Source organism: Osmerus eperlanus, chromosome 1, assembly GCF_963692335.1.
Source record: "Osmerus eperlanus chromosome 1, fOsmEpe2.1, whole genome shotgun sequence".
NCBI lineage: Eukaryota > Metazoa > Chordata > Actinopteri > Osmeriformes > Osmeridae > Osmerus > Osmerus eperlanus.
The window spans coordinates 13,430,419-13,554,281 of record NC_085018.1 but is presented as its reverse complement, the minus strand read 5'-3'; the positions used below and the strand labels follow the sequence as shown (position 1 = coordinate 13,554,281).

Below are 123,863 nucleotides of genomic sequence, written 5' to 3'. Positions count from 1 at the left end.
AAACAGAGGAGAGAGAAGGTTGGAAGGTGAAATACGAGATGGGAAATAAATAGAAACCATATCCACATTTATATGGAAAGGAGCCCACTGGCTTAACTTGGCTACTGAAGGGGCAGGCAGAGACATGGAGACAGGTCTGAACAACAGCCCAGAGACTAGTTAGCAGAGTTAAACATCACAGCCCAGAGACTAGTTAGCATAGTTAAACATCACAGCCCAGAGACTAGTTATCAGAGTTAAACATCACAGCCCAGAGACTAGTTAGCAGCGTTAAACATCACAGCCCAGAGACTAGTTAGCAGAGTTAAACATCACAGCCCAGAGACTAGTTAGCAAAGTTAAACATCACAGCCCAGAGACTAGTTAGCAAAGTTAAACATCACAGCCCAGAGACTAGTTAGCAAAGTTAAACAGCACAGCCCAGAGACTAGTTAGCAGAGTTAAACATCACAGCCCAGAGACTTGTTATCAGAGTTAAACATCACAGCCCAGAGACTAGTTATCAGAGTTAAACATCACAGCCCAGAGACTAGTTAGCAGCGTTAAACATCACAGCCCAGAGACTAGTTAGCAGAGTTAAACATCACAGCCCAGAGACTAGTTAGCAGAGTTAAACATCACAGCCCAGAGATTAGTTAGCAGTTAGTTGGAGAGACTGTATGACCTCAGGAAGAAGCTTTTACTCTTCTTCAGTCAGGCTCTGTATAACTTTATGCTGCCATGGGATGTTTGTGATGTGAACCAGACAATTCTGGCCAGATATGCCGTACAGCACATACACTGTTTGTTTCTCTGGGATGTGTGATGAAAACGGCAGCTTCAACTGGCTATTCGTTGTTGATTTGTTATAAATAGCTAGTTAGTTCCTAACTCCTAGCTCCTTGTTCCTAGCTCCTAGCTCTGGACTGGAAGGGAATGCCAGTCATGGTGTGTGTTGTGTTTGTGTCAAACCAGACATATCTCTTCAGAGTTCAAAAGGGTTGCTAAATTACAGCACAACACTGATAATCTATGCATTAAAAACACACACACACATTTAGCCACTGGATATGATTTACAGTCCCTTCATTTTTCTTGGCAGCAGCAAAAAGCAGGTCTAGTTTTTTTCCCTCCTTCTTCTTCTTCTTTCCGAAAGCCTCTTACATCTTTTTTTATACTTGCCAAATTGAAACTGTATTTGTTTAATGGGAGTTCTAATGAACCAGTATGTATTCCCCCTCTTGCTCAGCGAGGGCCTGAGCTGTGAATGCCGGCTATGAGCTCATCCCCTTTGATTTGTTGTCAGCAGAGCTTGCCAGCTGACATGGTGCCCGGTGAGAGGCTTAATGCCCAAGTTTTAATAATGTGGGACTACATGATCGCCTCTCTCATTAGTATTCAGGTGCAGAGTGTCTTGTTAGAAGTCAGAGGGGGGCGGGGCGGGGGGGGGGGGGGGCGGAAGTAGAGCCGGAGCTCTTAAATTGGTATCTATATTCCCCCCTCTCCTCTCTCTCTCCTCTCTCTCTCCTCTCTCTCTTTCCCCCACACACTATAACTCTCTCTCCCTCTCTCTTTCCCCCTTCTTCTCTTTCTTGGCAAGGAACGAACAGCAAGGTTGGCTTCTTAAATATAATTCATCCCGTTTTCAGAAAGGAGTGCCTGTGCCGGCTAATGGAAGTGAGGCTGTGTGGTTGCGAGTCTTCCCCGGCTTATCTCTGTCAGACAGTTGTGGGGAGTCACGAGCGAGCGTGATGTCAGCGTGCGTGGTGCGGAGCGCCGCGGAAAAGGCAGGCCTGGGGACACGGATCAAAGGGAAGCAGGGGTGAGAGCTGCTCTTCCTCTGATCCTGTGTGTGTGTGTGTGTGTGTGTGTGTGTGTGTGTGTATGTGTATGTGTGTGTGTGTGTGTGTGTGTGTATGTGTGTGTGTGCGTGCATGCTTGCGTGTGTGTGTGTGTGTGCATGTGTGTGTGTGTGTGGGTGGGTGTGTGAAGACCCGGGCCACACCCACACATCCCACATGCCCTCTTGAAACACATGCTAAATCCAGTTTCTCTCATTCCAAAAAATAAAACTATTCCAAACTGTAAGCTGAACCAGGAAGTCACTCACTAACCTCACACAAATCTAGTGTGTAGAGGCTTTACAACAGCAAGGTAATGCACTCAAAGCCTGTAGTGTCACCGCAGACTCCTATCTGTCTGTTCTGTTTCTTGCTAGTGTGAGACCAAACACCACAGTGTGTGGGCTTCATATATCTTCAGATTCATTATCCCAGAGAACAGGTGTCAAAACTTGCCATTGTTTTTATTTCATTACAGACCGCTTCTTTCCTTTTAAGGCTAGACACCCCAAACTGTTCTCCTGAGTGTGTCCGTTCTCTTGATGTGAGGGTCCTTTATCAGGTCTTGGAGAAAAAACATAATTCTATTTTTGAATTGAGGACAATCTTTTTGAGGCAATGTTTGTCCCCTAAATATATAATCCTCTTCATTTTATTGTTCTGTACGAGGGTACGTAAACGTTTTCTGATTAACGGCTTTTTGTTAGCTTCCATTTGACTGTCCTCCAGAGCCACATCCCAGAATGTTGGGACTGTAACGTCAGCTTGCCTTCCTCAGCTGCAGAAAACATATCTTATGCTGCTGGTTATCATTCCATCCAGATAACACAATGAATTATGTTCTGCTTAGCTAAACAAAGTAACAGAACCAATCATTAAAAAAGCAGGCCATGACAATGTCTTTTCTCTCTGAATCCAAAAGAAATGAGAAGTTCTTGAAATAGCTGTTGTTGACAACAGAGAAATCGTCCTCAGTCAGGAGGTCTAGATGGTAGTAAATATCCTCTCTGGCAGAAAAGCAATAACATTTCACCACCGTCATTTCACATCTGCAGCCTCAACTCCAACTTCTTCCTATTTCCCCTCATTCTAACACCTGCTGAGGCAACAAATGAAACAAGACCAACACCCCCCTCTCTTTCTCTATATTCCCCTTCACCTCCCCCCCTCTCTCTTCCTCCTCTCTCACTCCAGCCCATTGGAGTCCACAAGGTGGCTTATCCCACCACCTCTGACACATCCATCTCCTCTCTCCAATCAGTCTAACTTACACCCCGCCAGGAACAACAGCGCCAGCGCCGTGCGGATACCGTTTCCCCCTGGCTGTAATGGGAAGGTTACGGGATCGGGATGGACGCGAGCACCTGTCGGGAATGCCAGGCACAGCAGGATTCCATTACCAGTTTGGCAGATCGCCAGCGCGTCCCATTTACCGGGAATCCTAGAATGTTGTCAACCTTAGTAACGGACGGTGGTGGGAACAGAGAGAAAGCAGCCCCGCTCACACCAACACACGAGTAAACACCTGCTCCTCACTGATGCTGTCGACTGGCAACTAGATACAACTGCAGATCGCCATCTCTGCTACGGAGAGTCAATTTGTATTGGGGGGGGGGGGGGGGGGGTTCTATTACATTCAGGAAGAGAAGGGAGTGAATCTGTACTGTGTATAAACACAAAAATCACTGTCCACATCTAGGTCAAATAACATCCTGTCAACAACTTTCAAGAGGAGGTGCTCTGAGAAAAAGTGGAGACGACATCTGTTGAGCTGCAGACAGATCGCTTCAGACAGGCTGCACTTGTGAGTGTGTGCGCGTGTGTGCGCGTGTGTGCGCGTGTGTGCACGTGTGTGCGCGTGTGTGCGCGTGTGTGCGCACGTGCGTGTGTTCGGCGGAGGGAACTCGCAGGGAGCTGTCTCATTCGTCTGTCAGAGAGGAGATCTATCTCCCCCCACTGAGAGGCTGATAGCAATGCCACATGACGGTCCACCCTCCACACCTGATACTCCCCAAGACTGTCCTATCTCACTGGACTGATGCACGCTCCTCACGTCCGTCACATCAAATGCATCATTAATATCACACCCTTCCTCAAGCTCCTCTCGGGGCGTCACATTGGAAGTAAACAGGAAGAAAGAGAGATACATTAAATCCACTTGATAGAATTATTGAATTCTGCACATTCATCGTCTGTACGTTTTCCCAAAGGCTCCTGTCCTAATCCTGACTGCTAAACAGGAAGCATTTATTATCCAAACACATTCTTGACTGCCTAGGAAGAGAGAGAGAGAGAGAGAGAGAGAGAGAGAGAGAGAGAGAGAGAGAGAGAGAGAGAGAGAGAGAGAGAGAGAGAGAGAGAGAGGGAGAGAGAGGGAGAGAGAGAGAGAGAGAGAGAGAGGGAGAGAGAGAGAGAGAGAGAGAGAGAGAGAGAGAGAGGTAGAAGGCTGCTGTGGTGCTGTGGCTATATCCCCTCCCAGTGTTAAGGACACCCGTTAATGAAAAAAGCAGCTGGTATAGCTGGTGTTTTCTGCAGGTTTGCAAGGAGAGCATTAGTACTTAAAGCCCCTGTGCCACGATTAACAATCAAACACGCTGTGAGCCTCCATGTTACCCTGAGTCTCTCCAGCAGCAGAGAAAATCTCCTTTTTGTCACAAAATCCTTAATGCTTTTTTCCGCGAAGAAAGAGGGTAATACCAAGAATGTTTCCAATCTGCTTTCAGAAATATTTGAAGAAGAAGAAGAAGGGAGAGAGAAAAAAAAAAGAAGCTTCCAATGAAATACGTGTGAACGAGAGGGTAATTGCGGACAAATGCAGTATTGAAATTCATTTTCAACTCTTTACACACCATTTCAATCTTATTTTCTGCTTGTTAACCACATCTTGTTGGTGAGGGTGGCCAGGACTGGCCAGTATGGATGGATAATTGTGTATAATGCTCTTCTCACACAAGATTTGCATCAATACAAATCATTTTTCCTATTCTGTGCTACTTAAGGCTCAACCCTTAGTAGCAGAGGGTCTTATTTTAAAGACTCGTTAATGGGGGGTGCCCAAAGAGGATAACAAGTTGAATCCCCAGCTTTAACAGAAAACACACACACACACAGTGGGGCATAGAAATTGCCTCAGCTTTTTTTTCAACAGAAGAAAATCACCCGGATGATGACAAATCAAAATGTCTCCATTGATTCCTTTCTCAATTAGGACAGCAGGGCAGTTCATTACCTGGAGTGATACTCAGTGCTATTTTCATGGTGGGAGGAGAGCAGACGAGGAGGGGAGGCAACAGTCTGAGCCACAACCCCGAGTCTAACACTGAGCAATATTACTCACACAGAGTAATAGGGGTCTTCCAATTCCAAACAATTACTCGAAGCAGATTAAGGGCCTACATTTATAAGCTTGAGCTAATTATTTCCTTCACATGTGTTCTCAGTGTTCTGAGCGGGATTTCCGTGTCCCAGGAAAGTGAAGACTGCTGTTTGGAACAGATGTGCCCCTATCAAGATGGATTTTAATTTGTTGATGTTAAGCCAATTGTTTGACAATTGTTCCAATTTATAAGAGCCAATCGAAACCCAGAGCTTTAGGAGGCAGCAGAAAAGACTACGTTAAGACATATTACTGGGCCATAGTTGGTTTCTCTATCAAAGTGAAATGGTATCTTAGTGAATTGCAATTTCAAACTGCGCTGTTTTGATAGATATTGCTAAATTAATAAATTATGACAGTTTATATTACTTTAGGTGAAGACTTCTGAGGAGATATTGATCATGGGCAAGGACTAAAGATTGTCTTAGATTTTCGGTCACAAGCTTAATCCATGTCAGAGAAACCAAGCCATTGTTGGATGAATGAAAAAAAACAAACTCTAGAATTAGACCTACCTGTGGGGAGAGACCGTTGCTGACCGGGTTCATGTGGTTGCTGGATGCTGATTGGCTCATGAAGGTGTCTGAGTAGCTGGCAAAGCCGTGGCGATTGGATGAGAGGCCGTAGGCGGAGCTAGTGTCTGTTAGCCCACCCTGGTGCATGGAGGACGGAGGGAGGGGCTGGGGGCGGTGCAGCGTACTGCTGCCATCTGACAACAACAACAACAACAACAGCATCAATACCAACAGCCACAACAACAACGATACTACCAGCCACAACAACAACAACAAAACTACCAGCCACAACAACAACCGCATGAGTGAGACAGAAGGCAACACCAGAAACAGCTGCCTATCCAAACTCCATGTGGATTTTGTTTTAGAATGTTTTCTGGTCTACTCTCTAGGGGTTCAGTTCATGGGCTGCAAAATCATCGACATTTCATGTTCATGTTCTATGGAATGTGGACTTCTACGGACTGTGGAGTTCTGATTCTGAATGTACAGTCTGGAAATGCCAGCAAACTGGATCAACGTCACCATCACTTTACAACAAAGGACTAACTGTAGGCTTAACTACATGCTGTATGGATCCTATATGTGTCACATGGTGTGTATGGGAAATAAAAGACTGTTAACATGCACATTAAACAGACACAGACATACCACAAATACTTCAAACCCAAGAACAAGCCAGATTAGATTAAGTTTAGTTTGACCCTAAGGCAAAAGTCTGTGTGGTACGGTCCACATAAAGACCTGGGGACAGACAGCTGCGACGCAGCACGGGGATAATCACTTTACAGATAGAGCTAGACTCCATAGAACAAACTTGCCCATTCAAACAGGCCCCGTTTTAGGGTCTAGCCGTGTCTAATTCTGTACTTCTTCTAGGGGAGAGGGCCTCTCGCCCTGTGAGAGAGTGTCACCTGGGTAGCTGGCCTCCTGGAGCTGGTACGAAGACAAGGTGGGCATCCCTGTGGGCGGGAAGCCTCCAGGCAGCAGGTGGTTGAAGGCCGCCAGCTGGTTGGCTCCGGCCTGCTTGCGCCACCTGGCTCTCCTGTTGCTGAACCACACCTGAGGAGAGGGGAGACGGTCAGAGGAGGAGAGGAGGAGAGTCTGCGTGAGAGAGCCAGCCGTCGTCCAAGGGTGAGGGATCAGTAGCTGGGCTGTTAAAACCTGTGTGGTTTGTGTGTGTGTGTGTGTGTGTGTGTGTGTGTGTCTGTGTGTGTTTCTGTGTGTGAATGTACGTCTATGTATGTGCGTGTGTGTGTCTGCGTGCATGAATGCATGCATCGGCTCACGTGTGTGTGCGTGTGTTCCTACACGGTGGAGAAACAGGGCCTCTGGGAGCTCCCATGCAGGCCCTGATCTGTGTCCCTGTTGTTCTTCCTAAGTGGCTGAGGCTGTGCTCTGAGTCAACAGACCGCCCTAAGCCCCCTTCAGAAGGGAGAAATCATGACAGGGTCAGAGGTAGCTCCCTGGGCCTCAGCACCACACATCTTGAGCATGTTTGTGAACCATTTAGACACTTTAAAGGAGGCCGGGAGGAATGCCACCATGGGGGATAAGTACCGGCTAGAACAGATACACACACACACACACACACACAGAGAGACAAACACAGAGTCATTGTGTACAAGATATGATCGGATTTAGTCCTCATTCAAAAAAACACATGCAGTCTGTGTAATATAAATAAACAAGACTGAGGATGGTAGTTTTAATCTAATGTCATAAGATTCTATTTTATGATAATAGAAATACAAATAAATGATTCTCATTCCCACAAAGTGAACAATGCAAAGCGCTCCTTCATTCATCTTATCTGAGTTATTCTTCTGCACAGCCAAGTGGTTCTGTTGACACAAAACGCTTCAAACGTCTACAACTTCAAACCACATATGCACAATGTCAACTCCTTGAATGAACGCGACTAAACACCCTCACTTTCAAACCGCCGTGATTTACACATTTCCAAAAAGGGGGTTTCTGCCTCAACAAAAACGCTAATATAATCGGTCCCCGTTTGAAAAGAGAGCCCATACAGCCAGCAACCTGTTTCATTTCACCAAGACAAGGCCTGGGACCAGTATGTGCCAAAGGTTGAAGAACACTGATCTATGCCTTGCACAGGCAATTCATCAGAGTTTAATACACTGTCAGCACAGTTCATCTACCGTTGTGTTGGAAATGGGCTGGCCTATTGTGAGAGCAGATGAAAGCAGGGGACAAAAGCGCCTCCATACGCCACAGAGAACACTGGACACAAAGAGGGGGGGCGTCCCTTTTTAAACAGCAAAGAGCAAACCCTTTTTTTGTCGAGGGGCTAAAAGACACGGACACTCTCGCCGCTGCCGGCTCCGCTCGTTCAGCCCGGAGGCCCACAGACCTACTCACAAGAACTCACGCGCGGAGAGATCTCAATCACACGCGGCGCACCCCAGTTTAATACCTTACAGGTTACCAAAGGCACATCCAGTCCACAAAGCCACCGGCTTGTTTTTTTTCCCCCTTGCTCACAGTCTTGTTTAACCTGTGAACTCCGATGTGGGTGATATCAAGTGGCTCCAGCGCCCTGAAGCGCTGGGCTCTGAACACCGCTGAGAATGGAACATCTTTACTGCAGCATTTGCAGCCCAGCAGGGAGCCTATCCCGCATGGCTATCACTTCCTCCTTCTCGGGTTATCGTCGTCGTTTGTTTGTTCTGGAGTTCCAGCGTTGCAGTCAGCTGCTCCAGCCGAGCCAGGGAGGAAAGGGGAGGGGGAGCTGCTAGCCACGGTAGCCCCAGTGACAAGCCTGCTATTGGGATGTAGTGGAGCGTAGTCCTGGGACTGGACCCAGGGCTAAGCTCCTGCTGGGAGCAGACAAACAGCTGCCTCCCCCCGGGAGGGGGGGGGGGGGTTGGGGAGGGACCACGCCCCTTCCTTCCACACACCCCCGTCACTCCACCCCGCGGTGCCACTTCACCTTTACCCTCTGAACCACAACACCCACCACCCCCTTTTATCCCCTTTTCTACTTCCTGCTCTCTTTGTGGCTGAGGAGGTGTTCCATCATGGCAGCATACCAAGAACCACAACACTGAGCTCCCGCTTTCCCCTCCCTCCTCTCCCATCTCCCAGCTTCCTCTCCCTCCTCCCTCCTCTCCCATCTCCCTGCTTCCTCTCCCTCCTCCCTCCTCTCCCATCTCCCTGCTTCCTCTCCCTACTCTCCCATCTCCCTGCTTCCCCTCCCTCCTCTCCCATCTCCCTGCTTCCTCTCCCTCCTCTCCCATCTCCCTGCTTCCTCTCCCTCCTCTCCCATCTCCCTGCTTCCTCTCCCTCCTCTCCCATCTCCCTGCTTCCTCTCCCTCCTCTCCCATCTCCCTGCTTCCTCCCCCTCCTCTCCCATCTCCCTGCTTCCTCTCCCTCCTCTCCCATCTCCCTGCTTCCTCTCCCTCCTCTCCCATCTCCCTGCTTCCTCTCCCTCCTCTCCCATCTCCCTGCTTCCTCCCCCTCCTCTCCCATCTCCCTGCTTCCTCTCCCCTTCCTCTCCCTCCTCTCCCATCTCCCTGCTTCCTCTCCCTCCTCTCCCATCTCCCTGCTTCCTCTCCCTCCTCCCTCCTCTCCCATCTCCCTGCTTCCTCTCCCTCCTCTCCCATCTCCCTGCTTCCTCCCCCTCCTCTCCAATCTCCCTGCTTCCTCTCCCCTTCCTCTCCCTCCTCTCCCATCTCCCTGCTTCCTCTCCCTCCTCTCTCCTCTCCCATCTCCCTGCTTCCTCTCCCTCCTCCCTCCTCTCCCATCTCCCTGCTTCCTCTCCCTCCTCTCCCATCTCCCTGCTTCCTCTCCCTCCTCTCTCCTCTCCCATCTCCCTGCTTCCTCTCCCTCCTCTCTCCTCTCCCATCTCCCTGCTTCCTCCCCCTCCTCTCCCATCTCCCTGCTTCCTCTCCCTCCTCTCTCCTCTCCCATCTCCCTGCTTCCTCTCCCTCCTCTCCCATCTCCCTGCTTCCTCCCCCTCCTCTCCCATCTCCCTGCTTCCTCTTCCTCCCCCTCCTCTCCCATCTCCCTGCTTCCTCCCCCTCCTCTCTCCTCTTCCAGACACAGCTTTATTCCCTCTCTTTCTGACCGCCCTTTGTGATGTTGGCAAAACATTTAGTCTGATCGTTCAGACTAAATGGATTCTCCTCAGCGCTTGGTGTCGCTCTCTCTCCACCTGCCTTCCTCCAGGCTGTGACGATGGACACCCAGAGAGGGGCTCCCAGTCTGGGAGTCCTCCTGCCACCAGGCACCCGCCACAGGCAGCCCTCCACCTTAACGATAGGGGAGTTGTCTCTCTAACTGAATTCATTCTGGGGCAATTGAACGAGCCCACCGCGGTGCCAGAAAAGTCAAGAAAACTGAAATGCCAGAGGCTTCGGAGCCTGTAGCATTACAAAGCTGGCAGATATAAGGTTAAGTGTGCCCTGGTCAATGCTATGTTATTGAGGAGGAGTGTTTCACTGCTTAACTGGGCTCGAAATGTGTTACTCCAGCGACCATTGATCTAAGTGGAGTTAGAGATAAACACACAAGCACACACTCACACACACACCGACTCGAGAGTGTGTATGTAGGTCAGTGTGTGTACGTCGGTAAACGTACACACACTGACCTACATACACACTCGCACTCACTCGACATCACACCCACACACACGTACTGTGTACACACACAAGCACGTCGCACACACACACACAAACTCATTTCCACATACGGCAACAGCGCCTGCAGCTGCGGGAGGATTTGAGGCTGCACTCTGGAACCTGATGACAAAGTCACCTTGGACCAGAGACTCTCCCCTCCTGAATCCAGTTTAGGCCCGGAGCAGCACAGAGAGACTGGGTCCCTCCGTGTCTTTATCCAGCTAGAGGACAGCTCTGGCCAGGCAGCCACGCGGCTCTCGTCTGCTGAGGCGAGCTGGAGGAGCTGAGTCTCTCCTGCACTTGGAACAGCCTGTAGTCACTGAGCCATACTGATGGAGCTTGGGAGATGAAGTGTCTTGGGGGGTGTAGGGGGGTAGGAGTGTGTGTGTTGAGGGGGGGGGGTGTGTGTGTGTGTGTGTGTGTGTGTGGGTGCGTGTGTGTGTGTGTGGAGAGGGGGGGTGGCGCTAGGGCAACACTAACCCATCTCAGAGGAATAGAGCTTAGCTTAGCAGGGCCTCTGAGACAAAAGAGTGAGCTTTGAGCTGCTGAGCTGAACACAGACATGGAATGATGAAGGACTGGAGGGAGGGGTGGAGGCTAGGAGGAGTGGAGGAATGGAGTGGAAGATAGGGGGAGAGGAGTCAGTGGAGGAGAGAAGACGAACGGAAAGGAGAAGTGAGGGGAGTGGGGGAGAGGAGGCGTTGAATGGAGGAAGAAACAGAAAAGAGAAGGGGAGGAGGAGAAGTGGAGTGAGAGGAGGTGAAGCATCACAGAGCCCAGTAAACATGAGAGGGTGCATTAATCCAACACAATCATTATATTTCTTACAGTCATTTTACAGTAAGATCACTTAGTAGACTGACGGAAATCAAATGCAATTGACCCCAAGCCTGTTTACAAGCTGCCTTGATAAAGCAGCGCTTATCTCCGGTGAGAGAGGCTGCAGTCTTGTTTCATATAGGGATGCACGATATATCGTCGGCCAAATCGGTATCGGCCATATTGGTCTTATTTTTTGTGTTATTGTTATATTATTGTTCAATAAGAATATTTTGGAGAAAAATTGAAGCCGATAAATTATGGATTATTTCCGTCCATTGAACCACTTATTTTTTTGTAAAATTTAAGAAATCTGATCATTTTGTTAAAAGAAAGATCTAGATGTTTTATGCAGTTTCTTCCCTTCCGCTGTTGGCCTCTTCAACAAGGCCAAGGGACCACACTGACTCTAATGACTTCCTGCTTAAAAAACACTGCTTTTTGCACTGCATTACAAAATAATATATTGTACATTTGTATTTTTTGTAATATTTGTATTTTTGTATTTTTATATTGTAAATTACGGCAATTTATATTTTATTGTATATTTTATTTAATTCTAATTCCACTTAGTACTGCTAGTTTATGTACCCTTAGTATAGATAGTCCATATATTTTACATTTTAGTTCCCTATATGTTTATTGTATGCACCTTCCTGCCAAAGCAAATTCCTTGTCTGTGCAAACTTTCATGGCGAATAAATCCCATTCTGATTCTGATTCTGATTAAGGTTTTAATAAAAGCAGTTGTCCACTGTATTTGTTTGCCTTTTTATTTTGTAATCAGACTCAGGCTTTGAATTTATCTGCGTGTAACGGTTATCAGCTTCCAAATATAAAGAGTTATCGGTTATCTGTATTGGCCAAAAATTCCATATCGGTGCATCCCTAGTTTCATATCTAGCTCCCCATGAGTCTGGGTCTTACTCAGAGTAAACACAAAACAATGGTATCTCTGCCCGCAGATCAGAGGCTGCGATTGTCTTATCACCCATCAACAATTACCCTACCACAACACCGCCATGCATGGCATTGAGAGTAATTGTATCGTGGAGTGATAAAGATTCAGAAGCCAACAGTCCACATTTTATCTAGGCGCCCTAAAACAACCAGAACATGAATTTTAACAAAAAAAGGAGAAACATCATCTCTCCATCCACACAGTGGAGTATTGCAGACATTAAGGTACAACATTCCTACTTCTATCAGACTATACCTCTGCCCCCCCCTCTCTTTCTGATTTCTCACCTACCTACCTACCTACCTCCCTCCCTCCCTCCCTGTCTGCCTCCCTGCCTCCCTGCCTGCCTGCCTGCCTGCCTGCCTGCCTGCTTGCCTGCCTGCCTGCCTGTCTGTCTGTCTGTCTGTCTGTCTGCCTGTCTGCTTGCCTTTCTGCCTTCCAGACTTGCACTATGCTAATTAAACTAGCTTGGAGTGTGAATTTGAGAGGAGAGTGGGATTAGCTCGATAAGCATCAGGAATACAGAGGCACTGAAGGAAAGTCATTTAAATTCTAATAATAAGAAAACTGTTAGAACATCCTGCCTGGTGCACTACACACAATTTCTCTTCTGCAATCTACATAAATCCTATTTACCTCTTTTACAGAGTACAGGCAGAGTGGCAGGGTACACAGGCGCCCACTGGTTTGGGTGGGCTGGGTGTGGTTGTCACAAACCAAACCCACTGAGCTGTTCTCTCCTGCCAGAGGAACCTGAGTGATGCTGAAAGCACCAAACGCAACGTGTCTCACTGTGTCTGTACAGCATGTGTCTCACTGTGTCTGTACAGCATGTGTCTCAGGGTCCTCTCTGGATGGGATGACGTACGACATTGTGTTTATTACGCAGGAAAAAAGTGTTTATTTAGAAGATCCTTCGTTTGTTTAGCAGATAATGTGTTGATGTAATAGATGCTTTCACCCAAAGCGACTCAATTCAAGCCCGACCCATTGATCTGTAGTCCAATGTTCTACCTAGTGAGCCACACCTATTCTCCCTCTCTGCATTGTCTGGCAGCAGTTTGCAGCTCAGCTACACTAATACAAATAATAGCAACTGATTCGAATCTCCACAGGGTCTACATCTTTAATATGTGCCTAATGCAGTTGGAAAGTCACTGCAGAGAAAACGCTGAAAGGGTTGAGTTCGTCCCAGGACATGGAAGGGTTTACAAGAGTTCTGAGGTCCTGTTGAGCTGCTGAGCATCTGGGTGTCTACAGTGGCCTGGTGGAGACAGCGGAGAGGAGAATCCTCTCTGGTCTGCTTCCCCAGGACCCACCCTCAAGCTCAGCCACAGACAGAGAGAGAGAAGAGAGATAAACTTCTTGCCAAATTGATTTTTACGCCTCATAAAAAGCCCATGCTTATACCTTATTAGATTCCACTAACTACGATAGCTACATGCGGCACGTTCGTCGCCCGTGAGAGGGGATCTATGAGGCTGATTGGCAAAGCGAGCCGTGCGGCAGAGCTCAGAGGAAGACGAGTCCACGGCACGGGGGGGAGGGGAGGAGGGAGGGGGGGAGGAGGGGGGGGATAAGGATGAAGAGGAGGAGCAGGGGGAGGAGCCGGTCGGCCTCCTGAAAAACTCCAGCTTAAATAGAGAAGAATGTAATTCACTTCATGTGTGAGCGGGCCTAAGAGCTGATTTACTGCAGGGGCCGCCACCTCTGGTCTGCACCCTACCTCCCTCACCCACCCCCCAACCCCCACCCCCCTCCCCCTGAGCCTTCTCTGGTCTGGCCGACAGCAGAGCTCCACCTGGTCCAAACTTCTGAGGAGACGGGCAGGAGAGATGCTGTGTGTTCTAATGGCGTGTGGAACAGCCACAGCTGGTGAAGTGAGCCAGTGGATGCAGCAGGATGCAGCCTGGCAGCCCACTGATAAGGAGCCAGGTAGTCTTGAGGGCCATAAACACACACACACACACACATATCTAACACACACACACACAAACCAAAAAACACACACCGACACCTGCCCACAAAAAAACACAGACACGCACGCACACACACACACGTTCTCAACAAACAGAAACACACGGTCCTAAACGCACATCTGAGCGTTATGGATCATTTCCCACAATCTGTTATTTAAGGACGGGATCGTCCATACAGGCCTGCCTGGGGCTGTGTGAGGCAGTGTTGCTACTGCCGACTGACAGAGGGTCAGCATATCACAGACACTAGCAGCTGGCTAGATGAGCCGACAGTGTGATCCATGAGTCAAAGCCATGTCAAACACATTAAATATCAGCGAGACAGCAGTCTGCCAACCAGCCTGGTCTACTTGAGCAGCAGTGAAAACTCGCCTCAACTCTAACACATTATCACCCGGGTTCCTAACCAACCGTGACCACGACAACTCTGGTAGAAAAGCTAGCGCCTCAGAGACCCTGCACTCCACTGCCTCAACACTGCCCTCCCTCACCTCCAACGCCCCTCCCAGCCTCTCAACCTCCCTCCCATCCTCCCCCCCCCCTCCCTCCTAACCTCTAAACCTCCCTCCTAGCCTCTCTTACCCCCGTCTTCACCTCCATCCTAAACTCTCTGCCTCTCTGCCGTCCTACCTCCCTCCTAACCCTCTAAACCTCCCTCCTAACCTCTCTGCCTCCCTCCCAGTTCACCCCCCCAGCCTCTAGTGGCTGACATCTGGATGATGCGTCCCTGCAGCTGTGGAGGTCGTCTCTGGGGCCCAGGGATCTCCTGTCTGCTGGCTGGACAGGGGCCCTCGGAGCACCCACCGCTCCGAGGAAACCACAGCTGGCTGACATCTTCAAACACACGGAAGGTAGCTCTCCAGTTCACACACATCCACACGCCAACATCCAGCCGAAGAAGGTTTGTTGTCGTACTGGATGTGCCAGCTCCAGGGGTCGGTGGGTTGATAAGGGGATCTGTGTGTCTGAATGCTGGAGGAGGTGTAGCTGGTGCACCTTCGCTGCTGGGCATGGATCTAACGAAGACGGTGACGCTACTACACATCACATGGCTCCTTAAAAAGGAAAGGACGAGCTCCTCAATGGCCTCCTCAGTGTGTCCCAAGTCCTCCTCCCAACTCTCTCGCCTAACCGGCCAGCTAACGCTGAAGACTGCGGGCCATTATTTACTTTGGTTACCCAGACTCCCTTTTCTTGGAGTGACCTTCTAAGGAAATTGAGTTTGAGTTGACCTTTGGGGACTTTCAAAGCGTTTCTGAATTAGATTATGAGGAAAACTGCATTAACAATTATATCCATGACTTAAATACCTCAGGTTTGCACATGACATAATTTAGGCCTATTACCTCCTGACGAGGAAACACTGTCCTCTCAGTTTTAAGACCTTATTCATTTTATTTTATTTTTGTCCCGCTGAGACATTTAAAATGTGAAATCCGTGGCCATATACAAAATGAGTTAAATTCCTCAAGAGATTCTTCATGAAAATCCAACAGCTATTGACCTACAACACGTCCTATGTCTCTTATTAATTGCCTGGAACTAAAGGGGGTTTCTGTGTGATAATACTGGCCAATCCTTGTGAATTTTATTGGGTCATTCTAACTTGATGATCAATCAAGACTACTCATTATTTTCCAAGATGGATTTGGATGCTACATTTCTGTTCAATAAATAACAAGTAAGAATAATAAATGAGTTATTACAAAATTGTCGTACAAATATGTACTTTTAAACACTATCCATTACTGTGTCATAAAAATAACTGACATTGAATGAAAATGGAACGACTCAGTCCTCGGTCTTCGGTCCAAGTTGGCCTCGAAAGCAAATCGGAGACATTCAAAAAATCTTAATGTACTGCAATAAAACAAGCATGAGAAGAAACCCTCAGAGTCCCCTCTTAGGTGCAGCGCCGCCCATTTAGACGTATATGTGAGCGTTTTGGGACATGTGTGGAATCAGTTAGCCCGAGTGCATGTTAGCAGTGTGGGGAGGGGTTAGCACACAGACCAGCCTTCGGGAGGCCCACAGACAGAGACTGTGGTTAGAAGAGAGGGCTGCCCTGAACCCTTTTTTCCAGCTAGTGTCTGATTGATTAATGTTGTTGTCGGGGCATGAGGTCCAAGCAGAGGATGAGGGACCTGCTGTGATACGCAGAAGGGTTTTTACAAGCGGCGGCAAGCTTGAAAGTGATGGGAAGAGAATCTGGCCAAACGCTGGAATGAGAAATCCATCAGGAATGCATTGCTCTCTCTCTCTCTCTCTCTCTCTCTATCTCTCTCCCTCTTTCTCTCCCCTCCTCTCATTCTCTCTCCCTCTCTCTCTCTGCGTCTCCCCCCCTCCCTCCTAAACTCCACCAGAGCAGCTGCTACTATAAATGCTGTGTTTTCCTTCAGTGTTCCATTAAACCAGCTGGTGCTCTGGTTGTCTGATGGATCCAGAGCTTCTGGGTGTGATAAGGTGCAGAGTCCTTGCCCCGCCCCCTTCTAGGTGAGAGGAGGACTGCACAACTGTGGGGTGTGGACTCAGACACAGGGACATGCCCCTGGGAGAGGGTTAATTTCTCTGGTATTTTCTCTTTCATTTCTATGCCTCGATCCCTTTCTGTTCTATCTCAAAATAAATGTTGTATCTGGATTTGGTATAATATTGTTCAACACAAATGTTCTAAACCAAATTAATCTAACATTTCGGACCTAAATCAAATTATTTTGTATACTGCAACAAAGTGGATGAATCATAAAGGTAAATAAATATATATTTAGGGGGGCCAAGAACCTATACCATGTGTTAGTATCTACTTTGGTGTGTGTGTGTGCGTGTGTACGAGTGTGTGCTAGTGTGTGTTGTGTGTAGATGTGCTTCTCCCTTTACATGTTTGCGTTATATATTTGCTGCTTTAGAGTGTGTGTGTGTGTCACAAGCCGTGTCTCCCTCCACGCCTCACCTGTACTCTGGCCTCGGTGAGCTTGGTCCTCTGGGCCAGCTCCTCCCTGGTGTAGATGTCGGGGTAGTGCGTCCTCTCGAAGGCCTTCTCCAGCTCCTCCAGCTGCTCAGCCGTGAACGTGGTGCGACTGCGCCGCTGCTTCCTCTTCAGAGGCAGGTCGGGCTCCGACTCCACATCCGAGCCTTCGTCTGTGCGATTACCTGGGCCACAGTGGAGGAGAGGAATGGGGGGAGGAGGGGAGAGAAGAGGAGGAAGGGGAAGAGAGGCAGGCCGGGTAAAGGTCATTACAGGAAATGAAAATATCATCTGTTTTGGTAGCTCTTTTATGTGGTACAACACTGCAGGTAAATGTAACTCTAGAAGGCGGTATTTACCCTTGTTCACTGTGTTACATGTTATTTATGTCTATAGGGAAAGGTATACCGTGTACAGATTGGAGATAAACCATGTTTGATACAACCCCCACTTCAGTCGCTCTGCTGTGGCTGGGGGCTTCATGTCTAATGAAGGGGGGGTTTCAGATTCAAAGAGGATTCAGATGACAGCTCCTCCACTCTGTCTCCAAGCACAACAGAGCAACTATTATCTCATGCTGTGGATATTTAGACAGTACATAAGAGGCCTGATACACAATCCTGCCTTGGACTGGGGCCCCTGAGGGCCCAAGGAGAGAGTAAAGGGCCGCTGGAGGGTGGCTGTGAGGGGGGAGGACGGGAGGGGGGAGGGAAGGGGGAGTGGGGGGGGGGGTTAATCTAACCAGGCCACCTTGCTGCTGCCCTCCTCTCCATTCTCCCACAATGGCCCAGGGCACAGAGCTCACAAACAGAAACATACAACACCGAATATCACAACCTAACCATTCAGTCCCATGTGTTTATGTGTGCTGTCATTTAATGAATTACAACATATCTCGCCTTACTTTTTTAGGGCATTTAAAATAAGCTGCATTTTCGCTTGAGGAACAGAGATATCCACACAAAGACACACAATCCAAGCCGACAGGAGAATTTTCTGACAGCGAATACGAATTACCGCAGTACATTAGCATCATAACTGAATTTAGAAAATTGCATCATTTTCACCTCCTCTGCATGTTTATTCAAACTACATGGTGCTTTTCATTCCATGTCATAAAATTTCAAATTTTCCTCATTGAGATGTTGACAAGGCGGTGAGACATGCCAGTGTTGCTCCAGGCATGGATGGGTTGCATCATGCGCAGTCCAGAAAGAGAAGGCTAGAGAACAGAGAGACCGATATAGAAGGAGAGGGTGTGCATAAGCCTGTGGTTCCAAACAGGAGCACCACTCCACTGAAACAACCCACCATCAATCTCCTGGAGGTCTGTGGAGGCTAAAGACAGTTCGATAAGCCTGCTACTGCGTATGTGTGCACAGTTAATCTACTTAATAAAACAACATTTAAAAAAAAAGGAAAACCCCAGAATTTCTGGAACACACCAAATGGACAAAAGAAAGAACTGCCCCACCCCTGCACACACCCAAAATAACAACAGTGGGAATAAAAGAGCAAGCGTACTGGCTGGGATTCAAGGCCAGCTCCGCAGTTTAATTAAACAAGGAATTAGGGGATTATATGGAGACTATCATTACAGGCCACTCCATGAGTCTTCTGTCGCCATCTCTCCGTCCCCCCTGAGCTCACGCTCCGCGATTCTCTGCGGATTACATGTGACCGCAGGACATGAGGCCGCATTCATTAAATCAATTCGTCCGTCTTCCTCCTCCTCTTCTAATAAAGATGGATTCCACGGCACGGGCAGCCGACACCGGCTACGGCGAGGTTACCACAGGATGGCCTTGAACATACAACGGTTGAATATGTACATAGACCACATAGCCCTTTGTTGGTTTTCATGAGGATGCGCGCGGAGCTTTGCCCCCGCCTAACTCACCATGACAGCACTTGAGACTGGCACAGTGGTCTATAGATCACTTTCCAAAGTCACCTCTGTGTCCTCCAGAGGGATGGCGGGGGATGAGGGGGGCGAAGGGGGGTTGAAGCTGACGGGTGCTCAAGAGGTTTTAAACCAGACAGACAATTCTACATGTTGTTTTTGCTGGTTTTCGTCCCTTCCCTTTGTCTATGACACAGTCTTTGTGCTTTTCTACAAACCACCTCTATAACAAACGCACAAACCGCTAGCCCATTCAGCAGTGAAGGTCAACAACAGCTTGCCTTGCCAATGAGCATGGCTTGGTGGGTAATATCGCAGACACCGGCACGAACAGGGCATGCGTTCAGGGGGTAGGACTCATCTCCGAGACAACATCTTATGATAGGGGTGCCAAGATTCATCGAGAAAACCAGGAAGTTGTACATCCTGGCTAACACGGCTTGTGACAGAAACAGGATTCAGTTCGAACACATGGTTCCTCTCCGTGCCGGTGCGAGGCAGAGTCGGCGCGAGGTACAGCCGGTACAGGCGTCTGGGTAACTTATTGTGACTGCATGACTGAAAATATAATGCTCTTCACGTAAAGGAGCTGCTCTGGAAATATGTCTCTAGGTAGCCAACCCTGGGATTCACCATCATTCTGAGTCCTAATGGTGGTTTGGTCGGTAGGAAGCAAGAGTAATGAAACACTTTACACTGGTTTCACAGCCAAGCGAGCTTCGGAAATTTGAATAACGCGCCCGCCTCTCTGCACGGTTTTAAGCATGCTGGCAATGTTGATAAAGGGCAGAACCACTGGAGGAGATGAAAGCTAACTACCTTGAAACAAACCACTATCCCCTATGGGATCCTGAGGTCAATTCTCAGACAGCTCTCACTACCACATTGAAACAATGAGTAACATTGTGATTAAACCTTCATATAAAGCCGTCGCTCGCTCTAATTCCATTTGTAGGTTCTGGGAATATTGATAAAGAGCTCCAACATCTCCTCAGCATTCATCCGTCAATTAGAGGCGTATTATCCAACTGCCATGATTACTGCTAGTATCCCCCTCCAGGTCCCTCGCAGGCCTTTCTCTTATTGATTTAAACATGATGCTAGTTACAATGCAAATACAACCCAGATCGTTCATATGATGCTGAAATATTAAGCATCAAAGCAATCTTTCTATAAACAGAATTTGAACTAAAAATAACAAATAACTTAACAGGCAGCCTCTAATTGAATCGCATCAGTAATGGATGGGACTGTTTATTTTCTTTAAAGGCAACAGTTTAAAGTTAAACTATGATTTATGCTGTGCCTGTTTCAGGAGAATGTACAGTGAGAGCATTTGTCTACCGATACCTAGATCAACCACAAGAAAGACTAGACTCCTCTGCAGACTGAAACGGGGGGAGGGGACAGTCTCTCTGTAGACCTGTCCTAATGAAAGGTTGGCCCGACACAGCCTCTCTCTCTCTCTCTCTCTCTCTCTCTCTCTCTCTCTCTCTCTCTCTCTCTCTCTCTCTCTCTGTTGACCCCCTCCCTCTGTTCACACTGCAGCTCTTCCAGATGGAACACTCATCACTCTCCCCCCCCCCCCCCGCCGTACCCCTCTATGGACACTCTCCTCCTCTCACTCTCTCTTCTCCTTTATTAGTCCCTGTCTCCTGCCACTGCGAGGGAGAGGCTGAGGTAATGTGTCCTAACTGGACTCCTGTCTCCTTGGTTGAACTAGCCAATGTAGTCATGGTTCACATCCAGACCTCACAGTGCTATGAGGCGTTGCAAAATTACCCACTTGAGGATTAATAAAGCTTTATCTTGTCTTATTTTTCACTGATGGACCCAAGTTGGAATACTAGTAGAGATTTCTGTCTTGGAAACAACTGCTAGATTAGAACAGAAGTCGAAACCTATCTCAAAAACCATCAGCCGTGCATATAGGATCAACATAAAGCTGCCCCATATATTTCAGGTTAATTCACAAAGATGCTTGATTACATGTGTCAGAGATTAGTGCCAAGCTACCAGCACCAACACGGCTGCTGTAACGTACAGTACAGCCTCTGTAGGATGTCTCTAACACCATAACCAATGGCCTGGATATCAGCCTTACCTTTGCAAACTATCCAAGACAGAGGGACAAAAACACAGCCCAGGCTTTTGGCAGTAGCAGCATTAGCTCATAATGGCTCATTTTGAAAAGCATATTAGTTCCAGCATAATTACAATCAGGCCTCACGCTCTGTGTTTCTCAGGCGCTCACAGGACCAGCCTCAGAGTACCCAGTCACACCAGTTGACTGTGACTGACAGCAGATTTGGTTAAACTGTGTCTCACCCTCCCCTCCCCCCTCTCTACTCTCTACTCTCTCTCTTTCTCTGTCTCTCTCTCTCTCTCTCTCTCTCTCTATCTCTCTCTCTCTCCTCTCACCCACAGGACAAAAATAACCCACAGTCTTTTCTGTCTATTTATGTTTACTTGTTTATTTTGTACATGTCTTTTGTCGCTGTTAATGTCGCAATTATACTTTTTGTCAGTCGGAAGGAGAGGGGAGGGGAGGAGGGTGGAAGGGGGAGGGGGGGGGGGTGTCTCAAAAGCCTCTAATTATGCTAACAGGCCCGGTGATAAGAGGCACCAGGAGGAGATGTGGATCTGTTATCTGTGACATCCATCTGTCTCTGTGCTGCCTCTGCTGCTCCGGGCCTGCATATCAACACGCCTGTGTTCCTGTCCTCGGGACTGCGTGCCGTTGAACCTCTAACACAGAGGAGGGTTTGTTTAGGAGGGGTGGCAACATCAAAAAGATGACAACTTGCAAATTTGCATTTTTAGGGGACTGCTGGTGTTTTGGGTTGCTGGTGGAGGCGAATGTTTCCTTTCCTGAATGCTCCTTTTTGTCCTTGTGTGTACTGTATATCCCACAGGGGTTTTGCTGACATGAGACATGATTCAGACAACGCTCGAAATAAGGTGTTTCGGCGTCTTTTAGTGCTCTTTGAATGAATACAAACCCCAAATAGTTATAGTTATACAATGATAACGTAAGATAACATGAGTGCTTTGCATTTGCTAAGAATAATCTGTTAGCGATCCCTTCACAAGCATAGCAGCGCTAACATGTGCACATCCCCGGCATGTTTGTGATGCCAAACCTTCCCTAAACCGAACTGGGGTCCTCAGAAATAGTTTGGGTTTAATCTCCTGGCTGGGGGAAGGTCGCTTAAGTCATTTAGCTTCCCTTAGAAGTGACATGATAAGTGGAAGTTTTTTTATACTGCCCAAAACATAAACTTTATTGTTAGAATCGTCGGTTTGAGTCCTAAAAAGACCTGTAAGTCGCGTGGTATAAAACCGTTTAATTTATAGAAACTGACACAGTAGCAAAGCAGTTTATGTGTATACACTTGTACCATGTTTGTATAAATATTTGGACTCTTACAAATATTTTTACTTATACATTTTCAACTACTTTACCCTCAACAGTTTCCTGGTCGGTTACATTGCCACTGTGCAAGTCGGTTCACCCATCTGTCAACATTCCACAGGAAAATTCCTGAATATTACTTTTTTTTTTGTCCGTTCTGGGATGAACGCTTTGGACAGGAAGAGGTGCTCTGAGAATGAAGGAGAAAGAGGTAGCGGAGGACGAAGCAGTAAGACGGGAGGATCCATAATCTTTGGCTCTCACAACAAACAATTAGCCCTCTTTTCTTTCTTTGAGGTCGGGGAAAAATGACGGGATGAAGGGGGGGGGAGGGAGAGAGCGAAGCGACGGTAAAGGCGATGGCGATGCTCTTTTATGGCTCTTGTCATTGGGATGAAGGCACGGCGCGTCCATGAGAGAGCGCACGCTCACCTTCAACAACGGGACGTCCACGGGGCCTCCGGGCCCCTTTCAGCCCCAGAGACAGCCCTCCTCGGGGGGCCATTAGAACCTGAATGGAGCCCTGACAGCCCTGTGCAGCTCCGCGGGACATCCTTAAACGCTGACATATTGACTCCCCATGTCTGCTCTCCCCTCTGCTCTGCTCTGAGTGGGAACCCGCGTCTAGGGCTTGAAGAGCGGGGTTCAGTTTTTTCAATATTCTTCAGCTGGTTGGACCAGAGGTTGTTATTGTTATACTAGACAAGGTCTTTTTCTTTTCTTTTTTTTGCTTAACAAGACATTGTACTTTTTGGGATTCTTTTTCCATACACCTAACAAAATAAGGGATTATTTACTAACAAGATGTGTATTTCTTCACTGTGTCGGTATCATTTTAAGCTGCTATTAAGAAAGTTTCTGTCTCTCTAAGCTCCTTGATGCACATTTGAGGCTTGAAAACCTAACAACAGGCCTATAAAAACATCCTTTTTTATACAACATAAAATGGCTTTAAAGGAACTCTGTGGACTGTGGACTTCTGACGACTTCAAGTCGTCAAACACACTCATCCCCCCCTAGCTGATGATGCATCCCTCCCACTTTCCTCTCCTAAGGCGAGCTTTAAACCAGCAGGTCCTCTCCGTCAAACCCAGTGTCACCACCAAGGGATAGGTTCTCTGCTAATTGAGGTCACAGCCAAAAGTAATGAAATTAAGAGAGCGACCTCAAACGGTGCCCAGGGGGTCTCTGCCGTGCTGGCACAGCAGAGAGCCCCTACCCCCCTCAACAAAGGGTCCTCCCAAAAACCTATGCAGGAAATCAAGCAGTCGGGTCTCAGGGCTATGAGCAGAGTTCTCCCGGAAAAACACATCATCTCTTCCACAAAGCCCAGTGGAGATTAGGGAGCACGGCGCAGGAATGCACAGCAGACCGATTCTAACGGCCCCAGGGAAGCTTCCTAATTTTACCGGACAATGTGAAGGCAGAGGATTGCTGTGTGAAGTTTGTCTGATTCAGGAGGATGTCTGAGGGGATAGTTAGGTCCTCTGATGTGGAGTCTCATTTTTTTTTCAATACAAACTGGAGTGAACATCATATGAGAAAACGAAATCTCATAACAACGTACCCAGCAATAACTACAGAAACCCTTCATGTACAGAAAACTGACCGAACACAAAACAACTATCTCTATTTTTTACTTGTCAGTTGACTACTTCTTTTGACGTTTGATTTATACTGTACATTGACACTGCATAGCCCCAGATCTCTTTTACAACATGATAGGCCCAAAGGACCTGACCCCTGACTTAATGATGCCTAGATTACAGCCCAGCTGGGACCAGAGACTGGCGCCTCCTAAGACGGGGGTAACCAGGCAGATGAAACAATACACCCTATCTCCTTGGGGATTTTCTATCTTAGTTACTGATACCTAGTATTATTTCATTATATGTTTGCAAATCAACAAACAAATGAAGACTAATCTTAACGTTTCCAAAGCTTCTTTTTTAAACATAGTTTTTAGGATTTTTGTTATTATTAAGATTATTATTAAAATCATTAGAACTTATTATTGTAACTTCAAGATGCATCATTGGATCAACATAATTACATGTATTGTCATGTCATCTTTTAAAAAAACAATTATACGTTTAGATTACATTTGTTGGTTAAACGTAAAAGACAACTCTATTTCCCAAATAGTTCCTCAGGACATTTCAAATCATTCAATATATCCTATGTGTGCGTGTATGTGTGTGGTGTGTGTGTGTGCGTGTGTGTGCGTGTGTGTGTGTGTGTGTGTGTGTGTGTGTGTGTGTGTTGGGGGAGGGGGGGCATCAGTGAGTTGTCACAGTAGGACTACTTGGGACTAATATATGAGATCCTGACTCCATATTGGAAGCTTTACAATGTAGCAGAGAGGCAAAGCTTTTTGAAATTACAGTATGTATTCCCCAAGGAGGGAATGACAGAGGATGCAGAAATAAGCCCATTAGTTGAAAATGGAGGATTCCATTTGAAGTTGTTATTTGGCTTGGCAGCACGGGAGCTCCACCCACTGTTGTGACTACCACCGTCACTTTTTGACTTGGTGGGAGAGAAAAAACACATTTCTGATTTGCAACACTCTCTGAACATGTTTATTGTCTTTGTGCACGTAAAAAAACTCAAACACACCACGCACGCACACACACACACACACACACACACACACACACACAATTAAAACGAATTAAGATTGCAGAGGCGAGGCAGATCAAGAGCATAAAATGCGAAATGTTCTGGCCTTAAGTAGCATAGGCTAATGGTGATTTTTAAACTAGCAAACCATGGTCGATGTCTCTCATTCATCACAGTAAGAAAGCTGGGCATACTGTGCTAAACCTAATTACTGTTGCACATTATGTGGGCTATTCCTGTATTGTAATAAAATTAGCCAGAAATGCTTGTTGTCTTTTCTAATGCAGCGCCTTGGTAACCAGTGTTCACGCGTAATGCGACACACAGTCCCGATCTGTGCCAACTGTCACTATTTGACGACCCTGGCAGGCGAGGCGAATCGAAAGCAACAAAGTTTTTAAAATAAATTCCGAAGAACTGGCCTGCTCTATCATTAAACAATCAACCATGGGTAGGCATTCAGTGAATGAAGTAAAATAGCCTGTATGCTACGTGTTTATTCGTATTCACGTTTTGTGACCTCTCAGTCGGACTGTTTGTCAGAATAACAACGGCTTAATAACCAAGAACATATCTATTTATGCTAATATGTCCAGTTATTACACCGCCCGTCTTCATATTTAGTTAGGATTGTGGGAGAAAGGCATGGAAATCAAATGACAGTCTATTGCCTATTTTTCTCCGCAGCAAAGAAATGTCTAAATATACTGCAACCAGACCCCACGGATCTTTATAAAAACACCATCCACGTCAAAACAAGAGTCCATAATCACAGGAAATAGAGAGAAAGTTAAAGAGCACGTATTCCATACGGCCTCAGACGTCGGCTATTGGCTAAGGCAACAGCTTGAATGAAATCAAATGGTTGTCAATGCAAAAACAGCCAGCTGGATAGAATGATAGTCTGAGATGTCGTTTAGGAACACAATATGAGCATTCAAAAGCCGTGATTTACACAAAATGCTCTAACACTGCTAAATCCTGGTTTAAAAGTTGGGAGCTGTTCATTTTCCTGGCAACGCTTCCTAACGCATGCTTCCATATAAAACACAGTCCACCCAGCGTTGACGGTGAAGTGGACCGGTAGCAACAGTCGGGAGACAGGTGCTCGGTCTAACTAGATCATAAACAGTCTTTCATCTGCTGCGCGCTTTCATTCAGCTGGAATCTAAGAAGCCATGCATGCATGCTTAGCCCGGGCTCACGATCTGTAAGGCATGGACACGCCATTAAAACAGACACCAACATATTATAACCGCTCACAGATTCACAGGTCATTTGTGTAATTAATTGCATGCGCCATGTTTCAGTTGTGGACGTGGTTTAGAACCATGTGGCTATGCTACTACTATCTATGACTCGAAAGCAAATTCACTCCATATAAAGTTGCCCTCATGGCCTCTACCTCTTCCCTTGGCTTGGGGCTATGGGTTTAATACCTTCCCTATGGACTACTCCCCACTGTCTTGTCATCATTTCCAATAAACTTGAACTTATATAGGACTGCTTTATTGCAGGCTCACATGAGCACAGGGGCACTGTATGTCAACCAGTCTTGTTCGCTCAGCAGTTGACTGGGTGAGTCAGTGTGTGCTTGTTTATCGCAACCAAACATGAATGCTTTCATGAGGTTTTATTTATGTCATTTTTACTGATTTGTTCATCTGTTGGCTGATACGTGATTACAGGAAGCCATTCAGCACCCTCTAAACACACATCAACCCCTTACACCTCTACACTCACAACATCAACAAAAGTTTGATCAATTCCTGATAGCGAGAGAAATGGTGGCAGCTCAACTTTCGAGAGGCTCTTGGTGCAATGAAAACACTCAGAAATAGCAGAAGGCTACTTGCTTTCTATTTGTTTTCAAGGGGCCTGGAAGAGGGCAACAACCAATTAAATGATATTCTTCTCATTCAATACTCAATACTATAGCCTGGGTTGGTTTACACTGACACCTTTGAAACTAATCTTCTCCAGTGAGAACCCTTGTCTCTGCTGGTGGTATGGTCGAGGATCACCACTGAGGGGGAAATAAATGGACCTTTAAAAAAACATTGCTTTTCTTGTCAAGACTGATACCCACTCGAGAGCAGTCTAAATGTCAACTCATTCCCTGCCTATTTCCTCTCCCCTCTTTAGAGCGACACCTGGGCCTAATGAGAGAGGGAGGGGGAGAGAGAGAGGGAGAATGAGTGAGCGAGAGAGGGAAAGTTTCAGAGACAAAGCAAGGGAGAGAGAGAGAGGACCTTCCCAGGGGGCTGTGGGGCCCTGTCACCTGTGAGTGCTGCTTTCCTCCGGACAGGTTGGTGATTGTCCGCTATCGCAGTTGATACTCACCAACCACAATTCATTACAGCTTCACATTAGTGAATGAACTGGCCACATTGGCTGAGCAGACAGACGATTAACAGAGGACTGGCCAGAGAAAGAAATGGTCCTCCCAAGGCTCCCAGACTAAATTGGATTGCCAATACAACCCAGAGACGTTTGAGTAAGTCGAGAAAAACAATACAATGCAGAAAATAAATACTCAGTCCACTGCCATGAAGACTCCACTTGGTAAACTAACACAGTATTGATCGTCTTCTCTTTTTGTTTGTTTAGAAAAGCCTCATCCCTGCTAATAGCTGTCTGAGAGTGTAATCTTCCCCCTTGTCCTCCCCCTCCTCCCCTCCCCTGCCCATTCTCTTTATGCATTCTTTCAGAGGGCCTCACATACTCTAGGTTGAGTGTGGCGCTGGGGTGTGGGCCGTGGAACTGGGCCACATTGTGTTGCTAATGTTGACACCTGCCAGAGCAGGCTTGGTCTGTTTGGGGACCGCAGCGCTCAGAGCTTGATGCTCCGCGTCTTTAGCCAGATTAAGTATGGGTCGCTGGGGTCACAAATCACTGGACTCCCTCTGATGTCTGGAGGCAGAGAGCCAAAGAAGAAGTGGGTGGGGAGACTAGAGAAAGAGAGGGGGCTGCATATTGTTGCAAAAATATATAAATTCAGAAAATCTTGTAATGAACCTTTTGGGTTATTTTGATTAAATAGCCTCTGCAATTTATTAACTTCTTAAATGTTATATTTGATATTTTCTAATTGAAACCAAGTAGTTCCATGGTCATACAATTAACTTCAGCAACCCATACATTGTGAGACTGCCTTAATCGATGCAAAAAGTCATATACCAACTGTTATGCTCTCAGAAATCATGACTTCATCACACACAACTGTCATAGTCCCATCTACTTGCACAACTAAATGGATACTGTATGTGTACAGTCGGTGTAGAGAAGTAGCTGTGACTATGACAGCAATTCAAGCTCAGTCTGCCCCTTCCTCTGCAAATCTCCTCCTCTCCTCTCATGCTTAGAAACTGCTTCTGTCCAGTCTGATGCTGTCAGTTTGAAGGCCCCATTCAAAAGTATTCATGCATCTGCCTCGGAGGCACAATGGCAGCTAGTTTATAAACTGTCTGCCCAGGCGCCCACAGGCTTTAGTGCTTATTGTTTTCGGCCTCTTAATAAACTTTTGGAGGAGTTCATCAACCTGCTTGAATAGCCCGGGCAGAGAGTCTCAGGACACAAAATAACAGAAGGTTCTTTTCTCCCCCCTCCCCTTTTCTCTTCTCTTTCTCTAGGGGCCATTTGGTGGACAATGGAGAGAGTTGGCTGTCAGACATCAGAGGGCTTCTAATCCCAATACATGGTATTCAAAAAAGGTATTCAATTAAAACGAATACACTTAAAAAGGAGGAGATTGTTGTAGAAAATCGAAATTTCTGTTTTTCTCCTGACTGAGAGAGACAGAGAAAAAGCAAGACAGTGGATGAAACACGCAGCACAATGCAAATGCCTTTTAAAGGGAAGCCTCACATTATCAAATGATGCATACACATAATTTAAAAATATATTATCTGTAAAAATTATACACGTGAAAAATAGGACAGTGAAGTCAAAAACCCTGTTTTTATGGGTTAGGGTTAGGGTTAGGGCTATGATTCTAGGTTTTCTTAGGGTGACACCTGTTAGTCAGGCAGAACAAATTAACCGAATGCAATACAAATGTTATATTGGTTTTAAGCCATTAATCCACTGTTATACCTTTCAACTGTGTAAAACACATTCTAAACTTTAAAGACCTTAATAGATGTCTGCTGTAATTAATTTCATACCTAATTAGAACTCACTGTGCTGCAGTCCATATGCGCAAGCCGCCTTGTTTAGCCTGCTGGAAATGAGCGCCATAATTGACATGCGGCTAACTGTGTAAAAAAAAAAAAGCCCGTGTGACGGGGGGGACAAAAAAATCCGTGAGCTGTCCAATTCAACAACCCCGACGTCAAACCAAATTGCTCATCCCCCACGTCTTCCCCAAAGGCTGTAAAGCCGCATGGACTGCGACCTGACCGCCGACTGTTTCCCACTGGTGCACTTGGTGCGTTTAAACTCCGTAATTAGATCTGACAAGTTCAACGAGTTAGTTTCAGAAAAGGAAAAGCTGGTGAAGTTATGATTTCCGAGTCATGGTCACAGGGGACCCTCCTGTCAGACCCCTATTCTCATTCCTAACTGAGCGTTTATCAAGAACTGTAAACAGGGTTCATGTAAAAAACGAAAATAACGACAACCATAATAATAAGATATAGGCCTCTAACACGAAGGACTCCATGGTATTAAAACAATAATCAATTCCATCATATTTGTTGGTGTGGTTGCTGTTAGTGTTATTATTCGTACTAGCCTACTGTATAGCCTACAGTAATTTCACGTAGCCTATATATTTAATCCAAATGTAGCCTATTCATCTTCTTTCTTCAACTGAACATGATAAATCAGCCTAGACGCATAGGGTTTGTTCTCTATCAAATTAAATGAGGTCAATGCGTTTCCTTGTCATTTCTAGGCCTAGGCCAATGTATCGATGTGCCTAAATAAAGTTACGTTTTTTTTTTAAATGAACCACTTGTTGTTAATATGTTGACTTGATGTTGACTAAACATGTGTGTGTGTCCAGCCTACTTCGTGAATGTGAAATACAAAGGGCATGCCAACGCTATAGACTAACACAAAATACACACAGTCTTGTTGGCTTTATTCAGGGTCACGAAAAGTTCTTGTGAAAATTGGCGCCATGGTACACAGGCAGAAATGATGGCGACTTCCTGCACTCGAACACATTAAGTGAGAGGAGGCCTTGAGGGCATTGCTTCCTCTTTAATTTGTCTCGTATGGTTCTGATCTCCCCAAAATTCTTCGACCCCCTTATCCAGCAAAACGTTATGAAGCATGAAGATATCGTTCCCGGTCGTTCGAGTTTTTGAGCTCCGGTCGTCGGTAGCCTACCGTGTGCAGGTCGCTTTGCTTGCCTGCTGGCAGACTGTATCTTATCTGGTTAGAGTCATTGTAGCCTATTTCTACAATAATAACTCCAAAATACTCAAAATACAGTAAATTGCAGGGTGCATGCTGTGGAATGTGATAAAGCAAGCCTGTCAAAATATTAACAATCAAATAGCTCAACGAGATGATCACAAGAACCATTTTTAGTTATTCGTCCTAATGGAGTGCAAACTGTCTTTATAGATTTGATAGAAATTCCAATGTCTAAGAAAAAAACATTATCCTGGACTTGTTCCACACGATATAGATCATTGACAGGCTCGAAATCCTTGATGTCGTTCAGTTATATAATAATAATAATTATTATTATATCCTATAAATGATCTTGTGCATGTATCATTAGAAAAAGGTTCGGGGATTTTAATTATTATCATCTAGCTATAGGCTACATTACGGCTCCACTCTCGGTTTTGTGTCTACTATTTTGACGGTGCTCTAAACCAAAATCCCCCCACATTACGAATTTAGGGTCCCCCTAAAGTTCACAGGTCGCCAATCGCTGGTATAATTGCTCACTACCGAGGAGAGAACGAATCGGGACATTCGGTTGCTCGTGTAAATTTCCTTTTATCTCTTTAACATGTCATAGCCTTGCCTGCTTTCCTTTGACGTATGTGTTGTTCATAAATCGTACAGGCTACCAGGGAGGCAGATGCCTTTCCGGAATGGCGTTGCTTGCTTGGGGAATGACACACATGCAAAATAGTAAATCTGCAATAAATTCGAAGGGTTTTCATCAACAAGAAAATATGCGAAGGCGTAAATAGTCTTGTCCACTTGTCACAAACCAGACGTGGCTATTTAGTAGGCTACTCGTAAAAGGTTAGACACCTTTTCATAATGGCTTTGACACGTTTTTTTAAACTAGGCTATGTTGAAAGGTTTTCAGTGCCAACGATTTTAAAATAAATGCATTCATAACCTTCACGATGTATTTCATGAATAGTAAGTTAAAATATCGAGTATGTTTTTATGCTTGTAAATCTCTGGTTTTGTACTCTTAAATGTATGACCACTTGTGAGGGGTGACAGTTAATAAGATATAGACTCTGTCCATCTCCAGTATCTCTCCACATGTTGCATTAGCCTTATCATATAATATTCTTTCTAGGCTATATATTGCCTACTTTATATTACATTATTGCATTAATGCAATTCATTTAGGATTTACTCTGAATTTATTTAGGTTTGAATTCATTTAGCATTAAATTGAAAAACAAAACAAAATAATTGCTAAGTATTGTAGTGCACTTAATAACAACAACACTAAAATAGCCTCATTTGTTAAATAGTAGGCTGGCAGTAGTACCTATTATTATTGTTGTTATATTAAATATGAATGTAAAAATTATTAGTAATAGTAATAAAACATATTGCTTATATTACTATTGATAATGTGTTGCTAGTCTTTTCAGCTCTCTGAGAAATACACAAATGTTAATACCGGAGAGTCTGGAGCGGGATGCGGCGAAAGAGGAGGTTAATCCGAGTTTAATGCAGTGAAGCACAGCGCAGGGTCTGGGCTATGATGGGTATGTTATCTCTGCACAACATTTGGGTCTCCCTCAATTTCAACCCAGCCCAATAGCTGTGAGAAAGTGCAGATGGAGTTGCTCTCAATGCCTCAGGAAAAAACGTTATTAATAGCTAAATAACTTCCCCATACTTTCACTAAATCTCTCTCACACACTATTCCAGATGGATTTGTTTGAAGTGGTCTCTCGCTTCATTCCCCTGTCCTTCTCTTTCAGCGCAGCCTTAGACCCGGAATATAGCTACATTATACAGTATTTCCATACACTTGGAAATCGTGAGTGCGCGTGTTTGTTTACGAAGGGGAAAGGTGTGTGTGCGCGCGTGTGTGTGTGGGGGGGTGGAATAACATAGGCTACAAATAATTATCTTCCTTGATCAACTTCGTGACATTTGTTATGATTTTATATAGACCTACGCCAACCTAACCTTTTATCCCAAAATTGAGTGCGTTTTAAACTGAGTGCGTTATTCAATATAGGCTATAATGTTTCGTAGCCTATACATTATCGTTTGAGTAATATTTCTTCATGTTGGAAACAGGCTTTAGCCTAAATCTTGAGCAGTGTCAATGGTCATTTAATTGAATATGCACATAGTATCCAAGCCTCAAGCCTCGGATTGCCTGGCTCACCTATACACCTCTTCATCGTCCCCTCATTATCCCTTCCAACGTCAAGAAATCCTATCAGGCTTCTGTTTGATTAGATGGAGAACCTTAGGTAATCCGCCAATTTGTTGAAGTGTCCTTCGCCTGTCGCATCCCATCTCTCCTTGCGCACAGGTGACAGTTTTTTGGTTTAGCACCGCAGATGGTCTCTAAAGACGATCTCCCTCCCTCCCTTGCTCTCTCTCTCTCTCTCTCTCTCTCTCTCTCTTTCTCTCTCTCTCTCTACCATTCTTACAAAGCATCTCCAGGTTTGCGCATACGTGTGACTTTTTGTCGTGGCGCAACCTTGTGTCCCGTTTGTCGCCTAATTAAACTTGGCAGAGCGATCTCTGCGTTTCCATGTCACCGGGGGCGCATTGAGCAGAGCAGCAGTGACCCGACAATTTTGCGTCCTTATTGCAAAAGAGTATATGGAATTCCTGACCTTACAGAATATTCTGCGGTTGCTATACCCATGAGCTTCAAAAAGGATACCACGCCATCTAAGGAAACTGAGAAAAACTCAAAACTGTAATCCATAGATGTGACAATATTGCCTTGACGTTCCAATATTGCAAATATATTTAGCATACTGGCGTATAGTTAAACATTTGTTATATGTGTTTAATTACGTCAGATTACCGAGGATGTAGCCTATGTTTAGGCTACTGTAACCTAAAATAGTAGCCTACATAAAAATACAAAAATAAACAAATAGATAAATACTCATGAAGTCTGAAAAGCACCATAAGCGAACCAAAAATCTCATGATTTTGCGCCTGGAGCGAGCCACTGTGAGCTCCGTCCTGAGATGAAAGTGAAACAGAAATAAAAGGCTCTACTTAATCTTCTTTAAAGCTCTTATACATAACGTTTGTGCCTCAAACTCAGAGAGTGAGGGCTTGATTGGGGATAAATACATTTCTTACCATGCCCGTAAGCTATTACACCCTCCCTGAACACAGACGCCTATTCAGCAGTCACCGTTTTCATCACTCTAATAAGTATTAACATTATTAGAAATGCCAGCAGCCGCCTGGTAAACTGCGGAGGGAACGAATCTTGTTTCAAGAAATTGAAAGCTTATTGCCCATAGCCTACGTATAGCCAACCGAAAAATGTCTGTAGAGCTCGAACCGCGGTACAGAACATAAGCGGTTCCCTTAACGATAGCCAATGGAAAGTAATTGCACCGTTCGCTATATAATACAAAGCAACTGTGTAATAATGTTTGTTATTGCTGGAATTGAAGACGAATAAGGGATTGTGAGTATTTGTTTGCGTAAACTATGGGCCATTTCCATTTGTTATTTGGTGTTTGCATGCAGCTAAGAAACACAATTCGACCTCTAAATGGACACAAGCCTTTTAGAAAAAAGAAAGAACCGTTTTGCACCATCAAATACTCATTCTGCTCCAACAGACTGTTCTATAATAGTACAAAACTATCTAACAGCGGGGTGTACTGAATAATTCATTTCCTTTTATATCTTCCCTTGCCCTTTGTACAAAGTTTTTTCTCTCTCTCTCTCTCTCTCTCTCTCTCTCTCTCTCTCTCTCTCTCTCTCTCTCTCTCTTTGCGGGATTTTGAATGAGAATGGACAAGCCTATATTCTCCTTTTCGCTGCCGTGCTTTCTAGGACTTGCCTTTGTACCTCGGAATCTTCACTTTAGAAAAGCTTCAATAGAGAAGAGAGGTTTTGGGACTGAAGTTCATCTTCAAGTTTGAAGGGGGCTGGCAGTGTCTTTTACAGAAAAAAAGCTTTTGTGAACTCTTATCTAAACCCTATTCACACATGTTTGATCATCTTAAAGGACAACCTTTGTCTCATTCAGGAAAGATTTGTCAAAGCTCTTAGATTTTTTTCTCTTACCATGTTGTCAACGACATATAGAGTGCACTTGACGGCTGTGGTAAAGTGGCACAAATTAATCTTATTGAACACGTTAAATTAACTAACGTAGCCTACTCTTAATTCTAAAATAACCTATAGTTGCATATAGCAAAATAACCAGAAACGCGCAGCAGGCTATGTCAGAATAATGTGCACTCCAGTTCACATTTTAATATAGGCCTATAATAATATCATAGATTCCCTTTCATAAAGTGAACCATAGACAACTTGTTTTTTGTGTTTAAATTAAACAAGTAGGCCTATTGAGATTAAACGTCTATTAGTCAAAACACTCGATCCTGGCTAAAGTTTCCCGTCACGCAGACACTGGTCTCCTTTAAATCTGTCGGGCGGTTCGTCTAACTGACATTGATTGTCAAACGGGTCAACTGTCAGCTGTCGTTTAGAGTGGTCGTTAAATGAGAGCGAGAGGAATTTGCTACACAAATTAATTTTCTGGAGCTAAATACCTTCCGTCGGGGCTCACATAAATAATTGAGTGATTGAGTAACTACTGGCTGCATTTTAAAGCAGGAATAAATGCACCCAAGGCTCTTTAAATTTACCGTGCATGTGTGAGAATTTCCCAAGAGATGGACAAGCAAACATTTAAAACGTTTGATGCCTAATTGAAAACGATAGGCTATACAAGATCCATAAAAACCAGCATCTTAGTGTGCCTACATGATCATTAAATAAGTAGCCGTGGTTTATAAAAAAAATACAAGCTATTTACCATGACTTGTGACAGTATAAACTATATGCTAAAACAGAAAAAGCAACATGACAATAATGACTAATATAGCCTATATAAAAATATATCGGCTATAAAATCATGTCATCATAGGCTATAGGATTAAAATTAAAATAATTGTCATTGTGGAAGCAGGATAATAGCCTACTCATTGCAATAATATTAGAGCAAATTTCACAATAACAACATCACCTACTAATGCCGTGTTTATATGTTGTTGACCTACCTTTGTCACCAAGGATGCCATCTATGCTGTGTTTAGTTTTCTTCTCTCCATCCTCATCCTTCTTATCACAATCATCTTCATCATCTTTCTTGCCAAATCGGGCCCTCAACACTCGGCTGATGGAGCTCACTGATGATGACAAAACAGAACTCCAAATTAGTCTATCGAATATCCAAAGTGCGTGAGGAAATTCTTTGTATGTCTATTTCCTGTACTTTTGGGCAAGCGTCGAAGAACTATTTAGGAGAGTGCCTGTCCATGTAGAGTCATGGTGTAGGCTACCTGCAAATAATCATCTTGGTAACATAATTATCTATTTGTTGCACGTTGTCTCTTTAAATAGAGGGTTAGTCACTTATAATAAGGAAAGGTTGCTTACCAGATGAAGCCTCACCTGAAGGAACCGTGCTTCTGTCGCACACGCCGTCCTTCAGTAACTTGTCCCGGATCTCCCAGCTAAACATTCCCGGGTTCTCTCGCTTGTACTCCTCAATCCGCTTCTCAACGTCGGGTGTTGCTACTTGCTTTTTTTGTAGATTGAATACAAAAAAGAAAGGCAGTTCAAAACACCTTGCATGGTAATTTACTACAAGACGATATTAGTCTAATTTTATTATATTGCTCGTTAGTGTCCATTTTCATAATATTCCTTGGGAATTAACACTTAAATTAAAAAGCAGGCTTATTCATGAAGTTAAGTTAACTTAAACCATGCAAGAAACCGCATTCTTACCACAAACCACAACCCAGTGACACAATATAGGATTATGATGTATGCATGTAGTCAATGGTGGGCCTAAAAAACATCTAGGCTATAGGCCGCATTAGGCTACAGCCTGCGTTTGCAGTGAAACATTCTTCCTTGTCTACTCACCCTGGGCTTGCTGCCTCCTATAGCACCGGGACGAATCGAACCAGTCTCCTGGTACCGACAGAGGATTTTTGAGACACAACCGTGAGAAACCCGCAGCTGTCTCGAGATAACGCAGGGCCGGATGCCGTGGTGGGCCATCTCCACGATCTTGTGTCGAATATGGTTTGGAAGCGGTCTCCCGTTGATGAACACTCCACCAAGCTGGTTCACGCGCCCTTGGCCCAGAGGGGTTGACACTGTTCCATGACAAACAATAAACATCTCAACAATACTTTTATTGTTCGATAGAACACGTGTTGCAGGCCGTAAGCTATATAACTGATTTGAGTTTCACATATACATTTCCTATGAGAGTTAAGAGGATGCTTGTTAGCTGTTTGCTGTCTTCAATGAAGGGCCACCAGAGTTGCCAAAAACGATACCATGCTGATATATATGTGTACAGTTAAGGTATATACAACCTATATAATGATATAAACATGTATTTATGTGCTTATTCTGTGCTATAGCCTACTGCATAGCCCTGATTGTCATACAACTCCGGCTCATTCATAATAATTGATAAAGCATAAATAACAGCAGGTCAACATCAACGATGACCACTGATGAATCACACAAACAAAGTTTCTTCCACAACTCTTGCATAATGTGCCATGCTTAAAATCACATACACAATATACCCAGACCTGCAGGCCTGCTATTAAGCCGTCCATTTGCAGATGAAAATCATGCCAAACTCATTCAGCCCGCCTGTCAAGGCAGAATGTGTCTGTGGAGGAACACAGCACTTCAACTATCCAATTTCGTATTCAAGAGGATCTAAAGTGTGTGGCACTTTCGAACTTGATTATTCCTAGTCATGTTGTACAAATATTGATGTGATCCTTTGAGCCGTCTCTTTGCTGTGTATATTATTTCCATTTGCAGCGCCAGGACACTTCAACAAATCCTGGAGCTTGAGTCATTTGCGAGCTACGTGGTTTTGTGCATTTTCGTGTAAAACACTTGAGCACGAACTTTCTAAAACCAGCAGCAACTGCTTCCATAAACACATGCAAATACAAATGCATCTTTCTTCCGCGCATGTGCTTAGACGTTTGTCTTAGGAGACTTATCATCAGCACAGCTTCATGATTCTGAATTTGGATTAAGAGAGAAGACAATGATTCCTTCTTTTTAACTAAGAAAAAAACATGCAGTTAATTCGTCAAAAATATATGAATATGATTGTAACCATCTTCAGCAACTAACCACACAGTAAAGCCACGATGTTTGGGTGCATGTTGTTTTGCTAAAAAAATATTTACAATTATTTACAAAAAAATTGTACAGTTTGATACAGACAAAATAACCATTCCCAAAGGGATGATCGCTTGTTTGCAGGTAAAATCAACAGGGAAAATAAAGATCGCATTGCCTACCTTCCAGTGGAAAGCCAGTGCGGGGATAATTCTGGCCTGGCGCGGGGCGCATCATCCGAGGAACCGTTCCTGGTAAAGTAGCCATTCTAGCTACCCAAGAAACGACGAATGGGCTATGTCTGGTGAAACCAAGTTCTCACTCTGACAAAGTCCAGATACACGGATGCAGTTCTGATACAAAATGTCCTCAAAAGCACAAAGATGACAAACTACAACCTCGTAGTCCCAGACAGTTAAATGTGTCAATATTCAACCCCTCCAGGGGGAAAAGGTGTTGATATTCTTCACTACTTGTCGGCGTAAAATCAGAGCGCTTCGGATAAGGTTTGTGTGTGTGTATGTGTGTGGGGGAAATGTGCAAGGGGAGGGGGATACACCTTGCACTTAAATGTATAAGTGGGCAAAGGTTTTCTCAGTTCTTTGCCGTGATATACTTAGTGGTCAGCTATAGTTTTGATAACGTCTGCCTGCTGGTTGGAAGTAGTTTAAGTGGCCAACTTTGGCGTACGTTGTGGGAGGAGACACTGGAGCACTGCGATAGGCTCTACTGGCATTCTTTTATTCATGATGGCGTAGCCACGGACCGTGTCGTCCAATCAGGTAACAGCAGGATGCAAATATCACATTCCACTTTTAATTCAATGTGTCTCGGCTTTCCGTCTATAAGTAAACTGAGAATTGAAAATGAATCGTTTCTAAATGAATTGTTTCATATCAGATATTGGCTTCTATGGAAATACCCATATTTACAGGGCAGCCCAAGTTTGCATTTGTGTGCGTAATTTGGAGATGTGGCCCAGGCTATAAAGCCACATACTACAGACACACAGTATTTATATCAAAATGCACTTTGAATTGGCCTAGCGCTATGTAACACTTTTTAGAAGCAATAGCTGCTGTATCCTAATTGAGCTAACTTTTAACAGATTTAACGGTTAAAACGTCCACTTACGCGCGCCTGTAGCCCACATTCCAACAGAATGTGAGCACGAACAACCATTGAGCGCTCGAGAGTGGACTTTTACCCATGAAGGTTCCTCACCAAGCTTGATGAAATCCGGCACAGCGGGCTATGACGCTGGACCACACGAATGGGCTGCTTTCATTCGCGTTTCATTCATAGAAAGGGAACATTATAAACTGGACGAAAATGTCGGAGGGGGAGAGTTTCTAAAAATAAAAAAAAATAACCGAAGTATAAACATGAGAAACAAATAGTCCTAACTTGAGTTCACTTAATTTATTAGCTATTTCCTGAATAGAGAAACCCACAAAACAACCTCATATGCTTTTGGCAACATCATTCAAACCAGTTCAAATTCACAGGTGCCATGAAATGTCATAATATTTAATCCATGAAATTCCATTGATTTATTAGGCTACACACTATCACCCAACAATGCTTAGTCTACCTGATTTAGTTCTGTCTCACGGAGTTCATTTTGTTGTGTACGGTGGAATTTAATAGCATACACTGAAATATATATGCTATGTCAGAACTGTTTCTTGGATGTTAACATTTCTAATTGCGTAAAATTGCGTGTCCATAACGTCCGATCATTTTCAATAAAACGTGCAAGCTTGTAGGGTAATTATAAGAATTACAACGAACGACCCGTGATGAAGCCAACAGGTTGTCCAATGGAACACCATTGCCGTCTATGGTTGATCTTTTGAAGAGAGCAGTAGCTTAAAGGTAATTGTTATGAAATAACATTAAAACTATCACACTCTTCAGTAGCCCAAACAGAGGATGCATCGTGAATGGCATAAGTGCGTGTGTCGACTCGGTGGGCCCGCCGTGCATAGTAAATTGTGTGACAATTACCGTGTAAAACACTCCTGGTGGAAGGCAATTTCACAAATAATTTTAGTAACAATTAGGGAGTGTGGAGGGGTGAAATGGCGATTTCACATGTAGATGCGCCGGTGGGGAGAACCTGGTACCCAGCCCAATAGCTCTGACCCTCACTCTCCAGCTTTAGTTAGCTTCACATGGGACAGAAAAGCACAAAGAGCCAGCCTCACCCTCCTGGGAAGGCTCACCGAGCACTGGATTAAGTCAAGCATCAATCACGCGAAAACCCACAACAAAGGCGTTTTTCCAGAAAACGTTTTCTTGATAGAAACCTCGCCATGACCTTTTAGACTATGGTGCAATGGCTATTCCAAAAACAAAACAATAAAAAACACTTTATTTTTGGTCGGAAAACCGCCTGACAAAAATCCCATTCAAGATCATTGAAATGATCTATAGTACTATAGATAAGTTGTTGTTATTTAACCGTTTTAATTATTGAAGATATTAAAAAATATTATTACTATTATTATTATTATTATCATTGTTGCTGTTGTTAGGCTATTAATGTTATATGGCCTATTAGATGGCCATAAACATAAATTCCCCAAATACCAAATCTGTTTAACGTAGCTACGCATGATGTAGACACATGTGCGTAGGAGGCGAACTCAAGTCAAACGGACATTGTCACACAGCAACACAGTAGGTCTTGGTTTAGTCAGTTAGTTCAGTATTGATCTGCACAAAGACCACAGGGACACTTCATTATGACCTGAGTGTCGCTAATATTCATGCTTTTTAATAGCAATAGGCTATGTGGATCAAAACACAAATGCAATTGGTCCATGAAACCCTTACAGGTAGGCTTTAGTCAAACTTTTATATTGTTCAGGAATCAAACATGTACAGTTTATTTGCTATTTTTAACAAGTAGATGTAGGCCTATACGTTTGGAATTCTTCACGGAACAATAAGATTCAACAAGTCACTTTTAAAAACAAAAGTAACAGTAGGCCTATTTGCTACCAAAAAAACCTTGCAAGATTTACCACAATTTAATCTCGAGATGTTTTGGGGCTATACCAGAATGCGTTTAATGATTTAGGCTAATATTACTGCAGATCCGGTGACAATGAAATATCCTAATTTCAAGCTTGACATGCGAGTTTAACACGAAGCATTTATCTAATTTCCCTATTATAAACATTGACCCTGTGACACATTCAAGTATAAAAAACATATTTTAGGCCTGTTAAATCCCACAACCTTGACTTTTCAATCATTTTAACTCAGGCCATACATCATACTTAGGGAATGTTTTAGAGAGGAATGTTGGGTGTGTCTGGTAGTGGTAAGCGGTAGTCTGCGCAAATGACCACTAGTGGGCGACTGCTTCACCTTGAATATCTCTTGTTAGTTAAAATAACATTAATAGTTGCAAGAATGCTTTTACAGAACAGGCGTAATGTTCACCGAAAATATAGACGAGCTTGTCGAGACTATATATATTATATATAAAAAGACTGAGATCTTTGTGACAGTATGAAGTCTGATTGACATGGTTCCTCCAAGCAACGAAAAAAGCTGCGTTCAAACTGTGAGCTGAGGTTCTCTCTGTATCTATCTGGCGCTTCCCTTTCAACTTCAGAAGACAGAACACTTCCCATGTCCTGATATTGTCTCCAATCTTATCTTGATCTGGTTTTGCTCTTCAAACACGTTGCTATATAGCCTCTCTGTGACATGCCAATTACTCAAGTTTCTTATTGCTTGTAGGTGAATTTGGTTGTGCTGTTTTTCTGCCGGGCAACTTCATCTATCTCTGCCTACATCACTGGATACACAGTATGTAGCCATAGCCGTTCAGAGACAAACATAAACACCTTTAAAGATCGACATTGCATCTTTGCCACGAGTTGCCTTCCTTAATAAAAGTCAATTTTCTTGCAACTGAAAAAAGACAGTAAAAATGGCGATTACATTGTTTTATAAAACATCAAAGTCTGGTGACGAATAAATATAAAATATCTTCCATTTAAAGAAACCCAGAAGGGATGACGTCTGTTAAACACTCACAAAGTATATAATTAGTCCAGCAAGCGACCTTTGTAGGCTTGAAAAGCTTGTCAGAGCACGGGCACCTCTATTATAAAGATAACATGCGGGTTCCATCTCTGTAGGGATACAGCCTATTTTATAGAGGGGGCCCTATGTCTATATACTCTATATAAAAGAGGAGCCCTGTATCTATTGTGTAATGATAAAGGAGAAATATCTCTACATTGTGTAGATGATACAGGGGTCCAACTCTCTTTATGCTGTCAATTAAAAAGGGGCCCTTTCTCTTTATCGATTATGAGAGTTGACTGATGGGAGAGATAGAGATGTCTCCATCTCTCCCAGACATATGGGACTCAGACTGGTTTCGATAGTAGCTCCAAGCTGGGCTCGGCGGAGCCTCGGTGTCCCTGTGCCAGGTTGTCCCTGTGCCAGACTCAGGGGACTGTCCCTTTTCACTCCCTCATCCTGCTAACCAGCCACAACAACACAAACCCTAACCAGCCACAACGACACAAACCCTAACCAACCACAACAACACAAACCCTAACCAGCCACAACAGCAGCTCCGGATGCAACACAGTCAGACAGACTGGGCCCAGCCCAGCTGCTAGAATCTTGTTAACTTGCTGAAGCATGTTCACATCTGCTTGGAATTATCTAAATGTGTTATTGCTTCCTCATGGGAATTATTTTATCAGGATGTGCAGAGGGAGAGCGTATGAAATGTGTTGTAAGACGGCAGCAGAGCTGCTTACTTTACTTTGTGATTTCATTAATCAGTAGTTACTGGTGGTCTGAGATACCTATCTTCTAAAGGATGAGATCCAGAGGGGGCACACATAGGCTCTGATAGAGTGATGGTAGTCAGGTGGTCCATAGTCATGTAATCTGTTAGCATGGGTCAACAGCAGGAATGGAACCTGTTCGTCTACATTTACCATTAGACGAAGAGGACACATTCTAAGGGTGTTATGTAAGTGAACAAGTCTTCAACAAGACAATGTTAGTTCCAAGCGTTCTGGAAGGATCCTGACATCGGAACATTTTCTCACCGTTAGGTCTGCATTGTTAACTTCTGGGAGAAGATGAGGGAGAGTGGGTGAGGAGGGTGATATCAGCTCAACAGGCAGTCCCAGCTGGAGCTCAGATCACAGGTGGGAGCAGGTGTTTGTGTGTGTGCTTGTGTGTGGGTGGGTGGGTGGGTGGTTGGAGGCAGGGGGGGGGGGGGTCTTCCATGGCAAGGTGGATGGCTGCCATCTTGCCACACCTCATTATTTCATAAATCCCTCTGTGCCATCACAGCAGCTTCCCTGACTGAGAAGTGACTCAAGAGACGAAGGCCACAGATGCCCAGGAGAGGACAGGCCCGTTACTCATCCAGTCTGAGGACACAACGCACAAACAAACAACAACTGTCAAACGAGCACTCCGGACGCAATATGCTAACACTCAGTACGCTAGTTTTTTGTTGTTGAAGATGGCATACATGGGGGGTTTTGTTTTTGTATGTATCTCAACAGGAGCTGGGCAGAATAATGTGGTAGAAAGGATGGCTGCTTAAGCCCTGCCCTTGATTTATGTACCATAGATAAATAGACCTTTCTTCTCCCCCAAACACACCGTAGAGGTGTAAACAGGCATTTACATGCTCTTATCGCCCCACGGCAGGGCTCACCTATCCTCTCCTGTTAACTGCTGCTACGGCCCAATATTGCCCTTTTCATGTTATCCTCCTGTCAAACGCCACCGCAAATTAAACGAACACTCCACTTCAAACACCCCCCCCCACCACCACCAGTGTGTCTGTGCATGTATTTGTTTGTGCATTTGCGATTGCCCAATATTGTATTGTATTTCGTAGATCACCACAAACATCATGAATTGCAGCCAGGATGTTTAACTCCCAACCCAATTTGTCTGCTTTTGATGATTTCCGTCACAAACTCTTGAAAACATCAAGAAAACTTTTAGGTGAATGTCGTCATGCCAGTTCCTGTTCAGGGAGAAGGAGACAGAAGCCCCCAAAGTAAGAGAGGTAAGAGGTAAGAGCTCTCCTGGGTCTCCTCCTAGTGTAATGAGATGAGGACCTCTCATGTGTCAGATATCTTGACCTTCAGACAGATTGGGTTTGTTGTGTATAACTGGATTATGTTGATTATACTTAGGAGCCCATTAATTATTAACTCAAAGTCTGCATTAACAGATACTTTGTAAAACTTTTATTAATACTAAATAATAAAGCAAAGATCAGAGCGAGCATGAGATTTCATTTGGAAAGCATGTGAGCATGCATATTTCAAACAGTATTTTTGTGACTAATTTAAGTGGGAATCATAAAAAAACAATTTGATGAATCTCTCTTGGTTGATATCTGATAATTTTGTCTAAATCCCCTTGAATGTTCATACAAAATACATCCTGAATGGTTTTGTATTAATTAATGCTTTTTTTAATCAAAAAATCAAATCAAATTCAACTTCCCCTCATCATAGTGTATACTTCAAGAGGTCAGGAAGTAGCGACAGAGCGTCACTTTACAGCAACAGGAGAAGAAGAGCACGCGTTTTGTCTGCATATTCATTTAGTGTTTTTGTCTGTCTTTTAATCTAGCATGTGATTAAAAGCAGTAGCCTGGGCTATCATTCTCTGACATGCATACTGAATCCCTCTGTCACCTCACACACTCACCCCATATGGCCTTCTAGCAAGCTGTGTGGTCTCTCGCCACAGAGTACACACTCTTCCTTTTTCAAGTGCATGCAGCCAACCCACTTTTTAACCACCACTAATGACATTTTAGCCAATTCACTACTTGAGTCTAGCCTACCCACGTCCACAGCCATCACAACACTACAACCTAAACACCTCAGACAGTGGAGGGTGTTTACAAACAAGAAGTTTAGCTTTACAAGAAGTAAAGCTCTTCTTACACTATAGCCTAATGTGTCTCAGGTCTGTGATTTTGTTAGGTGCTATGTGGTTGTTTGTTGTTGGGGCTGTTGTCATTGTTTTTGTTGGTATTGTAGTTATCTTGTTTGTTTATCTGACAGTTGCTGTACTACACATGATACATTTCCCAAAGTATTTCTTGTTCTAAGTCCAAAAGGTGTCATATCTTTACAGTTTGATGCTAAAAGGTGACATTTCACTGTGACACTTTGAAATGTGTGAATGTATTTCAAAAAAGTACGTCATTTCTAAGAAGTGCATTGGTACTTTCTCAGGTCATCTGAGCGTCTCTAAACGAGCTGTCACAGGCGATTAGGGCAGGAACAACAGGAACAACTCTTCCTGCTGTCTCTGAGAGCATGGGGCCCTCACGAGAGACGCAACCACGACTGGAATCAACGTCTGTGTTCACATGCCCAGGCAGAGCAGATTCACCATGTAAGATGCATTCTGCTTGCTCTCTAACTGTGTGAAGCATCTATTCATTTTCTGATTCTTCACAGAAAACTGGTCAGCGTGATGATGACGCTTGGTGTTCTGAATATCCCCTCTTTATGTCTCTGTCTGTTACGGGTTGTGGAGGACGAGGCTTTAGGTGTTTGGAGTTGTGATCGGCCTGCATGACCGAGGCCCGGTAGTTATCTCTGTGCGACTGTGTTGAACCAGGCATCACATGTAACCGGGCTACGACATTATCAAAGAGGATTGTGTGTTAAGAAAACGTTTTGGTTAACTCTTATTTTTGAAATTGAGAAACCGACACTACAGTTTTAAACTGATGAGGTTAAATATAAAAGATGCTCAGTCAGACTGAGATAGGAGGTATTTGGAGGTCAGGGTCACACTGCTGACTGGGAGCATCCCACAAGCCTTGTCGTTTCAGAGAAGCTCTGAAATAGTCGTCTGGACACAACAATGTGGCTCTTGTTCAAGTTGCCCAGGTCTTCACTCCTGCACATTTCTCCTGTAACCAACACGTTGATCACGAGAACTTATTGTTTGCTTTCCATGTCATTTACCCAGACCGTGACAATGTGACCTTGTTTGAAGATGAGACACATTATTCTCTTTATCTGTGAGGGGTCATAATGTTTTGGCATCAATGGATATTTAACGAGTGAACAAAGTCAAAGTTCATCTGCTTCATTATCGCAATGTGGTCCTGCATATATCTAATACTAATTAAATCAAACTTTTTTGTATGGCCCTTTTTACAATTGATGTCAGAAAGGGCTTTGCAGTTGCCCACAGATCAGCTCCAATAACAAACCTAAATCTTCAGAGAAAATTAAGGGCCGAAGCTCTTGACCCCACCTTGTAGAAAATCATGTGTTTGTCACACACACAGAAACACCAGTTCTACAGAACAGAAGTGTGAAATCAACATGTTCCAAGCTGGGGGGTTTGGGGGAAAAGAGAGAGAGGGGGGGGGGGGGGGAGTTAGGATGGGAAACCCTGAGCACATCAAGCCAAACACTGACCCATCTGTCCATGGGATGTTCTGAGAAATTGATAATTTTCTTGGCTTTTGGCAACTTTTTACTCAACTTAATCCAAAATCTTAATTTGTGCCATTATATGAGGGATACGGTCTATGGTATAGTGTTGTTTAAATATATAAATAAATATATATATATACTATACTTCATATAATCCCAGAAAGTATTTTCAGTTTAAAATAAAATTTTGTACAATTGTGGGTTTGTAAATTTTCCAGGTTCTTTATAATATCGAAACATGTATTTGTCAGGGAAATTAATTATTACTCAATAAGTAATTCAATTTCCATTCCTTAAACGCACAGCACAGTGTAATGTAGTCCAATGGCACCACCTCCTGGACGATTGAGAACCCACATTTAAGAAATACATTGAGGACCCTATTCCACAGCCCGGAAGCACATGCGGGCTATATGCCTGATCAAAAAAATTCGCTTCGAGTTAGACCGGGAGTCATGTCATCGTCGCTATGTTAATCCCATAGTTGACAAATTTGAACACCACCGGTATGTCATTTTACTTTTCAAACTGTTTGGTTTGATGGATTACGTGTGTGGAGTGCAAGTATAGTAAACCTGGAATGAATGACACATAGCTTGCTCGCTAATACGTAGTGTGCGGAGCTCCAGCATCATGAGCGAGCCAAACCGGCTAACCTTGGATCACCTCGGATGCCAGTTGTTAGCCAGTTATCTCTTTAGAGTCATGAGTAGGTTATTTTAGACCTGAGCTGTAGTAACACAAACGGTCTTTGGAGTTACCTAAAGCATATTTCATTTGTATAAATCTTCGCTGTCCAGCTAATTTCCACTCAGCTACTACTAGTGCCAGGGTTGATTAGTTCATAGCAAATCCGTAGCTAATAAAGCACTTTTACTTTTGATTCTGAAGTAAAATTTACGTCAGATCCTTTAAAACGTTTACTCGAGTAATTAAATAGGTACATATGTACCTACAGTAAGTATACACATTTTATTAAGTGTTAAGGTGTACTTAATTGTGTAGCCTTTCAGGCACTGGAAGGCTGCCATATAGATGTAGAATTAATGTTAATGAATTCATTCATTAATGTGAGCCTGAGCTTCATTCTCTTACTGTAAGCTTGATTGGAACACACTGTTGTCAACTCGTAAAAACAAATAATCTTTATCTTCTGTGGTATAGGTCAAGCTAACACAACCCCTCGATGTGCCAAACAGGTGCCTTTCCGTTCGGATGTGTTGTGCTGAAACCTGTACAGTAAACACACCTGCCCAATGAGGTTAAGGGGCCCGGTTCGCCCCTGGATCCACGGTCCGGGCCTCTACCATGTCCACGGCCCCACAAGGGTCTGTGGGGTCCGGAGAACCTACTGCACCCAGCCCCCCCCGGCTCCACGGGACCATGGGGGCAAGGCTGCGGTGGTGCGTGAACGGACCATGGCTGTGCTCCAGAACCTAACAAGCCTGGGGAAGGAGTGGGGCCAGAAGACCATCACCACGGCCTCCGCCACCACCAACTACTGGTGGGGGCGCTACGAGGACTTTGTTGGCCTGAATGAAGTCAAACAGGCTCAGACTCAGGTCACGGAGGTAGGTCACAATGACTGGCAGACTAGTGGTGACAGTGTTTCTCATGGATAGGATGTGACTTCACTCCAGTGTCTATCTGCTTCCTACTTCTTGCTTGTGTGTGCTTTTGTGTATTTGCATGTGTGTGTGCGCGCTTTAGCATATTTATTTAGTTTAGCATATGTGTGTGTGTTCACATTCATATTAACGTGTGTGTGTGTCTCCAGGCGGAGAAGGAGTTCATGGTGGCCAGGGGGATGGTGAGGGAGGCCCATGGCAGCCTGGACACTCTGCTGGTCAGGCTGAAGGAGGTGAGGGACAGGCTGGACAGAGTCTCCAGGGAGGAGGCCCACTATCTGGAGCTAGCCACCATGGAACACAAGCTGCTGCAGGTAAACCACACGGATCTGGCCACTACACTACAGAGCTTTTAACTGTATTAACCCTCGTGCTGCCTTCGGGTCACATGACCCAAAGGTTCATAACGAACCATCGTTGTGTTTACCCAATTTTACCCAATACAAAAACAAATTAAAATAATTTTCTTTTAACCTTTGCAATGTGGGGGGTCTGAGACAGCCTAGCTGTTAAAAGAAAATGCTTCACTTTGTTTTTGTATGCGGTAAATTTGTCGCAATACGACGGTGGGTCACAATGACTGATGGGTCAGAATGACCCGAAGATAACACAAGGGTTAAAGAGCTTATTGAAGATACTCTTAACAGTGCATTATGTTATTTGGCATATGTCCTTCTTTAAAACAAATACAAATAAGAAACTACAATTTCTGGAAAGTACTGCAGCTAACAGCTTATTACAATGCCAAGTATTATGGATCCTTACTAATGCTAGCCTTAGCTTAAGCCTGCCTTGCACGCGAGCCACTGGCAGGGGTTTATCCACTAATGAATGCTGTGTTACTATATTAACCACACTCTGGGCCAGCAGTGAGTTTCTTACTGTGGGGCTAAATTAATTCCATAGAAAGAGGATCAGATGATGTTTTTGTCTGAAGGAGAACATTAGAGAAGCACTACTTTAGAGACCCTTAAGCAGGGGGACATGTGAAGATGTTTTATCTTCAAACCCTCGGTCCATTTCACATTGAAAATGTGTATTATTGCTGTCCCTACACCTAATGTATCACATACAGAGTATGTTGGCTGTAACGACCCCTCTCTCTTCGTCGGACAGGAGGAGCGTCGACTGCGAACGGCGTACGAGAACGCAGAGAGCATGGAGCGGGAGAAGTTTGGCCTCTTCTCCGCCGGCGTGCGCGAGAGCCACGAGAAGGAGCGGACGCGCGCCGAGCGCACCAAGAACTGGTCTGTGATTGGCTCGGTCCTGGGGGCTCTGATAGGCGTGATGGGGTCGACGTACGTGAACCGGGTCCGCCTGCAGGAGCTGAAGAGTTTGCTGCTGGAGGCCCAGAAGGGGCCGGTCAGCCTCCAGGAGGCCCTCAGGGTGCAGGCTGGGATGCACCGCAGCCAGCAGGGCGAGCTGAGAGGCCTGATCGACAGCCTGAGGACCACGCTGAGCCAGGACAGGCAGAGGGACGCCCAGAACGTAGACACCAAGCACACCTCGGCCCCTGCTCCAGCCCCGGTACCAGCACCAGCACCAGTACCAGTACCAGCCCCAGCCTCACCAGCCTCCCCCAGTGCCTCAGAGCTGGCCCTCAAGGCACTGGTCCAGGGCAGCCAGAGGAGCCAGACTCTGCTGGAGCAGCTAGGAGCTCGGCTGGGGGAGCTCCAGCAGGGCGTCTGCAGGGTGGGGGCAGAGGTGGAGGGGGTCAGGACTCTAGTGGACAGCCTCCCCCCTGTGGTGGTGGTGGAGAAGCCGGTCATCCAGCCCCACGACTCCCAGCTGCTGGTCTGCGACACGGAGAGTGTCATCCAGGGCCTGGGTGTGGTGGAGAAAAGGCTGGAGGCCCAGATCAGCAGGACCTCGCTGTATAACACTGTCCTCACATGCACAGCGTTCGCCCTTACGGTCCCTGTACTGTATGTGATCTTTAGAGGTAGTTAATTAAATGTGTTGATGATCTAGACTAGATTGAAAAGGTAATGTGACGATTAAGACTAGGTCGGGTTGGGGTCCTTCTTGAATCATGATTTCATATCCTTAACTGATAAATGGTCAGTCCTACCCTTAATAGTTTACATTCAGGGAAATTAAACATTGCACTGAAGTGAAATTCAATCTAATAAATGTAAACATGAAACGCTGTTTTGTTTTCTTTGAATAGGTTACGTGCGTGGTTTTGTTTAAAGAAGGTTTTTCCAGCCGTATGTTAGATGAGTGCAAGACAAAAAAAAACAGCAGCATAACATCAGGAAGATGATTCGCTTTACTGGACCTGCCGGAGTATCACAGGAGTCTGCCGTTCGTTAACTGTATGCGCAAGCCGGCTAGTGGTCCGGGCCGCCAAGTAATCAAATCAATGTGTACGTTCTCCACCAGTATCCACCCTCTTCGCAGTAGCACCAATCACAATGCATAAGCCTTTGCTTTAACATTACATATTAATGACGTTTCGCGCGCTTTGGCATCTTTTCGCGCGAAAAAGTTAGTCCAGACAGGAAACGCCAGACGCGTGGAATCCGCGGACACATTCAGACACATCACTATGGCGGTGAGTCAAAATGTTAAATATATTTACACTTACAGATATTTTAATTAACGCTTTCTCTGGAAATCGGTGCAATGATCAGGATTCATTCAACATGCAAAGCAAAAAAGTCATGTGTGTTCCAGGCTAAAACCTTATGTTGATCTCATCTGACTGCAGCCACACAAAGCCCAATGATATCCACAGAGTTTACATTTTGTATAAAAGTGTACATTTCCAGTTTAACTTGTCACACTCTTCACAACGAATATTGTATTAGCATTGTGTATTATAATCAACCGATCGATGAACTCAACTGTAAATACTGTTGTTGAAAGGTGACGTCGCGGACAAAACAAAAGCGCTCGGTTGCAAGCTGCCGCAGCTACTGTAGCTAGCCAGCATGATGACTATCTTTTGAGCCGGTTAGCTTATGTTTTGTGACCACATGTTTTTGAAGAACTCCTTGAACGTTGTGTCCTATGTAGCATAGTATTGTGCTCTTTTCCGTCTTATCGTGGTTTGCTTCTAAGCTTCCACGGCTACTGTCTCCAGGATTCATCGGAGTCGTTCCACATGGCTACCAGCCCGACCCGCGGCTCCCGGCGAGGAGACATGACGTCCAGCCCGGGCAGAGATCTGCCGCCCTTCGAGGACGAGTCGGAGGGTATCCTGGGTGACACCCTGCCGGATGAGGAGGACGGAGACGGAGAGGAGCTGATCGGAGACGGGATGGAGAGGTGAGGATGAAGTAGCAGTGCGTGCAATAACATAAAGTTGAGGAGTCTGGTTCAAAGCTTCAACAAGTGTCCTTTGTGGAAGGATCACATCCCTGTGTTCTAAACAGCAGTACCTGTTAGTCCAAAAGCAGGTATGGACCCTCAGCTCTGTGTGTAATTGATGAGCCATGTTTTGGTTTCTCATGCATCACTCTCCCTTTCTGCTCCATCCCTTCTCCCTTGTCTCCTTTCTCTACATCTTTGTTTTTGTATCCCTCCTTGCTTCTTTCCTTTCTCATCCCTCTCTCTCCAGGGACTACCGGAACATCCCGGAGCTGGACCAGTACGAGCAGGAGGGGCTAGACCTCGACGAGGACCTATCAGAGCTCTCCCCCGGAGCACGAGCGGCGGCCGAGGAGGCTATGAGGAGGCGTGACCGCGAGCAGGGAGGCCGTCTGAGGAGGGGTCTGCTGTACGGTGAGGAACTCCAGTTAGCTACCGACGGAGAACTACTGACACGTCCCTGGTTTATACCTCGAGAGAACTACTGACAATTCCGTATTATCTACCACTGTCAAGCTATTGACATGGCTGAAATGTCACTTATCTACCACTGGAAAACAACTGACAGGCTACAACATCCCTACTGAACAGGAAGTGAGTTTTTTTGTTGTTTATCCTCTCCTTTGTTGTTGTTTATGGTTGACAGACAGCGAGGATGAGGATGACGAGCGCCCGGCGGCCAGGCGGCGCCGCTTCGCCGAGCGGGCGGCGGAGGGGAAGGGCGAGGGCCTGGAGGACGAGGAGATGATCGAGAGCATCGAGAACCTGGAGGACATGAAGGGCCACTCCGTCAGGGAGTGGGTCTCCATGGCAGCGCCCCGCCTGGAAATCTACCACCGCTTCAAGAACTTCCTGCGCACGTACGTGGACGAGAACGGCCACAACGTCTTCAAGGAGAAGATCAGCGATATGTGCAAAGGTGTGTGTGTGTGTGTGTGTGTGTGAAAGAGAGAGAACAGAATACATGTGTGAGTGGAGACCAATTTGTGTGTGTCTGTTAGCCTTGGAATAAGAGCCACATAAACGACCACCAGCTCATGAACTTATTTTAACTAACCGGCTCACTCACAAATCAGTTTTGTATCCAGCTCACTCAGTACTAACTAACTACACTAGCTAACTTCTGTTAATGAACCTGCTAAATGCGTTCCATCCAGCTGACTAGCTGCCCTGCTAACCCAGCGGTGTGTTGTTCCAGAGAACAAGGAGAGTCTGGTGGTGAACTACGAGGACCTGGCCGCCAGAGAGCACGTCCTGGCCTACTTCCTGCCCGAGGCGCCCACCGAGATGCTGAAGATCTTCGACGAGGCGGCCAAGGAGGTGGTGCTCGCCATGTACCCCAAATACGACCGCATCGCCCACGAGATCCACGTCCGCATCTGCAACCTGCCCCTGGTGGAGGAGCTGCGCTCGCTCAGGTACACACACACACACACTTAAAGACAAATAACAAATAGATACACACACACACACACTTAAAGACAAATAACAAATAGATACACACACACACACACTTAAAGACAAATAACAAATAGATACACACACACACACACACATATATTCACGTATATACTAACATGAATATAAACACAAAATGCACACCAAACATACTAAACAAACCCCGGCAGTATCATCCTCTATCATTCTTCTAACCGTCCTCCTCCCTCCCTCTCTCATCTCTCTCCCTCTCTCCTCTCCTCCTCTCCTTCCTCCTCTAGGCAGCTCCACCTGAACCAGCTGATCAGGACCAGCGGGGTGGTGACCAGCGGCACGGGGGTCCTCCCCCAGCTGGGCATGGTCAAGTACAACTGTAACAAGTGTAACTTTGTCCTGGGGCCCTTCTTCCAGTCCCAGAACCAGGAGGTGAAGCCAGGCTCCTGCCCTGAGTGCCAGTCGTTCGGGCCGTTCGAGATCAACATGGAGCAGGTGAGAGGAGGGACAGACACACACACAGAGACGAGAGTAACACACACAGTTGGGACACACACACACACGGAGACAAGAGTAACACACACACACACACACACAGATAGGAGCAATGTATGCAGGCGTGCACACACATGAATATCACAAAACACACACTATAAGAACAGAGACTCATCAGAGGAACACACACAGGAGGAAATGATGATGCATGAACCATGTGACCTTTTCTGCGCCCCCAGACGGTGTACCAGAACTACCAGCGAATCACCATCCAGGAGAGCCCCGGCAAAGTGGCGGCTGGCCGGCTCCCACGCTCCAAAGATGCCATCCTATTGGCCGACCTGGTTGACTGTTGCAGACCTGGCGATGAGATTGTGAGCGGAACATCTCTGACTTCACCACTTCAGTCCACGCTGAAAACACAGTCAATTTACTGTAGAAACAGTTCCTTCATTCTGCTTCCTTTTGAATGGCACGCGTCACAGCCCTACTTCCTGTCACTCAACTCTGTACTTCCTGTGTTCCAGGAGCTGACAGGCATCTACACCAACAACTATGACGGTTCTCTGAACATGGCCAACGGTTTTCCCGTGTTCGCCACCGTCATCATGGCCAATCACATCACGCGCAAGGACGACGGGGGGGCGGTGGCCGAGCTGACAGACGAGGACATCAAGGCCATCGTGACCCTCAGCAAGGACGAGCGCATAGGGGAGAGGGTGAGACACACACACTGACACACACACACACATAGGGGAGAGGGTGAGACACACACACTGACACACACACACACATAGGGGAGAGGGTGAGACAAACACACTGACACACACATGGGGGAGAGGGTGAGACAAACACACTGACACACACACACATACAAACAGACATGCACACTGTCACACACATGCAAATACATAGACTCTAGAGCTGTAATCACTCTCTGTCTCTGTCAGATCTTTGCCAGCATTGGTCCCTCCATCTACGGCCACGAGGACATCAAGAGGGGTCTGGCGTTGGCTCTGTTTGGAGGAGAACCCAAGAACCCAGGTAGAGCCCTCATGGACACACTCTCTGCTGTAGGAGCACTGGCTGAACACTGGGTGGAGCTCTGACGCTAAACTTCCCCTTTCTCTCTTTGCCTCTTTTTGACCCCTCTCTTCTACCTTCCTTCCACCCCTCTCTCTCCTACCCCTGTTCTCTACCTCCATCCCACCTCTCTTTCCTACCCATCCCTCTCCGCCACTTCCCTCCTACATTTATTTCCGACCTCCCTCTAACCCTCTCTCTTTCCTACCTCTGTCTCTCGACCTCGTCTACCCTACCTCACTCCTCCCTCTCTCCCCCCCCCCCCCCCCCCCAGGTGGGAAGCACAAGGTGCGTGGGGACATCAACGTGCTGCTGTGCGGCGACCCCGGCACGGCCAAGTCCCAGTTCCTGAAGTACGTGGAGAAGGTGGCGAGCCGCTCGGTGTTCACCACGGGACAGGGGGCCTCGGCCGTGGGCCTGACAGCCTACGTCCAAAGACACCCGGTCAGCCGGGAGTGGACCCTGGAGGCCGGGGCGCTGGTGCTGGCCGACCGGGGAGTCTGCCTCATCGACGAGTTCGACAAGGTGGGTGGAGGGGGCGGGGGAACGAGAGGAAGAGAGGAAGGGGAGAGGAGAAGAAAAGAGGAGATGGAAGGGAGCTGTTTTAATGGAGAGGGGGGTTGTGTCCCCTGACAACTGTGTGTGTGTTGGACTTATTTCTGTGTAGCCTAACCCTACTGTGTGTGTGTGTTCCAGATGAACGACCAGGACAGGACCAGCATCCACGAGGCCATGGAGCAGCAGAGCATCTCCATCTCCAAGGCCGGCATCGTCACCTCCCTGCAGGCTCGCTGCACCATCATCGCCGCCTCCAACCCCATAGGTACCCCCCGGGGGAGGGGCAGGGGGGACTGAGGGGGGGGTGTGGAGGAAAAGAGGAAAAACAAAGTCCGAAGTTTTTGGTTGATGTGTGTATTTGCTGCCAATGTTCACCTGTGTGTGTGTGTGTGTCCAGGTGGTCGGTACGACCCGTCTCTGACCTTCTCTGAGAACGTGGACCTGACCGAGCCCATCGTGTCTCGTTTTGACATCCTGTGCGTTGTCAGGGATACCGTGGACCCGGTGCAGGTGAAAACGACTTCCCTTTCTCTGTGATATTCAATCTACTTTCATTACTGTTATATTCAACCTGCTTTCATTTCTCAGCATGTCTTCTCACAAATACACTTGGAAATCCATTTCCAGAACCATTCAATGTTTACATTTACATTCTAATCATTTAGCAAATAACCACATATGAGCTTCCAGGCATAATACAACTACAACACAGTAGTACATTGCAATAAAACATCACGTCTCTCTATCCTTTCTCTGTATTCCCCCTCCATCAGGATGAGATGCTGGCTCGCTTCGTGGTGAGCAGCCACATCAAGCACCACCCCGGCAACAGGGAGGGGGGCATGGCGGGGCTGGAGGAGGTGGTGCTGCCCAACACGTCTGACGCGCCGCCAATCCCCCAGGACCTGCTCAAGAAGTACATCATGTACTCCAAGGAGCGCGTGCGGCCCAAACTCAACCAGATGGACCAGGACAAGGTGGCGCGCATATACTCCGACCTCCGCAAGGAGTCCATGGTACGAGCCTCGGCCTACGAGCCTGGAGGGTCTGTTCCTCTCACTCTGAGCTCTGTTGAGAGGCGATGGTGGGGCCTTTTAACGTCTGGTGGTGTATCCCTCCCCTCAATGTTCTACTACCAGCTCTGCAGGGAGTCTAGGATTCAAACCTCTTAAGGCTACCCTGACATGTTTGCTTTGACTTCTCTGGAAATACATAGTATTGAACCCTGACCCCTTACCCTACGCTTGCCCTTCATCTGCGAGTCTACAGTATGACCTCTGACCCCTCCTCTAAACCCTCAGCACTAACCAGGACCCTTCTACAACCTCCACGTGTCTGGGCTGCTAACACCTGCTGTGCCCAGGTATTTGTTTGCTATGTAGCTAAGTGTGTGTGTGTGTGTGTGTGATCCAGGCGACGGGCAGCATCCCCATCACGGTGCGCCACATCGAGTCGATGATCCGCATGGCGGAGGCCCACGCCAGGATGCACCTGCGGGACTACGTGCTGGAGGACGACGTCAACATGGCCATCAGGGTGATGCTGGAGAGCTTCATAGACACGCAGAAGTTCAGCGTCATGAGAAGCATGAGAAAGGTAGGGGGGGGGGTGAGGGAGGCATGGGGGGGGGGAGGTGGGGGTGTGAACAAGGGGGGTGCTACCGAGACGGTTACGAGACGAGGTCTACACTATATTTTCATCTTTCATCCTGACTCCTCCTCTCCCAGACGTTCGCCCGCTACCTGGCATTCCGCCGTGACAACAACGAGCTGCTGCTCTTCATCCTGAAGCAGCTGGTGGCCGAGCAGGTGACCTATCAGAGGAACCGCTACGGCGCCCAGCAAGACACCATCGAGATCCCCGAGAAAGACCTGGTGGACAAGGTAGCTCACACACACACACACACACACACACACACACACACACAGTGATGTACAGACACAGGCTGCATGGACATCCTAAACTAACAGTGCCCCCTCCTCCCTCTCCCTCCCCCAGGCCAGACAGATCAACATCCACACCCTGTCGGCCTTCTACGACAGCGAGGTCTTTCAAACCAACAAGTTCTCTCTGGACTCCAAGAAGAAACTCATCGTCCAGCAGTTCTAACCTCTCTGTCCTCGTCTCACACACACAGAACCACAGCTTCTGGAACACGCAGGCCCGCTCTGGGCAGTGTGAGCGCTGCGTTCTACGTTGTTGTGTGTTCGGTGTTCGAGAAGGTCACGTGATCAGCGTCATTTGTTCTGCTGTGTCGCATCCCTATGGTCAGGGATGGGTCCGATGTCCAGGCCAGCCTCTGTAAATACCTGTATATGTATGTTCCTCTGGTGGAATCATAGACTCTGTCACAGGGAATAACCTGTCTAGTTTTGGGGGGACTAAATGTTTCCATTCCATTAGACTAAGAATGTTTCCTGTTCCATCTTTTGTGCTCAAATGTCTTGGAATTTGCTTACACACCGACAGACTGTGTCGTTTGATGAAATCAAGTGTTTGTGACCCATGAAGTTCACTTATGTTTTCCATGTAAAACAAAGAAAAAAATGTGTTAACTTTGACCTGTAGTATGTTGGATTCTGACACTGTGTTTTCGTAAATAAAATCAAAAGTGAATCTCCTGTCTGCTAAGGAATTTGTTCAACTTGATCTATTTGTCCTTTTATTCTTACCTGCTACCTCTATGGCACTGAACCATATCAAACATAGAGACTAAAGAGCTAATGCACAGAAACATATTACACATAGTCAAGTCTCTAGGGAGACCTGGTACATCTTATTTTGTAGTCATTTATATCTTCAACCAATAAAACAAAAACAGACCTGCAAATACGTAATGGACGCCGATACCTCGCAACAACAAAAAAATGGAGATGAGACGACTGAGTTTAGGACCCTGACTCTTCCGTCCATTGCAGCGTATTCTACTGCGCATCCACAGGCATCTGTCCAACTTTAAAGATCAGCACCAAGAATGTTCTGAGGCCCCTAGTGACGCATACTTTGGCTGGCTATTAGTATTGCCTTAGCACGGTAACTCATTGAAGACTATTCCGGGGGTCCACGCAAACAGTCTCAGACTTCCTCTTATCAGTCAGAGTGGTTTGTCACGGACCCGCCGCCAGCATCTGTCGGTGACAACGGGTTTGCCCTGCAACTCGATGCAACGGAGCATCGCGCGGGGATGCAGATAATCATCAGCCGGTGCATCCAAGTTCAGACGCTGATCACACCTTGCGCTCTTTACCGAACGGACAACATGCGATGAATCTTCTTCTTACCCAACTTAGCAGCGATACGTTTTAGTCTGACAATTCACATTTGAACTGAGACGATGCTCGCTGCCGCTATGCCGGGCCTCTACCGCCTGCTGATTGGTGAGATGTTATTATAATTCGTATCTCTTATTATTATTAGCGTGTATCGCATCGCACCTCTAATGGGCCGCCCCGCAAAAGCGGAATGTTGAAACGTTGTTGGACCAAAGGTAACCAAATCAGTGGGAACATCACGTAGTCAACATAAATTGTTGGCTGCGGTAGAATAGTCAAACAGCTCAGATAGACGAAATCACTCGTATTGCTTAAAAAAACAACGCGGAACAAGCATAATGGGCATTTTACAGTATGTTTATTGCATTTTGGGACGGGAAACTAATAGATAAAATACGCCTTCAATGGGTAAAGTCTAAATCCAACAATGCATCAAACTAAATCGGAATGCTATTTGTAATTACCATAACCATGCAAAGCCCATAACTTTTCATTGTGGCCTATTAATCATGGCCAATCACATCCCGCTTATTATGATATTTGCATAATTGGAATCTTAAAGCATCCCGAGCTTGGATTTGTGTTGGTGAGCTACAGTAGCCAGTGTTGTGTATGATTTGTACATCCTCCTTATGTCATGGTTACCTAGTTGTCTAACAGCTGAAATGCTACTTAGCATCTTAGCATCTAGGGATCTGTGGTGGTCAACTTCACACATGGAGCTAATTAAAACAGCCATGGGGCTAGTAAGGGGGGCAGGCCAGGGATTTGGGGGAGGGTATAAGCTGATTCTGTGAGACAATAGAGGTGACTTGAATCCTCAACTACCCCATTTGACCTATACTTGCCCCATTCTGTCCACCATTCCTCTGTTATTCTCAGTCTCCTTGGCACATTTTTGTCCTCCTCCATGTCCTCCATCCTCGCTCTTTCCCCAGTCCTCATTCCTGTCCTCCTCCTCTCGTTCCTCTCCACCTTCCTGTCCACTCTGTCTTCCTCCGTTTCCTCCTTCTACCTCTACGTATCTTCTCTCTCCCAGCTTGACTGCTCTTCTCTCTCCCAACCCTTTCACCTCATAAAGCTTTACACCTATCAACTTCACCTCTCTCCCCTCTCACCCTACTCCTTGCTCTCTCTCCCCTCCTCTATGCTCTCTCCCACCTCTCTATCCTCCTCCTTCCTACTCTCCTCCTCCTCTCTCTCCTACTCCTCCTGCTTTCTTCCCCTCTCTCCTCCTTTTTCCTGTCCTCCTCATCCTCTCTCTCTCTTGTTCCCTGCTCTTTTCCATCTCTCTCTGTCTCCTCCCTGCTCTCCTCCTCCGCTCTCTCCTCTCTCCCAGGTCTCAGTGATCAAGTAGCACTGCAGGTGAGATATATAAGTCTGTGTGCCCACTTTTATTGGCTGGCTGCTTGCCTGGCCAGGCTGGCCCAGTACTGCACAGTCAGCCTGCTAGATAGCTGCTCCCCAGAGATGAAACTACTCAGGAAGGAGAGGAGGAGAGGAGGGGGTAAGCTAAGAGAGCTGGGTTTGTGTAAGGCTGAATAGTGAAGGATGAGAGAGCTGAGCTTGGCTGGACGTTAATAGGTTGAGAACAGGTTTTAGGGAGTACTATTTGGCCTGTGTTGGTCTGGGTCACTGTGGCAAAGCTGAGCAGATTTGTGACACTTCTCTGTGCCATGTGGATGGGTCTGATGGTTAAGTAGTGTTTGACCCGGTGGTGTTAGGGAGCTATCTGGCCTGGTTTGGCAGGCTGGGGAGACTATGAGTGAGGTGACAGGGTGTGCTAGGATGGTAAGCTGGTTGGAGCCATCTGTGAAGAGGTTCGGAGACACACTAGGCAAGCAGGATCCTTAACAAAGAGATCTGCTGTCAGTCTCTGATGTGCTTAGCCGACACATGCCCATCTGTCTCCGCCCTCTCTCTCTCTCTCTCTCTCTCTCTCTCTCTCTCTCTCTCTCTCTCTCTCTCTCTCTCTCTCTCTCTCTCTCTCTCTCTCTCTCTCTCTCTCTCTCTCTCTCTCTCTCTCTCTCACACACACACACACACACACACACACACACACACACACACACACACACACACACACACACACACACACACACACACACACTCAGTCACGCACACACACACACTCACACACACATACAAACCCCCGCATTAAACACTTATCTGATTCTGTCACTGTCTGTCTGTCTGTATGTGTGTGTGCGTGTGTGTGTTACCTGTGTCTGTGTGCGTGTGTGCGTGTGTGTGTTACCTGTTTCTGTGTGTGCGTGTGCCTGTCTGTCCCCAGGTTCCGTTGTCCTGCTACTGGCGTCTGGGCTCAGCGTGGCTGACGGGCTGGTTTTGATGACGACCACCACCTCCAGCCCTCCCCCCTCACCCTCCTCCACGTATCCCCCATCCACCCACTCCTCCCCCTCCAGCCCTCCCCCCTTCTTTCTCTCCAGCCTTCGTCCAACCTCTCACTCCAGCCCTCCACCCTCTTCCCAGGATGTAGACAGCACTGAGTCACCCACGGTTCAGGACACAGACCGTTCCCAACCATCCCAACATGTAGACCTTTCACTTGGGGTTCAAGATGTGAATCATACCCAGGCCTCCCTGGACAAGAACGTAGACAATGCCGAGGACACTCACGTCAAGGACATAGATGGTACCCATCCTCCCTTGGTCCAGGACATAGACGGTACCCATCCCCCCTTGGTCCAGGACATAGACAGCAGCCAGTTGTCCCAGTTCCAGGATATAGTCCACACCTCTGTGGAACAGGAGCTGACCCTGGATGTGTTGCAGCACAGAGATGAAGAAGAGAGGAGGGAGGAGGAGAGGAGGGAGGAGGAGGAGAGGAGGGAGGAGGAGAGGAGGGAGGAGGAGAAGCGGAGGATGCAGAGAGAAAAGGAGGAGGAGAGGGCGAGGTTTCTCCTCAGTCACCCGGACTCGTACGTGGTGAAGAGAGAGATGGAGCAGGGCCTGGATGGGATGGACAGCTCCCAGGAGGCCTCGGGCTTCTTCACGGAGGACAGTGAGGACAAGCGTCTGTCATCAGCCAAACTGTGGGAGGAGACAGGCGAGGGGAACGACACACGGCCAGGATCAGAGGCCCTGGTTGGTGGGTAGATGACTCAGAGGGAAAACACACACACAGAGACACACACACACAATGTTATATGACTATTCCTTCTTAGTTCTCTCCTCACTGCCGGTCAACTTCAAACTAATAAGGGTTTGTGTTTGTCAAGCAGAGTACCACCCTCACTTACTCCAGACCTTCACACCAGACATCCAGGAGGCCAGACAGCCCAACCTCACCTCCCTGCTTCCTGAGCTGGATCCTGGCCTGGAGGGCGGGCTGGAGGCTGGCCTGGAGGCCCTGGAGAGGGAGCTGTGGGAGCGGGAGGAGGGCCAGGCCAGTGGCCTGCCCCTGGTGCCTCATCCTGGGGATGACCTCTCCACCACCACCCCTCCAACCACCTCTGCTGCAGTAGCTGGCTTGCCGAGTTCGACCCCTTCTGACCTCACTGGCCTGTGGCTGCTCCAGGGGCGAGATGAGGAGGAAGAGGAGGAGCAGGCAGAGGAGGAGGAGGAGGAGAAGAAGGAGGAGAGGAGGCCGGATCTAATATACCTGGACCCTGTCCTTACCCAGAATCCTACTGTGCCTGAGGTTGGAGCCCCGCCCAGCAGAGAGCCTCTTCAGCCCGGCCACACTCGCACACACGGATTTGTTGGCAAAGAGGAGGAAGGGGAGGAGTCGGAGGAGGACGCTGACAGGAGACAGAGTGACTGGGAGAAGGCAGGAGGCCACACCCCCCTGACCAGGGTCCCCTCCCCCTCTCTGGCATCGACCGTGGGCTTCAACCAGGTGTCCTGGGATAGGCTGGATGAAGCCACGCCCCCTCGGGGTGGAGGGTCTGAGGTCAGAGGCGGAGCCACAGAGCTGCTCTCGGAGGCGGGGCTGACAGACACGGAGGAGCAGCAGGTAGCTAGGAGACAGAGACTGTCCTGTCACTCTAGAACTCAGCTGTAGCCATATCTTCAAAATACAACACTGTGACACTACAAAAATACACGCTACAATACTGTTAAACAGTATAACCTAAGACCACTGTAATTCAAAAATCCTATAGCACTACAATACTGTGACATTATAACACTCTCTAACACTAGACCATTGTAATTCTAGAATACTCTAACACTAAAAGACAATTAATACTGCTAATATACTGTAATTCTAGAATTCTGTAATAGTAGGACTGAATGTGCTGACACATTAGAACAAGACCGGGATCTCCTGTGTTAGTCCCAGACAGGCTCCGTCCCACTCAAGCTTGTGGCTGATGGATGTGCTTCTGGCTATCTTGATATGACAGTGTTTGTTTTCTTTCTCACCATCCATTTTGCTACTCCATCTCCTCCTCTACCTCTTTTCCCTGACCTTCCTGCTCCTTCTCTTCCCCCTCTGTTCCTCCACCTCTCCAGGTGGTGTGTGTGGACTGGAGCGAGCTAGCTGGGCGGGGCTACGTTATCCTCAACACCACTGAGAACCTGGACTGTGTGAGTCTCTCCTCGCGTCTCCTTTCATTTCTTCTCCTTCCCACTACTCTCTTCACTTCTCCTTTCATTTCTTCTCATCTCCTCTCTTCTCCTACCAATTATGTCACTATGGCAACAGTACAAAACCCGATTCGAATCTATTTGACTATTTTGGTTGTCACAGCAACAACTGCTTATTGACTGAGTTTTTCTTCGTGTTTGTTCCTCTGTGGGTGTATGTATTTGTCTTTGTGCTTGTCGCTATGTGTGCATGTTGATGTGTGTGTGCATGTTGTGTGTGTTGTTGCATGTTGCTGTGTGTGTGCGTGTGTATCTGCGTATGTGCGTGCTCATGCGTGTGTGTGTGTCAGGATGAGTTCCGTGAGGAGAGTGGACCCAGGATGCTGGAGCTGGTGGAGACAGTGTTCTCCAGGAGGATGAACAGCCCCCAGGGCTCCTGGCTGGTCTCTCTCAGCAAGACCCCCAGACACGACCACCAGCTGCTCATGACCCTGGCCACCGAACACGGTACACACACACGCGCGCGCTCGCATTAACACATACAGGCACACGCATGCATTAACGCACCCACACACATCCGCCACTCTCGGTAGTTGTGGCGGTGGCCTGCTGAGTGCTCATGTCTGTGCAGGTGTGATCGCCACCAAGGATGTGCTGTCTATGCTGGGAGAGATCAGGAAAGGGCTGCTTGAGGTGAGACACCCTGCTTCTAGGAGCTACTGCTCGCACATGCTAAGACTGTCTGTTTGTCATACTGAGACTTTTCCTGCTTGTGTGTGTGTGTGTGTGTGTGCGGGTGTGCACGTGTGTTTTGTGTGTGTGTATGTTCTAGGTTGGCATCCAGAACTACTCTGCTGCCAGTACGTGCCACTCCCGGCCCAGCCAGACACGGTCGGACTACGGCAAGCTGTTCGTGGTTCTGGTCATCATCGGGTCGGTGTGCATGGTCATCATCACCACCGGACTCATCTACATCTGCTGGCAGAGGCAGCTGCCCAAGACCAAGACCATGGTGGGTCAGAACCAGGCCAGGAGAGTCAGACAGACACAGACAGACAGGCAGAGATACAGACAGACAGTCAATAGACAGACAGACAGGTCATATCCTATGAACTGTGAACGCATTTCATTTTTGCGCACACACGTGTAGCCACAACCCTGTACATAAATAGTCTTTCAGGTCTGATCCCAGTCTAAATTTCAGTTATAATCCCAGTCCTAATCTAACCCTACATCCTGGTTTTCTGCACCCAAGTCCCGAGGGGAGGAGCTACACTTTGTGGAGAACGGCTGCCATGACAACCCCACCCTGGACGTGATGAACGACAGCCAACCAGAGATGCAAGAGAAGAAGCCCAGCACCAATGGGATGGCAGGAGGAGGGGCGGGGGGCGGGGAGGAGAGTAACCGCTGGCAGGTGTTGGTCAACCAGTCGGAGAAAGAAGGGGAAGAGGATGACATGGAGGAAGATACACATCTCTGAAGGGGAGGAGAACAGAGGACGGTAGAGAGAGAGCGGGAGAAAAGAGAGAGAGAGAAAAAAGGAGAGAGAGGGAAGACTTTGCCAACAGAGAGAAAAAGAAGAGAGAATGAGGGACAAGGGCGCAGGATTGTGGTGGGCTCGACCTGTCGGCGGTCGGCTGTTAGCTCATTCATGTTACGTCAGTTGCATCCTGGGTGGCGTCCAGCCACGTAGATGTTTCATGACTCGGCAGGGCGCATGCCTGTCTGAGTCAGCATGGCCGCCCCGCCGCAGGAGCAACAAGCACGTGAGCCTATAGGAGCAGAGAGGGGGGGCTTGATGAAGTGCTAAATCAGAGCAGCTTCAAGGCTGCCTTTCTCTCTCTTCCTCTTTCTCTCTCCCTCTGTCTCCCTCTTCCTCTCTCCCACTTTTTCTCTACCTCGCTCTCTCTCTCCTTCATTCTAACTCTTGGCTCGGCCAGGTCTCTGCAGAGTTGAATGCTGTGTGTTCATAACGCTCTTCTTTTTGGCTTAGTCAGGATAGTTTGACCCAGCTGTTCCAACACTATAGATACCTTTACACATTCTCTGCCTCCTCGCTCTATGCTTGGTGAGACAAGTGTCATACGATACTGCTAAGACCCCCAAAAGGGTCTCTGTGATTGGCTTGTCACAGACCAGAGTTCAAGTTCTGATTGGTTTGCTGAATCAAAGCTTCTCAAACTCCTTTGTAAAAAAAAAAAAAAGAAGGGAAACCAAATGGCTCATGGTTACTTTAAAGTGTTTTGGCCAACTAGGCAAATATTTGTTTTAAGATGTGCCGTACAGCCCTTGTGTCTCCAAGCATCCATGGGCCTAGATGCCGGGTTGTGAGTGGAGACAGTCCCACCATGTCAGCCCGCCCTGCTGCAGGGTGAGAGCAGGTGACGCTCACAGCTGGGTTCCCACACGTGGCCTGTATATATGAATGTAGTCATGCTGCTTCTACGGGTCTGTGGGCCCGAGGATAAAACAACACTGTAACAATGTTTATGTGAACATATCTATCTAAGTTTAGAAAATATGAGAAATGCTTTGCCTGGCGTTCCTGTTATCATGTAGTATAAAGCTATGAAACGGTGTGTACACAGACCCAGGGGGCGCCTTCCCAACTCCTAACACTAAGGGGGCAGTATTAACAAGCATGCTATTGTCACCATTGCCTGCTATCTGTCTTGGACCAAGCTTGGCTATAGTTACTACTGTTTGAAATGAGTTTTATTTTGAGGTTATAATGCTGTGTGAGGTATCAACATTATTCAAGGAGTCGTCTCGTGAATCGTTTTCTGGAAAATACGGAGGTATTGTAATCTTCTGTTCTTGTATGCTGATACACCTTGACAAGCCCATAGTCACAGGGGTGTCCTCTGTACAAACTACAACTTTGAAGCTTGACAGATCCGGGTTCTGAGGTGACGTCAAAGCAGTCATTCTGAACGTGCTTTTACTGCAGTATCACATGCAGACCTGTGCTAGAGGGCATCTTACTGGGCTCCAAGGAGAGTACAGGATATCTGTAGTCTTGTCCAACCTTCAGTTCTGATTTCCATCTGGGAATGCGTCACTGTCTCATTCTGTCACAGGGAAATTAATGTGTCTTGCTGTAAAACCTCTGCATACATCTTCTTATAAATAGGATGTTTTATTGTAATTTATGTTTCAATTTATACATGAGGTTTGTCCTTTCATGTTTGTATTCTTTATCTATTCATCTGCCCTTACTGTTTTCTATGTAACCGTGAGATATTGCAAATAAAGTTTGGAGTTACATCTGAGGAAATATCAATTTGTGTTCACATCCGCACTCTCCAACCTTGCTCCTAGACGTTAAGGTTTTCACTCCGAGTAATATAGCACGCCTGATTCTAATACTTAGCTAGTTAATGTGTTGAATCAGGTTAGTTAAAACTGGGGTTGCAGCAAAAAAAAACCTAGTTGGAGAGTCCTAATGACACAAGAAACATGCTGCTCTGATGAATGTCACAACAGCCCCATCTAGTGTCATTCACAAGCTACTGTTTCCCTGACCATTTCCACAGTGCGCAGTAGGACTTAAATCAGTTGAAGTTATGGAAATATCTACTGACTGAGCCCAAACATAGACATAGAGACAAAGGACAACAATCCAGGTTCAACAGAGGGTCAAGTCTGTGGGTATGGATGCTAACTTTATTGCCAATACACTGGTCAGATGACTTAGCAAATGATTAACATCCTATTCGTTCTGTTTGGAAAACATAACGTGTGATCTGTGTCTCAGACATAAAAGCTGGGACAACCTGCTATCACACACATCCAACCCTCACCCACCGACAGCCTAAACCACAGAATGAAAGAAATACTGATGCTTCGAAGTGGAATGACCATGGATTAAACACTGCGTCAGTGACCAATGCCAGAACACTTCCATTTTGACAATTACAAACATCCTTGAGACACAGAGATTTAAAAGGACTACAGAACTAAATAGGAACTACATTCAAGCATTACAATCGTTTTCAAAAACACAAATCGCAAAACTTGCAATAAACAAATGACAGTTTCCCAAAGACACAAATCGTTTCAGCACTACAATCTTCATGGAATTGTCCTTTCAGAAGGACCAGACACGACCTAGGGAAACCATCCCCGACACTTCCTCTTCACTCATCAGTTAAGTTCTAAAGGTACACTAAAGGTGGACGATGACTGTGACAGCGTTACGCCTAGTGATGAGCTGTGTGTCGGGTCTAGTCAAAGTAATAGTTCTGCATGAAGACACTTTGGACTCCTCTGAAGACAGGAGAGTAGTTGTAGATGAGAGCTCTCTCTTCCTCCATGAGGCTGAGGAACTGGTGCTGGCTCTTCATGGCTGGAGACCGCGAGGAGGAGGAGAACAGAGAAGGGTGGAGAAGAAGAGGTTCAGGATGAGAGGAAAAATATTGATTAAAAAAAAAACATTCAATAAGGAATTGGAGGGTAAGTTTATTAGTTCAAAGCCACTGACAGACAGGTTAACCTGTGGCTGACCCCACAGGTTGACCCCACAGGTTGCTCAGTGCTCACCCTCTGACACGAAAAATCTGGCGGTGTAGAAGGAGGCCGAGACTGCGGAGGTTGTGTGGACCATGCCAGCTTTCTGGATCCACTCAAACGGAGCCTTCTCTGGGTGCCACTGGACCGCGTAGAACGGGTACCTGTGGGCTGGGGGTCGGAGGGGATGGGCAGGTGGGCTCGCCTCAGTTAGGGTAGATAATCTAGTTTAAATGGGACTTTAAACTAGTAGTCTAGTTTAGATGGGAAGAGCAGTGCAGAACTGGTACCGGTTTTACAGTGTGTCACTGCCAAACACACACACACACATACCCACACACCCTACTCACACACACATGCAGATACCCCTTCCCCTCTGTGTCCTCCTCCCTCCTACCCTCCATGGTGGAGATGAAATCCTTCTTGCCGTCGTTGTTGGTGGACAGGATCCTGTAGAAGCGTTTCAACTTGGCGTTCCTGCTGTAGTTCTGCAGATTGCATTAGAGCAGGATCACATTGGACTGATTAGAGTGGATCGTATTCGACTACATTCGATTAGACCAGCGTGCTTCCCAGAGACAGAGGCTGGTTGTGTATGTGGGAGAAACTTTTAACTTTTCTCTAAACTTCAACACTCGGTGCATGTTAAAGATCCTGTAAAGTAAATTCCATGTTTTGCTTCTAAGTACATTATATACATGTGAAATTAGTTCCTGAAAGCATGTGCAAAGCGCTAAAACTTTGTCACACTGAAATGTGGAGTTAAACCGAAGAACAGTTTCTCTTCCGTTTTCAGATCAGGTTTTAATGGGCGGAGCCAAAATATGCCCTATCTACGTCATTTCGCCCTATCTACGTCAGATCACTGAATGGCTCCTCCTGCTGTACTGTTATTGTAGCCTACATCAGCTAGCTAGCTAGCTTCAGGATGTCTCCCACCACCCGCAACTGCATCTTCCCTTGATGCAAGAACTCCAGCTGCGCTGCAACGCCATTTAAGTTCCCTTATTGATAATGAAAGGAAAAATAGGTGGATAGATTTTGTGAAGAGCCACGCTCATGGAAAGCTTCGGATAAACTCCAACAGCTGCCTCTGCACTGACCATTTCACGGCGGACAGTTTTAACGGGAGTCAGGTGGCAGAGCGGTTAGGGAAGTGGGCTTGTAATCAGAAGGTTGCCAGTTCGATTCCTGGCTGTGCCAGATGACGTTGTGTCCTTGGGCAAGGCACGTCACCCTACTTGCCACGGGGGAATGTCCCTGTACTTACTGTAAGTCGCTCTGGATAAGAGCGTCTGCTAAATGAGTAAATGTAAACATGGACCAGAGACAGACGGGGTTCACCAACACACGGCTTCTCTTGCAGCGCGGAGCCGTACCGAGCATCGCCCCTCCGGCCGTTCCTCCTCAGGTCGCACCTGGACCATACACCGCCGCCAGCAGTTCATCACTCAGTTCTGTGTGCTTGTTATAATTATACTAGATAACTTTTCCAGAGGTATCTCTGCTATGAGTTAGTGCAAACCGCTAAATTGATATTAGGCTACTCGGTGTAGAATTATGGTATTTTGGTGAAATGGTAGCTAATGTGTTAGAAGTAGCCTAGTTGGAGAGCTCACTGTCTGCTGTCTCTGTCTTCCATTTTTACTGTTACAGCTCAGGGGAACATTTCATTTATATGCATCTGTATGTTTCACTCATTGAACAAATACATTCTAATTCTATACGGTTTTGTTCGGCTTGACATAGCGTCCATTATCTGGGTCGGAGGTAGGCACTAGGCAGCGAGGGGCGGAGCTTCAGCTCCTTCAGGCGACACGCCCCCCCAGTCTCAAGCAGAGAAGACTGCTGATTTTTTCACGATTTCAAAGCCTAATTTAACATACTTGTCGGTGTTATTTTTTCATTCGAATTTGGATGGGTAGTTAATAACAAATTATTCTGTGGTGTGGCGAACTAAAAACTTGTTTCCAGGTCCACTTTACAGGATCTTTAATGTGGACAGCCCCTCTGTGTACCTGCAGGGAGAGGCTCCAGCTGTGGAAGTTGGAGGTGATGTTCTCAGACGCCAGGGCCTGCAGCAGCTCTCTGGGGAAGGTCCTGAACAGACGACTGCTCTGGGCCCCTGGGGACAAGGCAGGCGGGCAGACAGACAGGGCAGGAGGGGTGAGACGGGTGGGTATAGACAGAGGGGGGGGGGGGGACAGGTGGAGAAAGGAGGGTCCTTGGTGAGAGGGTGAGGGCCACAGCCTTGGTGTCTGTGGGGGTGAGGAGAGGGGATGAGAGGGTGAGGGTACCTGGTGTGAGGGTGAGGGGCAGGGCCACAGCCTTGGTGTCGGTGAGGGTGAGGAGGTTCTTGTTGCTGGCCAAGACTGTCATCTGCTGAAAGCCCTGGCAGGTTCCCCAGATAGGGAAGTAGTCCCCTGCATCGTTGGCCTGATGATCCGCAACAACATCGACAAACAAATCAGAGGAATAGAGTAAAATACAGAATTCCTCTGTATTTTGTTATTAATTAATGCCATTTCAAATCACCTTTAGTTGTGTCAGTCTAGTGGAAATTCCTTCAGAAACAGTAGCTACAGAGATACCTTTTCAGAAGATGAGGAATCCATTGATGTGAGACTTGGCTACAAACAGTTACCTTGATAGCCAGGTCGTACAGGATCTTGGACACACGGCTGAACTGCGAAGTCTGAAGGTCCACATCTCCTCCTGGCAACAGCACACTGCACACACACACACACACACACACACACAACCGATCAATAAATACAAAACGAAAAAAAAACAACTTCATACTCAAAAATCCTTGATACTCACCCATTAATGGAGTTGAATATCTTCACATATTCTGCTTCTGTTTGATTAATTCTGTAAGAACAGAGACAACAGTTCTTCAGGCAAGCAAAGAGTAGGGTGCTACTGTTAGACTGTTAGGTGTTAGACTACTGAAACCTCCCCACCGATAAGTTGCGTCAGGACAGGTGTCATGATAGCATATGCTTTTCTGTCCCCACTCCCCATCAGTGTTGAGACCTTGGTGTGTAGGCTAGTGAACAGAGGTTGTAGAGTAAGTTACAAAGCATAGGGTGAAGCGTGGAGGTTTCGGAGCTCCTCTCAGAGAATGTAAGCACACAGTACACACAGAAAGTGGCATGGTAGCTACATGTTTTTCCATTGCACAGAAAACTTTATCTCAACATCATCCTCAGCGTCAAACTCAAATGTACCTACATCTTCATCATCATCCTCTTCATCATCATCATCAGGTAACATACATATTCCATCCTTGTCGCCAGCTTACCACAGCATTGAGCGTCTCTGAGCCCATTATGTAGTAATAACAAGGTAAAGAAAGGTCTACAGACAAAACAGGAACCTGTCTAGAAGAGTTCCTGTTTTGATGTCTGTAGAAGTACATTTCTTTACCACTGTTCAGTGCAGATCATTTAACCTCTAGAACCACATAGAGCATAGAGTTAGCTGCATGACACATCTTTCCAGTATGTGTGTGTCCAGTGAGCCGGGGTGCGCAGGTCACCTGATGGGCACCACGCGGGCCCCCGCCCCCTCCAGGTACTTCACATAGGAGGCAGCGATGTAGGAGGAGCCCAGGGCGTGGATGTCTTCCACGATGTTCTCCTGGGCCAGCACACCTGGACAACACTGACAGGTTAATACATGCCACAGGTGTCATCGCTTCACTGATCAGCGTGGCTTCCCCCCTCAATGTGATCCCAGAAACAGGTCAGCTGGCTATGCAGACAGACGTGGGGAGCGCTACGTATACCGAGGAGTGAGTTTAACCGATTGAAGACTGAGTGAATGGTGGTTGATATGGTATATACACAGATGGCATATACCATAAAACAGCTTCTCTAACTTCAATGTATACAAAATGTATGGACTCATTGGAATATGTATTAAGGCTCTTTGATTTTGAGCTGCATAGCTGGGTTCTTTTTGGTTATGTGCTGATCATGGCTAACTACTGTATAGGTTATCCTCTTCGGCTCATACTAGCATACAAACTGCGTTCTACTAATTTGTGTAGAATGGGCCGTTATAGCCAATTATTTGCTCCGGATCGACAGGTATGCATTTACGGACCGTTGCCAGTGCACGGATCTGGGTTTGAGAAACACTGGGGACAGGCCTCGCAAGAAATATTCAAATTCATCATTGATGTCTTTCAGGCGCACGCACACAAGTGTACATGGACACAAATGCACGCACACACGCACAGAAAAGTCTAGAACAAGACATAGCCTATGATGAAGCATTGAGCCCAATATATATTTTTTTTTTCTTGCCATATTACATAATGTACTTTTGACTCATTCAGTCGGTTGGGTTCAGGTTTCCTTACCGATTATTGGTCGGTAATTCAGCTGAGGAGTGCACGCCACCGGTAAAAGCAGACCGCAGAGGCAGGCGGTCAGCACCGCAGGAACTACCACCGGAGAACACATTCACCTCGGTCACCACACCAGCAAAATAAACTAAGAGTTAAAAAGACAAGTTGAGATCGGTGAATTAGATCTGTGGTCAGCAGGAGTCCTGTGGCTCTACTTGTCTCTGCTGCAGCCGGATAATTCTCATCTTGCGCATGGTGGCGGGGGCGCAGGGAGAGAAAACGCGCACCATCGGTCCAGTCACGTGTGCAAACAAGCGCACAAATGCGCGCAGCAGAACATTCTGATCAATTAACCAATGGGTCTCTGCTAAAGTAGCCTAGACGTAGCCTAAATCATAGCATGAAACACTGATCTTTGCTAATCGGCCACCCGATTTTGGGTAGTCCTCTCCAGGGAAAGTTTATATTTAAGCCTAGATTTGTGGATGTTGGCCTCGATTATCTTTGATAACCAAAAATGCTGTTAAAATTAAATGTGTAGCTATGAAATATAATCTATAGGCCATGCATGTGAGATAAAAAAAATTGCGAGAGATTTTACACCTGTAGCCTAAAACAAAATTAAAACGAATTATGTCATTTAACATTGTATTATTTTTAAATTAAACAAATAAATCGTTATTTTCAGAATAAAGGCTAAATGTTTCAATTTAATATTAATTTCCACAAAATCAACCGTGGTCGTTATTTTTCTAAATATACCTTAAAATGATTTTATTTAATATTAATTTCTACCAAATTAATCGTTGTTGTTATTTTTCCAAATATTCCATGAAAAAGATAACATTTCATATAAATTTCTAAACGCAGGAGGTGGAGGCCAGAGCCATAGAAAAATCTTTTTCTATGGCTCTGGTGGAGGCTACCCGCCCGGAACGCATGAACAGTGGCAACATTTTCCCACGCAATGCATTCTGGGTCGTCTTATGAAAATGGCGGACGAAGTTGAGCAGGTTGGTAATAACGGATCTGACAGCTTTTGTAGATATTGTAGGAGTTACAGAAAGTTGTAGATGTTTGTCTGAATGGAAAAAAGATGCATGTCTTTTTTGTCGTCTTTCATTTTCTCGAGTAGCTAGCTAATTGAAGCAAGCACTAGCTCAAACAGTCTTGAAGCGTTCACAGTGCATTCATTGAACGTGAGACTTGAGATGGGTTACCCAGCGTAGGTCGCTAGCACAATGTATCCGGATGAGTTAGATCCCTGCGAAATACTAAAGCCGTTTGACAATGATTAGAATAGTTTTTCATGTCAGCTAGGTCTCGGTGTTTGTCATGAGCCGGTCATTCTGTTGACCCCACTACTGCAACCCCACTCCTATTCTAATTTTCGGTGTAATCATGTATTTGCCACTGTCTCCGTCGCCGTATGTTTGAACTCACAGCAACAGAGCAGCAACACGGTCGAAGAGCCGCTGGACCTGATCCGTCTGAGTCTGGACGAGAGAATCTACGTCAAGATGAGAAACGACAGAGAATTACGGGGCAGACTCCACGTAAGACTCCGACACGCGACCAGTATCCTCAACCCCAGAGCCTTTGAAATTGGTCCAACTCCACCTACTTACCAAACCCCTTTCTTAAACATAACACAGTGGGAGCCCTGGTTGTATTAGAGCAAAGCTACAGATAGGTTGTTAGTGGTGTGTTTTTTCCTACTTACTGTGTGTAACGTTGTTGCTGTTGTTTAGGCTTACGACCAGCACTTAAACATGATACTCGGAGACGTAGAGGAGACAGTGACCACAGTGGAGATAGACGAAGAAACGTATGAGGAGTTGTACAAGGTACCCGAGCGCACCCCTTTATTTTAACACAAACACACACCCATAGCCTGGGGACTGACCAATCTGCGAGCTCATGGTTTAGTTGCTCTGGCAGATGGGTCTAGCAATGTCAGGCTAACACACCCACACGGAAACACACTCTTACTCACACGAACACTGAGAGAACTCTGTACATGTATACACTTAGTCACACTAACACATACAGAGTAGTACAAGGCAGCCAACAGACTTTAAAGAGGGGAGTGGTTGATGTTTGTTTGTTTTTGTTCCCCAGTCCACGAAGAGGAACATCCCCATGCTGTTTGTCCGAGGAGATGGTGTTGTCCTGGTAGCTCCTCCCCTCAGGGTTGGCTAGCTCCTCCCTCGGCTGCAGGCTTAGGACTCCCTGTACTACAACCATCTCTTTCACTCTCACTGAGGAACAACACAAGTTCAGCCCTGTTTCAATTCTCTAAAGATCCAGCCTTCCTCACTTCCTTATGCTAATGTCTGATGGAACACAATACGATGGGCGTAAGCATGGTGTCTCGCTACACCGCTTATACCCATCTGTTACACATATGGTCAGTGATTTCTGTGAGGATGGGAGGTTGCATGTCTAGAGAATCCAAACAGGGACTTGGTCTTTTGATAGTGTTTTTGTTGCAACTCTGACACATATAATCTTCTTTCCTCATATAATTTGGTATGTTTTAAGTTGAAGCAGGATATGATTTGACCTCTTCTTATAGTGAACCACCCAGAAGACTGTTTAAAGCCCAGAGGTCATGACCCCTGCTCGTCCTGTCATGACCATACTTCCTGTTTTGATTTGAACTAAACAACGGGGGGATCACTGTCCCCAGCTCTTGTGTTAGGAGCCTCTGGGTCATCTCTGGGTGGGGGCTAATTTTATATTTTTGTAAAGGTTGTGGAAGCAACGGCATGGCAGCCCTTTTTTTGGTTGGTTGGTTGTGACACTATTGAATAATAAAAAACAAAGACGTTTGTAAAGACTACCGGGTGGTGTTCTTATTCCTGGCTTGTGTGGTCCGAGGAAGGCTGGGTGTTATAAACTAACTGTGAGCACTTTTGAGTCAGAATCACGTTAGATCAATGCGATTATTCTACTGATTTTCATCAACATGAATGGTTATGTAAAAATACAAGTTAGTCATCATTAAAGCTAATTCACTCTAGGGTCATCATCATCGATGGGCTCTACACCATACAAAAGATCCGGTCAGATAAAACAGGCAGGTTGACAGTTAGTGTAGCTATCTAGCACTGCATTAGTAGATCCATTAGTAGATGGACCATGGATTTTATACTATGCCAATATTCATCAAATTTATTTGTATAACCCCCAGCGTTGGCTGACCGACGACCAGGCAGGTGCTGACAACTCAAACCCCCCACACCACAAGGGATGTGTGTGGGGGGGGGGACAGAGAGAGGAGAGCAGGGATTAGAGAATGCCAGGAGCAGCTAACAGTTACAGTCATAATAGAATGAGATCCCCACCGGTGTGGACTGGTGCAGCAACATGCATTCATGTTCATATAAGTTCATTTTGGATTGATAGATGCATAAGCAGGCAAACAGACCATTTATTAAAGATAGATTGCCTCACGGTATATACATCAACACCACTAGATGGTAATGTTGGAACATTTTTGCTGTCCAGTCTGCAACCAACAGGGATAGCTGTTGTTCAACTACTCAACTATCAACTAGCCAATTGGCTTGAGGGAGGAAAACAGATTTAGCTGAGAGAGATCCATATCTGTGGGATGTTGGAATGCACTTCCTGAATGCTAATAGCATGTTAATGATATATTTCCATCATCGTACTATAATGTGGATGGATTTCAATACTCAACTAACTTGGTAGCTGACCTGATTTGGGATTCATGTCTGCCTATTCAGACCAGACTTGGCGCAGAATACCATTTGAAATGATTCAGAGTACTCATCTGTGCTTGATTGCTTGTGCCTAGCTAAATGGAACCCCTGACCACCTGTCCATCCAGGCAGACTCACACAAACGTCCCGCACATTAGTGAGGACCCGAGATACTTAATGGCTCATGCCTGAGTCGGGCAGTGTTCTCATGTACGTGAGACAGACAGAGCTCCCCGGCTGACTCACATGTCAGGGAAGTGTATTTCTAGTGTTGTGTGTCTAAAACAAACAGTCTTGTAGCACCGCAGAGAGACGTGCAGACCAAAGAAAAGAACATGAAAAACGACGTGGTATTTGCAGAGCATCCCCAGGCAGTAAGTTCTTGGGAGAGCAGCACCAGCAGAGTCAGCGGTGTGGGGTGTCAGGGGCCAGTCTTCTCCCAGAGCCTGGATGGTCCTCTGGCAGGAGTCTAGTCCAAATATAGCTGACTGGGGCCGGGCCCAGCCTGGCTGTGCCTGTATAGGAGTCATGGGAGCCATTGTCAGGGAGAAACCTCAAGAGGGATCACAGTACCCTGGTCACAGACACAGGCCGGAAGTACCCTGGTCACAGACACAGGCCGGAGGTACCCTGGTCACTGACACAGGCCGGAGGTACCCTGGTCACTGACACAGAGACATCCCTGAAGTAACAGAAAATAAATGTACGTTGGGATGCGTCAGGCCCAGAACCACAGTCCAGTGGCCCCAGACTGGACTGTGGGAGACTGTGTGCTCTGTATTGTAATGTGTTCTGGTTACATAAGCAGAGAGAGGAGAGAGAGGATAAAGGAGAAAAAGCGTTGCATTTGAGCAAGGATGTTGATTCAGCCAACCGAATAATAGTGACTAAGCATTAGTCAGGTCTGGGCAGAAACACCTGCGGGTGTTTATACCTTTACAATCAGGAGTTAACCCTTAACTATGCTTGCACAACCTACCATGATGATAACATTGGCGTTACAACATAACAGCATGCAACAAACTTTCCACTTTTGCGTGACCCATGTTAGCATGTCTGCGTTTGTGTCTGTGGTGTTGGGGCTTGCTTGTGTGTGCCTGCGTGTGTGTGCTTGTGTGTGTGTGTGTATGCTTGCGTGTGTGGGCATAGTGTGAGAGTTTGATCCAACCAAAGAGAGAGTGAGGGAGAGAGAGATAGAGGGACATTTGGAGTAGGGGAGAGAGAGAAGAAAAGTAAGAGGAGATATACAAAGAAAGAGAGAGACGCAGAGAGATAGAGGGAGAGGAAGTTGGGTGTGCTGGCGAGCCAGCCATGTAGGAAGTCAGAAGGGTGGGCTGAAGAGTGGTGAGAGAAGGAGGGAGAAAGATGGCCAATCGGACCGCTATAGGAGACCTAGCCGGGTGTACCTGTCCACACTGGACCCGCTCACTGCCCTACTATACCTGCAGACATCATTCTTAGATGAACAAAGTTGTGATGCTTTTAAAAACACATGGTCCAGATAACAATGTGCCTTATTTCTATGGTAGCAAAACATCCAAGACTTCCAAAGAACTTTGTGTTACAAAGGTTTTATTTACTTAACACAAGCCCAGTTTTGTTTACATTATATGCAGCCAGCTATTTATGACTGTCAGGTGTGTTAAATTACATTGGAAGCAGGAACTGACAGGTAACAGGAAAATCTAGTTTCACAGAGATAGGTCAGAAATTGTACTAAAAAGTGAATATTGTCAGTGAATATTGTTCTCAAGTTGAAAGCAAGACTGTCACCTCTGAGGCATCCAAGGTTAAATCAAATTTTTGTGTACATTTTGAAATGTCACACACGTCAACCAGAACAACCAGACATACGTTTTCCTTTCAGCTTTTCACTTGTGCTCCCTACGATGGTCGGACTTGCGCCCTGCTTAGGGGCTGGCCCCACCCTCTGGGAATCTCTGCAGTATGGAAGCTTTACATGTGAGGGCCTTCAACATGATGGCGTGGGTGTACGATGAAAGTGAGATGAGTGGTGCTGGCAGGAGAACACCTGAGCTCATGTCTCTCCATGTCACTTTCTCAGTGTCATGATGGATCACTGTTAGTATCTTACATGTTTTGCATAATGTGTTATGATGAAGCAATGAGTTCTTGAGGAATTCCTGTGCATTGGATGTGTGCGTGTGTGTATGTGTGTGAGAATGTATGTGTGTATTGTGCAAAAAGGGTGTCTGGAGCTGGTTAGAGAACCACAGAGTGCCAGTTAGCCAGCAGGAGACCCACCAGAGGAATCCGATAACCAGATCGTTCCATGTGAGCTACAGAAGGATGCCATTCTCAGCTGAACCCCAGGGGTGTTTCTGTCTTGGGTGTTTCTGTCTGGGTGTTTCTGTCTTGGGTGTTTCTGTCTGGGTGTTTCTGTCTGGGTGTTTCTGTTTGGGTGTTTCTGTCTGGGTGTTTCTGTATGGGTGTTTCTGTCTGGGTGTTTCTGTCTAGGTGTCTCACCCAGGACGATCGCGAGCCAAACTGAACGTCCACCATCAGACCAAGAGAACGTCTTTGTGGTGGGAGAATGATGTTTGGGCAAATTGTGGAGGGGAGAAGGTTTGGAAGCAGTTTGAATGGTATTTAATCTGAATGTCTGTGGTGCTTCACAGTGGAGCGTCAAGCCTTATGGGAGAGGAAGCTCTCTGGACCCTGCAGCCCTCTACCCTCAGACCCATCAACAGACATGATAAAACAATATGATTACAATTACAACCAGCCTTCATGTGAGGTTGGGGATAGCTGAGTGGTAGAGTATTTGACTGCAGTTCGAGAGGTCACAGGTTACCATTTCCCTGTATGTTGCTTTGGATAAACCCATCTGCTAAAACAACATATTCATATGTGGATCAATACACCAATATGACTACAACAGCCATTATATAGATCAACAGACATGATCAAGATACCAATGTGAATACCACAACCATGAGATGGATCATGAAACATGATCAATATATCACTGACCTGACAGCTGATAGATTATGTCAACAGCTGTATACAGTATGTTGTTTGAAGGCCACGGCATCCTGTACACAGTTGGAGTGTTTGGTATCCAGATGATCTGTTTGGTTTGAGACGTGTTACACAATCCTAATGCCCTCTTTTCCAAGACAATAATAGTGGCTATTTAAAGTTATGACCAAAGGGAATTCATGACAAACCCCTCATAATAAAGAGCCCTGGTTTTACCACTGCCCAGACTGAAAGCCAACTCAGACTCGATTCAGACCAAGCATAGTAGTAGCATTGTAGTCATGCCAAGCCAAACCAGACCAGACCAGACCCGATCTGACCATACCAGACCAGACCAGCTCGATTCCTCCATTTGTTGTACCACTTCAGTGTCTGTATGTGGTTGCGTGCTTGCATGTGTGTCCGCATGTGTGTGATGATGTAACCGGAATACATAACATTTCCCCAGGTTCAGCTTTGAGGAAGCAATGACTCATGGGAAGGTGGCCTCTCTGCATTCTATTTTGACATAGAAAAATGTTGAGCATATGTGTGTACCTGTCCCCGGAGAGGGCTTTGACCATGTTTGACCTGTGTCTCATTGCTGACAATGTGCAGGAATGCCACTGCATGGCACAGTCCTTGCTGCTGATTGGCCAGCCTCAGGAGCTCAACACACCCGCATTGGCCTCTCAGTGAGGTGACTTCTTGTTAGACTTGTTTAGAGTTCACAGATGTTTTTCGTGAAGAACGATCCACCCTTGGGGCAGCTGAGAGGCGCAAGTCCAAAGATGGACTTGACCTTGATAAGTATCACTCCCTCCTTTAAAACCTTTCTGCTCACGCAACTAAAACCCACTACTACCTGAACAAAATTAACTCTGCCTCAAACCCTTACAAACGTTTCTCTACCTTGTCCACCCTTCTTAACCCACACAACCTACTAGGTCCCAACCAATCAAGTTTCAAGACAGAAACTGCCTTCCTGTCAGTCACTACTGCCCTCCAGTCAGTCACTACTGCCCTCCAGTCTGCCAGAGCTGCTTCAAGGTCATCCAACATCATTCTGCTGGACCTATCATATCATCAGCATTTGACACGGTCAACCACCAGATCCTGCTCGCTAGACTTTCTGAGATGGGCATCTCTGGCACTGCACTTCAGTGGATCTCATCCTACCTGTCGGGAAGATCATATCAGGTCTCCTGGGGAGGTAAAGTGTCAGGACCCCGCCCGCTCTCCACTGGTGTCCCACAGGGCTCTATCCTTGGACCCCTCCTCTTCTCCCTGTACACCACCTCACTTGGACTGATCATCACCTCCCACGGATTATCCTACCACTGCTACGCTGATGACACACAGCTGTACCTGTCGTTCCCCCCGACTGATCCGGGGATCTCAGCTAGATTTCGAGGCCCACATTGCTGCAGTCTCCCGGTCGTGTAGATTCACCCTCTACAACATCTGGAAGATCAGGAGGTACCTGTCTGAGCATTCCACCCAGCTGCTAGTCCAAGCACTTGTCCTCTCCAAGTTGGACTACTGCAACTCGCTGCTCGCCGGTCTCCCAGCATGCGCAACCCTCCCTCTCCAGAGGATTCAGAACGCAGCAGCCTGCCTGGTCTTCAACCTACCCAGACGCTCCCATGTTACCCCACTCCTCATCTCCCTCCACTGGCTACACATTGTTGAACTTGTTGGTTTGTTGTTACTGATTTAACTACTTGTACTTTCTGTGAATTATATTATTGTTGCTTGCTTTCCTCCAGGTACACTCTAGCACTTTCGAGGATAATGTTGTTTAATTGTAACTTGTTTAACTACATGTTCTTCTGGTTCTACCCCTTGGCTCTTATTTGCTTTTCACAATGTGTGCTTCATGTTTTGGTTACCCATCATTGTTTATGATCATTGACCTATGCACCTTTTGCTCTTTCGTGTAAGTCGCTTTGGATAAACGCGTCTGCTAAATGACTAAATGTAAATCTAGACAGCTGCAGTCCCCAATCCTGAGAAGGAGACGAAGGGAAGAGGTGAGGAAGGAAGGAAGGACAGAAAGGGAATGAGGTGAGATGGAGGCTAGAGAAGCTAAGGGGTCACAAAGGTGAGGAGGTTAGAAAGAGAGGAGCTAAGATATCCTGAGGAGGCAAACAGCTTGGGAGGAAAGAAGGAGGTGAAGAAGTTGGGAGGAGGGAGAGTTGCGAGGGGAGGCGTGTTGGGAGGAGGCGTGAGGAGGAGTACATTGTATGAGGAGGTCAGTTTCCAACAGTGGTTCTAAAGAGCCATGTGATGTTGTTTTGGCCCCTGGCTGGTCCTCTTTGGCCCAGAGCCTGACTCTAAGGGGGCACGGCAGAACACACACATGCATACACACTGTTTACGGCAACAGTCCCACTGTGCAGGTTAGGATCCAGCAGACCAGCCCAGCCCAGACCCCTCTAGCCTCCCTGGGGTCCCAGGGCCAGAGCTGGACACATTCCCTAAATATCTTTCCGGTTGCTTTGTCCGGGGCATTTGAGTGTATATTGTGCGGGGATGGAGCCATTGTTTTGAGAACCCATGGCATTGTGTGCACTTAATCTTTCTTGTTGGAGTTTAATTGTACGATCAGGTGGTGTGTATCCGCCCCTGCACCCTCCCTGCTGCTTGGGGAAGGGCTCGTACCAGGGGACAATGTGGCCGGTGTCGGTGTACGTTAGTCATGCTGGACGTAGCCCACTATGGCATCCCCTCTAGGCTTTGTTACAGAACCCTCCGGAACAATGAGCAGATGCGCGTCTACTGTATGTGCCGCAGTGCTCGTCATGGATGAGCTGCTCTGGGATGTGTCACATGTAGAGCAGCATGGTGCTCGGACTTCTCGTCTGCAGCGTTCTGAATGTGCTGCTGCCAGAGCTGATGCTGTGATACCACCGGGGTAGAACACACACCCGTATGAACACATTAACAGACACACACACACACCCCTGTGCGTGTGTATGGGTAGTATTCCATTCCACCCCTGAATGCTCTGAGTGTATGCGTGTGTGTGCTTGTACATGTGTGTGTGTATGTTTGTGTGGGTGTGTGTTTGTTTGCGTGTCTATGTGTGTGCGTGCACCTCCCTTGTTTAAGAGACCACAGATCACCAGTCAGCAGTGGTATCCCGGGCCAGACCAGATGAGTAGCATGGTGCCACCAGGAGCATGACAAGCCGTCCAGGAGTTTATAGTCCTGTTTGTGCTGCTTTCGTGAGCCTCCCTGAGTCTTACTCCAGACCTCAGGTCTGTCAAACTGTCTTCACTGTTAATTGTTGGTGCAGCAGTGAACCTGTGGTAGACCACAGAAGCTGGGCTGTGGAGAGGAGGGCTGGCAGGGCAGCAGGGGCTGCAAGGACAGAGCTGGTGCTGTTCAGGACTGGGCCTCTCCTCATGTGAAGGATCTTGGTTCCAGAACCAGAACACTAACTGCTGGAAAGTGTCGTTGTTTACGGTTCAGACCTGTCTGTTTGAAGTATCTTGGTTTAAGACAAATAGTTCAAGTTCAAGTTTTTTATTGTCAGATGCACAGACAAACACAGGGTCAGACTGGGCACTGAAATTCTTAGGACAAGAAAATGCAAAGCAACCTGGCATAACGTGTATGTCTAGGTTGCTCTCTGTATGTAGTTCTACAACAAAGCCTCTTCTTCTATGGAAATGACATGGTCCAATACGCAGAGATCTCCGGTTCAGTCTAAACTTTTCATCCCATCACATTTTCATGTAGGCAAATCACCTCTTGTGTTTAGTTACAGGCTCCAGGTGGTGTGTGGATACATCCAAACTCTAGTCTGGTCACCGGTCTGCCCTTTACCTCAGAGAGAGAGAGAGAGAGAGAGAGAGAGAGAGAGAGAGAGAGAGAGAGAAGAGAGAGAGAGAGAGAGAGAGAGAGAGAGAGAGAGAGAGAGAGAGAAAGAGAGAGAGAGAGAGAGAGAGAGAGAGAGAGAGAGAGAGAGAGAGAGAGAGGGGGGGGGGGCGGCTTGGCCAGCTGTCTTCCTGCCAGGTTTTTGAATTGTCAATTGCCTGTCTGTGTTTAGAATTTCTCAGACTGTACTAACCTGTTCACATACACACAGAACACATAACCTACATAAACGTTTGCAACAAACACAGGATGTCATTAGACGTTAAGAAGTGGATCGTCATGCGCCAAACATACAGCTTTTCATTTTAGTAAAGAAAAGATGGAGAATACAGAAAGAGACAGAGCGAATGGGAAAGAGAAATAGAGTGAGTGAACCACTGTTGAAACGACATATTAATAGCACCAGCGGTAAGATTAACATAGCAGAGAGGTTTTTCAAGGATGTTCTGCACGTTTAATAGTTTCTCCTCTTGTTCCTGCTCCTCTCGTTCCTGTCCCAGCCCCCTGAAAGACAGAAGAGCTCACAGCTAGGCGATGCTCCTTGGAGGGGATCTGAGGGTGGTTGCTCTGTTTGTCCGACACGTACCCTCGATGGCAGGCCTGCTCTGGAGCACGCGTCCAAGCACATCCCTCACTGCCACCCCACTCACACGCACGCACTCACACCCACTCAAACAACCCTGCCTCATCCACTCAAACACTCACGCACAGACGCACACACAGTCCCACTCACGCACGCTTGCTCAAACACACACACTCAAACACGACTGGCTTCTCCGCTCAATTACACACAAACACACACCGACACACACACACACACAACCTGTCGACTTGCACACAAACTTGACGTGGCTTCTTGTGAACTGTTGGCATGAAGGTGTGAAAACTGAAGTCATTGGGCTGTTTATGGCCTCTGCAGACAGGTCAGCAGCCAGAAGGCTACCTCATAGCCGCGATGAAGAGGAGTGTGGGGAAGCAGGAGGAGGCAGGGACACACACAGGCCTGGAAATGGGAAAACAGCAGGCGGTTCCTTCTTTGGCAAAATGACTCTTTGATGAGAAGACCTGTCTGAGAATGGGAAACCCAAATATCTCACTTGTTGGGCTTAGGTTCCCATGGGTAAGGTTGTTGGCTTGAATCCCACCCCTGCCGGCGGGACTCACCCAGACGGGTGACATAAGCTGGTGGGGATGGGATGGTCTGATCCCAGTGTGCGATGAGTGATCTCATATGTTTACTGGCACTGCAGAAATCCCGACAGTATCTCTGACCTACAGTCTGTGTCCGATCACTGCTTTACTGTGACTTCTTAGAGAAACCAGTTGTTTTGCTGTGACTCCTCAGAGAGACCAGGGCTCTGAGCTGGTTGCTGTGACTCCTCAGAGAGACCAGGGTTCTGAGCTGGTTGCTGTGACTCCTCAGAGAGACCAGGGTTCTGAGCTGGTTGCTGTGACTCCTCAGAGAGACCAGGGTTCTGGGCTGGTTGCTGTGACTCCTCAGAGAGACCAAGGCTCTGAGCTGGGCGCTGTGACTCCTCAGAGAGACCAGGGTTCTGAGCTGGGCGCTGTGGGTTCGACCACTGTTACAGATGTGTTTTGGAAGCTATGGGAGATGCGGAGATGCTTTGACACGCAGTAGTCAGACAACCTGTGGCCAGACAGAGTAATTCAGGGAATGTCCCACCAAGCCTGTGCTACCACACACACCACACACAGACACACACACACCCACACACACACACAGACAGACACACACACATACACGCACCTCCTGTCCTCTCCTTAGCTAATCTATTACATTATTACATGTTAGATAACCCTGTTGTTTTCTCAGAATATCAACATGGCATGGGTGAATTATCTGCAATTCACTGCAAAAACACATGCAAACACACACCACACACCACACACACACACAGCCCAGTTGGTTTGGGGATCTGCAATTTCAGGAATTCCAGGAAATTATGTGATAATTATATAGCTGGAGGTTTTGTTTTTGCCCCAAACTGTATCACGCCAGCTTGCTGGATAAAAACAAGTAACTCTTAAGTAAAATAAGCAGTCGAATAAGAAACGATCGTTCATCTCCATCTGTCAAAACAAAATCTGAACAACATCAATTTAGCACCGCCAGCACTTGAGAAAAGATCACCTCTAAAATTCAGAGAATTTCTGTTTGGTTTAGAGGTTAGATGATGTGGTTTCTATACAGATGGTTCACACCACTGATGTTAGTCAGCATGCCGGCCAGTAGAATTATCCCAAATCTGTGTATCGATCACAAGGCAGAATATTATCAGCACCAGCAATCATTTTCCTCCACTAATTAAGGGTGGCCAGTACTTGGCTGAAAACTTATTGGTTTGCTGGATAGAGCTAAAGTCCATCACATAAAGCTGTCCTGAAAATGTTGCCTCAAGTTCAAGTGTTTAAATCAAGTGCAGTTGAAATATGAGTGTGCGTTACGCCAGGTGTCATTTGTTTAGCCTGTCTGGTACAGCCGGTTCACTGAGTAACACATCCTCACTGCCTGTCTGGTACAGCCGGTTCACTGAGTAACACATCCTCACTGCCTGTCTGGTACAGCCGGTTCACTGAGTAACACATCCTCACTGACGGCTGAAAACAGAAGCTATCACTTTACTGCACTCTCGTTCACTTATTCATGTAGTTAAAGTCGGAAGGCGTCTCGTGTTTCTGTCCTCTCCTGTCGGTCTCTCAGCGCTGCCATGCTCACCGGTGGGCAGATTCAATCGGTCCCCCAGCAGCAGCACACACCGCCTGGTCCTCTTCCTCATCTTCCTCTTCCTGGTCCTCCTCTTCCTCTTCCTGGTTCTCCTCTTCCTCGTCCTCCTCTTCCTGGTCCTCCTCCTCCTCTTCCTCCTCTTCCTCTTCCTGTTCCTCCTCTTCCAGGTTCTCTTCCTGGTCCTCCTCTTCCTGGTCCTCCTCTTCCTCCTCTTCCTCTTCCTGGTCCTCCTCATCCTCCTCTTCCTCTTCCTGGTCTTCCTCTTCCTGGTTCTCTTCCTGGTCTTCCTCTTCCTGGTCCTCCTCTTCCTGTTCCTCCTTTTCCTGGTCTTCCTCTTCCTGGTCCTCCTCTTCCTGGTCTTCTTCAAGCCCCTTCAGCCTGGTGTCTGTCTAACTGGGCTGTATAATCTGAGGCTGGAGATTCAGAGTGTGTCTAACATCTGTGTCTAACATCTGACCCACTAAGAAATAAGAGGGCTGTTTGTGTGTGCTTATCTTTAGAAGACTGATCAAGAGCACAGTGACTACTCTCTGGTTGCCAGTGATAGGACTGTCTGTGTGTGTGTGTGTGTGACAGTGAGTTGAAACAAGGTCACAAGTCAATCTCCATGAAGCCATGGAAGAGAGAAGACCGAAGAACAACTTTCAACTTCTACAAGGTCCCAAAAGTCCCTGCACCAAAAGCTGTGGTCACCTTGTCTCAGTAGAATCAATATATTAACTCACAAAGCTGAAGCCTAAGGCCTTCTCTTAGGAAACGTAGGAAACCAGTACATGTCCTCGGGCCTCACATCACCAGCCTGGTCCCCAAACCACCTCTACCGTGTCTAGTACATGAATGAGTACATGAATGTATGTTCCAGTAGAACATCAGGAAACTGCTGGTTCAGTTAGCCTTGTGAGAGCAGGGTGGCGAGAGTGTGTGTTGACAGGGCAGGGTGTATGTGAAAGCGTAACAGTACACCTGTTTATATAAGCGTTAGTGTGAGCTTGGAGTGCCAGTGTGTTGTGAAAGAGCCCCGCAGCGGGCGACACGCTCTGCTTTCCCAGTGTATTACTAACCAGGGCCTTTGTAAAGCTTCACACCACGGCTGTAGGGCCACAAGGTACGAGGCTTCAGCACACCCATCCATCACCTGTTGACGACAACAGCAATATCATCAATGACCTCCATAAAACGCACTGTTTGCAAGCGTCAAAGAGGTCGTTTGGGATGATTCTGGTGTGATGAGTAGCCATGACTACCCAAATATCCTCTGGGATTTCAGGGACATTTATTATTATTTGTATACAGTTTAGATTATGCCATGAAACCTTGTTGGCAGTGCCCAAAGTACTTTCAGTGTATCTGATTCGGTGTCTGTCTGTGGTCCAGGTTTCCATTTTTCTAAAAGTGTTTTTGTGGTGTTACGCTGTTGCATCAAGGATTAAGGTTAGGGGTTTGGGGTAGGGGTTTGGGTTTACCTCACTCGGATGGTAAAACAAACCAGTGTGTGTGTGTGAAGGCCTGTCCTGTCAGAGCCTGGACTGGGAGATCAGAGTCAGTGTGTTAGTGTGAAACTGCTGATGGCTTCTCAGCTCACATTACTGCTCTCTGCTCACCCAGTCTGACTGTGTCTCAACCCTGAGAGAAACCATTCTCTGGCATAAAGGCTGAATTGTGCTTCTCTGTTATATCACTGTCTCATAGTATATGTGGATGTGCCCCCGGGCTCCAATCAGGCTGTCACACAACAGCACAGCCAGTCATATAGGGAGAAGAGACACTTTTGATGACTATTGATTTCATGCAGGTATTGTCTAGCATGCGCATGAATTAGATATGAACTACTGTACACCGAACATGGCTCAGGGCTGCATACTTAGCAGGGACACTATCAGAGTGGAGCATCAGTTCTCCTTCTCTGTCTCCTTCCTTCCCTTTCTTCCTCCTTTCTCTTTTTCCATCCTTCCCTCCTTCTCTCCCAGTCAGGTGTCACACCTGCTACCTCCCTTCCTCTCAACCTCTCTCCTTCTCTCCTTCTCTCCTTCCCTGGGAGTATTGATCAGCAAACATGTTCCAGACCTTTCCAGGCCACGGCCCATCGTTCACTACAGCAGAGAGAGAAAGAGAGTCTGTGTGTGTGTGTGTGTATGTGTGTGTGTGTTCTGTCAGAGGCTGGACGGGGAGATCATAGACAGCCATTCTTTGGCTAGACAGTTCCACTATAGATTTCTGGCTCTAAATGTTTGGTGTATTCTTGGAACAAAACTGACCACTGGCCTGCAACTAACCACTGTTGTGCTTTTTTTTCTTCCACGAAACACAATAACTTAGTTATGCAAGCTGTACATGATCCAAGAGAGGTTAATAGACCGGACGGAGTCTTGAAATCAAATTCACAAGACAGGTTTATTGTCAACCCACATGTTTAGAATGTTATGAAGGTGATCTTATGTTTTGCCTCCATACTTGGTACTGCATTTAATAAAGCAATACATGGATATTGTTCTAAGAATGGTCTTAGAAAAAATAATCAATAAAAAAAATCATGAAAGTCAATTGCACAATCGATACATCAAAGATGATGAAATACTCTCTGGTATTTCATATACTTCCTTTGTTCAGTCAGAACTAGACAGACCTTTGTCCCTTCATATCTGGGAGTCAGGTGGCTGAGCGGTTAGAGAATCGGGCTAGTAATCAGAAGGTCGCCGGTTCGATTCCCAGCAGTGAAAAATGACGTCGTGTCCTTGGGCAAGGCACTTCACCCTACTTGCCTCGGGGGAATGTCCCTGTACTTACTGTAAGTCGCTCTGGATAAGAGCGTCTGCTAAATGACTAAATGTAAATGTAAATATCTGTATCATTTCAACTGATGCTGACGATTTACGTCTCCTGGGTTACGTTACATGTTTTTGTTACGACCAGTGTGTTTTCTAGCTGAGGTTTCTCTCTGGCAGGCCTCGGTGGAGTTTGGGACCCCGGGCCCCGTGTCCCCTGTCAGGCTGGGCTCCTGCAGGGCACCACTGCCCCGCCAGGCTGCATCGCATTACACCCCAACCCACCCTCGACCGCAATACACACACCAGCACAATACCCTACTGTAATGTCATAACAAAAGGCTCTTTCCCTTTCATGCTGGTTTCTGTCTCTGCTGTGCAGTAGGGAGACAACTGCTGCGGGACTGATTCTACCCATACGTGGAGGAACGCAATCCGTCTTATCCTCACAGACAGGACACTGTAAACGTCTCCGAATGTGTGTCCCCGAGTTATGGCACGAAGAGTGTGTGTCGAGTCTGTTGTGGGCGCCTGTTTGAGTCTCGTTTCCTGTGCACGAGGATCCCTGAAGGGCCTCAAAACACTGGATGGGATTCGAGACGGGATGGAAACTCTCTCCAGTCCAGCTTGCACTGATCACAGCCTTGAAATCTATAAGGGACGTATAGGAGAGCAGAAAGAGAGAAGGAGGTTTGGGGGGGGAACAACCAAACCTAAAAAAACGACTGAAAGATAAGAGAAGGAGAGAGGGGAGGGGGGGAGGGGGGAGAGTGCAGTGTGTCAACAACCTGGCATTCATGATAAGAGACGTTCAATAAAGTTGGACCGCTCCCTCTTCCTGTAACCTTCACAATAACACCAGTCTGCTCCTGAACACTGTCCACATCAAACACTGTTCCTCGCCCTCTCCCCATCTTGCTCTGTATTTTTCAGCTGTCTACAGTGTATCTTTTTCTCTCATTCTCTTTCACTTTTCTCTTTTCACTGCCATTCTCTCTCTCTCTCTCTCTCTCTCTCTCTCTCTCTCTCTCTCTCTCTCTCTCTCTCTCTCTCTCTCTCTCTCTCTCTCTCTCTCTCTCTCTCTCTCTCTCTCTCTCTCTCTCTCTCTCTCTCTCTCTCACACTCTCTCTCTCTCTCTCTCTCTATTTCTTTCTCTCTCTGCCATTCGTTCTCTCTCTGCCATTCTCTCTCTCTCTCTTTCTCTTTCTCTCTCTCATTATTCCAGGACAGTGGCCTTAGACTTGTGCTCTTCACCTCAGTTGACCCCATGCAGGTTTGTAAGTTTGTGTCTTTCTCAGGCCCCTCCTCCCCTCCCTCTCCTCCCCTCCTCCTCCCCTCCTCGCCTGGATGTAACCACTACAGGTCCACTGACCTGTGGATACACTGACGTTCACATGGTCCATAACTATAACAGCACACACACTCATGCAATCGCAACCGCACTCACAAACACTCACACACACCCGCCCACACATGGCTATTAGTGACCATCCTTAGAGACAAGAGAACATGAACCCATGAGAACAGGACAGAGAACAGGCCAACTTACAGGATATGCTGTTGTCAGGACTCCTCTAACCCTGACTCTCTGGGGACAAAGCTAAGTTTAGCCACTTCTATACTGAGTACTCTCCAGAGCACAAGTAACAGCAGCCTACATGCCATTCTCTTCTTTCTTTCTCTCTCTCTCTCTTTCACACACACACACACACACACACACACACACACACACTCACTCACTCACCCACTCACACAGAGGGGCTGCATAGCTGACCCATCAGGGTGAGATGGTTATGGGTTTTGACGTGGGTTCCGACCCTCCTACTGATTGGGTCAGTCTGAGCTTGACTTGCTTGTTTGGCAGAGTGCTGGTCATTCATGTCCAGCCCCCCCACTGGTTCCAAGCCCTTCAACTCACATCATGTCTGGAGGGGCCTGCAGAGGAGAGGAGACTACCCTGGAGGGGGGGGGGGGGGGGGGGAGAACCGGAGGGAGGGAGAGCTCTGCACGTGAGGTAGAAGGAGGGAGGCTCTGGAGGGGATGGAGGGATGAGGGGGGAGGAGAGGGACCTGGAGGGGAGGGAGGAGGTGAGAGTAAAGGGACCTAGAAGGAGAAAGGAAGGAGGGATGGGAGGAGAGGAAGGGGACCGTCAGGGGAACCGTCTGCAGAACCGCTGGAAGCGGGCTGGAGGAGAGACGATGGGAAGTCAGGTTAATGAGGAACATCCCCTGTTGGAGCGGGGATCAAAAAGTCATCCCTCTCCCTCACCTTCCCCCACATCACATCTTTTCTTCTCCCCATGCCTCGTTTTGACTGAACTCACAACCCATAATTGAAAACAAGTCTGGATTTCTGGAACTGTCTGCAAGACTTCCTGGCATTCTAGCTAATAGAAAACATAAGACTTTCTGTTGTTGTTGTTGTTGATGTTGGATCTCTCCTCAGGCAGACAGTGTCTGTGTGAATGCAGAGGTGGGATTCCAGAACACCAGGGTGTGGAGAGGCAGGCCCAGCCACAGCAACAAGCCCTTACACACCTGCTCGCTCTTTCATGCTCAGGACTTTGTGTTCATGAATGTCAGAACAAGACAAGGAGTAAACGATCAAAAACCTGTGGGTGTGTGCGTGTGAGTGTGTGTGTGAAAGTTTGGGTGAAAGTGGGGGGAGTGTGTGTTTTAATCGCTACAATAACAAAGCTGTATCCAGGGCTGCTACAGTTGAGTCAGCAGATCCAGAGAAAGACGTGTTCTCCATGACAGTCATGTGACCATCACGAGGGGTCGGGACAAACGCACAATATAGCTACATCAGGACCGTGCTCTTGCTAAGATTTCCCGGAAAACCGTTTTGCGAGTATCACGGAACAGGGCTTTAAAGGGACAGTGCACTCTATCCTGGTTCTGTCCATTAACTAGGTTTGAAGCAGCTGTAGGGGATCCCTGTTCTCTGAGCCCTGGAGGTGGAGGGCCTGTCTCCTCCCTGTCTCCTCCCAGACAGGCCCAGTCAGACCCAGCACACACTCACCGTAGCTGGCCTCAGCGCCACTTCCAAGGCCCCTAAATCTTCCGGAACAAATGAACTAGAACAGATGATGGTGAAGTCACTTGAAATTAGTTTTTCAATTGTCAGTGTCCAACAGTCAAATCTGATCCAAGTGAATATGTTTCGCTCCAGAAAGTCCAAGCACATAATCTGTGATCTCCGTTCTTTATTGTCCTGTGCTGCCCTCAGTACCCCCCCCCCCCCCGTCTCCCCCCCGTCTCCCCTCCACACACTCCCGTGCCCCCCCCTTGTCCTGGAGATGCTGAGAGGAATCTGGGTGTCGGAGCCGCTCAGCCTTCCTGCGTGGACGGACAGATGGTGAAACTAGGAAGGACAGGAAGGGAGATCCTGACGCTCGTGCCGCATATCTGACAGACGCAAAGGGTGTAACTGTGTGTGTAAGTATGTGTGTGTGTGTTTGTCTGTGTGTGTGTGTGTCTGTGCAGGTCTGTGTGTGTGAGCTATCATCAGCAACAAGGACGTTGAGGGTGATTGATGAGTGTGAGGAGACACAGCAGCAGGAAAGGTCTGGGGGTGAGAGCGTGTGGTTAGACGGCACACAGGCTGCCAGGGAGGACAGTTAGAGACAGCAGGCAGCACCACACTGCCCTCAAAGCAGGCTGGAGGACTACAAGTAAAAGTAGCACCAGCTAACAGTAGTCAAGAGGGTTAGCTCTAGTCCAAGAGGCTAGGTATAGTCCAAGAGGGTAGCTATTAGTCCAAGGGGGTAGCTAGTCCATGGCCTATAGATATTCCTAAGGGCTAGCTATAGTCAAGTGGGCTAGCTATAGTCAAGAGGGCTAGCTACAGTAGTCCAAGAGGATAGGTATAGTCAAGAGGACTAGCTGTAGTCCAAGAGGAAAGGTATAGTCAAGAGGGCTAGCTGTAGTCCAAGAGTCAAGTCATAGTCCAAGAGTAGAGATATAGTCCAGGACCTTATAATATGCCCAGACGTAGTTTATTCACCAGCATCTTACATCGTGGTCTGTAAAAGTCTTTACAGAAAACCATGAGATCTTATCAGCTACTAGAGCAGGTACAAATACCATATAAGGCTTTAATGGCAGGACAGACGTACCCAGAACAAGAATGTGTTAGGCTGAGGACGTGGGTGCTTGTGTTCTAACCCTGTACTGATATGCTAGTAGTGCAGAAGCCAGCCTTACAACCCAGCAGCAGATAAGCGGGTGAGCACAGACATCTTAGACTCTTGGTCGGTTATCTGTGGCAGCACCACGCAGGTCACATGACCAATGGTCCCATGAGTGACCACATTTACTGTTAAAGAAGCAAGCAGCAGACGATAAAAGTCCCCATGCTACTCTAGACATGAGGTCAGCTTCCTTAGTTAGCCCAACACTTAACCTCTGACCAAGCCACCGGACGCAAGTCTGAGTCACTCTGTCCTGCTGTGGACTGACATGAACTTGAGCTTGTTTCTTCTGAACTGAATCTCTGAATTTGAAACTCTGTCACAGTCTTTCCTGTTTGGACTTGTGTGTTTGACGTGGAGGTGTTCCCTAGCTAACGTCTCCAGATAATCAGGGCAGACATGCCAAGTGGGATAGCTTAACACCTTCCTCTGATGGGAAACGGTTCAGTCATTATTGCCATCAGATTAGATAGGAATGTGTTTACCAGCAAAAGTGTGCGCGTGTGTGCATGTGTGTGATAGAGAGAGAGAGAGAGAGTGGTGGGAGAGTGAGATAGTTGGAGAGTACTGTGGCTGCTCTGCGCTTCAAGGAACATTTTGGGGTGCCCCTTCATGGTCTAGAAGTTTCCGCAGCACAAAGTCCAGGTTCGGTAGCGCGTTTATGTCTTCCGTGGAGACATAAAGATGTAGGTGAGGCGCCTGCTGTGTTTAGGACACAGATATGAGCTTCAAGCAGGCCAGGGCCTCTCCAGAGGCATCAGCACACGGACGTGTGCGGCCGCTGGTGTCAGGAGAGCAGGGGGGGGGGGTGTCTGCTCTGCTTTGACACACCTCCCAGTGACTGAACGACACTGAAAGCCACTGTGCCATTAGTGCATTGTCCGTGCTCAATGGGAAAGTCACCTGGCTGTTGACACATGAGCGTCATGCCAGAGCGTCGGCTCATTAGAGAAAATGGACGTTTATACGGGGTGAAGGACAAAAGCCTCAAGAGAGAGAGAGAGAGAGAGAGAGAGAGAGAGAGAGAGGAGAGAGAGAGAGAGAGAGAGAGAGAGATGAGAGAGAGAGAGAGAGAGAGAGAGAGAGAGAGAGAGAGAGAGAGAGAGAGAGAGAGACAGGGTTCTGGGTGTCACCTTGTTGGGCCTGTGGAGGACAATGACAGAAATGATCTTTACGACCTTTCTCTGCACGTCTGTCTGTCTTTCTGTCTGCCGGTCTAGCTATACTTGTCTCTGAGATCCTAATGTTTTCATCACAGCATAACTGACAATCACTCTGCCTGATAGCAGGTCATGACACTTGCTTTACTTTGATGCGTTTGTTGAATTACTGGGAAAACCACAGTAGAAATGTAACGAGGCGTGTTTGAAAATGTGTGTGTGTACATGTTTGCGTCAATGTGTTGGCAATGTTCCTGCGGGCGTGTGCAAGTTGTACAGAATTTTTTTTAAATAATGTTTGGTAAGGTTTTGGTGGCCATGTTCCCATGCTGTTACGTCAGATGCTACGATGAAGCGTTGCTCTTTCAGGTCACACAGCCTCTGGGCCTACATGTACACACACATCCGAGGTGACACACCATCCCGCTCACAAGGCATCGGAAACAAAGGACGGACGTTTTGTTCATAATTCATGTTTATGAGCTCCATAATCATCAAGACAAACTACCTCTCAACACCTCTACGTGGTGAAGATAGAGAACATAAAGGAGGATGCGGGAGGATTTTCAGAGGTTGTCGCAATGTTAAATAAACGAAATATCTGTTGTGAAACTGTGGTCATACTGACGTATAACGAGACAGATCACTCATGCTATGTTTCTCATGGCTGTGCAGTCAAGACTCATCCAAATCCCAATCACACAACACACGGAAGTACTAGGCCCCATGCAATGTAGCATGTCAGTAGAGACGCGTTCACACACGCATACTCCCAGTATTGTCATGACAACAGCAAACAGTGATGGGTGTAGCACGTAACGGTTGCACATCAACAAACGCATGCATTCGGTTTCATTATCATGAAACACATTCACAACCCCCCTCCCCTCCCCACCCACCTACACACACAGACACACATACACACACACACCTTGTTCTGTAGCTGGGTTAGAACAGTAGGTTCTGTGTGTGTGTGTGTGTGTGTGTGTGTGTGTGTGTGTGTGTGTGTGTAGGGTGGTAACATACAGAACTGTAGTCCCACACAGAGGCTCAGCTTTCCTTTGACCACATCCCTGCATGCTCACTCCCGTTAGGATGGAGCCCGTTCATTACGTAACACTTCTCCAATCAGTTTCGCACGTGTGCTCCCACAATGCAATGCTCTGTTTCCTCCAGTCAGCTCGTCTCAGATCTGCGGGATGTTCCGCGTAGGTCATAATGGTTATAATAATCCACGCTGTCATTGTTATCTTTTACCAACCTCATAAATGTGATGAATGATGACACGCTACAGTATCACTTAAGGGATGTTTCTTCAAAGAACCATTCCCAGTTGTCATAACTCTCCTTCATCTCTTCCTACTCTCTATCTCTCTCTTTCTATATCTCTATATCTCCTCTCTTTCTTTCTCTCTCCTCTCTCTTTCCCTCATTACCTCCTTCCTTCCTTCCTTTCTTACCTCTCTCTCTCTTTCTTTCCATCCCTCTCTTATCTTCTTTTGAGAAGCAGGTAAATAGATGGAAACAGATCACACATCAAGATATTGTGTCATGGAACCATGAGGGAGCATCAGATTGTGCTGTTGACAGGTAAATATCAGGGCATGTGAGATTAAACTTTCATGCTTAGATGTGTTCACATCTGATGTCTGCTTCTTGATCTGAAGGATAGTTTATACCCACACACACTTGTGCACTCTCAAACGCTCACACGCACACACGCTCTTGTAGAAATGGGTGTGTCTGTGTCGCCCTTGACCTTGGCTTTACAGGTAATGTATATTGAGGCCACTTGTCAGCCATTTGTCTTACCGTAGCCCTTTTATCTAACCTATAAAACCCTTTATAGGATCACCTGATTGTTCGTTAAAGCTAACCCAAATCCAACTGTTAGTTTGATGCAATTTAGTTGTGTGCTGTTGAAAAGATATTGCCCAGGTTACTTAACCCAAGACAAAGGCCTTTCCAACAGAGACGCTCCATGGATATTTCGTTCAATCTAGGTTTTGATCTGTGCCTGGTGAACCTCATGGTGTGTGCATGTGGACCACAATATTTACAGATCAAATTCGACTGTGAGATAGCAGTGTGTGTGATGTGTGTTGGTCTTCCTGATGATAGTAAAGCCTGCTGTGCAGAAACCCTCCCAGAGAGGGCAGTGGAGCTTGAGGGAGTCTGACCTCTGGTGACCCCCAGCACAGCGGTCCCCTCCACCTGTCAGCATGCAGCTACAATAGGAAACCAACTGAAATAGCCGTGCAGGTTTCAGACACCCACTCGGTCATACCAAATCTATTGTGGGTGTGTTCAGAAAACGTTGTGACCCCGCCCACTCCTCTGTGTGTAGATGTGTGTGTGGGGGGTGTGGGGGGGGGGGGGGGGGGAGGGGGGGGTGTGGAATGGTATGTGTGTGTGTCAGGGCTTACCCTGGCATGTGACAGCATTCTGGTCTCCATATAGATCTGCCAGTATGGACACACACTGGGGAAAGCATGGCAAACATGTCTTCTCAATGACAAACTGATCTGTCTGCTCAGGGTCACCCTCTGTCTCTCTCCTCCTCACTTCTACCCCTCTTTTTATGTATCTCTCTCTCTCTTTCACTCTATGCCCTTCTTTTTCTTTCTCTGAACTGGTTTGGAAACTATATTTATTGGGATGGCATGGTCATGAAAGTAGACAACCTAGTCTACTAGCAGCATTGTCAGCCCAAATGTTCCCCTTGCAGTCTAACTGCTCTAATGTTGTTCACCACGCATGAATTAGCTAGCTACCGTAATCAAGATGTTATTGTGGCACTTTAACAACTGTTGTTGTTTTTCAGAAATGGAGATGTTATGGTTACACTTGTTTTGTAGGATTATTTTGTGTTCACCATGCCTGGCAGCTGATATGTGGCTATTAGTAAATACGGACTGTTGCGTGACTCTAGCCACCAAAATACTGTAGACCTTCACACTTTTGATCCATGATCTTTTGCTACCGTAGAGTTTCTATGTGCACTATATGTTTGTCCCTTTGGATAAAAGTGGCTGCTTAATGAAGACAATGTTATGGTAGAGTAGAGTGGTTCAATCCCCCCCTGGACAGCTATTGAGGAACCAGCAGTTATGAATCAGTTTCAACAATCTTTCCTCCTCCCTCTCCCCCTCCCTCTCCCTCACCTTTCTCTGACCCCAGACAATCTCCTCCTCCTCCTCCATCTCTGGGTTCACTTTCCCTTGCCTGATTAAGATGTCTCTCAATATGGAATAGGAAAAACTGGGATTAATCCACTACCTGGAAATAAAAGACAGATAACTAACCTCAAAGGAACAGCAAGCGTCTCAAGGAATCTTAGATAGCGTGTTTAATGTCAGTATCATGGATTCTTCTTTTGAGTCATCCTTCGGCCCTCGCCCCTGATTAGACGGTCTACCACCCTGTGCCTGGGTCTACTCCGATGCTTTCTGATAGAGAGGAATGGGACAGCTTGCTGTAAAAGCAATCTAGGTCACAGAACCCTATCTAGTGTGTGTGTATATGAAAAATTGTGATATGAGATATACTGCACGGTTAAATGTGTGTGTGTGTACGCATGAAGATACACAAGGGGGACGGTTGATAGTTGTTTATCTATGAAGTTGGAAACTTTCAGATTCCTTGAGATGCTGGCTGTGCCTGTGAGGTTATTTATCCGTTTTGTGTATTTTCCAGGTTGTCGACCAATTCCAGTTTGACATGTTTCATCTTTTGAGAGACATCAGGGAAAGGAAGGTGAATGGGCCTACAGCCCAGTGCTGCCTTACACATGTCCAACTTAGGGAGGGTTTGGTGGTGGTGTCCCCAGGAAGGAAGTTGAGTCGGTCATCACCTGGAGAGCGTCAGAAACGTAAACCTCAAGAAGTTTCTCTGGGCATGCTAAACATTATCTGCATTGTTATGGTTTTAAATTTAGGCTGTGCAGCTGTGAGTGTGTCTTTAAGAGCCGAGAGTGAAGCTTTCCCGGAACACCACTATAGAACACATTAGGAAGCCTTATTAGCTTTGTCTATTGGCACTAGGAGACAGAAGAGTGGATCCTACTACCACTGGTTCAATACAGATGCTGAGGGGAACGTGTGCCCTGTCTCACAGTGAGACCTGCCAAACTAGCATGGCACTCGAGCTGCACGCCATGTCACCTGCCAGCTGACGTCACCCACACAATCAGCTGCAGGTGTGCTGATTGAAGGTCTGGGCCACCCTCATTGTTGGAGTTTTTCCTCAGTCGCTTTGGGAATTTTTTTTGATCACAATCGAAATTCTCAAAAATATTTGTTCAACCTCCACATCACCTAGTCACAAATCGTAAAAAAACTATTTCTTATTCTTTTGAACAAATTGTCAATGCTTAGGTACATTCGTGCAAATGAATGTGTACAATTGTATGCCGTTTCCTACATTATGAATTGGTTATGTCATGTTGATCAAAATATGTTGGTTCTCTGTTCTCCTCCAAAACATCTGGGCTTTAGCTCATTGCAGAAGTCATTACGTGCAAAATGGTTGAACCAACTGCATGCATAAACAGTTTTGCCTAAGAGATGTTTACATTTCAATATTTGTTTCTTTTGTGCTATGCAGTGCTGTATAACAGTCTTGTATTTTTCTGTATAACAATGACATGCTCTGTCGACAAATTACAGTACAAACAGAAAAAGTGTAAATGTAAATCCTGTCAATCAATCTCCCACATACAGTGAGTAATTTGTTATTTTGTTCTGTTTAAATTGATATGCGCCGTACAGAAAGACTGCAACCTTGGGCATTTTCAATACTGTACTTGTCATCAAAACTGTAGCTGTCACAGATGTCAGTTGGCCAGCCTATGTTGTCTGTTGTTTTGGTTTGGTTTTGACTATTGTTTGCTGTGGTGTTTTCATATTGGTTGCTGTGGTATTTTCGTGTTGTTTGCTGTGATTGTGTGCATGGTGTTGTGTGTGCTGTTTGACGTCAGGGACGGGGGGAGGGAACTCCCCAGCTGACAGGGACGCAGCCCATCACTGCTAAATGATCCCCAACTGATTGGCCAACCAATGAGAGGAACTCCTTCAAAAAGGAGCGGAGATTGAACAGAAGGCAGGATTCTACTGGGACACACGCAGGAGCACAGAGAAGCGACGATCAAAATTCCGCTGCTCCCATTCGGACTCCAGAGGCACAACCATGGCTCGTCCGATGAACGTAAAGGGAAGTACTTGAATCTCCCCTACACAGTTACTTGTCACTGTGCGAATCAAAAGTAGCCAATTATTATTGTTGTCCAGGCAGGCCTACGCACTGCAGGCGCGGAGCCGACGGCGTTCTTGGATCGGAGGGGACATACGCCAAAGTAGCCATAGGCTACGAGACATTTACATTGTTTTTAGTATTTGGACATTTTTATCCTTTATTATATCATTAAAAAAAACATTTTCTGCATCTGTCTCTCGGCTGTGTGACTGTGGCCCAAGGATAACACCTGCTTTTAACCGTGTCACTAGTGTGACATAAGTGGCGTAGTCGGCAGGATCCTTGGTTTCTACAGTCTATCATACGAGATGGCAGATGAACAGAATCCTTTAGCTAATGAAGGTGGGGTTGTAAACACAATGGTAATGCCATGGTTTATGGGTGCTGCATGGATACCCAAATTTTCTGGAGAAAGAAATGGCAATATTAAATTTCAAGCGTGGGTTAAGCAGATGGAGGCCATGTTACGGGCTCAGGGGCTAAGTGAGAGACAGAAGATTGATTTTATTTTGGGGGCTTTAGAGGGTAAAGCTGAAAGGAAAGTAATTTTGTTGGACATTACAAAAAGACAAACTGCAGAGGTCCTTTTTAAATCCTTGCAAGAACTGTTTGGAAAAGTTACCCCATTAGCTGAACTCCGAATACAGTTCTTCAGGTGCAGACAGTTAGAGGGAGAAAGTGTAGAGGATTTTATTCTACGTCTACAAGAATTGTTTAACAGATGGCGGGAGTTGGAACCGATGGGGTCGGCCCGAGATGAAAAGACAGTCCGAGACCAGCTTGTATTAGGCCTAAGACCGGGAACAGTAGAGGAAGAGTTATCCAGACTTCTTAGACGACAACCAGAACGTGCTTATACAGCTGTCTGTACAGAAGCTCTGGCTCTTGAGGCTGAGGTGCGTAGGAGAGAGTCAGCAGTGTCCTCTAGAGTGTTGGTACCCAATCACAACACCAATTTGCAGAGTGACCCAAAACAAGACCTGGAGAAATGGAAAGAGACTGTAAGGTTAGAGTTGCGGTCGGATATACAAGATCACCTGACCACTCTGAGCAAAACCCTAGTGGAAGAGATTCGTAGGCAGATGTCACCTGCTCCTTCTACTAGCCCAATTCCAACACAGACTTACGCGGCCAGACCGATACCCCCGTTCTCCTCAACCCACAGCAACATTCAGGTGGGATCATCAAGGTCGACCCATATGTAGAATATGTGACCAAGTTGGGCATGTTCAACGCTACTGCCCTCAAGGCCAACAGGGGAGGGCTCCTTTAAACTAACATCCTCAGCTACTGAAGGGCGAGTGGCTGGGGAGTGGGCTGAGAGGAGTGGGATCTTAGGGCCTGATCTTGTAGGAGTTTGCCCAGGGGTAGAGGTAGAAGTGGGGGGTGTAAAACTTCCATGTATATTAGATACAGGCTCCCAGGTAACACTGTTTAGTGAGTCCTTTTTTAAGAAATGGCTTAGCCATATCGACTTACAAGAAGCGGAGGGACTGAATTGGTTGTCTCTTAAAGCAGCCAATGGGCTAAAAATACCCTATACAGGATATGTAATGTTGGACTTTGTCATAGGAGGGGTGTCCGTACCTGGAAAGGGGGTGCTCATCGTTGAAGATGGCTGCCTAAGCGCAGAGAAGGGAATTCTAGGGATGAACATCATTTCAGAATGCTGGAAAGCTGTGTTTCAAAGCACCCATCCTGGACGGACTGCTTTTGGCCTTACGGTGTCAGCTAAAGCCAGTGAAGAATGGGACAGAGCTTTTGCGGTATGTAATAAGACCAACTGTGACGAATCAACAGATGGTAAGGTGGGGGTCACTAGACTAACACGAAGAGAAGTGGTGGAGATACCTGCACGAAGCGAAATGATCCTGTGGACCCAGGTATGCACCTCACCAAAGTTACCTCAATATTGTGTTTTAGTGGAAGGGGCAGAAGAGGAAACAGAGTGGCAGGTGGCTCGGACCCTAGCTTGGGTAAAAGATGGGAAGGTTCCTATTCGTATCCAGAACACTAACCCTTACCCCATCTCTGTCCCCACCAGGCGCCCCCTAGCTACTGTCTACCAAATTGACCCCCAGCAGGTCAGAGGTGAAAGGGAGCTAGTGCTTCGACCTTCATCCCCGGGAACGGTGGAAGTGGACGTACAAACGGTGCAGGGGGTGGAGCCCACTGGAATCCCAGTGCACTCCCTCCAAGGGGAGAACCTGACTGCTGAACAACAACACAAGATGGACACTCTCCTGCAACGGTGGAGTAGAGTGTTTGCAGCTCACGATGAGGACTTTGGCCGGACAGATGCAGTGCTACACCAAATCCCCACTGGAACAGCTGCCCCTAGCAGAGAAAGGTACCGCCCCGTACCCCCAAGTCTTTTTGCTGATTTGAGAACCCTCTTACAAAGTATGTTGGACACTGGAGTAGTCAGGGAGAGTTCTAGCCCATGGGCAGCTCCCATCGTTCTCGTGAAAAAGAAAGATGGTTCATGGCGGTTTTGTGTGGACTATAGAAAACTTAATGCTGCAACCCACAAGGACGCCTACCCCCTCCCTCGCATTGAGGAATCCCTCACTTGTCTTAAACAGTCTCAGTGGTACTCAACATTATATTTGGCTAGTGGGTACTGGCAGGTAGAAATGGACCCAAAGGACAGAGAGAAGACTGCATTTACCACACCGCTGGGACTCTATGAATTTGATAGGATGCCTTTTGGTCTCTGCAACGCACCTGCAACATTCCAGCGGCTTATGCAGAGATGTTTAGGGGGAATGGTGAACGATACGCTACTCATCTATTTGGACGATGTACTGGTTTTCTCCCCTGACTTTGACTCTCATCTCACTCACTTAGAACAGGTGTTCGAAAAACTGGATAGACATGGCCTCAAGCTTCAACCGCGAAAATGCAAGCTTCTCCAAAGGAAGGTCAAGTATCTAGGCCACATTGTTAGCGAACAGGGGATATCAACAGACCCAGACAAAATTTCAGCAGTACATAATTGGCCTCCACCATCCACAGTTAAGGATGTAAGATCATTCTTAGGGTTAGCGGGGTATTACAGGAGGTTTATTTCAGCATTTGCTAAAGTGGCTGCCCCCCTGCACGCACTTTTAGTTGGGACTGCTACATTGGGAAAGAAAACAAAGTCCATCATCTGGTCAGCGGACTGCCAGTCTGCTTTTGAGCAACTAAAACAAGCCCTTACTACTGCCCCTATTCTGGCCTTTGCAGATTTTAATCAGCCTTTCAATCTCTATACAGATGCCAGCCTGGGGGGTTTAGGTGCAGTTCTGTCACAGGTACAGGATGGAAAGGAAAGGGTGATCGCTTTTGCTAGTAGGAGCCTACACGTAACCGAAAGAAATGATCACAACTACAGCTCGTTTAAGCTTGAACTTTTGGCGCTCAAATGGGCAGTAACTGAGAAGTTTAAGGATTACCTCTGGGGGGCAAACTTCACATGCTTCACAGATAACAACCCCTTGGTGCATCTCGACTCGGCCCAACTGGGAGCAGTTGAACAAAGATGGGTTGGACAGCTGGCAAATTTCCAGTTCTGTATCAAGTATCGTCCTGGTGTGGCTAACAAAAATGCAGATGTTCTATCCAGGCTGCCATTTGGAGAAGACACGAGCGAAGGAGCAGTGATGGTGGGAGTAACCGAGGCTCAAATGGTGGACCCCTTGACACAAACTGACCAACCGGATGAAACCTGGGAGGCTCACCAACAAGCAGACCCCACCTTGAAACTAGTCTGCGGTTGGCTCAAAAAGGGCACAAAACCAGATGCATTGGAGAGGAGGATGGCCGCCCCACTAGCAAAGAGGCTGTTGCGACACTGGGTAAGGCTACAAATAACTGATGGGGTTTTGTGTAGGAACATTAAGGAAAGACACACTGGAGAATGGCGGGCACAGATTGTGGTGCCCCCCGCCTGCACTTTTTCTTTGTGGGAAAAGTACCATGCTGCTACAGGACACATGAGCACAACTCGGACTGAGGCGGCCCTGCGGAGAACTTTCTTTTGGCCCTGACTTGGCGATGACATCAAGAACTGGGCAGCACGCTGCCCACAATGTACCTACAGCAAGGCAAGGCCAGAGGTAAGGGCACCGCTGGTGCCTATTGTGAGTTCCTACCCCTTAGAAACAATAGCCATTGACTACTTATCCCTTGGGAGACCTAACGATCGTTATCCCTATATCCTAGTCATGACTGACCTTTTTTCAAGATTTGGATGGGCAGTGCCAACTAGGGACCAAACGGCGGGGACCACAGTCCAGGCTTTGTGGCGAACAGTTATTCAGACCTGGGGATGTCCAGAGAGAATCTTATCTGACCGTGGCCCAGCTTTCGAATCCCAGCTCATGGCCCAGTTCTGCTCCTTGTATGGTTGTACGAAGACTCGTACCACCCCCTATCACCCTCAGGGTAATGGAGCATGTGAACGGTTTAACCAGACATTACTGTCCCTTCTAGCAACTTTAGAGGATGACAGGAAACCACACTGGCCGGATCATCTCCCGGCCCTACTACAAGCTTATAATAACACCATTCACAGTACTACAGGTTTAACCCCTCACTTTGTGTTGCATGGCCGCCACGCCAGGTTACCGGTGGAAGTGGTGACAGAAGCACCGCACCAGGAAAGGAGATACAATCTGGAGGGGTGGGTTCACCACCACCATCAAATACTTTTGCAAGCCTACAACCATGTGGCAGACCACGCAAAGAAACAACAACAACGGGATAAAGACAGGTATGACCGCACAACAAAACGGATGTCCCTTCTGCCAGGAGAGCGAGTGTTACTTCGTAACTTTCGTAGGCACGATCAGGACAAACTGGCCCCACGTTGGCAGACCAAACCATTCGTTGTGGTGGCACAGATCCAACCTGGTCAACCGGTGTACCGGATCAAACCAGAAGGACAGCAGGGCCCAGAAAGAACCACCCATCGTAACAACTTGATGCTCTGCACAATTGCCTCAGAACCAGCTGCTATATCTGAGGAAGCAGCAGGGCCAGGTATGGTCGAAGGAAATGGGACAATAAGTAGACCTTTATTCATGCCTTTGTCTTTGCCCCCAAGAGTGGTATCCCCTCATGCAAGAACAGGTGTTCCTGATGCAGTAGTTGGAGAGGAAGTAAGGTTACCCCTAGTCCAGGAGGAAGTGCCAGAGCAAGGACAGGTATTAAGACGGTCACAACGACCAGGCAGAGGACAGAAACCCCACAGGTATGGAGAGTAGATATGGCCTGCTGTCGGGACGACAACAAAAGAAACGGGGGGGGAAGTGTCACAGATGTCAGTTGGCCAGCCTATGTTGTCTGTTGTTTTGGTTTGGTTTTGACTATTGTTTGCTGTGGTGTTTTCATATTGGTTGCTGTGGTATTTTCGTGTTTGCTGTGATTGTGTGCATGGTGTTGTGTGTGCTGTTTGACGTCAGGGACGGGGGGAGGGAACTCCCCAGCTGACAGGGACGCAGCCCGTCACTGCTAAATGATCCCCAACTGATTGGCCAACCAATGAGAGGAACTCCTTCAAAAAGGAGCGGAGATTGAACAGAAGGCAGGATTCTACCTGGACACACGCAGGAGCACAGAGAAGCGACGATCAAAATTCCGCTGCTCCCATTCGGACTCCAGAGGCACAACCACGGCTCGTCCGATGAACGTAAAGGGAAGTACTTGAATCTCCCCTACACAGTTACTTGTCACTGTGCGAATCAAAAGTAGCCAATTATTATTGTTGTCCAGGCAGGCCTACGCACTGCAGGCGCGGAGCCGACGGCGTTCTTGGATCGGAGGGGACATACGCCAAAGTAGCCATAGGCTACGAGACATTTACATTGTTTTTAGTATTTGGACATTTTTATCCTTTATTATATCATTAAAAAAACATTTTCTGCATCTGTCTCTCGGCTGTGTGACTGTGGCCCAAGGATAACACCTGCTTTTAACCGTGTCACTAGTGTGACATAGCCATAGAAACTACTTGCACAACACAGTGTCATGTTGACAACATGGCTAAGCATTTTGACTGTCTTGTTTGTGAACAATGAAACAAGGGCTTGTCATTCTGATGGCACTGACATGTTCATTGACATGTATGTACTTTGAGAGATGAGGTAAGGATTTTGACAAAGTTACAGGCTTTTGCTAGTAATCCATTGTGTGTTGCAGTTTGTATGACTTGTTTCGAGAAATGCACTTACTGCTTGGCAAATGTTAAGAATTATTTGAGAAATGTACCAAAGCGACTGACCAGGGCACACATGCTAACTCATTGTGCGTTATGTACCTGCATGTTGTCCTCCATACTGAATTTATAATAAAGTCTCGGGGCACCACCCTAATATTGGTTTTAGGACATAAAGGGATCCTATGTTTAGTGTATAATAATCAATCTCATCTTTAGGAATGAATTTGTTCTGAGTGTAGAGCCAATCGTAACATTAGTGAGCACACACAAGTCAAAATATCTTTACAATGAATGTATTCAAGTAAGGTATTTATGGATCGTATGAACAAGTTAGATTATGAATTTGATATGAGAGATTGGTTTCAATGAACAGAATGAAATGGTCTAACTTAAAGAAAGACAGAAATTGTACAGTCAATAATTACATCCTTACAAATCATAAACAGAGCTCACGCCAATGCCATTTTGGGTAGGAAAGAGCGTTATCCATAGTGACGTTTGATCAGGGTTGATCAATGAGGTTGAGGGCGGTTTGTGTTCAAGGCCCATTTGAAGAATCTGAAGTCAAAGCACGGCTGCGATGCAGGGTCATGAGACTGAGTCTGATGGATCTCAGTCAGGTCGCAATTAGAATTGCGTTTTTTGTTTTTCTGTTGAAACGTCCAGATAGTGTTTGCTGGAGTCAGAGATCGGTTGTCATCTCAGAGTTTTATACAGTTCAGAGTTAGCCCGGGGTCAGATGTTGATTGGGGGAAGCTGGGTTCTCAACTCCCCCCTCCTTCACTGAAAGAAAAAGTCTGTTGAATTTACATAAATGAAGTATGTACATTGGTTGCACGCAATAAAATCATGTTTAGCCAACATGAATCTTTCATTGGAATATACTGAACAATTTTACATCAGACACACATGGTTTAATTACACAATTTAAACCCAAAGATTTCATGTTCAATTAACAAATCATGTTTTGCCAACATGAATCTTTCATTGGAATATACTTATTCCATACTTATTAATTATATATTGGTAAAACGATTGTATTACGCAATTTAAACCCAAAGTTTTCATGTTCAACAAATTTAAGCTGGTTATGTATTTTTTATGCTAGGGCCATAATCAATGTATTTTTCATGTTTAATGTACTATATTTATTCAGAATTTGTTAAATTGACATCTCTACTTGAAGTATGAATTTAGTGGTATGGTATGAACATCAATATCATATCAGTTCAACAATTAACACAATATTCCTTAAATGTCTACAAAATAAGCACCAGGACACACTGAACAGATTTTAAGTGTCTTTGCACTTTTTATTTTGCGGAACTGCAAACTGCAAAATAAATGGGTTCTTCAATGCACTATAGAATTTTTAAATGTGCCACTGCAGGTAGCTCAACAAAAAAAATCAAACAAGGTCGTTCTACATCCCTACACATTTCAGATGGATTTATTGGTATGGTATGAACATCACTATTATATCAGTTAAACAATACACAAAATTCCTTAAATGTTTACAAAATAAGCAGGACACACTGAAGAGATGTTCAGTGCCTTTGAACTTTGGGGAATCGCAAAATAAATGTTTTTTTCAATGCACTATATAGAACATTTAAATGCTGCATCATGTGAGTAAACCCAGACTTCAAAGTACAATTTTAAGGCTTATTTAATATGAACACACCGTGACATAAGGAAACCATAAACAAACACAGAGGGGTACCACAGCAGGATAAAGAGGTCATCTCGGAGTATTAAAGAGCAGTAGAGCTGTTAGGATGTTAGATGTTAGAGAGTAAAGGTGTTGGACTGCAAGAGGAGTTTTATGAAATTCTAATGTGAAACAGGTACGTCTTTTATGCTTTGTACAGTAGTTATAATGTCTCTGCACTATGTCTGTGTTTATGAGTGCGCGTGTGAGTGCTAATCAATTTGTTGTTGTCACTGTCTTGAGTAATAATATGGACTTGTTGGTTTTAAATGTGCCACTTCAGGTAGCTCAAACAAAACAAAACTTGAATAATGAAAAAAAAGTGTGATGTACAGAGCATACAAAACGGAAGAAAAAGGAATTCAAACGTCGGTCTCAAAGAGTTTGATTTTTAGAGCTTGTGCCCTCTTGGAAAGCGTGCTTCCTTCCAACTCCATGATAACTTTTTGTATCACCTCAAAGGTGTACCTCAGTTGAGCAGGGTAGTCCAGATTCAAGTTGTACATAAGACCAAACAGCATGGCAGTTGCACATGCCACACTTGGTAGCTCCTGCAACACTGCTTGACTTTCAAGGACAATCCCGACGTCTGCCACTTCACCCGAGTCACTGATGGTAAAGATTCCCACTGTGGTTTCCTCAATGCCCTCCTGGATGGCAGATCTGTCTGCAGTCTGGAGAGGAAACAATAGTCTTTGTTTTATTTGGAATATGCACATTGGTCTGAAATGGTGTCACATTTTTGGTTTCAGTTCTAATATTCACACAAGATGGTTATAATAAAAAATATTATAATAAACTTCTCACGGTAAACTGAATGCATCCCATTTCTGCTCTCAACAATACATCAGTTTGACTTACCACATACTCCCTCATTAGGTGCGCTGGGTCCTCATGGAGGTAGATGCAGAGTCCCTTGATGATGCACTCCCTTGCAAACTCAATGTCATTGTTCTGGAAAGAGAGTCTTTTCATTGGTCTTTCCCCCCCTCCACATCTCAAAAAGATATAATTTTACACACCAACACCACTGTAGTACAAACACTCTACATCATTTGCAAGCAAAATATCACATTACACTTTTTAAATCAGCATCGTGTTGCAATACGTATGTTTTTTTTCTGGAATAAATGTACTTGCTTGATCAATGGCTTCCCGGATGGTCTTCAGTCTATTGCCTATCATTCCTCCTCTTTTTCCAAACAGCTTCAAAAGCCCAAAGGTGTGTATGTCAAGCTGAGACAGGAATCTTGATTGGAGAGGCATTGTTGTAATACGCTTAAACTCTGCATTTATCTGAAAGCACACAGTCAAAGATTTATAATAACCTATATTCAACAGCTACAATACATGACGTGCGTGTGTGTTTGAGTGTAGACTGGCTTCCAGGCTAGCAGTTCCTGAGCAATACACCTGCTGAACATGCCATGTAAAAAACTCCCATACCTCACATACGTCGAAGAACGCTGGCCATCTTGCCCTGATGGTCTCTACCATGGGTTCATTTGAAACCACTTCTTGTCTCCTATATGCAAATGTTCTGTCCATTTTCACCTTTACTAGCTCCCTGTTGTTCCTTCTCTTAACATCAGAGAGAAGTTCTTCTCTGAGCTTTTCCAAGCTCGTCTCAGATTCCCCAACTGGAAAGGGGGGGCAGTAGTTTACTTCAGACCGCCGAGGTTTCTTTATGGCAGCAGCAGGACTTAACTTTCCTTCTGGCTTGTGCTTCAGGGAATTTATCATCACTTCAGTGCAACCTAGTTTTCTCAACTGAGTGCGGTATATGGCAAGTTTATTCCCCAAACTAGCCTTCCATCCGGCACAACCTGTTACAGAACCTTTTTCAGTCAAGCAAGGATGCTTTGATACAAGGGCCTTCGCAACCATGTTCAACTCGTGGCCAGAGCAATAAAGTTTGGACTTTACAATTTCTTGCACCAAGGCTTCTAGAATGTTGGACTTTAGTCTAGGATCTGGAATAAGAAGTTTGCCGTTCTCTTTGTAAGCAGTATTGCCCCTGTCAAGTTTGAACTCGGAATCATATGAGAACTGTGGCACATGGAAACTGGCAGGCCAAGCTGATCTTGTCAAGTGTAGTGACTCGGGGGAAGACAGAATATCCGTATCAAGAGACCGATGAGATGAAGATGATTCACTGGCAGGTGAAGCTGGAGGCAGAACTGAAGGAGAACTGAAGGGGGTTGCAGCAGCACATTGGGAATCTGAAGATGAACTCTCAATCCGGATTACTTTAATTGTCCCTCTATCCTGGAGTTCATCTATCGATGTGAGGTTCATGAACTCATTGCCGAATAGTGAATCCATGAATTGAAGTCTGAAGGCACAATTAAGCTCACACTGTCTCTTTACTTCCTCAACCATTTCCTGAACAGATCCAGGGAAGCCATCTTGAAACTTCAGTCTTCGGCAGTCATTGTCTTCTAAAATAACCCTCATCACTGTGGAGGCAGACATTTTGCAAATTCTTAATCTGTGAAACAAAAATGCCAGATTTAATGATTACTCAGTGTGCAAATTATAATGTAACAGAGTGAGACAGGCAATTGTGCAGTGTAAATTATAAACAGAGGGGAAAAATATACCAATTGTAGGGCTGTAAGAATAAATTTAGGGATTATAATGTAATTTGAATATTAATGTTGAAATTGCCAGTTGAATGTGTGTATATATATATATACGAGAAACGAGAATGTGTGTGTGTTGGCAAACACACATTCTCGTTTAATAATCTCAAATAATAAAGGCATACAAATTCGAATGGGATTATAGAGAAAGATTGACAGCCCTAAACAATGGACAAGCTGTTTAAATGTGATACCCAACACAATCAGTGTTTCCCCTACCATTATATTAGGGGGGCGCCCTGCCCCCCCTGGAAGATCAAGTAAAAAATAAATATTAATATTTTATATATAGCACCCGATCACAAAATAAGTAATTTCAGGTTACCTTTCCTATAAAACAGGTGTATAGCTTGCTCTTTTATTAAACAAACTAAATGGCCTTATGTTATTTATCTTATTTACACGAAGGCATGTCATTTCTGTCTCTACATGGTCGCCACCTTTTATTTCATTTTATGTCATCAACCAACCTTTTATGAGGATATGTCTTTTTAAGGTTACCATGCGGCTTGTTCCAACTCGGTAATCACTCAATGGATAACCATCCGTCAGTTCATCAAGTGCCAGAAGTTTAAGTTCTTTTGTGGGTGACGGGTTTAGTGCAAAGGCTCTATAGTGGTCACTGTACCACCCACACAGCACATTCACAAAAAGGAACAACTTGTCATTGATGACACACATTTGAAAGATTTCTGCAAACTCCGGTAATCCATATGCTGACCCATGAGCAACAACCATACCCTTACAGTACTGTATTCCAAAACATGATGCCTTCTTGGCAAGATGCACTTCAAATGTGTCAGGGTACTTCTGCCTAATAGCCTGAGCCATTTCATCTTTCACCACATCTATTGGGACTGTGGATACATTAGAAACCTCTAGGTCAGATTTACCATACGACGGAGAGTTTAGATGGAAAGCAATCATCAGCTGATGTTTTGAAGCCAAGGTCAAAGGTATGTTCCTGAAACAGCTGGTATGTTTAACAATCTGCTTGAAAAAACTGTGCTTGGCCTCAAAGCGCATTGTCCAATGTACGACAAGAGGACCAAAAGCACGGATCATGAGAGGGTAGTGCTCTAAATAGTGGTGCTTTGGTAGAAGTCTGATATCAGGAAACTGCTCTTGATACCTTTGCCTATGTTCAATAATCTTACTTTCAAGGTAGGAAATGGATTCATCAGTATGTACTGGCGCAACAACAAGTTCAACAATCTCTTTCAAATCCATGAGCACAAGCCATGCTGGCTCATTTTCTGGTATAAGTGGTCCTATCAAAAATGAAAGCAACCTCAATAAGGTCCAGTTCTCATGAGCATTGTCGCCTATGGTTTTACGACTTACAAAACTTATTGGTACTACATGTGGTTTGTTAGTCTTATCTGTCCATTTATAGGGAAAAGACAATATGATCTTGTTAAGGTCATCTAATTTGAAAAAACCCTTTGAAATAAGTAATGCAAGGCAGTGAGAAAGCTCGGTTGGCACGATTCCTTCAAAAAGATCATGAGCAAGATCAGGGGGATAGCCGCTGACAACATTAAAGTAAAGGAGATGTTCAGTTAAAACACACTCTCGTTTAACCCCAAAGCAATTTTTGTTAGTCTCCTGTGATGACTTTACATGGCATTCATGAAGCTGTTTAGTTCTTGGGTTGAAAACACCAGATGCAACACAATGGGATTGGACATCACAACTCTTTCCTGTGCAATACCGGCAATAGTAGTCTCCGGAAAAGCTTTCAACAAATCCAGCCATGCTGTGAGCTCCCAGGTTGTCTGCAGCCACAGTCTGCACTGTACCTTTAAGAGATTTGCCTAATAGTGGGATATATACACCATCCTCTAGAGTTTTAATGTCTTGTAAAAGAGGCTGTAATACTTTTGTATAACCATACTTTTTTACATGATCACTTTTTGCTAGCAACGCCAAGTAAATCGATGACAAAGATGAGTGGGAACCAGGTGGGAGGTTACCAAGTATCCAATAAACTGCACAAAGCTTGTGTTTCTTTCTAGACGTGCCTAGAGGGTTACATGTCTCAAAATCGTCCACATAAAGGCCTAGTGATATTCTTAACTCGTCGTTGTTTAAGAAACTGTTCTCTTGAAAATGGGAACCATCTTGGGGGGCCTTATATTCATAAAACTGATCATGTTGAATCTGCTGCTGTCCCCTATGATTTTGCAAGACCTTATCAAGTATATGTTGCTGACTTAGAATTTGCTGCAGAGACTTCAATATTGGTACATACTGAAATGTGTGATTCTCTTTTGCGTCCAAGACATACGTAGCTGGTTCCACAACTCTAAATATTTTCTTATAATATTGTCTGCGTTGATACGAATTACTCAATGGGCCACCCTTTTGTAAAGCTTTATGCACTGGGGTAGCTGAGCAAACTGCCGTGGCAATTTCTGTTATAAGCGATTGGTCTATTTGGATGTTGTTGCTTTGAAATATGTCACTAACAATACTACTAGACAAAGGGATAGTAGGAGAGCTAATCAAGTGGTGGAGCTCTTGTAAAAACTCATCAATGGCTGTTCCTGGTACATGGACCAAATATTCTAGTTTTAATAAAGCAGCTGCAAGTTGTTGCTCAATTAAACCAGCGAGTTCCCTGGGCTGTGCATTAACATCCGAGCATACGCATGAAACCTCATCACTATCATCTTCCTCTCTGTCAGACAATGGTGCATCTGTTGGAGGTGCTAGTCTAGTGGTTCTCACTATACTTGGTTTGAAGTCAGTTAGTGTATGTGGTGTATGGTGACGACTTCTATGACTTTTAAAAGTGCCATAAATATTGGTTTTAAAATCGCAACCTAAAAACATGCAGGAAACACTCTCATTCCTCTTAAGATGTGTGGTAATATGACTAAAGTAGTCTCTTTCTGTTGCTAAATCCTTACATGCACATAAGTGACAACAAAATACAGAAAGCGCTGTTGGTTTCTGAGAAACTTGTGTGGAATGCACTCTATTATGGTGAACAATTAAAGCATTCCATGTTTTAAATGAGCATGGGCAGGTCAAATATGTACAGGGATAGCGAGAGGTGCGTCCAAAATGAACATGTTTTAGTTTATAATGATTCAGAAGTTCAGACCTACTTGAAACAGAAGTTGAACACGCCTTACACTTCCACATTCACTGCACAAAGAGAGAGATAAAAAAAAAATGGAATTTGAATTGAATATTTACACTACATAAAATAGAAAATAGTCTTGTGAAGAATAGCCTACTCACCACTACTATAAAGCCTTTGGCAGACCCTCAAACCACAAACGGAAACAGTAACAAATTAGGATCTGTGAAAATATTAGGCTACATTAAATACACTTCTAGGAGTCTGAATTCGTCGTACAATGATTAGAAACGAAACTTATTGCGATAAACTGACCACATATTGGGAATCTACACGGTTACTTCCTCGCCTGGAAACATTTTACTTTAAAAAGTAAAATATTACCAATAATATTCACAAAAAATACCAAATAATATTATAACCAATATTATTACCGAAATATTGTACTAGTGGAAAAGGAATGCACCACCCGTGGGCTAATTACCCCATGAAGCTAAGCCAAGGAGATTATTGCTAGCTAGCTATGCAATATTTGCATCTAGCCCCATGTGTAGCTAGCACTCACTCTACAAACACTTCAGTATATATTAGGGGTGTAACGATACACTCAGCTCACGATACAATATGTATGACGATACTGGGTGTACAATACAATACGTATCACGATATTTTGATTTTTGTTTAAAATTAAATTATTTATTTCCAAAACATTTAACATTTTCAATAACTTTCTTTGTTGTACATACAATTTAGTTAACTCAGTTCAAGCGATTTCTGTGAATGCACGCATGACGCAGAGTAGGTCGCGTGCTGGTATCTCAACCAATAGGATCAAACGGACGTCATATTGTAAAAATATTGCCATAACTCTATGATACATATTGTACCATTTTTGTATTGGGATATATTGTTCCACGATATATTGTTACACCCTTAGTCCATATGTAAGCACATGACCAGTTAGCGAATGTTAACAAGCTGACAGCGTGTACAATAAGGTGCTTGAATGATTGCTTTAGATAGTACTTACTGGCGATTTGAATGCTTGGACAGCCCAGCTGTCAGTATGACCTCTTCAGTGACACTACATGCAATTGCAACTGAAAAGCTTCAGAGAATTGGCGCGCAAGAGAAAGTGTTAAACCTATACATTGAATATTTACACTACATAAAATAGAAAAGTCTTGTACTCACCACTACTATAGAGCCTTTGCCAGACCCTCAAACGGACACAGTAACAAATTAGGATCTGTGAAAATATTAGGCTACATTAAATACACGTCTAGGAGTCCGAATTCGTCTTAGCATAATTGGAAGCTAAGTTCATTGCGATAAACTGACCACATATTGGGAATCTACACGGTTACTTCCCCGCCTGCAAACATTTAACTCTCTGAGGTTATATATTAACAGTAATATATACAAAAAATACCAAATAATAATATTATAACAAAATTACAACAGGTTTTTTTAACTGCCCATGAAAAAAGATAAGCACAGGCGAAATATTGTACTAACGCTAGTCGAAAAAGAATGCACCACACGTGGGCTAATTACCCCATGAAGCCTAGCCAAGGACATTATTGCTAGCTAGCTAGCTATGCAATATTTGCAGCTAGCCCCTCGTGTAGCTAGCACTCACTATACAAACGCTTCAGTCCACATGTATAAAACTGACCAGCTAGCGAACGTTAACAAGCTGACAGCGTGTAAAAAGCGGTCCTCGTATATTTGTGTGTTAGCTAGGTTAGTACTAACTGGCGATTTCAATGCGGGGACAGCCCAGCTATCAGTAAGACAATGTTTCACATTAAAAACGTTCTCACTTACCGCAGAGATGTATCTTTGAATTTTTTTTCTGTTTCTATGAAATCCGATCTTCTCTTCAGTGACACAGCATGAAAATGAAATTCCAACTGAAAATCTTCAGAGAATTGGCGCGTTTCTAAGCGCATGCGCAGGCACGTACCTGACGTGAGTGGGGGAGGGACAGACACTACCCAAACCTAACTAAATTAAGTTCTCTCAACATGATATAGATATACAGATTACACAAGTTCCGAGATTATAGTAATACTACTAGATTTAAACATGTTTGGAAGAGAAACTTTAACAAATCATGTAGTATATATTAAATTAATATGTATAGTTTGAACAGACCGCCAATTCCCTTTCTTTCAGTGTTCCTTCACACCTACCAAAGGTGTGAATTGGTCTCTGGATGGTTCATAAGATTGTTCAAATATTGTTCTGGACATCTTGGTACAGTTACAAAGTTGGCAAGGTTATATAGTTGAATGATTGTTTTATTATGTTAGCTTTGTGTAATTACCAAGAATGACATGGTTATCTTTCAGGAAGAAGGAGTAGTTACTAGAATCAAGATTTCAGTAAACACAACATTAAAACAAAGTAACAAACATGACACAAATATCCCTCTCATAATTCTCCACCTTGTACTCTTGTGGTGAAGTCTGAAGAACTTTCCTCAAAAGTTTTGATTAAGATATGTTCTTTGTTCAAATTGCCGCCAAAACGGAGAGCACAAATGATTGCAGGAGACGTGTTGTCTCAAGCAGGCCCTTTGAAGCCTGCAAGCTAGCAGGAGGGCCTCACATGCAGGTTCCCCCCCCCCCCCCCCCCCCCCCCAACTCTGGTTCCTTGGCATCGGCGTTCGGTGGGTAATAAGCATACTGAGGGTGTCAACAGGGCTGATTAGGTTTGTCTGATGCGATCAAATCAGACTCTTCAGGTGTGACAAGATGTTGGCTCCATGTGGTCTGGCTGACCTCACAGGATACAGGATGCTGTTATTGCTCTGTGAAACCTTTTGACTTTATACTATAGATCTATATTCTGGAGGTTCTGGACCATGACTTGTTGTTGATATAAAAAGGGGGGGGGGGGTGAGGGTTGAGGAGGGTGGGAGGTCAAGGGAAAGGAGGGGTGAGGAGGGGGAGGGACAGAGAAGAGGGCGAGGGGGAGGTTGAGAGACCTTGACCCCTCTCTGTGGGTAAGGCGCCATGGCGACCTCACTGGAATGCTGACCTGGAAATATCTGACGTCCTGATCTGACGTTTTTTTTTTTAAGGAGAAGAAAATGACTTGGAGCAATTACTGCTTGCTGTGTAGGGGGCTGGAGGGCTCAGGGGGATCATTCTTGGTTAAGGAGACACTAATAGGCCTGTTAATTCTTCTGCTGAATGAAAAGAAGTGCGTTGGGCAACAGGGGGAGAATTACACAACTACGGTGTTGCTGTCGATCAATGCTGGGTATTAGCTGAGTGAGATAAGCTTTATGGGACTGAAAACAGAGCTTGGCAAAGATCAGATGGAAAAACTGCAATTTAGAAAATAAGTCTTTAAATCTCATGAGGTAGATTATATATTTCCAGCTGTTAAACAAAGGCGGGATAAACTGTTGAACCTATTCTTCAATGTGCTTTCCAAGGTTAACAGTGGTACTGGCAGGTTAAAATAAAAGGTTTGAACCAATGACTGCACAGACTGCACCTGTCATTAACCAGGACTAGGTGGGGGAGGGAGAAAGAGAGGGAGAGACAGAGAGAGCGAGACAGAGAGAGACAGGTGGATTTACTTTCTTTAAGAAGCTTTCGAGATTTCACCTCTACACAAAGACACGTCAGGAGGCCAGCAGACACACAGGCCTGTCTTAACCTCTTCTCCTTTCGGTCTCTCTCCTTTTCCTCTCTCCATTTCATTCCTCCTCTTCTCTTCTGCCCTCCCATAAACCTTTCTTGCCCTATAACTTCCTCTTTCTCCTCTCCTCTTTCCTCCTCTCCTTGCCCTCTTCGCTCCTCTCCATCCCCCTCCGTGCCCCTCCCCTCTATGCCCCTCTTTCCCCTCCTTTCCACCCCTTCGCTTTCCTCTGCCCCCCCATCTTCTCTCCTCCACCTCTTTCCTACCCTCCTTTCCCCTCTCAGGTGTTCCAGGTCTGTATGTCCACCAATCACAGTTACTGTATGTTGTTTTCAGCGGCCTCCTATTTATGGGGAAGTGCGTTTATTGCGGCGTAATCCAGTAGCAGGGCAGTCAGATGACGAGGAGCTCAGCCCTGCTAATATGGGATTAAACCAACATGCTCACGTAGGCCTCCGAGGGCACTGGGGGTGGGAAGAGACAGGGAGAAAGACAGAGGGGGAGAGAGAGAACAACAGAGAGATAAAGAGATAGAGATGGAGAGGGGAGAAACAGACATGCATGGGGGGGGGTCACTTGCTGTGTCACCATTACCCCCCCTGAGAGCCTCTTCCCAGTCAGCAAGGATTAAGACTGCATGTAAACAGAGGATCTAGGATAAAGCTCAAGCCCACATACATGCTATAGGTTTGGAGGCTACACAGTCACCTTCACTGCTTGACAAAAACACCAGTTTGTTCACTAACTAATGACAAACATCAACTTAGAAATTGATGTACAACACGCAAGCCTAATCGACTAGTTGATTGTGTTGACGTGTCAGCCATGTTTTAAGCCCCAACGATAGAGCCACGCTCACTTTGAATGAGCCTGACTGTTCTTCTATATTTAGAATCTTTGGTGACACATGAACTGTTTTTGCAGAATCTCTCTTTCTACAGTATCTCTGTGACAGGAAGTCTTTAACCGTCTTTCGTGATTTCCTGTCACAAGAGCCACACGTTGCCTCTCTGACAGCTGAAATCAAAAGGCGTTTTGTGTCACCCTTGTTTGCTTTCAGTTCTCTGGATGCTGTTACACCTCTTCAGGGACAGATACGTATCTTGGGACCTTAGAGGGAAGTCAGAGAGGAGACAGGCGTTACTAACTGCACTGTGCTCTGGCTGTGGCTCCGTGAGGATTAGAGGGGTTGAGTGAGAGGCAGCTGACGAACAACTTCCCTATTTAACTTCCTCCGCTCAGACCGTGGAAAACTACTGCAACTCTCAACCAATCAGGAGCCCCAGTCAAACTCCTATCAAACTGAGTGCTACAGAAAGAAGAAAGTCGTCCACTGTTTAAAAGCACTGTGGCACAAAAACACAACTGTAAAGCGATAAGACAACAGTTTATAACCCTAGTCATATGGACATATAAAAAGATAAAGCTCAGTATTCTGTGTGAATTGGTGTAAATGTCCCCTTTAAAGCTATCTGACAATAAATTGTTTGCTATGTATTAATCTATAATGCATGACCTCAAAGATATGCTCCATCTGTCACACCCTAGAGAGACAATCACACTGAATGATGGAGGAGGCAGGAATCAGTGCAGCTGCAACATTTGGATGATGCAAAGGCCTTTTAGGTAAAATCATGAACCACACCATGCAATACAAACAAATCCAGGAGGGAAACATCAACAGAGATTAAGTATTACATAACTACCCAGAATATAAAACAATAACCTGTCAGTCTGGAACCCAGAAGAATAGAACCGAGAGAGAGAGAGAGAGAGAGAGAGTTGCCTTGTGAGCCACACCATTGTATGACTTATATAAGAAACAATGTTGACAAGACTCAAACTCGAAAGGCAGAAGTGTCAAAACCAGGAAGTTGCTAAATAGCTTCTATGGGAAGTCTGCAGGCAGAAACAGACACCAGAGGAGAAAAACATGCACAATACCAACAGTTTCATGAACCAGAAGGGCTCTGTGGATGTGTATGTGCCAGATGTAAAGCCTCCTCAGTCCAACCTGGACCAGACAGTAGACTGTGAATCTCAGGTCCCCAGGCTATTTGAAAAAGATAGACATGGTTTTTCTCAGACATTGTAACTTTTTAGTTTTTAATCCGCTCTAACATGGCAACACTTTGATTGAGGAGAGATTCAAATCCAATATTCAAAATGTCACCTTGACTCCCTTCACATGAAGCAAGTTGGCCCTGGCAAGTCTACAGAAGTTTGCATGTGGTGCATGCATATTTAGATCAACTGCAAATAACAAGTTTCGTTCTTGCAGTTGCTTGGTGCTGATAAAGCTCAGTTTGGAAGCCCGTACGTGTCAGATATAGACTACTGTGTGACTTGGCGTACAGTCCAATAGGCTAAGCTTTAGGATAGGACAGCAAGAATTGACTCATCACTAACTGGTTGTATTTCTGTCAGGTTTTGACAAGATGAGTAGGAATGATGGATATTGGCATCTAAATACAAGCGCCTACGCTACATTAATTAAGAAATTAAGAAAAAGAAGAAATATAATTGTAAAGAAATGTTGTCATCAGTTAGGATTTATGATACAGAGTGATGATAAACTCACACAGAACATAACGTAAGTTGTAGTTTTGATAGTGTTTCCTACATGTAAGGCTTAGTGTGTCCTACATGTAAGGCCTAGTGTGTCCTGCATGTGAGGCCTAGTGTGTCCTACATGTAAGGCCTAGAGTGTTCTACATGTAAGGCTTAGTGTGTCCAACATGTAAGGCCTAGTGTGTCCTACATGTAAGGCCTAGTGTGTCCTACATGTAAGGCCTAGTGTGTCCTACATGTAAGGCCTAGTGTGTCCTACATGTAAAGCCTTGTGTGTCCTACATGTAAGGCCTAGTGTGTCCTACATGTAAGTCCTAGTGTGTCCTACATGTGAGGCCTAGTGTGTCCTACATGTGAGGCCCAGTGTGTCCTACATGTGAGGCCTAGAGTGTCCTACATGTGAGGCCAAGTGTGTCCTACATGTAAGGCCTAGTGTGTCCTACATGTGAGGCCTAGTGTGTCCTACATGTGAGGCCAAGTGTGTCCTACATGTGAGGCCTAGTGTGTCCAACATGTGAGGCCAAGTGTGTCCTACATGTGAGGCCAAGTGTGTCCTACATGTGAGGCCTAGTGTGTCCAACATGTGAGGCCAAGTGTGTCCTACATGTGAGGCCAAGTGTGTCCTACATGTGAGGCCTAGTGTGAGGCTCCGAGTGATCAGTCAAGGAAAAGTTCAACTCTGGGTGTACTTGTTGTAATAAGATATGGAGGACCTGGTGTAGTAGGTTAGGGAAGATATTTGAGACTAGAGAGTCTCTTTAGGGTGTAGTAGGCAAACTTGGAAAAGTCCCTAAAACTTTTCAGGATCAGCAGAATTTGATAAGACTCAATGAGGACCAAGAGGACATGGATTCATAACTGATAATAGACCAATATGATGTTGTAAAGGTTCAGAGGTGGAGATTTGTTGGGTATAAAAACTGTAACACAGACAAAGGAAATCAGATTGTTCCCTGGAACTTTCTCGTTGTTTAATATGGTGTATTGAGCTGAATTAAAATCCTATTTTCATCAAGACTTTCACTGGTTTCCGTGCTGTTTGTGAACTCTGAAGAAGTCGGTTTTTTCGACTTTTGGGAAGTTATGAAAAAGAAGTTGTGAAAATGGTGTGAAAAAATACACAACATCTTACAAATAGCTACAACAATTCCACATCCTTACTTCAATGATTGTTGTGAACTTTAGAGAAACTAAGGCAGTGCTAAATTAACTGAACCTCCCCTTGTGTTCCTGCCGCAGCCTGGCTTGTACATCCGCATTCTATGAGGAAAGCAGGTGCAGATTTATTTTTCTGTATCATAATCTGCAGGGATGGGAAGTGCTGCACTTTTTTTGCATGTAGCACTTCCCATCCCTGCTGAAAATGATACAGAAAAATAGTTCTGTATGTGCTAGAAGTGCTGTGCTGTCAGGAATGCAAGATCCAGCTGCCATGCTATATCAGACAGTAGAGAGGTGTACTCATTTCTTGACTCGAAGAAAACGATGCAGAGCCATTCCTCTACCTCAGGGCCCAACATCTAGATCATACCGGGAAGTATAGGGTTCTTCTGACCAAGGAGAAGAAGCCCTGGTCCCCCCCAAACGCGAAGTACAGTCAGGCGGCGTGCTTGTGAATAAAGTGGAACCTGTCTCTTTAAGAAGACGCTCTCCTGTTGCACGGGGAGGCAGGCCGGTGATTTTCCACTCATGCTAATGTATAAATGGTCACCCATTTTAAGAGACAAAGGTCAGAAAAAAAACCTTATAAATAAAATTTACCGCTGTAATACCCTTATTCTACATCCTGACGCCACACAATAGTTGAAGGGACCGCTCGCCTGTAAAGGAATAAAAGGAAACACAGCAGGTAACGGAACACGCCACCTCTATTACAACATCTATTGCCGATGCTGTGCGCTCATTTAATTTTTTTAATTTAAGGTAGTTCAATATGTTATTGTATGTGTAACGTTGACTGATAAGATGATTTGCATTACCTTCAGGACATTTTGTGAAATGTTTCATTTTTATTTCCGTATCAGTTCTCCATTAGATTGTATCATTATGATTTTGTTGCATCCATTATTTTAAACATTCCTACTTTTGTGTGTAAGAGGGATGAGGAGACCTATCCGTGTCATCGTTGGTTTTGAATCAGAATTACGCACATGGCAAATAATGTGTATGACAGCTTCAATTCTGTAGATAATTCTGCTTGATTCGGAGGTGCTTACGCATACCAATCAGTCACATCACCAATAACTTTGACGTGTCCGTATATGTTCTTTTGACATACATTGTCCATTTGCACACTGGTGCTATGCATTCGGTTCGTCAGGTAAGCTACCGTGGCGACAAACTAAACCGGGAAGTAGCTTAACCTAGATGGTTTGAATCTAAGTTATCTGCGCGTCATTCTCCAACGGTCTAACATGTCCATTCATGGCTCGTCTGCGATGTTTTTAATTGTCTTTCAGTAGCATACAGTACATATCCCATAGGTTATACAACCTTGCCAGAAATATTCCCATAATTTAATTATTTGCCATCTCTTGCCCAGTTTCTGTTTAAGCACGGATGAGGGGCTGGTGTCAGTGATGGCTTTCCCAGTTACATAAATAATTGAGTCTATGAGGGTGTGAAGAGAGATGTAGTGTTCGTGGTTACAGTACAAGCTTGAGTAGGTGAATGTATGACTGTGCTATTTCCCCGGTTCCTGGGGTATTAAGCGGTGGTGTGAAAGACATCCCTGAGGCTACCTCCATGGTAACAAGGACGCGCGCTGTAATTTGACAATCGGTGAAATCTAACTCACACACCTCAACCTAATTAGGCTACATATTGGCTATTATAGACGTCCTCTCTCAAATGCGACGGCGTTTTTTTTATTCATATGAAATTCATATAGCCTACTTGTTTGTTCATGACGCAGTTGAAACTGTCTTCATTGCTTGATGATCTGTGGGGCCGAACCGAAGACGCACCCCCTCGAAATCAAGTCTGCGAGTTAAAATTCGAGGTCGACCTGACCGTACAGCGTGTTTGACTGTAGTGATGTCTCGGCCAGTGACGGTGTACTGCATTTTGCATCAAACTATAGGTTTGTCGGTGGTGAAATGAGCTAGTGGCGAAATAGCACAAGACTGAGAGAGAACGCTGAGTGTTGTCGCCAAAGATAAAATTGGCACAGCGAAGTGACAAAGGCATTCATCACGTTATGACGTTGGTGCGCGCCCTTGAAGATTGAAGCAGGAGAAAGCATTGCTCAAATAGTGGTTTCATACAGAGCAGTAGCCTACAGATATGACTTCATGCAGATAGCTTACTGATATGGGGACTGTAGCCTGCACTATATGCTGGCAGTGATGTTATTCCTATTCATGTGAAGGTTGTTCAGCCTTGTCAATTTGCCTCTAAGGTTTTGGTCCAATTTGCCTCACCCTTTTACTGTCAACACGTTAGCCACAGATGTAGCTAACTAGATAGCCAGTGAAAACGTGGTTCTATTCCTGTCCACGAGCCTACACACTTTAAACCAGCCTCTTGTTAACACAACCCCCTCTGTTAAGGCTGTAGGTGAAGTAATGAGCCACGGGCAGATCTTTAAGCCACAGTCTCCCACATATCAAGTCAAATGACCTCCCTTTGTACCAAATGAACACATCAAAGGTCTAAGCATAATCTTGTCAATGAGAATTTGGCCGGGTTTAACTACCATCCAAATAATGAGATTCTAAAAACCTAATTTAGCAACATTTAAAAGTTGTAAGGCATTGGCCAGTGTGATTTATTGCAATGTAGATTGAGCTGCTTGGCTGATAATGCATTTGTACACCAGACCCACGTTAACAAGTTAACATGCTGCTTCAGGAATGATAATCCCAGTGCTGCTTAGTTTGCTAATATTGTAATTAGAAGAACACCAACCTCGAGGGCCCTTAAGGCTGCCATTCCTCCTCTTCATATAAAGGACATGCAGTCTATCTCCCAGCGAGCCCCCCCCCCCCCCCCCCCTAAGAAACAGCCAGTCTCTCCTTCAACCCTCCCATGCTCTACTTTCTCTTTAACCTCCTTAAAGTCTGTCTCTCGTGCTCCCCTCACAGCCTATCTCCCATCCTCCGACCCTCAGTCTACCCACCCTCCTTCTCCCCTCACAGCCTACCTCCTCTCAGAATCTGTCTCCCGTCCTCCTCCTCCATTCTCACTCTGCCTCTCCTCCTCCAGCCAACATACTGTCAGAATTGACAGAAATCGCTCACCAGCCAGTTAAACATCCCATAATAGTGTGTTTGGCTGGAGAGCTCATGGCTATGTGCCAGCTGGGATGCAGTTTACGTGGTCTTAATGAGTCCAGGCACGGTCAAATAGCCGTCTGAACCTAGGCTGGTAGTGGAGACGAGGTCCAGAAAGGTGTCAGTGTGTAAAAATACCATGGCACTCCTTGGGTTTGGGTCTAAGGAGAGGGCAAGGTCTATTTTCAGAGCGTCTTTGGACCTTGAAAGATGCAGTCGTGAATCCCCCTCTATTGTGTGTGTGTGTCGCTGTGAATGAAGTGGTTCTCTACTTTCATCTATATTTTACGGCCTGGTCTATATCCTTGCTGGCTTGCTGCCCCACTAGTGCATGTCTGATATCATGCATGTGGTACATTATTAACCATTCCTGAACCACTGACCCAGTTGTCCCCTCTTTCGGGACCAGGAGAGGTTAAAGCTAGCTGTTTCTCAACCTCAAAAATAAGTGCACAACTTACAGAATTACATGGGGAGTCAGGTGGCTGAGCGGTTAGGGAATCGGGCTAGTAATCTGAAGGTTGCCGAAGTTCGATTCCCGGCCATGCAAAATGAGTGCCCTTGGGCAAGGCACTTCACCCTACTTGCCTCGGGGGAATGTCCCTGTACTTACTGTAAGTCGCTCTGGATAAGAGCGTCTGTTAAATGTAAATGTATGTAAGTCATAACATGCATCATTTATATTCCTCCAGTGTGTCTGGACACACCGCCTGCGAGAAGTGTTTGTGGTGTTGCAAGTGGTGAGAAGACCCTCCCCTAAGTTATTTAGAAAGCAGATTTATCTTTGTTGTTATTGGTATAACTACCTAGCTAGCTACTATGTAGTAAAGTTGGTTTGGAATTGCCAGCTCCAACTGAAAGGTCTTGAATTTGTACTTGTCTTCCTGGCCTAATGAATTAGGACCGGTATTCAATCCCAGGCCTTTCCTTTAACTGGGAACTGTGTTGTTATTGAACACTTGAAGACTGCTGTGAACTTGAGTGTATATGATCCAACAGTCAGCTGATCATGTGACTTGAATGGAGAGTGAAAGTCAGAGTATGAACACATCCCAGTGTTTGCTCACTGAAGATAGGACTTGTAGTGCACACACACACACACACACACACACACACACACACACACACACACACACACACACAGATTGAAGCTACATCTATGCTTTGGGTTATCCTCAGTTACACAAACAGAAGCCAGACTGTATCTCTGCTTAGAGGCTGATGCACAGTCCAGGGTTCTGTCAGTGTATGTGTCTTGAGCCTCTTCAATTGTATCAGTCAGATAGGCTATCAGGTTCAGGGCCAGACCAACTGTGGGCCCTTTATGGTGCCTACTGTAGTCCATACAGTAGAGGAATGTGTTATGATAGAGAGAGAGATGGAAAGAGAAAGGGAGAGAATAGAGTTTTAATGTGAAAGCCTCTCTTAAAATAGGGCCGTTATGTAAGCGGCCTGAGCCGCACGTGTCCCACAGCCCTGAAGTCTCCCTAAGCTGCCTGCCTCTTTCACACGCGTACACGCATACATACATACATATACGCACGCACTCACATACATGTACGCACGCACACATACATACACACGCACACACTCACATACAGCATACACACGCACAAACACACACACATACACACATGCAAAACAACACACGTGAGTCAGTTGGGACTTGAACTTCAGGAGTAGCAGAGGTGGTTTGGACCCCAA

General features: G+C 45.9%; 7 protein-coding genes across 9 annotated transcripts in view; 5 read left to right on the top strand and 2 right to left on the bottom strand.

Annotated features, from left to right (window-relative positions):
• Nucleotides 1-3,077: 3,077 nt before the first annotated feature.
• Nucleotides 3,078-38,260, bottom strand: pax7a (paired box 7a). Its single transcript, XM_062453988.1, has 8 exons — nt 37,771-38,260; nt 36,350-36,585; nt 35,870-35,999; nt 35,476-35,604; nt 17,070-17,269; nt 6,626-6,773; nt 5,712-5,905; nt 3,078-3,143 (listed from the first exon to the last, which is right to left on the bottom strand). The coding sequence occupies exons 1-8, from the start codon at nt 37,853-37,855 to the stop codon at nt 3,078-3,080; spliced, it is 1,188 nt and encodes a 395-aa protein (XP_062309972.1). The 5' UTR covers nt 37,856-38,260.
• An 8,227-nt stretch (nt 38,261-46,487) lies between these two features.
• Nucleotides 46,488-49,864, top strand: ccdc51 (coiled-coil domain containing 51). Of its 3 annotated transcripts, none has more exons than XM_062461399.1 (4): nt 46,488-46,586; nt 47,245-47,651; nt 47,858-48,022; nt 48,825-49,864. In XM_062461399.1, exons 2-4 carry the CDS (start codon nt 47,337-47,339, stop codon nt 49,656-49,658), a joined length of 1,314 nt encoding a protein of 437 aa, XP_062317383.1. In that variant the 5' UTR covers nt 46,488-46,586; nt 47,245-47,336; the 3' UTR covers nt 49,659-49,864. The 3 variants fall into 3 exon arrangements, with proteins under 3 accessions (XP_062317383.1, XP_062317400.1, XP_062317391.1); XM_062461416.1 differs by having other exon boundaries at nt 46,494-46,586; nt 47,321-47,651; XM_062461407.1 differs by having other exon boundaries at nt 46,552-46,586; nt 47,280-47,651.
• A 307-nt stretch (nt 49,865-50,171) lies between these two features.
• mcm2 (minichromosome maintenance complex component 2) lies at nt 50,172-57,223 on the top strand. Its single transcript, XM_062461386.1, has 16 exons — nt 50,172-50,265; nt 50,797-50,981; nt 51,274-51,437; nt 51,670-51,942; nt 52,222-52,441; nt 52,742-52,949; nt 53,189-53,323; nt 53,477-53,668; nt 53,900-53,993; nt 54,307-54,557; nt 54,729-54,855; nt 54,988-55,100; nt 55,364-55,606; nt 56,004-56,186; nt 56,318-56,473; nt 56,589-57,223. Exons 1-16 carry the CDS (start codon nt 50,260-50,262, stop codon nt 56,697-56,699), a joined length of 2,661 nt encoding a protein of 886 aa, XP_062317370.1. The 5' UTR covers nt 50,172-50,259; the 3' UTR covers nt 56,700-57,223.
• A 296-nt stretch (nt 57,224-57,519) lies between these two features.
• podxl2 (podocalyxin-like 2) lies at nt 57,520-64,679 on the top strand. Its single transcript, XM_062461429.1, has 8 exons — nt 57,520-57,967; nt 60,156-60,974; nt 61,108-61,841; nt 62,342-62,416; nt 62,767-62,923; nt 63,048-63,109; nt 63,249-63,428; nt 63,672-64,679. The coding sequence occupies exons 1-8, from the start codon at nt 57,925-57,927 to the stop codon at nt 63,897-63,899; spliced, it is 2,298 nt and encodes a 765-aa protein (XP_062317413.1). The 5' UTR covers nt 57,520-57,924; the 3' UTR covers nt 63,900-64,679.
• Nucleotides 64,680-66,051: 1,372 nt separating this feature from the next.
• zgc:171566 lies at nt 66,052-71,644 on the bottom strand. Its single transcript, XM_062461374.1, has 9 exons — nt 71,301-71,644; nt 70,473-70,587; nt 69,752-69,802; nt 69,573-69,657; nt 69,226-69,364; nt 68,947-69,053; nt 67,326-67,416; nt 66,962-67,099; nt 66,052-66,767 (listed from the first exon to the last, which is right to left on the bottom strand). Exons 1-9 carry the CDS (start codon nt 71,401-71,403, stop codon nt 66,646-66,648), a joined length of 951 nt encoding a protein of 316 aa, XP_062317358.1. The 5' UTR covers nt 71,404-71,644; the 3' UTR covers nt 66,052-66,645.
• A 564-nt stretch (nt 71,645-72,208) lies between these two features.
• Nucleotides 72,209-74,133, top strand: lsm3 (LSM3 homolog, U6 small nuclear RNA and mRNA degradation associated). The gene is made up of 4 exons (XM_062461362.1): nt 72,209-72,301; nt 72,734-72,844; nt 73,040-73,135; nt 73,410-74,133. The coding sequence occupies exons 1-4, from the start codon at nt 72,275-72,277 to the stop codon at nt 73,488-73,490; spliced, it is 315 nt and encodes a 104-aa protein (XP_062317346.1). The 5' UTR covers nt 72,209-72,274; the 3' UTR covers nt 73,491-74,133.
• A 45,442-nt stretch (nt 74,134-119,575) lies between these two features.
• slc6a6b (solute carrier family 6 member 6b) overlaps nt 119,576-123,863 on the top strand; it is a 17,248-nt gene continuing 12,960 nt past the window's right edge. The window contains exon 1 of the mRNA XM_062461350.1: nt 119,576-119,734. The gene's annotated coding sequence lies outside the window, so the exon portion shown is untranslated. The remainder of the gene's footprint in view (nt 119,735-123,863) is intronic.

Excerpts from the sequence above, each read along its gene's own strand:
- pax7a (XM_062453988.1), bottom strand. The coding sequence starts at position 37,855 with ATGGCTACTTTACCAGGAACGGTTCCTCGGATGATGCGCCCCGCGCCA. Across the intron at positions 35,605-35,869 it reads CAGAAGCACGGTTCCTTCAG|TGAGCTCCATCAGCCGAGTG; the intron begins GTGAGGCTTCAT and ends TGTCATCATCAG. Across the intron at positions 6,774-17,069 it reads TCACCGAGGCCAGAGTACAG|GTGTGGTTCAGCAACAGGAG; the intron begins GTGAGGCGTGGA and ends CCCTCTCCTCAG.
- ccdc51 (XM_062461399.1), top strand. The coding sequence starts at position 47,337 with ATGAGGTTAAGGGGCCCGGTTCGCCCCTGGATCCACGGTCCGGGCCTC. Across the intron at positions 47,652-47,857 it reads CTCAGACTCAGGTCACGGAG|GCGGAGAAGGAGTTCATGGT; the intron begins GTAGGTCACAAT and ends GTGTGTCTCCAG. Across the intron at positions 48,023-48,824 it reads TGGAACACAAGCTGCTGCAG|GAGGAGCGTCGACTGCGAAC; the intron begins GTAAACCACACG and ends TTCGTCGGACAG.
- mcm2 (XM_062461386.1), top strand. Across the intron at positions 51,438-51,669 it reads GAGGAGGGGTCTGCTGTACG|ACAGCGAGGATGAGGATGAC; the intron begins GTGAGGAACTCC and ends TATGGTTGACAG. Across the intron at positions 51,943-52,221 it reads GATCAGCGATATGTGCAAAG|AGAACAAGGAGAGTCTGGTG; the intron begins GTGTGTGTGTGT and ends GTGTTGTTCCAG.
- podxl2 (XM_062461429.1), top strand. The coding sequence starts at position 57,925 with ATGCTCGCTGCCGCTATGCCGGGCCTCTACCGCCTGCTGATTG. Across the intron at positions 62,417-62,766 it reads CCACTGAGAACCTGGACTGT|GATGAGTTCCGTGAGGAGAG; the intron begins GTGAGTCTCTCC and ends TGTGTGTGTCAG. Across the intron at positions 63,429-63,671 it reads TGCCCAAGACCAAGACCATG|TCCCGAGGGGAGGAGCTACA; the intron begins GTGGGTCAGAAC and ends TCTGCACCCAAG.
- zgc:171566 (XM_062461374.1), bottom strand. The coding sequence starts at position 71,403 with ATGTGTTCTCCGGTGGTAGTTCCTGCGGTGCTGACCGCCTGCCTCTGC. Across the intron at positions 69,365-69,572 it reads TGTACGACCTGGCTATCAAG|GCCAACGATGCAGGGGACTA; the intron begins GTAACTGTTTGT and ends GCGGATCATCAG. Across the intron at positions 67,100-67,325 it reads TTTCATCTCCACCATGGAGG|CCCACAGGTACCCGTTCTAC; the intron begins GTAGGAGGGAGG and ends TCCGACCCCCAG.
- lsm3 (XM_062461362.1), top strand. The coding sequence starts at position 72,275 with ATGAAAATGGCGGACGAAGTTGAGCAG. Across the intron at positions 72,302-72,733 it reads TGGCGGACGAAGTTGAGCAG|CAACAGAGCAGCAACACGGT; the intron begins GTTGGTAATAAC and ends TTGAACTCACAG. Across the intron at positions 73,136-73,409 it reads CGTATGAGGAGTTGTACAAG|TCCACGAAGAGGAACATCCC; the intron begins GTACCCGAGCGC and ends TTTGTTCCCCAG.